Here is a 144,179-nt window from a genome sequence, read left to right as displayed (position 1 = left end):
GTTAGGGAGAGAGACGGGAAGCCTTCAGCAGCAGATGAGACTGAGGAACGAAACCAGGGAGAGGTAGAGAGAAGGAGAGAGAGCGAAAGAGCGAGAGAGCGGGGAGGGAGGTGGAGAAGAAGGGGCCCCCGAGCAGGAGAGAGGGCTGCAGGGTGAAGAAAGAGTGGGAGAAAAGTTGGAAAAGTAAGAGAGGGGTCAGGGGAAAGAAAGGAAAGAGAAAAACAAGTAGAGGAGAGAAAGAGAAACAACAGGAAGACTAAAGGGGGAGGGGCGTCGTAGGTTAAAAAAAGAGGCAAAGCTGAAGAAAAGTGTGGGGGGGGGCACGTTTGCGGTGGAGTCAGTCGTAGCTAGATGAGGAAAACAGTTAGAGTGAATGACTAGGTTGGAGTTAGGGAACAGCAGGGAGGAGAAGGAAACCAGTTGTGTTTTTAAAGGTATTTTCCACAGCAGTCAGCCTCTACTCCGGACGGACCGTTTTAATTCTGAAATGTACTCAGACAGCACACGGACGGGACACTATGGACTCATTCATCAAAACAATAACGACTACTGCTACTGCCGCCACGGTGTCCATTACGGACCCACGTTCCAGGGAGGACCAGGGGGAAACAGACCACCACCCATACGCCCAGACCATCCAGACCACCCTGCATCACTGGACCTCAGGGAAGACTTCCAGCTTCCTCCTTTCCCTGTGGAGACCGAGGATATAGAGCCTGGACTAGAGAACGGTGAGAGAAGTGGAGGAGGAAGAGGTGGTGGAAGAGGAGATGGAGGAAGAGGTGGAGGAGGAGGCAGACAAGAAGGTGAAGGTAGAGGAGGTGAAGGCAGAGGAGGAGGTGGAGGAGGAGGAGGCATTGAAGCTGAAGCTGGTCACACTCACAGGGCCCCACAGAGGAGGCCAGTGTTCACAGGGCAGGGTCAGAATGCCCAACCTCAGCCAGACCTATTTAGCCCTAGCCAAACATATGACTACAACCCTGCCCAGTGGAGCTGGCCAATGGAGCCCTCAGGCCCTGGTCTGAGACACTATTCCCCTGTGAGAGAACAATGTGGCTGTGTGGGACAGGGTGGAGGTGACGCTGTTGGGACGGCGACCGGGACACACCCCTTCAACAGCAGCAGACATGCGTCAGCCTTGTCACTCCTGGCGGACCCAGAGCCGGCACACAGACAGACTAGCTACAACTACGATCCAGAGGGGCGCAGGCAGGCTAGTTATGGAGCGGAAGAGCAGATCTGGGGTCAGTCAAAACACAGACAGGCCAGCTGCAGCTACAGTTTGAGGCTAGAAAGACAGACTAGCTACGGTCCACAGGAACTACACAGACAGGCTAGCTACAGCTACAGTCCAGAAGACAAGCCAATACACGGACAGACTAGCTACTGTCCAGAAGAACAGGTCTGGGATCAGTCGAAACACAGACAGGCTAGTTATAGTCCAAAAGACAAACCGATACACGGACAGACTAGCTACGTTCCAGAAGACAAGATCTGGGATCAGCCGAAACACAGACAGGCTAGTTATAGTCCAGAAGACAAACCGATACACGGACAGACTAGCTACTGTCCAGAAGAACAGGTCTGGGATCAGCCGAAACACAGACAGGCTAGCTACAGTTACAGTACAGAAAGGCAGGACTGGAGATTTACTGCTGGTTGTCAACACAATCATTTGGACAGGTGTGTACCACTGGAACAAGGACATTTACACTCCCACATGCCCAATGGATGCTGTGGCATTGGTGGTTCAAGTCCCAGGCCTGTGTCCTCTCAGGGCAGGGGAGATAGAGCTAACCACCAGGAGAGGACTACTAGATTAAAGGCTGGAGGAGTTGGAGATGAGATAGGAGAAGACGGCTGTAATGGACGACATGTCCCTGCTGGCTCTAGCTCTGAGGGTTTGGTCAGGAAGAAGCAGGGTTTGGTCTGGAAGAACCAGGGTTTGCTCCGGGAGAAGGAGGGTTCAGTCAGGGAGAAGGAGGGTTCGGTCCTGGAGAACCAGAATTTGATCCGGGAGAATGAATGTGCGGTCCATGAGAACCGCGGTTCAACCCAGGAAAACCAGGGTTCGATCCGGGAGAAGGAGGATTCAGTCCAGGGGAAGAAGGGTTCGGTCCAGGAGAAGGAGGTTTCAGTCAGGGAGAAGAAGGGTTCGGTCCTGGAGAACCAGGGTTCGATCCGGGAGAAGGTTTCAGTCCAGGCGAAGAAGGGTTGGAGAACCAGGGTTCCTTTCAGTCCAGGCGAGAACCAGGGTTCGATCCGGGAGAAGGTTTCAGTCCAGGCGAAGAAGGGTTCGGTCCTGGAGAACCAGGGTTCGATCCGGGAGAAGGAGGTTTCAGTCCGGACAAAGGAGGGTTCTGTCTGTGAGCAGATCAGACAGGTGGTGTCAGACCTGGAGGGGGTCCTGGGTGGTCTCAAACAAGTCCACGTGGATATGAAGGAGGTAAGAAGACTCTACTGTATGTTAACCTACAGTGAGCCTGGTCCCAAATCTGTATGTGTTTTAGCCAACTCTGACTGTTGTATTTTATTGAACATGTATTTATCTAGACAAATCAGATAAGAACAAATTCTTATTTACAATGACGGCCTACCCCAGCCAAACCCTCCCCTAACTCGGATGACGCTGGGCCAATTGTGCTCCACCCTATGGGACTCCCGATCACAATCTGTTGTGATACAGCCAGGGATCGAACCCGGGTCTGTAGGGACGCCTCTAGCACTGCGCCACTTGTACCCTGGCTAGCCTCGCGAGCCACACTACATAACGCATGTTTCTGTAAGCTTGGAAGTTCAGTGTGGCTCGCGAGGCTAACTAGTTATGCTAGTCAACTAGTCATGCTGTTCATGTAGTCTGAGAAGTTGACTGAAGCAAAAAGCTGATGAATCAATAGAAAATGGAATTAAATGGACAGTACTCCATTGAGCTTTGATAATTCATTACTTTACCCTGCATAAATGCAACGAATGATTGAGGCATATCAATCTGAGTTCTGTCCATATCTAATTTTCTATGGAGTGTACTTAGGGGGATCATACAACCAATTTTAAGGACAAGTTTTCGAGTGAGTGCCTATTATGAATGGTCATTGATGAATGGTATGAAAAAAACAAACATGACAACAATAGTCAGAGGAGTTGGCTGAAACGCACACAGTGATCTGAGGACGAGGTCATTTACATTTACATTTAAGTCATTTAGCAGACGCTCTTATCCAGAGCGACTTACAAATTGGTGCATTCACCTTATGACATCCAGTGGAACAGTCACTTTACAATAGTGCATCTAAATCTTAAAGGGGGGGTGAGAAGGATTACTTTATCCTATCCTAGGTATTCCTTAAAGAGGTGGGGTTTCAGGTGTCTCCGGAAGGTGGTGATTGACTCCGCTGTCCTGGCGTCATGTTTGCCTTGAGTCCATGTATATGTTTCAGCATGCTTACGTTAACATTTGAAGTAAAGCAGATACTGATGGACCTATGAGTGTCCTCTTTCTGTTTATGGGCAATTCCACAGTAACAGAATGATGCTCAGACTCAGATGATTCTTCACTTTAAAATGTCAAACAAAAAAACAATGAAAACACATTTACTTGAAGAACTGGGCAGAGGCAAAGTTTGGAAACAAAATGACGGTTTGTGCTGTATTTGCTGTCGTTCTGTTACCAAACTTGGCATCTGCACAGTTCTTCAAATAAATGTGTTTCCATTGGTTTTTGTTTGGCAGACTGTACATTATAAAGGGACAAATCTGAGTCACAGCATTATTCTGTTACGGTGGAATAGCCTTCATGCATTCAGCTCTGTAGAAAAAAAGAATGATGCAGGCTGATATGGAAGGAGATACTGTGGCACTGCTCATAATATGATTCATTTCTCGCAGTTGCATTGATTGAAAGCGATTCACATCGACCGTTTGGCTTAAAACCTGCTGCTGGAATTGATAGACACAAGAAGCACATTAAAGAGCCTGTCTTGAGACAGGTTCTTAACTATGCTTAGCTTTAATGGTGTCAATATGCAATATGCATATAATATCCTGTAAATTGTAAAACATTGTGAATGGCTCAATTGAAAGACTTGCGTTGTAAAAGAGACATGGTCCAGTATAACATAATGTTGTATAATGTATTAATATACTGTAGTATAATGTAGTGGTAACAAATGTAGTAATGTAGTATGATGTATTAATATACTGTAGTAATGTAGTGTAATGTATCAATATGCTGTAGTAATGTAGTATAATGTAGTAATATACTGTAGTAATGTAGTATAATGTATTAATATACTGTAGTAATGTAGTATAATGTAGTGGTAACAAATGTAGTAATGTTGTATGATGTATTAATATACTGTAGTAATGTAGTATAATGTATTAATATACTGTAGTAATGTAGTATAATGTAGTGGTAACAAATGTAGTAATGTAGTATGATGTATTAATATACTGTAGTAATGTAGTGTAATGTATCAATATGCTGTAGTAATGTAGTATAATGTATTAATATACTGTAGTAATGTAGTATAATGTATTAATATACTGTAGTAATGTAGTATAATGTAGTGGTAACAAATGTAGTAATGTTGTATGATGTATTAATATACTGTAGTAATGTAGTGTAATGTATCAATATGCTGTAGTAATGTTGTATAATCTATTAATATACTGTAGTAATGTAGTATAATGTATTAATATACTGCAGTAATGTAGTGTAATGTATCAATATGCTGTAGTAATGTAGTATAATGTAGTAATATACTGTAGTAATGTAGTATACTGTATTAATATACTGTAGTAATGTAGTATAATGTACTAATATACTGTAGTAATGTAGTATAATGTATTAATATACTGTGGTAATGTAGTATAATGTAGTTGTAACAAATGTAGTAATGTTGTATGATGTATTAATATACTGTAGTAATGTAGTGTAATGTATCAATATGCTGTAGTAATGTAGTATAATGCATTAATATACTGTAGTAATGTAGTATAATGTAGTGGTAACAGATGTAGTAATGTTGTACGATGTATTAATATACTGTAGTAATGTAGTGTAATGTATCAATATGCTGTAGTAATGTTGTATAATCTATTAATATACTGTAGTAATGTAGTATAATGTATTAATATACTGCAGCAATGTAGTGTAATGTATCAATATGCTGTAGTAATGTAGTATAATGTAGTAATATACTGTAGTAATGTAGTATAATGTAGTGGTAACAGATGTAGTAATGTTGTATGATGTATTAATATACTGTAGTAATGTAGTGTAATGTATCAATATGCTGTAGTAATGTAGTATAATGTATTAATATACTGTAGTAATGTAGTATAATGTATTAATATACTGTAGTAATGTAGTATAATGTACTGGTAACAAATGTAGTAATGTTGTATGATGTATTAATATACTGTAGTAATGTAGTGTAATGTATCAATATGCTGTAGTAATGTAGTATAATGTATTCATATACTGTAGTAATGTAGTATAATGTATTAATATACTGTAGTAATGTAGTATAATGTAGTGGTAACAAATGTAGTAATGTAGTATAATTTATTAATATACTGTAGTAATGTAGTGTAATGTATCAATATGCTGTAGTAATGTAGTATAATCTATTAATATACTGTAGTAATGTAGTATAATGTATTAATATACTGTGGTAATGTAGTATAATGTAGTGGTAACAAATGTATTAATGTTGTATAATGTATTAATATACTGTAGTAATGTAGTGTAATGTATTAATCTACTGTAGTAATGTAGTATAATGTATTAATATACTGTAGTAATGTGGTGTAATGTATCAATACGCTGTAGTAATGTAGTATAATGTATTAAAATACTGTAGTAATGTAGTATAATGTATTAATATACTGTAGTAATGTGGTGTAATGTATCAATACGCTGTAGTAATGTAGTATAATGTATTAATATACTGTAGTAATGTAGTGTAATGTATTAATATACTGTAGTAATGTAGTATAATGTATTAATATACTGTAGTAATGTAGTATAATGTATTAATATACTGTAGTATTGTAGTATAATGTAGGGGTAATGCATGCAGTAATGTAGTATACTGCATTAATGTACTGTGGTAATGTAGTATAATGTAATGCTAACTAATGTAGTAATGTGGTATACTGTATCAATATACTGTAGTAATGTGGTGTAATGTATCAATACGCTGTAGTAATGTAGTATAATGTATTAATATACTGTAGTAATGCAGTGTAATGTATCAATATGCTGTAGTAATGTAGTATACTGTATTAATATACTGTAGTAATGTAGTATAATGTATTAATATACTGTAGTATTGTAGTATAATGTAGGGGTAATGCATGTAGTAATGTAGTATACTGCATTAATGTACTGTGGTAATGTAGTATAATGTAATGCTAACTAATGTAGTAATGTGGTATACTGTATCAATATACTGTAGTGGTGTAGTATAATGTATTAATTTACTGCAGTAATGTAGTATAATATAGTGGTAACTAATTTAGTAATGTAGTATAATGTATTAATATACTGTAGTAATGTAGAATATGTATTGGTAACTAACGTAGTAATGTAGTGTACTGTATTAATATAGTGTAGTAATGAAGTATGGTATAGTGGTAACTAATGTACTATGTAGTATAATGTTTTAATATACACAGTTGATTATGACAGACAGGAGAATATTAATGATATAGGCTGAATGTACAATAATAGTAATGTACAATAATGTATTAATATACTTTAGTAATGTATTATAATGTTGTGGTAACTAATGTAGTAATGTAGTATAATGCAGTGGTAACTAATGTAGTATGTAGTATAATGTATTAATATACTGTAGTAATGTAGTATAATGTATTAATATACTGTAGTAATTTAGTATAATGTATTAATATACTGTAGTAATGTAGTATAATGCATTAATATACTGTAGCAATGTAGTATAATGTACTAATATACTGTAGTAATGTAGTATAATGCATTAATATAATGTAGTAATGTAGTATAATGTATTAATATACTGTAGTAATGTAGTATAATGTATTAATATACTGTAGTAATGTAGTATAATGCATTAATATACTGTAGTAATGTAGTATAATGCATTAATATACTGTAGTAATGTAGTATAATGTATTAATATACTGTAGTAATGTAGTATAATGCATTAATATACTGTAGTAATGTAGTATAATGTATTAATATACTGTGGTAATGTATTAATATACTGTAGTAATGTAGTATAATGTATTAATATACTGTAGTAATGTAGTATAATGTATTAATATACTGTAGTAATGTAGTATAATGCATTAATATACTGTAGTAATGTAGTATAATGTATTAATATACTGTGGTAATGTAGTATAATGCATTAATATACTGTAGTAATGTAGTATAATGCATTAATATACTGTAGTAATGTAGTATAATGTATTAATATACTGTAGTAATGTAGTATAATGCATTAATATACTGTAGTAATGTAGTATAATGTATTAATATACTGTGGTAATGTAGTATAATGCATTAATATACTGTAGTAATGTAGTATAATGCATTAATATACTGTAGTAATGTAGTATAATGTATTAATATACTGTAGTAACGTATTATAATGCATTAATATACTGTAGTAATGTAGTATAATGCATTAATATACTGTAGTAATGTAGTATAATGCATTAATATACTGTAGTAATGTATTATAATGCATTAATATACTGTAGTAATGTAGTATAATGCATTAATATACTGTAGTAAGTACGGGTTAGTCAACGAGGGGCTATGGAACATAATGAATGACGTGGAAGGAGTGAAACACAACGTGCTAGCGGAATGGAATGAACCTTCCACAGAGTTACATTATTTTCCAGAGAACGCATAGAGCCCCGAGTTGAGATTATCCCTTTTATACCTTGGCTATAATTGAACACATTTGCCACTAGAAATGTGTTTGTCTGCAGGTAGAAATGTGTTCAAGTAGATAACACGTTGACTAGATAGCTAGATACAGTCGTTGATAGCTAAACTAGCAAGTCTGTTTGTTTAGTTAAGCATAAATAACGCATGCTCTAGAATGCCATTCAAGCCAATCAGAAACATGGTATAATGTAATACAATGTACTGGTAATTTATGTAGTATAATGTATTAATATACTTTAGTAATGTAGTATAATGTATTAATAACCTGTAGTAATGTAGTATAATGCAGTAATATACTGTAGTAATGGAATATATTGACTCACTGTACTGTCTAGTAGGTGGTCCAACAGATGTATTGTCTGACAGCTAACAAAAGAATTCTGTTCTAAAATATAATAAATTATACATTGTCAAACAAAATCTAAAATCTCATGACTCTTAAAAAACATATAGTATATGGTGACTATGTTTATTGACTCTGGGTTGTCCTTTAGGTGGTCCAACAGATAGATCGTCTGACAGCTAACATTGACCTGGAAGAGGAAGAGGGATCATGTAACAAGTCCCCTTGTCGTGGTGACGGTCACCTCAACCCCAGAGACTGTAAAGGTGGTGACGGTCACCCCAACCCCAGAGACTGTAAAGGTGGTGACGGTCACCCCAACCCCAGAGACTGTAAAGGTGGTGACGGTCACCCCAACCTCAGAGACTGTAAAGGAGTCCTGATGTTCAACCAGGGAGACCAGAGACCACACTACAGAGACATGGACCGTATCGTCAAACAGAAGACTACTCGGGTCCAGGTACACACCCACTGGACTGGTACAGGGGACCTGGTCCACAACCATAAGACTCCTGGGAACCATGGACCACAGTGCAGCGACATGGATCATACTGTCATCATACATGACCCTCCTCCCGACCCCAGAGACGTCCCTGGGGTCCTGGTGTACAGACAGAAGACTAATGGAGATCAGGGAGTCTCCCTACTGTACAGACAACCTGACCATACTGTCACCATAGGAACTAACTCCCTGTCTCCTGTCCTCACCGCATCTGTCATCAAGACCAACCGGGTTGGGGTCACAGCCCTGAGCCCCATGGGCCCTCTGAGCACCTCCAAAGACCCCAAACAGGACAGACGGGGGCTCAACGGACACCCTCCTCTACCCAGTCCAGGTAGAGAACTGAACCATGTGGCCCCCCAGACCCCCCCAGAGCTAGAAATGACCCCCTCCCTACCCCTGCCCCTATGGACTCAACTGTCTGACCCTATAGCCATGGTCGGATACAGTGTCCCCACTCTTAGGATCCAGAAATCTCCACTGTACCCCCGCCACAACGGACGGGTGGAGAGGCTCAGTAAGAGTCCGGCTCAACCAACCTACCCTGCCCACCCAGCACTGCCGGTCCTGCCCCACCTGGCCCAGCCACCCTACCCTACCCACCCTACCCACCCAACCCACCCTGCCCTGCCTCCCAGTGACTTGAAGACACCTCCCTACAGCATGGCATGAGGGGACAGCCTCACTGCCATGGGGGCATGGACCATATAATAACAAGGACAGAACTACACTGATAAGTAGTCTGAGAAGGAAAGCTTGTGGTAAGTGTGTGTGTGTGTGTGTGTGTGTGTGTGTGTGTGTGTGTGTGTGTGTGTGTGTGTGTGTGTGTGTGTGTGTGTGTGTGTGTGTGTGTGTGTGTGTGTGTGTGTGTGTGTGTGTGTGTGTGTGTGTGTGTGTGTGTGTGTGTGTGTGTCTGCTAATGCTCATGTCACGAGTTCCTTCCTAGCAGTTCTTAGTCATGACTTCAGAGAAATAGAGAATTACATTTACACAGATTGACTCGTGGTTTACACAACCTGACTGCTGATGACGTGCGCGTCATGGTAGTATAACAGTTTGATTATACAAAAATAACATTTCAGCAGCCATATCTGTGAAGATGCAAGATGACTGTGTGTGTGTATCTGTGTGTCTGTGTGTGTCTGTGTGTGTCTGAATCTGTTTGTCTGTGTGTTTGTGTGTCTGTTTGTCTGTGTGTTTGTTTGTCTGTGTGTTTGTGTGTCTGTTTGTCTGTGTGTGTCTGAATCTGTTTGTGTGTCTGTGTGTGTCTCTGTTTGTCTGTGTGTGTGTCTGTGTGTTTCTGTGTGTCTCTGTTTGTCTGTGTGAGTCTGTCTGTGTGTCTGTGTGTCTCTATTTGTCTGTGTGTGTGTCTGTGTGTGTGTGTCTCTATTTGTCTGTGTGTGTCTGTGTGTCTCTATTTGTCTGTGTGTCTGTGTGTGTCTGTGTGTGTGTCTGTGTGTGTGTCTGTGTGTGTCTGTGTGTGTCTGTGTGTTTATTTGTTTGTCTGCTGATGTTTATGTCACATTAGTTTCTACTTCTTGCTATAACTTAGTCATCATGACTTCAGAGAAATGGAAAGTTAAAAAAAAGAGTTTAATCATTTATTGTAATGAGACACCAACCATCTGGGATAGATATTGGATACAACTGCCGCTAGTCTACCCTCTCTTTCGGTAAGTATTTATAGGATAACAGACATGACTATCTATCTGAGTCATTGGCAGGACTACAAAATAACTCCCCCACTCGTTTCTCCAGTTAGGACAAGATAGCGCCGACAGACACGGTCGCACTGTTTCCAGTTCCTAGCCAACTTTGCAGTATTTTTTTTGCATGTGTTACTTATTACATTACTTGTTCTTGTATTATTACCTACAGCCCGGGAAATAACGTTTGGATATTAGATTGATGGTCACTCACCAGATATTTGAGCAGATATCAGACTTCAAATCAAATCAAATGTTATTTGTCACATGCACATGGTTAGCAGAAGTTAATGCGAGTGTAGCGAAATGCTTGTGCTTCTAGTTCCGACAATGCAGTAATAACCAACGAGTAATCTAACCTAACAATTTCAGAACAACTACCTTATACACACAGTGTAAAGCAATGAAAGAATATGTACATAAAGATATGTGAGTGAGTGATGGTACAGAACGGCATAGACAAGATGCAGTAGATGGTACAGAGTGCAGTATATACATATGAGATGAGTAATGTAGGGTATGAAAACATATAAAAGGGGCATTGTTTAAAGTGACTAGTGATACATGTATTACATAAAGATGGCAAGATGCAGTAGATGGTACAGAGTGCAGTATATACATATGAGATGAGTAATGTAGGGTATGTAAACATTATATGAAGTGGCATTGTTTAAAGTGGCTAAAGTGCATCAATTTTGACATTATTAAAGTGGCTGGAGTTGAGTCAGTATGTTGGCAGCAGCCACTCAATGTTAGTGGTGGCTGTTTAACAGTCTGATGGCCTTGAGATAGAAGCTGTTTTTTAGTCTCTCAGTCCCTGCTTTGATGCACCTGTACTGACCTCGTCTTCTGGATGATAACGGGGTGAACAGGCAGTGGCTCGGGTGGTTGTTGTCCCTGATGATTTTTATGGCCTTCCTGTGACATCGGGTGGTGTAGGTGTCCTGGAGGGCAGGTAGTTTGCCCCCGGTGATGCGTTGTGCAGACCTCACTACCCTCTGGAGAGCCTTACGGTTGTGGGCGTAGCAGTTGCCGTACCAGGCAGTGATACAGCCCGACAGGATGCTCTCGATTGTGCATCTGTAAGAGTTTGTGAGTGCTTTTGGTGACAAGCCAAATTTCTTCAGCCTCCTGAGGTTGAAGAGGCACTGCTGCACCTTCTTCACCACACTGTCTGTGTGGGTGGACCAATTCAGTTTGTCCGTGATGTGTACACCGAGGAACTTAATACTTACTACCTTCTCCACTACTGTCCCGTCGATGTGGATAGGGGGGTGCTCCCTCGGCTGTTTCCTGAAGTCCACGATCATCTCCTTTGTTTTGTTGACGTTGAGTGTGAGGTTGTTTGAACTTCCAGAGGTAGCTCTATTCATCCCGCGGGCTGCACCAATACACCGGAGAAGACGAAGAAGAAGTCCGAGATAGACTCAGGCGGTGTATTACTCGCTAACGGTCAGTCGACCAGTCGAATAGAGTCGACAAGCTCAGGGCAAAGATCTCCGTCCAGAGAGATATCAGGGACTGTAACGTACTCTGTTTATACAGTGCCTTTGGAAAGTATTCAGACCCCTTTCCACATTTTGTTTGGTTACAGCCTTATTATAAAATTGATTAAATAGCTGTTTCCCCTCAATCTACACACAATACCCAATAATGACAAAGCAAAAACAGGTTTTTATAAAAAAGAAAAAACTTAAATACTATATTTACATAATTATTCAGACCCTTTTCTCAATATTTTGAGAAGTCCTGAGTGCTCTGGAGTAACTTTTCATCAAGGATCTCTCGGTACTTTGCTCCGTTCACCTTTGCCTCGATCCTGACTAGTCTCCCAGTCCCTGCCGCTGAAAAACATCCCCACAGCATGATTCTGCCACCACCATGCTTCACCGTAAGAATGGTGCCAGGTTTGCTCCAGACGTGATGCTTGGCATTCAGGCCAAAGAGTTCCATCTTGGTTTCCTCAGATCAGATAATCTTGTTTCTCATGGTCTGATAGTCTTTAGGTGCCTTTTGGCAAACTCCAAGTGGGCTGTCATGTGCCGTTAAATGAGAAGTGACTTCTGTCTGGCCACTAGTCTACCATAAAGGCCTGATTGGTGGAGTGCTGCAGAGATGGTTGTCCTTCTGGAAGGTTCTCCCATCTCCACAGAGGAACTCTAGAGCTCTGTCAGAGTGACCGTCAGTTATTGGTCACCTCCCTGACCAAGACCCTTCTCCCACGATTGCTCAGTTTGGCCAGGCGGCCAGCTCTAGGAAGGGTCTTGGTGGTTCCAAACTTCTTCCACTTAAGAATGATGGAGGCATCGAGTCTCCCGAATGGCACAGTGGTCTAAGGCACATCGCAGTGCAAGCTGTGTCACTAGAGATCGTGGTTAGAGTCCAGGCTCTGTAGCAGGCGGCCGCGACTGGGAGACCCATGGGTCGGCGCACAATTGTCCCAGTGTCGGTAGGGGAGGGTTTGGCCGGCAGAGATGTTCTTGTCCCATCGAGCACTAGCGACTTCAGTGGCGGGTCGGGCGCACTAAGCTCAGGGTCCTGGGTCTGAACACCTCCCTGTGCAACTGGGTCATGGACTCCTGACGGGCCCCCCCCCCCCCTCCAGGTGGTGAAGGTAAAGCAACAACACCAACGCCACGCTGATCCTCAACACATGGGCCCCACAGGGGTGGGTGCTCAGCCCCCCTTTATACTCCCTGGTCACCCACACACGTCTCCAACTCAATCATCAAGTTTGTTGATGACATAACAGTGGTAGGCCTGATTACCAACAACAATGAGACGGCCTACAGGGAAGAGATCAAAGCCCTGGTGGAGTAGTGCCAGGAAAATAAGTCTCCGTCAATGTCAACAAAACGAAGGCTCTGAATGAGGACTACAGGAGACAGCAGAGACAGACACTCCCCCATCCACATCAAAAGTGAAGAGGCGACAGAGTTCCTCTGTCCAGTGTCTTTTGCCCATCTTAATCTCTTCTTTTTATTGGCCAGTCTGAGATAATGCTTTTTCTTTGCAACTCTGCCTAGAAGGCCAGCATCCCGGAGTCGCCTCTTCACTGTTGATGTTAAGACTGGTGTTTTGCAGGTGCTATTTAATGAAGTTGCCAATTGACGACTTGTGAGGCGTCTGTTTATCAAACTAGACACTCTAATGTACTTGTCCTCTTGCTCATGTAACAGTATAACTTTAGACCGTCCCCTCGCCCATACCCGGGCGTGAACCAGGGACCCTCTGCACACATCAACAACTGACACCCACAAAGCATCGTTACCCATCGCTCCACAAAAGCCGCGGCCCTTGCAGAGCAAGGGGAACTACTACTTCAAGGTCTCAGAGCAAGTGACGTCACCGATTGAAACACTATTTAGCCTGCACCACCGCTAACTAAGCTAGCCGTTTCACATCCGTTACACTCAGTTGTGCACCGGGGCCTCCCACTCCTCTTTCTATTCTGGTTAGAGCCAGTTTATGCCTTTCTGTGAAGGGAGTGGTACACATGGTTGTACGAGATCTTCAATTTCTTGGCAATTTCTTGTATTGAATAGCCTTGATTTTTCAGAACAAGAATAGACTGACGAGTTTCAGAAGAAAGTTATTTGTTTCTAGCCATTCAGAGCCTGTAATCGAACCCACAAATGCTGATGCTCCAGATACTCAACTAGTCTAAAGAAGACCAGTTTTATTGCTTCTTTAATCAGCACGACAGTTTTCAGCTGTGCTAACATAATTGCAAAAGGGTTTTCTAATGATCAATTAGTCTTTTAAAACAGTAAACTTGTATTAGCTCACACGACGTGCCATTGGAACACAGGAGTGATGGCTGCTGATAATGGGCCTCTGTACACCGGTGTAAACATTCCTTTAAAAATCATCTGTTTCCAGCTACAATAGTTATTTACAACATTATTAACAATGTCTACACTGTATTTCTGATCAATTTGATGCTATTTTAATGGACCAAATTTTTTATTTTCTTTCAAAAACAAGGACATTTCTATGTGACTCCAAAGTTTTTGAACGGTGGTGTATGTACATATATACAATGGCAAGAAAAAAGTATGTGAACCCTTTGGAATTACCCGGATTTATGCATAAACTGGTCATCAAATTGGATCTGAACTTCATCTAACTGTGACAACACAGAGGCGGATGCAAGATGCAAGCAACGATGGTTTAATGAATATAGTTTACAACAGCAACAGGACAGACAGACTGTACTCAGACGGAATCCGACCCAGGGACTAGGGCGCATCTTCCAATGATAGCGTGCTGAGAAATCCAGGGGAGTGTCCGGATGGGTAGGAAGGAGCACAGCAGATAATCCACACAAGGGCGGCGAGAGAAGAGCACAGACACACGACACAACCTCAGGGAAGTAACAACGATCTGACAACAAGAAACACTGGTTACAGAACATATAAAGGGAAGATAAGTGGTTCCAGCTGGCGCAGACAATCAGGCCGAGATTGGGAACCACGCCCACACAAACACGAGAGAGAGAGAGAGAGAGAGAGAGAGAGAGAAAGAGAGAGGCAGTGGATTCATGAACCGTGACAATACCCCCCTAGGAACGCCTCTTGGCGTTCCCAGGCGAATTTACCTGTGGATTGAAATCATCGATAAGGGAGTGATCCAGAATGTCCCTAGCAGGTACCCAACTTCTCTCCTCCGGGCCGTAACCCTCCCAGTCCACCAGGTACTGGAATCCGTCCTTCTAGAGTCCAAAATACAATTGACAGAAAAGGTGGGTTCCCCATCAACAAGTCGTGGCGGCGGGGGAACCGGGACCGGCGGGTTAATGCGTGCCTGAAACACAGGTTTTATTTTAGACACATGAAAGGTAGGATGAATTCTCCTATACGCCGGAGGAAGCTTGAGCCGGACCGCCACCGGACTAATGATCCTGGTGACTCTGAACGGGCCGATAAATTTGGGGGCAAGTTTGTTCGAAACGGATCGGAGTGGAATGTTCTTAGTAGAAAGCCACACTCTTTGGCCAACGACGTATACCGGAGGCTTCGACCGTGGCGATCGGCCTTAGCCTTGGTGCGCGCCCCCACCCGGAGAAGAGTCTCACGGGCTCTGCTCCATGCGTGACGGCACCTCTGGATGAAAGCGTGAGCGGAAGGAACAGTGACCTCGGACTCCGTACTGGGAAAGATAGGTGGCTGGTAACCTAAACTACACTCAAACGGAGAGAGACCCGTAGCTGCCACTGGCATGGAATTGTGAGCGTACTCAACCATAGAGAGTTGTTGACTCCAGGAAGAGGGATTCTTAGAAACCAAACATCGCAACACTCTCTCCAAATCTTGGTTGGCCCTCTCCGTTTGACCGTTGCTCTGGGGATGAAACCCTGAAGACAGGCTGACACTCGCTCCCAGTAACCTACAAAACTCTTGCCAAAACTTGGACACAAATTGGGGCCCCCTGTCAGAAACTACGTCCATCGGCAGGCCATGTAAGCGAAAGACGTGATCGACGACAGCTACCGCTGTCTCCTTGGCAGATGGTAATTTAGGCAAGGGAATAAAATGAGCCGCCTTTGTCGGTCCACCACGGTCAACACCACCGTCTTGCCCTGGGAGGGCGGGAGTCCGGTAACAAAATCTCAGCGCGATGTGGGACCAGGGTCTCGCCGACAGCGGTTGGAGTAACCCATCTGGGGGTCGATTAGAAGTCTTCCCAGTGGCACAAACCGAGCAAGCCAAGACAAAACTGTGAATGTCACGAGCCATCAGTGGCCACCAAAAGCGTTGCTTAACCAAAAGCTAGTGCGGCTGACTCCTGGATGACACGCTACGTTGGAGCAATGCCCCCACCGAATAACATCGGACCGACACCCCTCCGGCACAAACAACCGATTAGGGCGGGCAACCGGGCGGAGGCGTTACCCCCTTCTAAGGCCGTTTTGACCCTCGATTCAACCTCCCATGTGAGTGTGGATACTACTAGGGTCCCGGGTAGGATGCACTCGGGAGTGGATGGGCGTTCGGAATGGTCAAAAATGCGAGAAAGGGAATCGGGTTTGACATTCTTGGAACCCGGGCGATACGAGAGAGAGAAGTCAAAACGTCCGAAAAGAGTGCCCACCGCGCCTGCCTGGAGTTGAGTCGCTTGGCGGTTCTGATATATTCCAAATTTTTGTGATCGGTCCAAACTATAAAAGGTACCCCGAACCCTCTAACCAATGGCGCCACTCCTCCAGTGCTAACTTCACTGCCAACAACTCTCTGTTGCCAATGTCGTAGTTGCGTTCCGCAGGTGATAACCGATGGGAAAGGAACGCACAAGGGTGCATCTTGTCGTCAGAAGAGGAACGTTGGGAAAGTACCGCACCTACCCCCACCTCTGAAGCGTCCACCTCTACTACGAACTGACGCGAGGGATCGGGAGCTATGAGGATGGGAGCCGAAACAAAGCGGCTCTTGAGTTTGGCGAATGCAGCCTCGGCTGTATCGGACCACCTGAACGTCACTCTGGGGAGGTTAAGGCGGTAAGAGGAGCGACTATCTGACTAAAGTTGCGAGAAACGCCGGTAGAAATGGCGAATCCCAGAAACCTCTGTAGGGCCTTACGGGAATCTGGGCTTGGCCAATCCACCACAGCCTTAACCTTGTCAGGATCCATGCGAATACCCTCAGTCGAGACGATGTAACCTAGGAATGGAACGGTTGTGCATGAAAATGCATTTCTCCGTCTTGACAAAAAGTCCATTCTCCAACAACCTCTGAAGCACTCGTCTGACGTGCTGAACGTGTTCCTGGAGAGAAGAAGAAAAAATCAGTATGTCATCCAGGTAAACATATATGAACTGATCAATCATATCTCTCAGCACGTCATTGACGAGTGCCTGGAAAACCGCTGGGGAGTTGGATAGCCCAAAAGGCATGACCAAATATTCATTCGTCCCCCTCCCTTATGCGAACCAAATGATATGCATTACGTAAATCCAACTTAGTGAACACGGATGCTCCCTGTAACCTTTCAAAGGCTGAGGACATCAACGGTAAGGGATAGGTATTCTTCACTGTGATGTTATTCAACCCACGGTAATCAACGCAAGGACGCAGAGATCCGTCCTTCTTCCCCCACAAAGAAGAACCCCGCCCCGCTGGAGAAGAGGAAGGACGAATGAATCCAGATGCCAGAGAATCAGAGATGTATCTCTCCATAACCTCCCTCTCAGGAACAGAGAGTGAATATAACTTGCCTTTAGGCGGAGACTCACCTGGCAATAATTCTATTGCACAGTCATAGGGACATGCGGAGGAAGAGAAGCAGCACGGGACTTACTGAACACCTCCTTCAGGTCGAGGTATTCAACGGGCACGTTAGACAAATCCACTGCCTCCTCTAGAAACACAGAATCAGACACAGACGAACAGGCAGACACTAAACAGGACTCAAGACACTTGTTACTCCACATGGATATAGAGTTATGACCCCAGTCAACTCTGGGGTTGTGTTGGGTGAGCCAAGGGTGGCCGAGGACTAATGGTGCAAGGGGTGAGTCCATGAGTAGACATGATAGTGTCTCAGTGTGATTGCCAGAAGTGATGAGTGTGATAGGTTCAGTGGTGTGAGAAATGTTGGGGAGTTCTTGACCATTGAGAGCGTTGACGGATATCTTGTGCGTGAGTGAGGTGATAGGAATCTGGAGTTTGTGAGCGAGCTTGAAGTCCATGAAATTACCCTCTGCTCCTGAGTCCAGTAAGGCTTGGGTGTCGTGCGTGTGGGTGGCCCATCTTGTCTTACCGGGAGGAGAGTAGATGATGAGGTCTTCTCTGTGGTGACACCACCCGATAGTAGCCTCATGTTTACTACCGGGCCTGATCTTTTACCGGGCAGGAGTGGATAAAACCGCCTCTCCCTCTCTTCCCGGGAGAGGCGAGCTCTCCCAGCTGCATGGGTTCGTGAGCGGAGGCTGAACTGGCCGTGTTCCCGCCGCTGGCCTGCCCGCCCTCCGTGTCGTTATACGGTCTGTTAGGGCATGCTCGGCGGCCAGACTCAGACGGCGTCGACCCTCAAAATAGTTCCACTAGTCCGTTTAAACTCCTGGGAAGGTCCAGAACATAAATCTCCTTCTGGATCCGGTCCTCCAGCCCATGCAGGAACATGTCCCACTGCGCCTCCTCGTTCCACTGACACTCTGCGGCCAGAGTGCGGAATTGGATGGAGTATTCCGATACTGAACGGTCTCCTTGGCGAAGGTCAGCGAGTAGTCTGGCCGCCTCCCCTACCCGCCACGGCCCGATCGAAGACCCTTCTCATCTCCTCGGAGAGTGTCTGGAAAGAGGTGCAGCATGGGTCCTGGTTCGCCCACACCGTTCCCCAAAGAGCCGCTTTGCCTGATAGCAGTGTGAGTACGAATGCTACCTTAGACTGTTCACGGTTGAAGGTCCGTGGCTGCAACGAGAAATGCATGGAACATCTCGTAAGAAAGGCTCTGCAATAGTCAGGATCACCTGAATAACCCTCTGGTGTCGGTAGCCGTGGCTCTAGCTGGGAATCCCGGCTCTGGCGGGGCGGGTTGAACTGCCGGTGTAGGTGGCGCAGCGGAACCCCTCAGATGTTGTAATTGTTGGATCAGCTGGGCTACCTGCGTCGCAAGGGCTTGTACTGCCCGACCTGTGTTGGAGATGTTCTCCTCTTGTTGATCCATTCTCGTGATACTGCGGGAAATGAATTCGGTCAGACTCGTTGAACTCGCTGCATCCATGGTCTGGTCAGATCGTTCTGTGACAACACAGAGGCGGATGCAAGATGCAAGCAACGATGGTTTAATGAATATAGTTTACAACAGCAACAGGACAGACAGACTGTACTCAGACGGAATCCGACCCAGGGACTAGGGCGCATCTTCCAATGATAGCGTGCTGAGAAATCCAGGGAGTGTGTCCGGATGGGTAGGAAGGAGCACAGCAGATAATCCACACAAGGGCGGCGAGAGAAGAGCACAGACACACGACACAACCTCAGGGAAGTAACAACGATCTGACAACAAGAAACACTGGTTACAGAACATATAAAGGGAAGATAAGTGGTTCCAGCTGGCGCAGACAATCAGGCCGAGATTGGGAACCACGCCCACACAAACACGAGAGAGAGAGAGAGAGAGAGAGAGAGAAAGAGAAAGAGAGAGGCAGTGGATTCATGAACCGTGACACTAACTCATTATCCTTTGGGGTTCACATACATTTTTTGTTGTTGTTTTTTTGTGTGAATTTTACCCCGTTTTCTCCCCAATTGTTTGTTAGTAGCTACTATCTTGTCTCATCGCTACAAGTCCTGTACAGGCTCGAGAGAGACGAAGGTTGATAGTCATGCGTCCTCCGATACACAACCCAACCAAGCCGCACTGCTTCTTAACACAGCGCGCATCCAACCCGGAAGCCAGCCGCACCAATGTGTCGGAGGAAACACCATGCACCTGGCAACCTTGGTTAGCACGCACTGCGCCCGGCCCGCTACAGGAGTCGCTGGTACGCGATGAGACAAGGATATCCCTACCGGCCAAACCCTCCCTAACCCGGACGATGCTAGGCCAATTGTGCATCGCCCCACAGACCTCAGAGTCTCTGGTGGCACAGCCCTTAACCACTGCGCCACCTGGGAGGCCACCACATACTTTTTCCAACCTACACTGTGAATGTTTAAATGATATCTTCAATATAGACAAGAAAAATGCAATCATTTGTGTGTTCTTAGTTTAAGCACAATATGTTTGTCTATTTTTGATTAAGTTAAAACCAAATTTGATGACCAATTTATGCATAAATCCAGGCAATTCCAAAGGGTTCACATACTTTTTCTTGCCACGGTATATATACATTGCTCATTTTGATAATTTGTTTTTTTTTCTTCTAGATTATGTGTGTATTGTTTTTATATTTATTATTACTAGGTATTACTGCACCGTTAACATTAGAAACACAAGCATTTAGCAAGGTATTACTGCACAGTTAGCATTGAAAACACAAGCATTTAGCTAGGTATTACTGCACCGTTAGCATTAGAAACACAAGAATTTAGCTAGGTATTACTGCACCGTTAGCATTAGAAACACAAGAATTTAGCGAGGTGTTACTGCACTGCTAGAGCTAGTAGAAACAGAAGCATTTAGCTAGGTATTACTGCACTGTTAAAGCTAGTAGAAACAGAAGCATTTAGCTAGGTATTACTGCACTGTTAGAGCTAGAAACACAAGCATTAGCTAGGTATTACTGCAGTGCTAGAGCTAGTAGAAACAGACACATTTAGCTAGGTATTACTGCACTGCTAGAGCTAGTAGAAACAGAAGCATTTAGCTGGGTATTACTGCACTGCTAGAGCTAGTAGAAACAGAAGCATTTAGCTAGGTATTACTGTAGAGCTAGTAGAAACAGAAGCATTTAGCTAGGTATTACTGCACTGCTAGAGCTAGAAACACAAGCATTTAGCTAGGTATTACTGCACTGTTAGAGCTAGAAACACAATCATGTAGCTAGGTATTACTGCACTGCTAGAGCTAGAAACACAAGCATTTAGCTAGGTATTACTGCACTGTTAGAGCTAGAAACACAATCATGTAGCTAGGTATTACTGCACTGCTAGAGCTAGAAACACAAGCATTTAGCTAGGTATTACTGCACTGTTAGAGCTAGAAACACAATCATTTAGCTAGGTATTACTGCACTGCTAGAGCTAGAAACACAAGCATTTAGCTAGGTATTACTGCACTGTTAGAGCTAGAAACACAAGCATTTAGCTAGGTATTACTGCACTGTTAGAGCTACAAACACATGCATTTATCTAGGCATTTACTGCAGTGCTAGAGCTAGAAACACAAGCATTTCGCACACCTGTAATAAGTTATGAAAGTCTATGTTCGCAACCAATAGACTTTGATTTGATTTAAAGTTTTGAATACGTCAAAAATGGCACCCTATTCCCTTTTTAGTGCACTATTTTTGACCAGGGCCATTGTGCTGTAGTCCAAATTAGTGCACTATATAGGGAAAAGTTTGCAATTTGGCAGGCAGACTTTGTGTCATTCACAGAGGTCACATTTGTGAAGATAGTGATCTATTTGACAACAATCAAACATCACTAATTAAATCATTCTTGCCATTTCAATTAATTGAAGTTATAGAAGTCTCAAAAGTTTTACCTCACAATTGAGAAAAAGGACAAATTATAGAGAGGATGTTCCCGTTTGTGTGAAATACCTCCCTCTTGTGCAGAATATGTGTAACTGCAATATTGTTTTTTCTGGCTTGTGCCTAATTTCTGTGAATTGGGCCAAGCAAAATCTGGTTTTAATTATCAAGCCTTTGGACAGATGCCAGAGCAGAGTGAGGCAAACCAAAACGTTAGCTTGTTATATTTCAAATGTTCCCATAAACATGAGCACTTCTAGACATCGTTCAAACATGGCGAGAGCCAAGGCCCGCGGGACTAAAGCGAACCACTCCCATAGAGAGAACGCCTGTGGGGGCTATAGCGAACTCCTCCCAGAGAGAAAAGGCCTGTGACTTCATGTTAAAGCTTTCAAAATAGGCTTTGAAATATCGTAGAAGTATATTAATTCTGTGCAGATATCGTTTATGGTAAATCACTTGTAACTACGCAATTGTGATTTAATTTTATGACCGTATATTTGGTGTATTCTGAAAACGCAGTCTGTTTAGACTATTATCAGTTGAAAAAGGCTACAGTGAAAATATAAGTAATTCCATTGATTTTCTTCTCTATTATGTCTTCTCTATTCTTCCCTGCTGTTTTATCCTCTTCTCTCCTATTTCTGTCCTGCTTTCTCCTGTTCTCTCCTCTTCTCTCCTCTTATCTCCTCTTCTACATTTACATTTAAGTCATTTAGCAGACGCTCTTATCCAGAGCGACTTACAAATTGGTGCATTCACCTTATGACATCCAGTGGAACAGCCACTTTACAATAGTGCATCTAAATCTTTTAGGGGGGGTGAGAAGGATTACTTATCCTATCCTAGGTATTCCTTAAAGAGGTGGGGTTTCAGGTGTCTCCGGAAGGTGGTGATTGACTCCGCTGTCAAGGGGTCGTGAGGGAGTTTGTTCCACCATTGGGGGCCAGAGCAGCGAACAGTTTTGACTGGGCTGAGTGGGAACTGTACTTCCTCAGTGGTAGGGAGGCGAGCAGGCCAGAGGTGGATGAACGCAGTGCCCTTGTTTGGGTGTAGGGCCTGATCAGAGCCTGGAGGTACTGAGGTGCCGTTCCCCTCACAGCTCCGTAGGCAAGCACCATGGTCTTGTAGCGGATGCGAGCTTCAACTGGAAGCCAGTGGAGAGAGCGGAGGAGCGGGGTGACGTGAGAGAACTTGGGAAGGTTGAACACCAGACGGGCTGCGGCGTTCTGGATGAGTTGTAGGGGTTTAATGGCACAGGCAGGGAGCCCAGCCAACAGCGAGTTGCAGTAATCCAGACGGGAGATGACAAGTGCCTGGATTAGGACCTGCGCCGCTTCCTGTGTGAGGCAGGGTCGTACTCTGCGGATGTTGTAGAGCATGAACCTACAGGAACGGGCCACCGCCTTGATGTTAGTGGAGAACGACAGGGTGTTGTCCAGGATCACGCCAAGGTTCTTAGCGCTCTGGGAGGAGGACACAATGGAGTTGTCAACCGTGATGGCGAGATCATGGAACGGGCAGTCCTTCCCCGGGAGGAAGAGCAGCTCCGTCTTGCCGAGGTTCAGCTTGAGGTGGTGATCCGTCATCCACACTGATATGTCTGCCAGACATGCAGAGATGCGATTCGCCACCTGGTCATCAGAAGGGGGAAAGGAGAAGATTAATTGTGTGTCGTCTGCATAGCAATGATAGGAGAGACCATGTGAGGTTATGACAGAGCCAAGTGACTTGGTGTATAGCGAGAATAGGAGAGGGCCTAGAACAGAGCCCTGTTCTCTCCTGTTCTCTCTTGTTCTCTCCTCTTCTCTTCTCTCATCTTCTCTCCTGTTCTCTCCTGTTCTCTCCGCTTTTCTCCTCTCCTGTTCTCTCCTGTTCTCTACTCTTCTCTCCAGTTCTCCCCCCTTTCTCCTCTTTTCTCAATTTTCCTCCTGTTCTCTCCTGTTCTCTCCCTTCTCTCATCTTCTCTCCTGTTCTCTCCTGTTCTCTCCAGTTCTCCCCCCTTTCTCCTCTTTTCTCAATTTTCCTCCTGTTCTCTCCTCTTCACTCCTGTTCTCTCCCTTCTCTCCCCTTCTCTCATCTTCTCTCCTGTTCTCTCCTGTTCTCTCCGCTTCTCTCCTCTCCTGTTCTCTCCTGTTCTCTCCGCTTCTCTCCTCTCCTGTTCTCTCCTGTTCTCTACTCTTCTCTCCAGTTCTCCCCCCTTTCTCCTCTATTCTCAATTTGTCTCCTGTTCTCTCCTCTTCTCTCTAGTTCTCTCCTCTTCTCTCCTGTTATGTGGTTTCTATATGTTTGATGAGTTTGATTCCATTCCATTAATTCCATTCCAGCCATTACAATGAGCCTGTCCTCCTATGGCTCCTCCCATCAGCCTCCACTGATAGGCACAACTTTTTTCCACGGCTCATCCAGCTACAGTAGCAAGGCTGAATGAGTCATGATAACCCAAGGACACATAGCTAACTCATGAGTTAATCCTCCTTCACTTCATCTATTCTAAAGTATAAACTGGGTGGTTCAAGACCTGAATGCTGATTGGGTGACAGCCGTGGTATATCAGACCTTATACCACGGGTATGACAAAACAGTTATTTTAATGCTCAAATTACATTGGTAACCAGTTTATAATAGCAATAAGGCACCTCAGGGGTTTGGGCATTGGGCAAATATACCACGGCTAAGGGCTGTGTCCAGGCACTCTGTGTTGTGCCGTGCAGGGGAACAGCCCTTTGCTGTATATTGGCCATATACCACACCCCCTTGGGCCTTATCGCTTAAATATCCATCACTACATTAAGACTGAACAGTACAGAAATACCTCTATGGAATGGAAAATCCAATATATATATATATATATATATATATATATATATATATATTTTTTTTTTAAATATTGTGCGATATTGTGCCATACATTGTGCTATATTGTGCTATACGTCGGCTTCACTGTGGACTAGGGTTGAGGTCAATTCCATTTATTTTCAGTCGTTTCAGGTTGTAACTGAAATTCTCAGAATTTACTGAATTGAAATGGAATCGATCCCAAACCAGTGATGTTAATAGTACCCAAGTGTCATACTTGAGTAAAAGTATAGATACCTTAACAGAAAGTTACTCAAGTAAAAGTGAAAGTCACCCAGTGAAAATACTACTTGTATAAAAGTATTTGGTTTTAAATATACTTAAGTATCAAAAGTAAAATTAAAGTAAAAGTAAAATCATAAATCATTTCAAATGGCTTATGTTATTAAGCAAAGCAGACGGCACCATTTTCTTGTTTTACAAATGTACGGATAGCCAGGGGCACACTCCAACACTCAGACATTATTTACAAAAGATGCATTTGTGTTTAGTGAGTCCGCCAGAACATTTGCAGTAGGGATGACCACGTGTTCTTAATTTCACAATTTTCCTGTTCTGTTATTAAGCATTCAAAATGTAATGAGTACTTTGGGTTGTCAGGGAAAATGTATGGAGTAAAAAGTGGCTGTTCCACTGGATGTCATAAGGTGTATGCACCAATTTGTAAGTCGCTCTGGATAAGAGCGTCTGCTAAATGACTTAAATGTAAATGTAAGTGCAATATTTTCTTTAGGAATGTAGTAAAGTAAAAGTAAAAGTAAAAATATAAATAGTAAAGTAAAGTACAGATACCCCATAAAACGACTTAAGTAGTACTTTAAAGTACTTTTACTTACAGTTTTTCTCAATTGCTAAAACACAATTTCTGAACCCTTGCTCCATTTCCTGAAAACATTAAACACAAAACCTCATCTTCAAGCACTATTTACATAACCTCTGACTCCTCTCGCTAAATGAAACATTCGCCTCAAAACAGTTTCAATCATAAACAAAGTGATCAAAATGATATACAATCTCAAGCAGTCAGTAAACAATACACCGAAAAATAGAAAACACATTGTTCAAAACAAACAATTCTCAGGGAGAAGTACTTTTTTAATCTAAAAAAATATTCATATTTTTCCGTCATTGTCTTTTGATGAACGAAAACATGTTCTATCATAGTAGCTCAAAATTTATCAGAAATTACTACTCTTGCTTTGCTCTTTGCAATTTTGTTTTTTGTTCTTCCTCCTCCTTGTACCCCTATTTTTACAGTAAATGTACCCTCTAACAAACTTGTCCTTTGTCTCTGTGATACTGTAATTCTTGTTCTTTGTTGATATGAACCTGCAACCAGTCAAAATCTATTGAGCAGTCAGTACTGTTAAATGGAAAGCACAATGTTCAGGGCCATACAATTCATCCATTGTACAGCCTACAATGCACTGTACTATAGTATCCATTCTCAGACTTTCTCCTTCCCACCTTCAACAACCTGTTTGCTCTCTGAACTGGCTTATATTGGTTGTGTCGCATCATTTGCAACAGGTTAAATCCATTTTGAGTGGTTGTGTTCAATCAATGACATTTGTTCTCTATTTGTATTTGATTGTTGCCACTTGTGTTTACCAGTATGGATGACATGTGCATTAGAGTACAGAATGTGTTTTGAGAATGAGAATGTGTTTAGAGTTTTGCTGAAAAGTCTAAGTGAGATCTGCAAATTGTGTTTTACCATGTGAAGTGGTTTAAGGTATTGACAACAGACTGCATAATTAGCTAAATGAGTCCAGGCAACGGAGAACTTTGTTCAGCCAATGGATTTGAGTGTTTTAGCGATTGAGAAAAAGTGTAAGTGCTTTACACCACTGCCCCAAACCTTCTGGGGAGATGCTGTTGATGCATCATTTAGCCGAACATTTGACATCATTAATTGAAATGACCATTGACCATGGGTTGTACATACTGCAGATTAAATGCGGTGTTTTTCTCTTCCTCAGGAGCCCTGACATGGTGAAGAGATGTCAATCAGTGGTGGACACGGTCAGAGCTCGCCCTGAAGAGGGGGCTATTTCCAAGGGAAAACACGCCAGACAAACAGGAGGGGAATTCCACATGAAAGCCTGCGATGCACAGGCCTTGAGACGCACAGTATGAAGCAAGCACTTCGACATACATTTACATGTATGTGTGGTGTCTGGGGGGGTTGGCAAAAACTCAAGACATCAAAAACTGACTGTGTCACATTTCTTACCTTTGTGTATGAAATAAAGATAGCAGTGACCTAATAATTGGTATTAATATTGATTTGAAATGTTTTATGTTCTGTTCTGGCACCGGTGCGTGTTTCCATTCTCCTTGGCTGTCTTTATTCCATGGTATTCTGTGTCTAAATGGCTTTTTCTCCACCTGAAATTACAAGTTATTCCCTAAATAGTGCACTATGTTTTGATCAGAGCCCTATGGGTCCTGATCAACAGTAGTGGACTAAATATGGAATAGGGTGTCCTTTGGAACCCTGTCTTTATGATATGGAACAAACTACTGCATGTTGGAATCGTCTGCAGGTAGGCCTGCTACCCTCTCTGTCTCTCTGTTTATTAAAAATCGTGTCTGAGAGTTTCACCACTTCTCTCCCAGAGCCCCTACAGATAGGATGAGACACCCCTCTGTCTATGGCTGCGTTTACACAGGCAGCACAATTCTGTTACTTTTTCCGCTAATTTTTATTTTTGACCAATCACATCAGATCTTTTCACATCAAATATATTTTTCTGAGTTGATCTGATTGGTCAAAACACCAATTTGTGAAGAAGAAAAAAAGATACGAATTGGGCTGCCTGTGTAAACGCAGCCCTGTTTCCTCACCACAGAACAGCTCTGTTTCTCCTCTCTCCTCTGTTGACCTCAAGCCCAGTTTCCTCCCCTCACTCTCGTCTCCTCCACCCTTACTGCAGAACAGCTCTCTTTCTCCTCCTCAAGCCCGGTTTCCTCCCCTCACTCTCGTCTCCTCCACCCTCACTGCAGAACAGCTCTCTTTCTCCTCCTCAAGCCCGGTTGACTGATAACCAATGTACTGAGTCTGTACCACTACAAACTGTTAGAGAGACTTTATCACAGTGTTACGTAATTCCGGACGGATTCTTGCTTGCTTGAACGCCAATAATTCAGATACACATGAAAACATGAAATGAGCCAGGGAATCGGTAGAACATCACTCAGAGATGCACAAAAAAAACAGTATAACATTCAAAATGGGGTGAACCTTTCCTTTAAGCAAAATCTGAATAAAATGTTTGAAATCTTCCAATTACTAAGAAACCATCTCTCATCGTATTCATTGGTTACGCCCGTTTGGGAATGAACATGCTCTCATATTTCAAAGTTGTTTGACTGTTCTACTTTTCTAATGTTTTTAGGAACTGTTTTCCCACCAACGCATGATTAGGTGTGTGAAGACAGGCTCAGTTCAGATTGAAAAGAAAAGCTTGTCTTCAAAAGCCCAGCTCTACTCAGAGAGTATGTCTGCAGTGTTGGATGTTGGATGTGCTGAATCTAGTGAACACCACAGACACCCCCCTTTGAACGAGTAGCTCGGCTTTGACCTTTCAGCCAAGGCTGTCTGCGTATATCTCCTCTATTCATTTCATCAGCCACATGACACTAGCTGGGAGGCTGCTGCCTGTTGGCTGTGTCTCCTCTGTAAACAGTGAAAGACTGGTATGTCTGGAACCAAGAACAATACTACGAGACGAACGTCGCACGATTCCGCATGTACACTACATACTGTAGGGACTAGGAATAGGGTACCATTTGGGATGAACATAGACTTTCTCTATAACAGCTAACTGACGTCTGTTGGACTGTTGGTTTCTTCCAGCCAAAACGAACACAGGAGTAGACTGGATATCAGGATACCCTGCTGAAGCTGTTAATCCTGCCGAAGCTGTTAATCCTGCCGAAGCTGTTAATCCTGCCGAAGCTGTTAATCCTGCCGAAGCTGTTAATCCTGCCGAAGCTGTTAATCCTGCCGAAGCTGTTAATCCTGCCGAAGCTGTTAATCCTACCGAAGCTGTTAATCCTGCCGAAGCTGTTAATCCTGCCGAAGCTGTTAATCCTGCCGAAGCTGTTAATCCTACCGAAGCTGTTAATCCTGCAGATGTGGATGAACGGGAGGAAGTCATTACTTCCTGTTGGGTCTGGTGTCTGGGGAGCTTCCAACCAGGGGAAAAGTACAGCTTCCTGGGTAGTTAGATCTGTCTGTATGTCTGTCTCTGGCACTCTGTCTGTACACCAGCCCACATCACTGCACGACACATAACATTGGCAGTACAGTACAGTGTTTCTAAACCATTTCTGTTCCAGTGACCGGTCGAGACATGGTCCTCCTCTTTTTGTTAATCAGCTCATGTTTAAAACACAACATGTAAAACCAACACTGGAGATACAACTCACCACTATAACTGTTCCTCTGGAAATACAACTCACCACTATAACTGTTCCTCTGGAGATACAACTCACCACTATAACTGTTCCTCTGGAGATACAACTCACCACTATAACTGTTCCTCTGTCTGGAGATACAACTCACCACTATAACTGTTCCTCTGTCTGGAGATACAACTCACCACTATAACTGTTCCTCTGGAAATACAACTCACCACTATAACTGTTCCTCTGGAAATAGAACTCACCACTATAACTGTTCCTCTGTCTGGAGATACAACTCACCACTATAACTGTTCCTCTGTCTGGAGATACAACTCACCACTATAACTGTTCCTCTATCTGGAAATACAACTCACCACTATAACTGTTCCTCTGGAGATACAACTCACCACTATAACTGTTCCTCTGGAGATACAACTCACCACTATAACTGTTCCTCTGGAGATACAACTCACCACTATAACTGTTCTTCTGGAAATACAACTCACCACTATAACTGTTCCTCTGTCTGGAGATACAACTCACCACTATAACTGTTCCTCTGTCTGGAGATACAACTCACCACTATAACTGTTCCTCTGTCTGGAGATACAACTCACCACTATAACTGTTCCTCTGTCTGGAGATACAACTCACCACTATAACTGTTCCTCTGTCTGGAGATACAACTCACCACTATAACTGTTCCTCTGGAGATACAACTCACCACTATAACTGTTCCTCTGTCTGGAGATACAACTCACCACTATAACTGTTCCTCTGTCTGGAGATACAACTCACCACTATAACTGTTCCTCTGGAGATACAACTCACCACTATAACTGTTCCTCTGTCTGGAGATACAACTCACCACTATAACTGTTCTTCTGGAGATACAACTCACCACTATAACTGTTCCTCTGTCTGGAGATACAACTCACCACTATAACTGTTCCTCTGTCTGGAGATACAACTCACCACTATAACTGTTCCTCTGGAGATACAACTCACCACTATAACTGTTCCTCTGGAGATACAACTCACCACTATAACTGTTCCTATGGCATAAAGTAATGACATCATCAAAAGTTTAAACATGTTTAAAAACAGTGATTTTTAAACACTATGAGACTCACAATGATGTGGGGAGCAAGGAAATTCCATCCTTCTGGATACAAAAAAAGAAAAATCACTGCTTGTGCCTTCCCGAATGGTGAAGCGGTCTCAGGCACTGCATCGCCGTATAGAAATGTCAATACAGTCTGGGGTGCGATCCCAAGCTGTGTCCCAACCGACCGTGACTGAGAGTCCCATAGTGCGGTGAACAATTGGCCCAGCGTTTTTCCTGGTTGGCGGATGGTTTGGCCGAGGGGCTTTAATTGGCTCATTGTGCTCTAGTGACTCCTTGTGGTGGGCCGGACGCCTGCAAGCTGACCTCGGTTTTTTCCTCTCAGTACATTGGTGCAGCTGGCTTCCAGGTTAAGCAAGCATGTGTTAATAAGCAGCGTGGCTTGGTGGTCTTGTTCAGAGTATGCACAACTCAACCTTCACCTCTCCCGAGCACATTGGGGAGTTATAGCAATGAGACAGGATCGCAATTGGTTCTCACAAAATTGGGGAGAAAAAGAGGGTCAATTATAAAATACATTTTTTTTTAAAACAACATTAAAACCCCTACGTTTTACATTTAATCCTACCCTGTGATGTCACAGAGCACTTTTTAACTACAGGTCATAGAAACAGACACTGGTATTGTGCTGGAGATAATGAATATGAGGTTGAAAAGTGGTGGAATTGCCATTTGGCCCTTATATGTTATAAAAACTAAGCTAACGACTTAGAGCCTGTCATATGTGTTTCCTTAAATCAGCACCTACCCTAAGTGTTCATTACTATTACAGGAGTCCAGTCTATCATATTGTGCTGAATTATCACCTACCCTATTAATCACCATTACAGGGCTCCAGACTAACATGTACCCCTGAATCATCACCTACCCTAAGTGTTCATCACTATTACAGGGCTCCAGACTAACATGTACCCCTGAAACATCACCTACCCTAAGTGTTCATCACTATTACAGGGCTCCAGACTAACATATACCCCTGAATCATCACCTACCCTAAGTGTTCATCACTATTACAGGGCTCCAGACTAACATGTACCCCTGAAACATCACCTACCCTAAGTGTTCATCACTATTACAGGGCTCCAGACTAACATGTACCCCTGAATCATCACCTACCCTAAGTGTTCATCACTATTACAGGGCTCCAAACTAACATGTACCCCTGAAACATCACCTACCCTAAGTGTTCATCACTATTACAGGGCTCCAAACTAACATGTACCCCTGAATCATCACCTACCCTAAGTGTTCATTAAATCAAATCAAACTTTATTTGTCACATGCGCCAAATACAACAAGTGTAGACCTTACTGTGTAATGTTTACTTACTTTTTTGGGGTGGTAGGTAGCCTAGTGGTTAGAGCGTTGGGCCAGTAACCAGCAGGTAGCCTAGTGGTTAGAGCGTTGGGCCAGTAACCAGCAGGTAGCCTAGTGGTTAGAGCGTTGGGCCAGTAACCAGCAGGTAGCCTAGTGGTTAGAGCGTTGGGCCAGTAACCAGCAGGTAGCCTAGTGGTTAGAGCGTTGGGCCAGTAACCAGCAGGTAGCCTAGTGGTTAGAGCGTTGGGCCAGTAACCAACAGGTAGCCTAGTGGTTAGAGCGTTGGGCCAGTAACCAACAGGTGGCTGCATCAAATCCCCGACCTGACAAGGTAGAAATCTGTTATTCTGCCCCTCAACAAGGCAGTTAAACCCACTGTTTACCAGTAGGCTGTCATTGTAAATGTAAGTTAAATAAAGGGTAAATAAAAAAATTCAAGCCCTTAACCAACAGTGCCGTACAAGAAGAGTTGAGGAAATATTTGCCAACTAATGTAAAAAAAGATATATATATATATAAAAAAGTAACACAATAACAGCTGCTACAGACCGGCTTCGTGAGACGCACTTAATTCTCTTTCTGATATCCTGCACAAGCTAAATGACTCTGAATTCATTATTTTAGGTAGATTTGAACTGGGACATGCTTACATCTGTATCGGACTCTTTTAAATAACTGTGTAACTCTCTGAATCTTACACAATTAATTAATGCCCCTTCAAGACCAAAACCCAAAGCACCTAACAAATCAACACTACTGGACATTATTCTAACGAATACCCCTCACAAATACACATTGCCCAAAGAAGGGCTAGATGTATACAGAATGGTGTCATCTGCGTAGAGGTGGATCAGGGAATCATGTCGCAAGAGCGACATTGTTGATATATACATAGAAAAGAGTCGGCACGAGAACTGAACCCTCTGGAACCCCCAAAGAGACTGCCAAAGGTCCAGACAACAGGCCCTCCGATTTGACACAAGTAGTTGGTGAACCAGGCGAGGCAGTCATTTGAGAAACCAAGGCTGTTGAGTCTGCCGATAAGAATACGGTGATTGACAGTCGAAAGCCTTGGCCAGGTCAATGAAGACGGCTGCACAGTGCTGTTGACCGGGGTAGGGGTAGCCAGGAGGAAAGCATGGCCAGCCGTAGAGAAATGCTTATTGAAATTCTCGATTATTGTGGATTTATCGGTGGTGACAGTGTTACCTAGCCTCAGTGCAGTGGGCAGCTGGGAGGAGGTGCTCTTATTCTCCATGGACTTTATAGTGTCCCAAAACCTTTTGGAGTTAGAGCTACAGGAGGCATTTTCTGTTTGAAAAAGCTAGCCTCAGCTTTTCTGACTGACTGTATGTATTGGTTCCTGACTTCCCTGAAAAGTTGCATATTGCAGGGACTATTCGATGCTAGTGCGTTCCGCCACAGGATGTTTTTGTGCTGGTCGAGGGTAGTCAGGTCTGGAGTGAACCAAGGGCTATATCTGCTCTTAGTTCTACGTTTCTTTTGTAATACTTTTGTCATACTTATTTAAGATGGTGAGGAAATTACTTTTAAAGAACGACCAGGCATACTCGACTGAAGGGATGAGGTCAATATCCTTCCAGGATACCCGGGCTAGGTCGATTAGAAAGGCCTGCTCCCAGAAGTGTTTTAGGGAGCGTTTGACAGTGATGCGGGGTGGTCGTTTGACCGTGGACCCATAGAGGATGCAGGCAATGAGGCAGTGATCGCGGAGATTCTGATTGAATACAGCAGAGGTGTATTTGGAGAGCAAGTTGGTCAGGATAATATCTATGAGGGTGCCCATGTTTACGGATTTAGGGTTTGGAAATCTCAGAATTTTTGGTGGCCTTCCTAAGCCAGGATTCAGACATGGAAAGGACATCAGGGTTGGCGGAGTGTGCTAAAGCAGTGAGCAAAACAAACTTAGGAAGGAGGCTTCTGATGTTAACATGCATGAAACCAAGGCTTTTTCGGGTTACAGAAGTCAACAAATGAGAGTGCCTGGGGACACGCAGGGCCTGGGTTAACCTCTACATCACCAGGGGAACAGAGGAGGAGTAGGATAAGGGTACAGCTAAAGGCTATCAAAACTGGTCGTCTAGTGCGTTGGGGACAGAGAATAAAATTAGCAGATTTCTGGGCGTGGAAGAATAGATTCAGGGCACAATGTACAGACAGGGTTATGGTAGGGTGCGGGTACAGTGGAGGTAGACCCAGGCACTGAATGATGATAAGAGAGGTTGCATCTCTGGATGGGCTAGTTATGCTGGGTTGGGACAAAGGTATCTGAGGCCTGTTGAGTGGGACTAGGGGCTCCGCAGTAAACTAAAACAATGATAACTATCATAAACAACAGTATACAAGGTATATTGACATTTGAGGGAGACAAAGCGAGACATAAAGCAATCACAGGTGTTGATTGGGAGAGCTAGCGAAGACAACAACGGGTAAGACAACAACAGCTATTCATCTAAGACAACAATAACAGGTAAAAGGTGATGAATGGGCAGAGAGGGTCGGTTAACTACACACAGGGCCTGAGTACGAGGCTCGGGCCGACAGATAATCAAAAAATAAACTAAATGGAGTACCGTGATTAATGAACAGTCCAGCAGGCAGCAGCTATGTAGCCATGTGATTATTGGGTCCAGTGAACAGCAATAGATGGAACATGTGATCATTGGGTCCAGTGAACAGCAATAGATGGAACAGGGAAGCCACGGGGTAGTCCATGCTACGCTAGCAAGCGGGAGACACAGCGTTTAAAGTTAGCAGGCCGGGGTAAGTTGAAGCTTCTGCGTCGACGTTCGGCAAAGGCCGGTTGACGGCACAGCAGATGGAGTTACATCGGCGGACCAGTTGTGGTGGTACGGCGGGGCGCCCTGTCGACAAAGGGTCTGGGCCAGATGGCAAAATAGTAGTAATTTAGTTTGCTAGCCGGGAGATGTGCCTGGCTCGCGGCTAACTGCTGCTAGCTTCGGGGTAGGGGCGTTAGCCACTATAGCTACTCGGTAGCAGCTAGCTAGCAGCGATGATCAAATGCAAAGGTCCAAAGCTTACGGCAAGGATCCGGTGGAGTAGTGGATTCTAGGGGTGTTGGGGTTGAGTCCGGGAGGCATCGGCTGAGTAGCCGAGTGATCACAGAGTAGGCCGGGAGGTGGGCCTGGCTCAGGGCTAGCTTCGTGGCTGGGTCACTCGGAGGCTGATGATCAGGAGTAATGGTCCAGGGTTTACGGCAGGAATCCGCCGTTGTAGTGTAGAAAACAGTCCGATACTGGCAGGCTGGCAAGTATTATCCAGGCCAAAAAAAACGTCTGGTGTGTGTGGAAGGTAAAGGGCACTAGCAGTGGCTAACAATGACTAAATAGCTAGTAGCTAATTAGCTGGTTAGCTTCTGATGGCTAGCTGCTGATGGAGGTTCTGGCTATAAGGTCTAAAAAATTGCGGATCCGTGTCACATTGGGTGAGGCTGGTTACCGGAAGGTATATTTAATTTAAAAATGGAAAAGAGATTGAAAATAAATTGAAATACATACAAAAAAGGCAAAAAGTAGAGGAGAGGACAACAAACCACATCTACACTGCTACGCCATCTTGGGTTTAAGTTCAGGGCTTTGTGATGGACACTCCAACACCTTGACTTTGTTGTATTTCAGCCATTTTGCCACAACTTTGGAAGTATGCTTGGGATCATTGTCCATTTGGAAGACCCATTTGCGACCAAGCTTTAACTTCCTGACTGATGTCTTGAGATGTTGCTTCAATGTATCCACATAATTTTCCTACCTCATGATGCCATCTATTTTGTGAAGTGCACCAGACCCTCCTGCAGCAAAGCCTCCCCTCAACATGATGCTGCCACCCCCATGCTTCACGGTTGGGATGGTGTTCTTTGGCTTGCAAGCATCCCCCTTTTTCCTCCAAACACAATGATGGTCATTATGGCCAAACAGTTCTATTTTTGTTTCATCAGACCAGAGGACATTTCTCCAAAAAGTACAATCTTTGTCCCCATGTGCAGTCTGGCTTTTATGGCGGTTTTGGAGCAGTGGCTTCTTCCTTGCTGAATGGCCTTTCAGATTATGTCGATATAGGACTCGTTTTACTGTGGATATAGATACTTTTGTACCTGTTTCCTCCAGCATCTTCACAAGGTCCTTTGCTGTTGTTCTGGGATTGATTTGCACCTTTTGCACCAAAGTAAGTGCATCTCTAGGAGACAGAGCATGTCTCCTTTCTGAGTGGTATGACGGCTGCGTGGTCCCATGGTGTTTATACTTGCGAACTATTGTTTGTACAAATTAACCTGGTACCTTCAGGCGTTTGGAAATTGCTCCCAAGGGTGAACCAGAATTGTGGAGGTCCACAATTTTTTTCCTGAGGTCTTGGCTGATTTCTTTTGATTTTCCCAAGATGTCAAGCAAAGAGGCACTGCGTTTGAAGGTAGGCCTTGAAATACATCCACAAGTACACCTCCAATTGACTCAAATTATGTCAATTAGCCTATCAGAAGCTTCTAAAGCCATGACATCATTTTCTGGAATTTTCCAAGCTGTTTAAAGGCACAGTCAACTTAGTGTATGTATACTTCTGACCCACTGGAATTGTGATACAGTGAATTAGAAGTGAAATAATCTGTCTGTGAAAAATTGTTGGAAAAATTACTTGTGTCACAAAGCAGAAGTCCTAAACGACTTGCAAGTCCTAACCAACTTGCCAAAACTATAGTTTGTTAGCAAGAAATTTGTGGAGTGGTTGAAAAACGTGTTTTAATGACTCCAACCTAAGTGTATGTAAACTTCCGACCCAACTAAAAAATAGTCCAGCCGACCTCGCCCCTGCAGCCTCTGTTTGCCTGCCTGCCTGCCTGCCTGCCTGCCTGCCTGCCTGCCTGCCTACCTGCCTGCCTGCCTGCCTGCCTGCCTGCCTCTGTCTGTCTGTCTTTCTACATGCTTGCCTGCCTGACTTGCCTGCCTGCCTCTATCTGTCTGTCTGTCTGTCTGTCTGTCTGTCTGTCCGTCCGTCTGTCCGTCCGTCCGTCCGTCCGTCCGTCCGTCCGTCCGTCCGCCCGCCCGCCCCGCCTGCCCGCCCGCCCGCCCGCCTCTGTCTGTCTGTCTGTCTGTCTGTCTGTCTGTCTGTCTGTCTGTCTGTCTGTCTGTCTGTCCGTCCCGTCCGTCCGCCGCCTGCCTGCCTGCCTGCCTGCCTCTGTCTACCTGTCTGTCTGTCTGTCTGTCTGTCTGTCTGTCTGTCTGTCTGTCCGCCTGCCTGCCTCTGTCTACCTGCCTGCCTGCCTGCCTGCCTGCCTGCCTCTGTCTACCTGCCTGCCTGCCTGTCTGTCTGTCTGTCTGTCTGTCTGTCTGTCTGTCTGTCTGTCTGTCCGCCTGCCTGCCTGCCTGCCTGCCTGCCTGCCTGCCTCTGTCTGCCTGCCTGCCTGCCTGCCTGCCTCTGTCTGTCTGTCTGTCTGTCTGTCTGTCTGTCCGCCCGCGTGCCTGCCTGCCTGCCTCTGTCTACCTGTCTGTCTGTCCGCCTGCCTGCCTGCCTGCCTGCCTCTGTCTACCTGTCTGTCTGTCTGTCTGTCCGCCTGCCTGCCTGCCTGCCTGCCTGCCTGCCTGCCTCTGTCTACCTGTCTGTCTGTCTGTCTGTCTGTCTGTCTGTCTGTCCGCCTGCCTGCCTGCCTGCCTGCCTCTGTCTACCTGTCTGTCTGTCCTGAACAGCAGCTTGGTGTTAACACACTGGGTTTGATAATAAACGTGTTGTTTGTTTCTCCCTGGGCATTATTATTATTCAGTTCTGGAAAACTAACTCCATGATGCTGTGTAATAATGGTTCAAGTCACAGCTTAGAATGTGTGCAACATACAACAAATTGTTTTGAGATTTTGATAAGTTAAGGGAGGGTTCAATGAAATCAAATTATATTTGTCACATGCGCCGAATACAACAGGTAGACCTTACCGTGAAATGCTTACTTACAGGCTCTAACCAACAGTGCAGTTCAAGTAATAGTGTTAAGAAAATATTTACTAAATAAAATAAAGTAAAAAGTAACACAGTAGAATTACATAACAATAACGAGGCTACTATATACAGGGAGCCCGGTATCGAGTAAATGTATGGGGGTACAGGTTAGTGAGGTCATTTGTACATATTGGTAAGGGTAAAGGGTAAATGTCCAGGTGGACATTTCCTCTGTCTCTCACTCTCCCTGTCTCGTGCTCTCTCTCTCTCTATCTCTGTCCCGACATATCTGTAGGCTGTTGGCCCATAGTTGTAATGTATATTATATATTATATATAATGTATATTATGTCTGAACGGGACCCTCTCTCTGTTTGTCTGAGCTGTAGGATACCGGCCGTAGCTCTGATGTATATTATGGCTGAACTCAGCAATATTTCTCATCTCAATGAGATGACAGAGTAACTGTGGAATTTCTCTTCTCAGTGCCTAAACCAACCTGCCTGGGGAGGCCAACCCCGGGCCCCGGTTTCCTGGACCCAGGTATGCACAGCACATCGCAGTCCAGCGCACTCTCCCTTTACAGCTGCCTCAGCCCATGCTCACGTGGCCCAAATATCTCGCCAAACCTTAACACCCGTTCCCCACACTACCCACCTACGTGCAGATGCAGCGGAGGGAATGTCTGTGTTTACCAGAGCATTTCTACTGGATCAGTAGCATGACTCAGAGAGGAGCTAGCAGAGAACTTACTCTAGTTAGCTAGACTACGGGAGGTTCCTCATTGGAATTTGCTAAGCAACAGCAACAGTTACTAACCACACTACAGTATAACAAGTAGAATGAGCTTTGGGCTTCTCAATGTTCTTCTCTCTGTCTGTTCTACCTGTATTTGGCCCAATATGGCATTATGTCTCAGAGTCTGTGTCCCAGACGGCATCCTATTTCCTATACACTGAGTGGACAAAACATTAGGAACACCTTCCAAATATTGAAATGGACCCTCTTCTGCCCTCAGAACAGCCTCAATTCGTCAAGGCATGGACTCTACAAGGTGTGGAAAGCGTTCCACAGGGATGCTGGCCCACGTTGACTCCACAAGGTGTTGAAAGCGTTCCACAGGGATGCTGGTCCACGTTGACTCCACAAGGTGTTGAAAGCGTTCCACAGGGATGCTGGTCCACGTTGACTCCACAAGGTGTTGAAAGAGTTCCACAAGGATGCTGGCCCACGTTGACTCCACAAGGTGTTGAAAGCGTTCCACAGGGATGCTGGCCCACGTTGACTCCACAAGGTGTGGAAAGCGTTACACAGGGATGCTGGCCCACGTTGACTCCACAAGGTGTTAAAAGCGTTCCACAGGGATGCTGGTCCATGTTGACTCCAATGCTTCCCAATGTTGTCTCAAGTTGGCTGGATGTCCTTTGGGTGGTGGACCATTCTTTATACACACAGGAAACTGTTGAGCGTGAAAAATCCTGCAGCATTGCAGTCCTTGACACACTCAAACTAGTGCTCCTGGCACCTACTACCATATCCTGTTCAAAGGCACTTAAATCTTTGGTCTCGCCCATTCACTCTCTGAACGGCACACATTCGTAATCCATGTCTCAGTTGTCTCAAGGCTTAAAAATCCTTATTTAACCCCTTCATCTATACTGATTGAATTTGATATATCAGGTGACATCAGTAATGGGTCACAGCTTATACATGGATTCACTTGGTCAGTCTATGTCATGGAAAGAACAGGTGTTCCTAAAGTTTTGTCCACTCCCTATTGGCCCTAGTTAAAAGTAGTTCACTATATAGGGAATAAGATCACATTTGGGACGCACAGAGACTGATATCCTTCCTGCCAACAACATCTGGGTTGATGTAATGATGTCTGAGTGATGTTAAGCAGAAGGGGTCAACCTGGCGTTTCCATCTCCATCTACTGTAGTAGCTCTGAAGTCCCTAGCCAGGAGGAGCTGGACGCTCCTGATGTCTGAACTATCTGCGACCGTCCGTCTGCATGCTGCATGGCTCACAGCTGAGCAAACAGCCACCGTCTTCTCTTCTACATGGCATGTTTGAAATCACATGGCCTCTCTAGAAGATCTGGGTAGAGTAGGAAACAAAGCTTTGTGGCATCTAATGTTTTTGTTTAAACAGTTGACATGTTCAATGGTTGATTCTCTAGTCCTACTGACTAGTCCTGTTTCTGTTGACCACAAGAGTAGAAAGTCTGTACCTCACAACAGAGTGGAGCTTTGACTTAGATTGTCACTGACTGTCTGTAAATATTGGGCTGGAATTCCTAGACAGACGGGATGGAATGGAGTTGAATAAAGAGGAAGAGGATTTTCCAGTCAGACTCTTTCAATAACATAGACAATCTATTCTGGCATAGACACACATTAGAGGCTTCCAGTGTAAACCAGTTCATCTTAGATGTTTGCTGTTCTTTTACAACAGAGTCTATGTCTTCTGGTGGCTTCGTATATATTTATCTTATTGAATGTAGGTAGTGTTCTCAAATCTTGATTCAATATTCAAAAACTTTTCAGTGACAAAATGTGTTATAAATAGCTTTGTAGATAATGACTTTCCAACTCAAACCAACCCATGGCTGTATAACAACCTCTGACCTCCGTCTCCACATAGGCCTGTCAGCAAACAAACTGTCACGGCACAGCAGCTCTCCTTTGTGTTTGTGAAATCTGGTGTTCTAGGGCTCAGCCTCTCTTAAGACCAGGCACAATCTACACCACAGGTACTCCACTCCCAGCAGTCTTCATTCAAAAGGTGGGTTGAGTCAAATTGAGGAGATACTCTCAAAAATCAGTTTATTCAAAATTGCATTGCAGTATTTAGGAAGCAACATTAAGTGTTTTTTCCTCCACTTGTCCAACTGAAACACACAAATAGTTTTGATGTAGTGTGAAAATAACCATAAAAAAAAACAGGAAAGATTTTCTGTGCAAAATGTCCAAATGACATCAGTTTGACCGGTTGTAGGGAAATAGGAAAGCTGTGAAAACAACCAAAGTGTTTCTGATAAGATTTCAGTTCGGCTTGGATGCATATTTTATGTGGTTAAAATACTATTTGCTTTTATGATGCTGATAAAGACAGGACCTCTACAGACGGTAGCCTATCTAACTGCTCATTCTCATTCGCTCAAGATGCTGAAAGAAAGAAATCCTGTTTCTCCACTCCTGTTCCCGAGTCAAAATGTTGCCTACATTTGATGTATCATTTTTACTTGCAGGAATTGCGTAATTCTGCTGGAGGACAAAGGAAAACTCCACCCCCAAAAACGATATTTTGGTATTTGTTTCATTAGATCCATTGCTGTTTTGCATCATGTGATTCAGAATGCATCATATGGGGATGATTTCTGTATTTTGAAAGCGACATATCTTGAAAACTTGATTGTTGAGAAACAAAACATTTTGGGACTATGTCAACAATGGACTAATGAAACAAATACCAAACGATATTTTTTTGGGGGGGTTGGAATTTTCCTTTGAATGTTTTAGGCGATGTGAGAGGTTATAGACCGACAGTCAGTTTCCATTTAAACCATCTCAACAGTATGCTGCAGTTCCCTTGATGTGCTATAGGCCTATTTGAAGTCCCCGTCTTGTAACTTGAGAATTTGTTTAGTGTATCTCAATCATCACACATAATCTAGTTATCATCCTCTTCTACCACTTCACTTAATAGTTCCCAAACGTTACTCGTCTGGTCCTCCGTTCTCTTTATTTTCAACTCTCCATTTCGCAGCCTTTCTCTTATTGAATTCAACTCTTGACATGTTCCTTTTTTTGCTTCCGTGGATCAACTCTAAACTTTTGCTGCCTGTTCCCAAAAGCATTTGTTGAGTAGCGTGTAGGCTATTTGGAGCGTTTACAGTTAGGTCCGTAAGCTTAGGCTTACGCACTAGTGCCTTTAATAAATGAAATTAAAACCTACATGTAGCCTATAGATATAAATTGCACAATAATTATACATTTAAGGATTTTTTAAGATATTGTTTTCTCCTAATTCAACCCGCCCGCCACCCACCCGGATTTCATCCACACAATATTTCACGATCAACCCTAAACCCATATAGGCCTAACCAGAAAATAATAATTTGTTGTTAACTGACTTGCCTAGTTAAATAAAGGTACAATTAAAGCAATTACAATATAGGCCTAACCACGGGGACTGCGGGTGCTTCACTAGTGTGAGCTCTATTTTCCATGTGACAAAAGAAAAGAATAGTCGGAGGTGAATTGATTTTTAATACACCCACTCTTCACCATGCTTATTGTATCTAGAATAACACCCTCAACAAAAACAACACCAAATGTAGGTTTGAGCGGCATATAAACAATTTTACATTACAATGTAAAATTAAAATAAAAAACATTCGCTCACACATGCATACATACTTACAAAGTAAAAGAAAATCTGTTATTACATTGATACTTAGCACATACAAGACCAGGCGTTTGCAACGTATTAATTATGGCCACGAAGTGGTTATTAAAGACGTACTCAACTGCATCTAACGATACTACAAGTGCAGATCAAACATCAAAGCATACAAATAATATTATGCAGGCATAATGTCTAATTCAAGCACAGGCACTTTTTCCATTCTATTCTCCAAGATCATGCTAAACAAATGCTAAAATGGTCCTTCTGTAGCTCAGTTGGTAGAGCATGGCGCTTGTAACGCCCGGGTAGTGGGTTCGATTCCCGGGACCACCCATACGTAGAATGTGACACATGACTGTAAGTCGCTTTGGATAAAAGCGTCTGCTAAATGGCATATATTATTATATTATTATTATTATAACAATACAAAAATATCCCTCTTCTTCAACGGATTTGTTGTACTGATAAAAATACACAATGTCATGTCATCTCATAATCCTTGGTATTTAGTAACAAAATGCCTTCTTTAGTACAGATTTCCAAACATATAACACACTAAAGAATTGAAGGAATGTCATCAACAGAGGAATGTAAAAAAAAAAAAAAAAAAAAAAAAAATCTATCTACAACAGCTATTGGCCACAACAACCGGTTGAGATTGTTGCTGTTTACAGTACTTAAAGGGACAAGAGGAAAAATACCTCAGAATCCATGGGATGCTTTAACCCCTGTGGAGAGAGGAAGAAAGAGATCACTTTAAGAAATAGTGGTATGTAGTGTATCAAAAAAAATATATTTTTTTTATTTTACCAGGCAAGTCAGTTAAGAACATATTCTTATTTTCAATGACAGCCTGGGAACAGTGGGTTAACTGCCTGTTCAGGGGCAGTTAGCTCAGGGGTTTGAACTCACAACCTTTCGGTTACTAGCCCAACGCTCTAACCACTAGGCTACGCTGCCGCCCCAAGCAAATCAAATGTATTCTGTTATATTTCCAAGTGTGCTCCTGAGTGGTGCTGCGGCCTAAAAGCACTGCCTCTCAATGTAAGAGGAATCACCACAGTCCCTGGTTTGAATCCAGGCTGTGTCATTATAAATACGAATTTGTTCTTAACTGACTTGCCTAGTTAAATAAAATATATCTAATATATATATATATACAATATACACAATATATATATTAATGTTTATGCTATTACCATTACCAAAAACATCTATATTTGCCACCCAGCCTCTATTTTTTGCACTTACATGGCCTTTGGGGTGGAAAAACCTACACAGGGCTGAGACCTTGTTATGTATGGCATCATGGCCAATTACAGAGAGTCCATGATATATTGGTCAATCACAAAGAATCTCATATCGTGGCCAACCAATCACAGAGCATCTCTTACCTGGTTACCCGACAGTTCCGTGTCTGAACCTGTGTACCCGTGTATGTGATATCACACCGCACCACGTTGTTGGAATAATCCGACTCTTGAACATGATAACTGGGATTCACTATGACCTGAACAATGAAAAGATTTGTGTGTGAACAACGCTGAAGATGGTCAGACCTCATTCAGATTGCACTGGGCACAACTGTTATACCATTAAGGAATAGACCATTACCAAGTTGCTGTTGTAAATACAATAATAATTGAATGACATTACCCTCAGGAAGTAGTTTCCTGCAGGAACATCAGTGATGTCGATCCACTGACAGTCAATATTGGCAGCATAGGTGTCATGACAGCCTGGACTCAGCCCCTGTCAACGCAAAACAAAACACAGCCACAGCTCAATATGCAAAAAACAATAACGTGAAAAGAGTTCGAAGGTAACCCAGTAATGAGACATCATCACATTTATCTGGCTATATTGTTCTATAGTGAAAGGAGGGAGGAAAAACTCTTGACCCAGAGTTTTTCCTGTGTATGAGCGGTGCAGAACTAACCTGTGTATGAGCGGTGTAGAACTAACCTGTGTATGAGCGGTGCAGAACTAACCTGTGTATGAGCGGTGCAGAACTAACCTGTGTATGAGCGGTGCAGAACTAACCTGTGTATGAGCTGTGCAGAACTAACCTGTGTATGAGCGGTGCAGAACTAACCTGTGTATGAGCGGTGCAGAACTAACCTGTCTATGAGCGGTGCAGAACTAACCTGTGTATGGGTGGTGCAGAACTAACCTGTGTATGAGCGGTGCAGAACTAACCTGTGTATGAGCGGTGCAGAACTAACCTGTGTATGAGCGGTGCAGAACTAACCTGTGTATGAGCGGTGCAGAACTAACCTGTGTATGAGCGGTGCAGAACTAACCTGTGTATGAGAGGTGCAGAACTAACCTGTGTATGAGCGGTGCAGAACTAACCTGTGTATGAGCGGTGCAGAACTAACCTGTGTATGAGCGGTGCAGAACTAACCTGTGTATGAGCGGTGCAGAACTAACCTGTGTATGAGCGGTGCAGAACTAACCTGTGTATGAGAGGTGCAGAACTAACCTGTGTATGAGAGGTGCAGAACTAACCTGTGTATGAGCGGTGCAGAACTAACCTGTGTATGAGCGGTGCAGAACTAACCTGTGTATGAGCGGTGTAGAACTAACCTGTGTATGAGCGGTGCAGAACTAACCTGTGTATGAGCGGTGCAGAACTAACCTGTGTATGGGCGGTGCAGGCATATCTGCGTCTAAATCCAGCATCACAACCTGTGTCCTCCAGACAGAAGCTGGCCTTGTGTCCCTCAGCTACCTTCCTTCCTGTTGTCACATCTAGCAGGTCATAGCTACTGAAGGCATCCATACTGTGGTAGTGTCTGGGGGAGGACATAGAGGGGGAGACCGGAGAGAGAGAGGAGGAGAGAGAGAGAGAGAGAGAAGAGAGGAGAAAGGAGAGAGAAAGAGACATGAGAGAGGAGAGGAGAGAAAGGAGAGAGGAGACCGAGAGCGAGGGGCGAGGAGAGAGAGGGGAGAGTGACAGGAGAGAGGAGAGAGACAGGAGAGAGGAGAGAGAGGGGAGAGAGACAGGAGAGAGGAGAGAGACAGGAGAGAGGAGAGAGAGGGGAGAGAGACAGGAGAGAGGAAAGAGACAGGAGAGAGGAGAGGAGTGATAAAGGAGAGAGGAGAGTGACAGGAGAGAGGTGAGAGAGACAAGAGAGAGGAGAGGAGCGATAAAGGAGAGAGGAGAGTGACAGGAGAGAGAAGAGAGAGGGGAGAGAGACAGGAGAGAGGAGAGGAGCGATAAAGGAGAGAGGAGAGAGACAGGAGAGAGGAGAGGAGCGATAAAGGCGAGAGGAGAGTGACAGGAGAGAGGAGAGAGAGGGGAGAGAGGAGAGGAGCGATAAAGGAGAGGGGAGAGAGACAGGAGAGAGGAGAGAGAGGGGAGAGAGACAGGAGAGAGGAGAGGAGCGATAAAGGAGAGGGGAGAGAGACAGGAGAGAGGAGAGGAGCGATAAAGGAGAGAGGAGAGAGAGGGGAGAGAGACAGGAGAGGAGCGATAAAGGAGAGAGGAGAGAGACAGGAGAGAGGAGAGGAGCGATAAAGGCGAGAGGAGAGTGACAGGAGAGAGGAGAGAGAGGTGAGAGAGACAGGAGAGAGGAGAGGAGCGATAAAGGAGAGGGGAGAGAGACAGGAGAGAGGAGAGGAGCGATAAAGGAGAGAGGAGAGAGAGGGGAGAGAGACAGGAGAGGAGCGATAAAGGAGAGAGGAGAGAGAGGGGAGAGAGACAGGAGAGAGGAGAGGAGCGATAAAGGAGAGAGGAGAGAGAGGGGAGAGAGACAGGAGTGAGGAGAGGAGCGATAAAGGAAAGAGGAGAGAGAGGGGAGAGAGACAGGGTACAGGAGTAAATGATGTACAATGATCTGGATTATTGAAAAATTCAGGTTCTACAAAAAAAGGAACTGGTCTAATCTATCCTCTGAAGTTTCCCCATACATACATATACAGTTGTTATAAGTGCGTCTGGCCAGCTGCCATTGCCCGTCACGAGTGAGGAAGACCTGAGACAAATAGAGCTAGTCATTTCAATGGGAATATATTTACTCACTGGTGACAGCTGTGCCATTCCCACTGGTGTCTTGGTTTAACAGGAAGGAAGTCAGTGGTGCCCTGGTTCTTGACTTTCTGAGGGAAGCGGAGCAGTACTCTGTAGTCTATGTCCCTGGCTGTGCTCGCTGACCTGGGACAGACCATACAGGGAAAGATACATTAACTGTCATATTATATCTGATAAGGTAATCGTTTACAATTGTAAAAATGAGTATGTTTTAAGTTTATTGGCAGTGCAAAACGGAAGTACCTAAGTGACATCCTGTTTATGTTGCCTATGGAGTGGCAAACTACCAATTGAAGGCATTATGTACAGTAGCCACACATTTCAGGAATTGAAGAGACAATGGGATAATGCAGACTTTTTTTTCTCAAAGTTTTTCGCGGATGAAGACAAATAGAGAATATATGCTGTGAAAAAAATGCGCACAAAGCCAGTTGGGCAACTACAGTATAACGTACCTCGCCAAACAGTTCTCCTCAGCCGCACAGCGCAGCGAGTACATCTGCATCCGCTGGATGTATGCACCTGCCTGGATGGCATACGGGTCTGGGACGAGATCTGGGAGCCCTAAAGAGAGACAATGCCATCACATAAGCCGTATACGCGCATATAACGGTTGTCACTGGAGCGTTTACACTTTTATGCGCCAATTACATACCATTCTGAATATATCTAGTGCCGGGGACGGACGCCGGGGGACGCGGCCGCCGCGTGCGTGCTACGGGCGTTCTGCCTCTGGAGGAATACATGTTGTAGAAGACGGAATTCCGGTGGTTTTTAAACGGGTTCCGAGGGTCGTCCGAGACCATGTCCTCGCCAGTACTTGCTGCCTCATTCGATGTCTCAGCAGCGTTAACGGGTCCGGGTCCTGGAGGAGTACCCCTCCGGTTAGGGTTGACATAACGTGCGTTGGAAGTATCCGTTAGTGCGGGTTGCCTGGAGATGGATGTACCGGGCTCCGCGCGCATCTCTTGGTATTCTACGCCGGGTACAGGCACTACCTCCCTGCCTCGGGATGAAGAGGCGGGAAGCCCCGAGCGAGCATCCCAGGTAACATCCTGAGAGACAGGGGCTCCTCTCCTCGGTACGCCGCTACCGGAGAACTCGGGGAGCAGCCCAGGAACGGAGGCGTTTACACGGTAAGTGTACTCTGGTGAGTAGCGCCGTGCGCCAGGGGACCCCGCCACTCCCGCTCGGTATGGCACCTCGGGCTGCGACCTGGACCCTGACTGGCGAGCATTGGGTACCAGATACTGTCTATTATCATGTCCTAAATGTGCTGATCCAGGATCTAGAACGTTGTTGGTTTGGTCCCGTAAATGTCCACCTACGTTCGATTCGATTGGTCCAGGTCTTCTGTGCGCCATTGTGCCTTCCCGCGTTCCAGGCTGCGTCTGACCGGTGCCATCCCTCCCAGTGCTCATGTAGACTCTGGATTGGCTTCTCGGCCGCGCCGGTGGTTGATACTCTGACCCGGTGCTCATCAAACTGTACACCTTACCGTTATTCTGCCACTGAATCCTCTGCCGCCAAGGCCCCAGTCGTTCGCGTGGCGGCTGCTGCTGCCCGGTAATGAGATGAACCAGTCCTTGGAGGAGGTAGAAGAGTAAAACCGACCACTTCGCCATAACTGATAATTTAAACGTACTAAACCCTCTCTAGAACTCATTAACTACAACATTAATCAATAGGCCTACGTATATGACATTTGTATTGCACAGAATAGGCTAAGATGGTTCTGTGGAGGAGTTCGAAGGAGGAGCGCGTGCACTTTCCGTTCCAGTGAATATGCGGCATAGCCTGCCTGTTTTCTCTGTGTGCGGCACTACTGATGGTTGGAGAGGACAGGAAGCTTGAATTTCTCAGCCATTTATCAAAACGGGCTAGTTTACTTAAGCATGCACAGAAAGCCTGAGGTTCGAGAGAAAATACTTAACTCTTTCCTCCCTGTGCAGTTCAGTTACACAAGCCTTATAACGTAGCTTACACAAGCCTAGAGTTTACTTAGCAAACTTTACGCACTGGTGTCATCTAGGGTCATCTGAATAGCAAAGCCACTTGTGTGTGTTTCTCATGATCAACTTGGGCATTATTTCAATGCAATTAATCTATATAAAAGGCAGTACTTTATTTGACACTTATTTTCTCTTATCATGTTGGCAATTATTTTCTTCAAAGTCATCAAAGTTAGGGAATCTCGTATTTTTTTCACCTTAGGTTTTAACCTAACTCCAATGATAGGATGAACATTATGGTTGATTTCACGTTGAATTCACGTTAGTTGATAACTCAACCAAATGTAAATCAAAACTAAACGTTAATCTGATGTCTGTGCACAGTGGGAAGTCAGTCAGTAGGCTATCCCAACCTGGTCTCATAGATTAGACGTAACATAGTAAACGTTGATCGGGATATTCAAATGTGTATGATATAATACGTTTGGTATGGTTATATAAAACAGATGGTTACTTAAGGCAAAAACAAAAGTAGGGTGGTTGGTCGGGGTGAATGGTTGAGCATATAACGTGAATGTCTAGTTAACTGGTTGGTCGGGGTGAATGGTTGAGCATATAACGTGAATGTCTAGTTAACTAATTGGTCGGGGTGGATGGTTGGGCATATAACGTGAATGTCTAGTTAACTGGTTGGTCGGGTGGATGGTTGGGCATATAACGTGAATGTCTAGTTAACTGGTTGGTTGGGGTGGATGGCTGGGCGTATAACGTGAATGTCTAGTTAACTGGTTGGTCGGGGTGGATGGCTGGGCGTATAACGTGAATGTCTAGTTAACTGGTTGGTCGGGGTGGATGCTTGGGCATATAACGTGAATGTCTAGTTAACTGGTTGGTCGGGGTGGATGAGTGGGTGTATAATGCGAAAGTCTGCAACCGAATGTTTGCGAGTACAAGTCATGGACAACTTTAGCATTTTAGCTCTTTAGCAACTTTTCAGCTACTTACTATATTTTAGCTACTCTGTAACTGCTTAGCATGTTAGCTAATCCTTCCCCCAAACCTAACTCTAACTTAAACCCTTTAACCCTTCAACCCTTCCCCATCCACTAACTCCTAAACTTAACCCTAATCTTAAACCTAACCCCTAACCCCTAGCCTAGCTAACGTTAGCCAGCTAGCTAACATTAGCCACCTATCTAGAATTCATAAAATATCATACAGTTTTGCAAATTCATAACTTAAAGTATGTTTAGCAAATGTATAACATTTTGTACAGTTTTGCAAATTTGTAACATATAGTACAAATTGTAATTCGTAACATATCATACAAAATGGGTGAGGAACATCCACAAATTAATACATAACATACGAAACACAACATACTGTATCATACTAAATTGAGATTCCGGTTTTACATACAGAATAGTATGAAATTCTCTGAGACCAGGTTGGCTACTCTGTATCCACCATGAGATATAACAATTGCACTCAACAAGCCTACTGTCCCTATGAATAAAGAGATACTATTTGGTAAACTATATAATAAACTATATAATAAACACAAATGCTGTAAATTGTTCCAAATAAATTCAATGACATTCAATATCAATTTCTCTGATTGGCTACAACATCTTATACCTTTTCTTCAGGGGATCCATCTTCCTTTTAAACAATTTGCTAAGCCTAATCACAGAATGACAAACGTCTCAATGAATCTGCCATTGTTAACGACATTGGTAGGCTACTACATCTCTAAATGCTGACATGACATCTCTAAATTTGACCATCTCTCAACCCTCTGTCTGTACACTTGAATAAACATCTCTATTTTAGAGCATGGCCATGGGGTGGCAGTGTGCATCTGTGTTTGAGACACCTGTCAGGCTGTCATGGTTAATATTGATGTATAATCAAATCAAATCCTATTGGCCATATACAGGTGTATAGCAGATGTTGTTGCGGGTGTAGCGAAATGCTTGTGTTTCTAGCTCTGACGGTGAAGTAATATCTAACAAGTAATATCTACCAATTTCACAACATATACCCAATACACACAAATCTAAAGTAAAGGAATATAATTAAGTATATATAAATATATGGACAAGCAATGTCAGAGCGGCATAGACTAAGATACAGTAGAATAGAATAGAATACAGTCTATACATATGAGATGAGTAATGCAAAATATGTAACCACTATTAAAGTGACAAGTGTTCCATTATTAAAGTGGCCAGTGATTTCAAGTCTTTGTATGTCGGGCAGCAGCCTCTAATGTGCTAGTGATGACTATTTAACAGTCTGATGGACTTGAGATAGAAGTGTTCAGTCTCTCTGTCCCAGCTTTGATGCACCTGTACTGACCTCGCCTTCTGGACGATAGCGGGGTGAATAGGCCGTTGTTGTCCTTGATGATCTTTTTGGCCTTCCTGTGACATTGGGTGCTGTAGGTTGTCCTGTAGGTGTCCAAATCAAATCAATGAAGTATTTCTTGTTCATTATGCTTGACACAGCCTATATATTCACAATAGTAATACACTTGGGGTGTGTGGACACATTTTAATGGGAACAATATTTTTGATATGGTACCTCAGATATACAGTATCACTCATATGACATTTGGTTATTGGCCATCTGGCAACTTGGGGAGACCAGAAGAAGGCTGTGCGAAAACCGTGTGTAAATTGTATTTTGTAGGGTAGCCTACTGGCCAGTATAGTGTGCTTTCTGTCAAAATGAACTAGCATATAACAACAATGCGAAAAAAAACACTCAGCAGTAAGAACGTTTGTTGTTGGTTCAAACAATTGACTGGAACATACTGTATATGGGTCACAAGGAGAGAGAGGTGCTGGCAAGTGTGTCTAGCGGATAGTCAGGACTTAGTCAATGTAGCCACGCTCCAAATAGGGCAAAAGCTCAACGTCTGTGTCTCTGTCTGGTGGCTATGATTAGTCAGGAACCCGATACCTGGTGGGACGTTCTAGAATAGAACTAGGGAACGCCCCGCTCACCGAGCCAGTATAAGACCGACGGCGCCTTGCAACGGGTTTGGCACAGATTTCCCCTCTCGAGCAGGACAGATACAAAGTATAGACAGTAAGTATATATGCTATATTGAGTCTTTACTTGTGTGTCTGAAGTGAAAAAAACTAGTGAAGAAAGAAAAAAGTATTAAACAAAAGAAAGTAAACAAATCACAACAAACTGTTGCCACAAAGGTTGAACAATAGCCGATCTGTTTTAAATTAAATAGTGTTTTTTTTGTTTTTTTTTAAATAAAAGGATTTGAAATATTTTTTGTTGTTGTTGCTCTTCGGGTTGTTTTCATATTAAAACACCTGTTAGTTAGACTTCCCCTTGTGATGCTGGCCGAATAAAAACTAATTGTTGTACGCTTTGAATATATCTCATTCCATAAATCTAGGTATCCCAGGGCTCCTCAGAATCTTTGATTCTTGTGCGATTAAACGAAGATGAAGGTCTATAATGGTTATTCCACAAGAAACCCACGAAGGAATACACCTGTTTTCATTCCCGATACTGTGACACCGGAAGCCATATCATGCGGAGTATACATCTAATTGATAAACCCGGAGGGTATGACGGGGTCACCATAACATTACTACAGATCACATCACGGGGAGACAAACTTCAAGGTGAGACAAAACAACAAAAGACCGATATATTCCTTGAGAAAGATCGTATACTGTAGCCTACAAACGTCATGTTTTCGGTCAATGCTCCACGGTCTGTTATTGCTTGTACGGTCACTCAGTGACAAGTTCTGCCTTCGAGTGTATTTCCATTTTGTCATGAGCTGAAGCACGCTCATATTCATGTTGTAGTGGTTTATGTAGGCTAATGAAGAGGTGTCTGCAGGTGAACTTATATTCTTCGGGTTCCAAAGTGAAAGAACGACATTTGAGGAATAGGCTATATGTAATATACTAGCCGTTGTCTATTCACCTAAAAATGTTTACTTTGTAACCCTCGGATGGCTTCTCTTCAGTGAATGACCAGACGTGCATGTTTGACGTTTTTTATTCAGGCCAAAAAAATATCTATTTTGATTTTGAGAAAAATATATATACTAATACTACCACTGCCCCTATCTAAAATTGACTTTGCAAGTGGACAGTTTTCAGCTCACACTGATGGCATTTGAAAGCCAACACTAACGTTGACAGCGACATGACAGGTTTTCAGTAAGACATGGAAGGCCTATCACTTCTATATTAGGCTACATACCAAGGTCAGTGGGACGATTTGGATTCATTTGGTCTTACGGTTTCATCTGGCAATAGGGTGTACCTTTAATCGACTCAGAACGTGACCAGACCAGTGGAGGCTGCTGAGGGGACAACGGCTCATAATAATGGCTGGAATGGTATCAAACAACCTTGTCATTCCACACATTTCGCTCCAGCCATTACCACGAGCCCTTCCTCCCAAATTAAGGCGCCAGCAACCTCGCGTGGACCAGACGTCATAAAATGATATTCCAGGCAATGAACTTTACCTCTAGTTGTAACTAATATGTTGCTTTGTCAGGGGGGGGGGCGTTTTATGATGGCGTGTCCTTGCTTTGATAACCTACATGTGGGAACTAACCCTCGTGATACTCTGTTGTGACACAGGTAGTGTGATGGCTATTATTATTCATATAAACACTTAGGCCTATGTATCACCTTTTAAGTCTAACATTAATTATTAACGTTTATGTATAGTTTTTACAGTTATTAATAACACATTCATATATAGTTAATAATGGATCAATTGAAATTGCCTTTCAAGCACTGTAGTAGGCCTGTGTAACAGTATAACTTTCGCCCGTTCCCTCACCCCCTGCACACACAGACAACTGACACCCAGGAAGCATCGTTACCCATCGCTCCACAAAAGCCGCGGCCCTGGCAGAGCAAAGGGGGAACAACGACTTCAAGGTCTCAGAGCGAGTGACGTCACCGATCGAAACGCTATTAGCGCGCACCACCACTAACTAGCTCGCGGTTTCACATCGGTTACACCTGATTGTAGTTGTTCGGTAGCCATGCACGTTTCTAATGTTTCTTTAATCATTCCATAATATAGAACCAATAATACGATGACAAGTGCCAAGACTATTGCTATATTACAGGTTGTTTTATTGCTTTGGTGAAAATTTCACAGGTATGTGGTACATTTTCACAACTTAGTACAAAACTCAAAACAGATCATCAAAAGGAAAGTTGTTTGAAAACTCTTAAGCACATTTTCAATTGACTAATTACAACATACAAAATCACACAGTCACTTTTTCACCAAACGGGGACAACAACAGTCCACACATTTTTGGTATGTGACCTCAGCGGGAATCGAACCCACAACTCTAGTGTTGCTAGTGCCATGCTCTAATGAACTGGGCCATGTACAGGACCACTACAATATAACACTGTAAAATACAATACACAATGACTGTACAGGTGGAAGATGTTCTGATTGCCATCCCCATGGGTGTACCAACCTCCCTCAGGGCACGGATGAGGCATGCAATGAATTCAATCCAGACCTATGTCAGGCTGGAATACGACACATTCCTAAAGGTTTTTCCCAGGTACATGACCAGTTGGTATATTTACTGTGATTTCAATGAGAACCTATGGCCAAATGCTCAAGACAGGCTTGATGTAAACTACTGCCAGATAAAAAATGTGTTGCTTTCTTCGTGTTCATTTCATTGCATTGTGAAAGATGTCTTCAATGAACACACCTTTGATAGAAATTATGGACATTTGATGTTAAAGTCAATTTTAATGGGTTGCGCAAGTGTATTGCCTAATGTGAAAACAGTTTCATGTACTGTAGTTTACACTACTGTCGTATACTACATTCAAAGTGTAATTTTGAAACATGTATCTTAAATGTTTTGCTATTGGATAAACTGGTTGTTAAATTAACTAAATTGAGGAGATATCATTATGTTGTGTTAAGGTGATTAAACCAATGTGCTCATTATATTTCACAGTAAACGTATATTTTGGATCAATGGTTGTGTGGTGAAAAATGTCTACAAACAAAATCAATGCACAATGAAAAGGTTTTGAATGTTAGACTGGCTGCATTATTACAAATGTTACCAGTTTGGAGTTTTGTACTAAGAGTTTTGAAAATACTACCAAAGCGATTTAAACAACAAAAAAAAAACAGTATTTATCATCCTACACACGTCTAGGAAAGTGTTTGGGAAATTTAGGAAGTAAAATCTCTCTCTCTCTCTCTCTCTCTCTCTCTCTCTCTCTCTCTCTCTCTCTCTCTCTCTCTCTCTCTCTCTCTCTCTCTCTCTCTCTCTCTCTATATATATATATAAAAACTACAGACGATGTCCACGCCCCCGTGGAAATCTACTTAGCATAATACAAATAAGCTAGAGTTTGTCAGACCATGAGACATCTCGAAAATCTGTCAAAATTGCCTGTAGAGTCTACAAAACGATTATAACCCCTCTATGGAAAGATGAGACTCATGAACAGGACGGTGGTTTCCGTTTTGCTCTACAACCCCCCACAAGCGTTTTGGGACTCGTCTGAATTTCTGTACAGCCGATATACCAAACTTCTGTCTGTAGCGTCCGGACATTTACACACTGATATGACCTCTCTGTGTAAAGGTGAGATTCTCACAAACTCGTACGTGTCATTTGGCTCTCGGGACGCCCACAGGCCTCACAAGACTCGTTTTAAGGTCTCCCGGTGCCACCTTATAAAAATGACAGGAAGTACAGTATATATGGAGAGTGTTTGGTGGCAAAAAACAAGGGGTTAAATACATGTACAAGAAAACATGTATATATGTTTCCAGATTCTCTTATATATCTCAGATATAGGACAGACACTTCAGAACAAATTTCCTTTAGAATTTTTTGTGGGGGGGGGGACTGTCTTTTGTTCCATGTAGTGAATCTGTTGTTCAATGCGTTTGCATGGGCTAATAGCAGAAAGGACAAACATATTTTTTAAATCAAATTATTTGTAAAAAAAAAAAAAAAATGTGATACTTCAAGGCGTCTTGGAATTCAAAATCAAATAGTCCTTGGTATGACCTTCTTAAAACAATTCCATAGAGCTTATTAGAATGTGTGTGTGTGTGTGTGTGTGTGTGTGTGTGTGTGTGTGAGAACAGGTTGCACAGTGACTTACTCCTTTTACCTTAGTGAAGTTGATCCCGTTGGATGCCATCAATTTAACTGTCAAAAATCAGACAGAGTTTCTGCCAAAGTTGTGCCAAATATCCCCCGTGCATTGCTCAAGATCAGGTTCTATGGAAAGGGCCAACTCATAACTAATGTCCTTTGCCCTTTCCAGCCTTGATTATCTAACAGCACAGTGGTAAATTAAACAGAACTGGGTATGTCCTAAGTCAGGGGTCTCCAACCTTTTCTACCATAAGACCTACTTTTTAATTATGAAACATTTTGAGCTACTGAAAATTTTTCCTATCTTGGTTTTATTCGGTTCTGGTGTGGGATTTAAAAAAAAAATAGTTTTTCACTCTTAAAATTATAAGTATTCATAAAGAAACAATTCAATTGGATGCTATAAGTCAGTGTCAATGCTTAAATCACATCAGAATAAAAAACAATTAGGGTAAAAAAAAACATCAATGTGGATTTTTTTGGGTTAGTAGCTCGGAGCTTGAGGTGTCTGATACTTGTGAGATTAGTTCATGACAGTTTTGGGAGGTACACATAAAAAATACATTTACCTTCATAATTGTTTGGCGAGCTACTGGTAGTTGGCCTGCGAGCTACTGGTAGTTGGCCTGTGATCTACTGGTAGTTGGCCTGAGAGCTACTGGTAGTTGGCCTGAGAGCTACTGGTAGTTGGCCTGCAAGCTACTGGTAGTTGGCTTGCAAGCTACTGGTAGTTTGCCTGCGAGCTACTCGTAGTTGGCTTGCGAGCTACTGGTAGTTGGCCTGCGAGCTACTGGTAGTTGGCCTGCGAGCTACTCGTAGTTGGCCTGCGAGCTACTGGTAGTTGGCCTGCGAGCTAGTGGTAGTTGGCCTGTGAGCTACTGGTAGTTGGCCTGCGAGCTCGTGGTAGTTGGCCTGCGAGCTACTAGTAGTTGGCCTGCGAGCTACTGGTAGTTGGCCTGCAAGCTACTGGCTTGCGAGCTACTGGTAGTTGGCCTGAGAGCTACTGGTAGTTGGCCTGAGAGCTACTGGTAGTTGGCCTGAGAGCTACTGGTAGTTGGCCTGCGAGCTACTGGTAGTTTGCCTGCGAGCTACTCGTAGTTGGCCTGCGAGCTACTGGTAGTTGGCCTGCGAGCTAGTGGTAGTTGGCCTGTGAGCTACTGGTAGTTGGCCTGCGAGCTAGTGGTAGTTGGCCTCTGAGCTACTGGTAGTTGGCCTGCGAGCTAGTAGTAGTTGGCCTGCGAGCTAGTAGTAGTTGGCCTGCGAGCTACTGGTAGTTGGCCTGCGAGCTACTGGTAGTTGGCCTGCAAGCTACTGGCTTGCGAGCTACTGGTAGTTGGCCTGAGAGCTACTGGTAGTTGGCCTGAGAGCTACTCGTAGTTGCCCTGTGAGCTACTGGTAGTTGGCCTGCAAGCTACTGGCTTGCGAGCTACTGGTAGTTGGCCTCAGAGCTACTGGTAGTTGGCCTGAGAGCTACTGGTAGTTGCCCTGTGAGCTACTGGTAGTTGGCCTGTGAGCTACTGGTAGTTGGCCTGAGAGCTACTCGTAGTTGGCCTGCGAGCTACTGGTAGTTGGCCTGCGAGCTAGTGGTAGTTGGCCTGTGAGCTACTGGTAGTTGGCCTGCGAGCTAGTAGTAGTTGGCCTGCGAGCTACTAGTAGTTGGCCTGCGAGCTACTCGTAGTTGGCCTGCGACCTACTGGTAGTTGCCCTGTGAGCTACTGGTAGTTAGCCTGAGAGCTACTGGTAGTTGGCCTGAGAGCTACTGGTAGTTGGCCTGAGAGCTACTGGTAGTTGGCCTGAGAGCTACTGGTAGTTGGCCTGAGAGCTACTGGTAGCTAGCTATTGGAGACCCCTGGCCTAAGGTCACACAATGTTGCCACAATTTTGTGATATCTAACTTTGTTACTAGGCAACTGTGCATCGGAGGTAGTGTCTGGTGAATGACATTTGGGTTCATCATGTTATGCTTGTCAAAAGTATTCCATGTATTTCAATTCAATCAAAGTATTGTATTGTATTTATGAAGCCCTTTTTACATCAGCAGTTGTCACAAATGGCTTTAAAGTAACCCAGCCTAGACACAAAACAGCAGTAGCATCATCAAAAATGCTCACATGTCTTTGGAGTTGGTAATTGGGTTGTTGGGTAGTTAGGTACTAGGGTAGTGGATGGTAGGGAAGCAGGGTAGTAGAGTAGTTGGGAAGTAAGGTAGTTTGGTAGGTGGGTAGTTGGGTAGGAGAGCAGTTGTGTAGGAGGGTAGTAGGGTAGTTGGGTAGGAGGGTAGTTAGGTAGTAGGGTAGTTGGGTAGGAGGGTAGCTGGTTAGCAGGGTAGTTGGGTAGCAGGGTAGTAGGGTAACAGGGTAGTTGGGTAGCAGGGTAGAAGGGTAGTAGGGTAACAGGGTAGTTGGGTAGCAGGGTAGTAGGGTAGCAGGGTAGAAGGGTAGAAGGGTAGCAGGGTAGTAGGGTAACAGGGTAGTTGGGTAGCTGGGTAGTTGAGTAGCAGGGTAGTTGGGTAGCTGGATAGCAGGGTAGCTGGGTAGCAGGGTAGTAGGGTAGTTGGGTAGCTGGGTAGCAGGGTAGCTGGGTAGTTGAGTAGATGGGTAGCAGGGTAGTAGGGTAGCAGGGTAGTTGGATAGCTGGGTAGCTGGGTAGCAGGGTAGCTGGGTAGTTGAGTAGCTGGGTAGTAGGGTAGCAGGGTAGTTGGGTGGTAGACTAGTAGGGTAGTTGGGTTGTAGGGTAGTAGGGTCGTAGCATAGTTGGGTAGTCTAGTAGGGTAGTAGGGCAGTTGGGTAGTAGGGCAGTTGGGTATTAGGGTCGTAGCGTAGTTGGGTAGTAGGGGACTGACTCACTTGGGGGGGAAAGCGTGTGACAGCCTTACAGGCCGGCTCCCCTCCTTCCAACCCAAATATGGAAGAACAGGCTTTACTCTATGGTTATGTCCCGGTTACCATGGAGCCGCCGTGTGACGTGGGAGCACATGGATCGCATGCCTCTCTGGTTCTCACCTTTCCCCTGTTGTCTCCGCCTCCGTCCGCCTGGAGAGCCTGATTGGCTGGTGCAGGAGATAGGGCCGTGAGACAGGCAGGAGGGCACGTAGAGATCATAACCCCTCCCCCCGGAACCTCTCTGTACAAGGCCTAATAATACTCCCCTGACACCCAAGGCATCTGGCCTAAATATAACACATACACATACACACACGCACACACACACACACACACACACACACACACACACACACACACACACACACACACACACACACACACACACACACACACACACACACACACACACACACACACACACACACACACACAGCAGGCAGCCACCAGCCACCCTCAGCTTGTCCTCGTCAGGCACCCAAAAAATTCCCAGTTATGTGTCACAAGACAAAAGGCCCAGCTCCCCGCACCCACTGGTCACCACCCCGCACCAGCTGGTCACCACCCCACACCTGCTGGTCACCACCCACACCTGCTGGTCACCACCCACACCAGCTGGTCACCACCCACACCCGCTCTTCACCACCCACACCCGCTGGTCACCACCCACTCCAGCTGGTCACCACCCACACCAGCTGGGCACCACCCACACCCGCTGGTCACCACCCACACCAGCTGGTTACTACCCACACCCCCTGGGGACCACCCACACCCGCTGGTCACCACCCACACCCGCTCGTTACCACCCACACCCGCTGCCCACCACCCACACCTGCTGCCCACCACCCACACCCGCTGGTCACCACCCACACCAGCTGGGCACCACCCACACCAGCTGGGCACCACCCACACCAGCTGGTCACCACCCACACCCGCTGGTCACCACCCACACCTGCTGGTCACCACCCACACCAGCTGGTCACCACCCACACCCGCTGGTCACCACCCACACCCGCTCGTTACCACCCACACCCGCTGCCCACCACCCACACCTGCTGCCCACCACCCACACCAGCTGGTCACCACCCACAAACACTGGTCACCACCCACACCAGCGGGTCACCACCCACACCTGCTGGTCACCACCCACACCCGCTGGTCACCACCCACACCCGCTGCCCACCACCCAGACCCGCTGCCGACCACCCACACCCGCTGGTCACCATCCACACCCGCTGGTCACCACCCACACCTGCTGCCACCACCCACACCGCTGCCCACCACCCACACCGCTGCCCACCACCCACACCCGCTGCCCACCACCCACACCCGCTGGTCACCACCCACACCTGCTGCCACCACCCACACCGCTGCCCACCACCCACACCGCTGCCCACCACCCACACCGCTGCCCACCACCCACACCCGCTGGTCACCACCCACACCCGCTGGTCACCACCCACACCCGCTGGTCACCACCCACACCGCTGCCCACCACCCACACCCGCTGGTCACCACCCACACCCACACCCGCTGCCCACCACCCACACCCGCTGCCCACCACCCACACCCGCTGTCACCACCCACACCCGCTGCCCACCACCCACACCCGCTGGTCACCACCCACACCCGCTGCCCACCACCCACACCCGCTGCCCACCACCCACACCCGCTGTCACCACCCACACCCACACCCGCTGCCCACCACCCACACCCGCTGGTCACCACCCACAGACTGCTGGTCACCACCCACAGACCGCTGCCCACCACCCACACCAGCTGGTCACCACCCACAGACTGCTGGTCACCACCCACAGACTGCTGGTCACCACCCACAGACCGCTGGTCACCACCCACACCCGCTGGTCACCACCCACAGACTGCTGGTCACCACCCACAGACTGCTGGTCACCACCCACAGACTGCTGGTCACCACCCACAGACTGCTGGTCACCACCCACACCCGCTGGTCACCACCCACAGACTGCTGGTCACCACCCACAGACTGCTGGTCACCACCCACAGACTGCTGGTCACCACCCACAGACTGCTGGTCACCACCCACAGACTGCTGGTCACCACCCACAGACTGCTGGTCACCACCCACAGACTGCTGGTCACCACCCACAGACTGCTGGTCACCACCCACAGACTGCTGGTCACCACCCACAGACTGCTGGTCACCACCCACAGACTGCTGGTCACCACCCACAGACTGCTGGGTTGGCTGTTCACACCGTATTGTAGTTATTGAAATTCCAGGTCATGGTTGACAAGCTATAAGGATGAAATTACACTGTCATTACCAGTATCATGGATAAAAACATAAGCCCACTGTCTTGGTAGTTGATGTCATATTGTAAATAGATTAGATAATCATTGACCAGCCGATGTCGGTCAGACAATAATTTATCTGATGCTTTTTTATCCCAAGCGACTTGCACTTAAAATTCAAACCCAGAACCCTGTGGGTACAAGAACTGCAACCAAATGAGCTAACAGAACCACTGACATGGCTGTTTGGTGCGTTGCGACACGCAAGGGCCTTTATGAGGGAATGAACTGTAGATGACAGATGTGATGGGCTTTGAATGATGAAATACAAAATACAACCAATGGTTTGTTTTGACTGCCTCCCCTCATTAATGGGATGGAGCGCTATTGTTAAATGCTAAACACAATAAAAGATGCATTGCACAAAAGAATAACCTTTTAAAAATGTCTTGGAGGGAATAATTTACGGTGGCTTCAATTTCACTTCAAAAGAGCTGTTAACTATTTCCATGGAATGGAAAACCTCTCATAATCATTGAGAAGTCTTTTCCACTGATGAATATGTCCCAGGTATCTCTGCATTTACATGGCCGTTTACGTAGGTCGGCACAGTGTCAGAATGAAGTAGTTACTACTACATCACAGTAGGTCTAGTGTCAGAATGAAGTAGTTACTACTACATCACAGTAGGGCTAGTTTTATTGTTGATTTTGTTGTTGTTTGTGGAGAGTTTTTGGTTCAATGTTCAAAATTCATCAGGAATAAATTCTGTTCTGGTTTCTTTTCCTGAATGCTAAAGCTTCGACAGTTCAGGGTGGTATCAGACGACAGTTCAGGGTGGTATCAGACGACAGTTCAGGGTGGTATCAGAGAAGCTGATGTAAAATAAAAATAAAAAAAACAGAGAGTAAGCATTTGTGTTGATCTTGAATCTGTCTTCAGTGTACAAAATGATATGAGGATGTAACAGATGTATATGTTTCTGTAGGTATTAATATAATACTTTTCTAATATACTGTAATATACTGTAATATAGCTGCGTCTACTGGATACTAGTCTTGTGTTGCCACATTTCCTCATTTAGAAAGCTGTAAATTTAGTTAATTAAGTTCATTGGATTGAGAATAACCACAGAACACAGTAGATGGATTCATAAGTCTCTTTATGTTGTAGACACAATCTTTCCTCTCAGTGTGGGAAGATATGTTTTAACCATGAAAACACAGTAAGCACATAGACCTGTTCTTCATGTGTTTCAACACTGGGCTGTCCAGTTGGTAAATCATCTTAGAAAAGGTTACATTTGATTATACAAAATACAATGCTTCTGCCGTTCAGTTTTTTTTAAAAATAAGTTAGGCCTTAAAACTATTTACATATCCATATTAATTTCAGGCAGTAGTATGGTACTGATGTTGTATTTCCCACAAATAGATTATTTACAGGTTTTATACACAAGTCTTTGGACTTCCTGCTGTGGAAGAGAGAGATATAACAATTATTAGCAAGCAATACATTGATGCTGATGTATATGTGTACACGTAAGTGATCCAATATATGTATTTGTTTACCTATACGTTGTTGAGCAGGGTGTTTTGTATGTTTTCATACACTTGGTTGTAGATCTCCTCTTTAGGTTTCAAGCCGTCAAGGTACTCTGAGGGGTGAAAATGCCTCAAATTTAGTCATTATAAAACCATAGTGAAAATAGTGGAAAAGTTAAATACACACATATATTATAATAATTGATCATAAAAAAAACATGATATGAACTCTGCAGTAGTGTCCAGTACATACCTATACCATGGTAGTTTTCTTCCATCTCTGTCCTGTGTTTCAGGTACATGGGCCAGACATGGCCTTCAAACAGACCAGGGGGGTCAGGGACTGTGTAGTTCCTCGTACTTCTCCTCCTCTTGCACTCCTCTTTTGGAATGGCAATGTAGTAGCTTTTGTCATAGACATCAACAATAGGCCTGCAGGAAACAAAACAAACGGTGGTCAGAACAAGGCGTGAGTTGTGAAAACTCGAGTTAACTTTCATCGATAAAGTCAATAGTAGTGTATAGTAAGATACGGTTGAAAGTTATTGTCCTCGAAGGGAAGACAAGAGAGAGAGAGAGTCTAACTACAGACTGACTTCAGGCAAAATGTTGTCGTCTTTAACACATCAATGTAAATGTTGTAGGAAAACAACATACTTGTAGTTATAGAGCAGAAACCCTTCCACGATGAGGATGTGGATACCGTTGTCAGGGTCTGAGTCCTCTGCTTCAGGTGTGACGCAGATGCCGTGGGAGCGGGCGAACTTGACTGGGTTCTCTTGCCATCCCTTCACAGTGTTAACCATGGCCTCCATATCCAGGGATGTGATCACTAGAGAACAGGGAATAGACAGAACAATACGCTTCACCACCAGGGAACGAAACAGCACAGCAGCCAATGTGCTTCAAAATACAACAGTCAGCTCTAGTAACTGGCGTAGCATTCACAGAATTTTTGTAAAAATTGAATTTAAAATTGCAGGTAAATTGTTGTCTATTACAAAAGTATCAGAGGAACTTTTGAAGATGTCAATTAAAGGGAAAGAGTACATTACTCGTAGTGTTTGTTTTCATTCCTACAGCGAATCCAACTCTTACCATCCCACTGCCTAAAGCCGTCCTCCCCGACTTCTATCTGATCGGGTTTCTGAAATAACAGTCACCAAGAAAACATTGCTGCAACCTCAAGGTGATGATGACAGAGTAGTAACCAGTCAGTGCTGATCACACCTGGATATGAGCTAAGTTAACGACGCCAGCGTCTCCACTGAGGCAAACAGCTAAAGGCTAACCTGCACCCTCAGTGCACCATAAATAATGCCTTGTAAGGGCCAGGGATGGGATCAGGAAGTAAATTCCCATTTCCAATTCTAAATTCCAATTCTAAATTCCAATTCTAAATTCCAATTCTAAATTCAGAAATCCAACTCCAATTCCTGAATTGACTGAATTGAAATAGAATTGACCCCAACCATGCTGCTGGCACATGGCCTAACTGCTCAACATGTGGGCAGGGCACTGTAGTCGTACTGGAGAGGGTACACGGTGTCAGCCGTTGACAGCCAGCGATATTCATCCACTGACATTTAAATAAAAATAAAACCCTTTTTTTTTAAATGATCCTTAATTTGCAATAAGTTGTTGACATTGACAACACAGAGTATACAGATCATTATGGGGTGAATGAAAATGTTCAAAGTCAAATGAACATTAATAACTGTCATGCAGTAAAACAATTGTTGCATTACATGAAAAGTGAATGCAATGTTTGAACTTCAAATGATGTAAACATTTTAACATTTTCATTGGTTCTTCAGGAGACAATGTTAAGCACATTATATCAGGTGGAATATGGTAGCTCTGTCTGGTCATCCTTTACTGACTTGCCACCAGTAGGTGGCGATATTAAGTGTTCAAGGCCAATTTTTATTTTATTTGTCACTCCAATTAAATAGGCTACTGTAGGCTATACAATCTGTTCGTTTTCGATCATAAAAACGGATGGTAAAACAAGTGAACACGATGTTATGACTTTAAAATAATGATATGAATCAAATGAAAGTGGTTACTCAACAGCAAGCTTTCTGGGCTGAGAGACATAAACGTGATGAAGCATCTTACCTTAAAAAAGTCATCCTGATGTATCACACAACAGTTGGGCAACGCCTGGATTAATTGATTGGTTAGCGTGGTTTTCCCACCGTTGGTCACGCTGGACAGAATAATGAAAAAACACAATGAACATCATTTTCTATAAATTATCTCCGGTCCACTTGATCTTGTGTGGACCATTCATTTCGGCTACAGAAATACGTTTGGTATTATCAATATTAGAAACGTTAAATGATGTTCTTACCGTCATAACAAATAGTAAAATAGTAAACTTGTTTTTAATATTAATATTTATTAGATATGACTTACCCGCCAATTCCTATAATGAATTTCATGATGATATCTTGATCTTGGTCCGTAGCAGTAACTACTCTACGTCGGTGTTAGACGAAGGAAAGGAACCCCTATACAAATATTAACTTTCAAAAGAAAAGTCCTTTGAACTTTATTTTTGAAATCCTATTGCTAGAATGTCCCCTCCCTTTACTACTTCATTGATAGAGCATCTCTGCCGAGCATATAAAGGATTCACCACAGCGTCACTATTCATGTCACACCTCGTGGCTCAATTTAGTCCAATCAGTCCGTTTTACTGTAGCCAATTAGCTTCTACTGTACTCCGGAACTATGTCCAATTGGAGTGCGGTGCTACAGTGCTAGATTTGTATAGCTCCGATTTTTCCACCTGTTACTTGAACTCAGTCAGCATCGCTGTCACACACACACACACATGCACACATGCGCGCGCACACACACACCCCGTCTGAAAACCTAGACCACCCCTTCCAAAGCATGTCAAACCTTTGCCAGCCGATACGATACGGGAGCTATGTCAGGCATCATTGGCTTCCTAGAAGACAACAGAATAAATAGCTTGACTCTAAGCTGTGAAACACAATGATAATTCTCTCCAGGCAAATCACTATGCTTTAACTGATGATAGGGACAAGAACGAGATTATGGAGATTAGATATGCATACATCATATAAACTCAGCAAAAAAAAGAAACGTCCTCTCACTGTCAACTGCATTTATTTTAAGCAAACTTAACATTTGTAAATATTTGTATGAAGATAACAAGATTCAACAACTGAGACATAAATTGAACAAGTTCCACAGACATGTGACAAACAGAAATAGAATAATGTGTCCATGAACAAAGGGGGGGTTGAAATCAAAAGTAACAGTAAGTATCTGGTGTGGCCACCAGCTGCATTGCAGAGCGTCTCTTCCTCATGTACTGCACCAGATTTGCCAGTTCTTGCTGTGAGATCTGGACACTTCTGGGGGGGATGGCCCTGGCCCTCACCCTCCGATCCAACAGGTCCCAGACGTGCTCAATGGGATTGAGATCCGGGCTCTTTTCTGGCCATGAAAGAACACTGACATTCCTGTTTTGCAGGAAATCATGCACAGAACGAGCAGTATGGTTGGTGGCATTGTCATGCTGGAGGGTCATGTCAGGATGAGCCTGCAGGGAGGGTACCACATGAGGGAGGAGGATATCTTCCCTGTAATGCACAGCGTTGAGATTACCTGCAATGACAACAAGCTCAGTCCGATGATACTGTGACACACCGCCCCAGACCATGACGGACCCTCCACCTCCAAATCGATCCCGCTCCAGAGTACAGGCCTCGGTGTAACGCTCATTTCTTCGACGATAAACACTAATCCGTCCATCACCCCTGGTGAGACACAACCGTGACTCGTCAGTGAAGAGCACTTTTTGCCAGTCCTGTCTGGTGCAGCGACGGTGGGTTTGTGCCAATATGCAACATTGTTGCCGGTGATGTCTGGTGAGGACCTGCCTTACAACAGGCCTACCAGCCCTCAGTCCAGCCTCTCTCAGCCTATTGCGGACAGTCTGAGCACTGATGGAGGGATTGTGCGTTCCTGGTGTAACTCTGGCAGTTGTTGTTGCCATCCTGTACCTGTCCCGCAGGTGTGATGTTCAGATGTACCGATCTGTGCAGGTGTTGTTACACGTGGTCTGCCACTGCGAGGACGATCAGCTGTCCGTCCTGTCTCCCTGTAGCGCTGTCAAGGCGTCTCACAGTACGGACATTGTAATTTACTGCAGTCCTCATGCCTCCTTGCAGCATGTCTAAGGCACGTTCACGCAGATGAGCAGGGACCCTGGGTATCTTTTTTTGTGTTTTTCAGAGTCAGTAGAAAGGCCTCTTTAGTGTCTTAAGTTTTCACAACTGTGACCTTATTTGCCTACCGTCTGTAAGCTGTTAGTGTCTTAACGACCGTTCCAAAGGTGCTTGTTCATTAATTGTTTAAGGTTTATTGAACAAGCATGTGGAAACCGTGTTTAAACCCTTTACAATGAAGATCTGTGAAGTTATTTGGATTTTTATGAATTATCTTTGAAAGACAGGGTCCTGAAAAAGGGACGTTTCTTTTTAGTCATGATCAGATTTGCTATTTCTCAAGCTGATCATAATATTATGGGAAATGTGACTGTGATTTACAGTCTCATTAAGTAGGTTTTATTGAAAATAAAGTTATGATATTCTCCTATCCTGGGATTCGTGGCTAGGTCTGTTATTGTTGTCATGAATATGTTATTCTATGTTCTTAAATGACAGGATACACAGCCCTATGCAAGTGATAAAGCCCAATGTTGGTTTTTGCTGTGTCCACTAGCCTTGACCTCCGCTCTAGCTAGCCGTGACCTCCAGTCTATCCTTACCTTGACCTCCAGTCACTATACAAAGAGCAGGAAATGTGCAGAAAGGGGTGTGGCTCTATGGCTAATCATTTACAGGAACAGAGATGGTTAGGTTACCAAATTAAAAACAATCATATTTTGACCACCCTGGCCTGTAGGCTGGCAGGAGTAGTTGAGAGGGTAAATATGCCCACGATTTGACAGCTTGGTGGTGGGGAAAACCAGTGGGACTATATTTAGGAGTAACATTAGGCCGGTATGGGCTGGTGGGTTCGGCAGGATCAGGCTCGGCTGTTGGCACTGAGTCACGCATACTTCTGATGCAACCAAGGCTTGGTTGGAAGACGGTATAGTGGCATGGCCCTTGTCCATGTGACCATGTGGCCTCATGCCTCTTTGCTGCCGGTGTGTGTGTGTGTGTGTTTCTGCCTGCCTGCCTGCCTGCCTGCCTGCCTGTCTGCCTGTCTGTCTGTCTGTCTGTCTGTCTGTCTGTCTGTCTGTCTGTCTGTCTGATTGCCTGTCTGATTGCCTGTCTGTCTGTCTGTCTGTCTGTCTGTCTGTCTGTCTGTCTGTCTGTCTGTCTGTCTTCCTGTCTGCCTGTCTGTTTGTGGTCCCACTAGATAGGATGTCTTGTCTAACAAACTACATCTCTATTTCTGAACTGTAAAACCCTTTGAACTTCAAAGCTTCTCAGTCATCTTGTTGTAGTAATACTATTACTAGGCCTGGGTCACTAGTTAACCATTTAAAAGGTTCATGAATTGTACATGTATGGCACTTCGCCCGGGCTGAGTGGTGTAGCTTGTGCTTAATTTCCTTGGACAGGAGAGGGTGACATGGATCAGAGGCTAAACCTTTTACTACGATCCCTGTGATTATTATTGTTAGGCCTCCAACTTTGGATTGGAGCTATTGGATAACATGGACATGTCATGTTTACGGTGTGATAACATGGAGGTCTCATGTTTAAGGTGTGATAACATGGACATGTCATGTTTAAGGTGTGATAACATGGACATGTCATGTTTAAGGTGTGATAACATGGACATGTCATGTTTAAGGTGTGATAACATGGACATGTCATGTTTAAGGTGTGATAACATGGACATGTCATGTTTACGGTGTGATAACATGGAGGTCTCATGTTTAAGGTGTGATAACATGGACATGTCATGTTTAAGGTGTGATAACATGGAGGTCTCATGTTTACGGTGTGATAACATGGACATGTCATGTTTAAGGTGTGATAACATGGAGGTCTCATGTTTAAGGTGTGATAACATGGACATGTCATGTTTACGGTGTGATAACATAGACATGTCATGTTTAAGGTGTGATAACATGGAGGTCTCATGTTTAAGGTGTGATAACATGGAGGTCTCATGTTTAAGGTGTGATAACATAGACATGTCATGTTTAAGGTGTGATAACATGGACATGTCATGTTTAAGGTGTGATAACATGGAGGTCTCATGTTTACGGTGTGATAACATGGACATGTCATGTTTAAGGTGTGATAACATGGACATGTCATGTTTACGGTGTGATAACATAGACATGTCATGTTTAAGGTGTGATAACATGGACATGTCATGTTTAAGGTGTGATAACATGGAGGTCTCATGTTTAAGGTGTGATAACATGGAGGTCTCATGTTTACGGTGTGATAACATGGACATGTCATGTTTAAGGTGTGATAACATGGACATGTCATGTTTAAGGTGTGATAACATGGACATGTCATGTTTAAGGTGTGATAACATGGAGGTCTCATGTTTAAGGTGTGATAACATGGAGGTCTCATGTTTAAGGTGTGATAACATGGACATGTCATGTTTAAGGTGTGATAACATGGAGGTCTCATGTTTAAGGTGTGATAACATGGACATGTCATGTTTAAGGTGTGATAACATGGACATGTCATGTTTAAGGTGTGATAACATGAAGGTCTCATGTTTATTATGAGTCTTCAATATTCCCAGGTGAGAAGTTTTAGGTTGTAGTTATTATAGGAATTATAGGACTATTTCTCTCTATAACATTGGTATTTCATATACCTTTGACTATTGGATGTCCTAATAGGTACTTTAGTATTGCCACCCTAATCTCGGGAGCTCATAGGCTTGAAGTCATAAACAGCACAATGCTTGAAGCACAGCGAAGAGCTGCTGGCAAATGCAGGAAAGTGCTGTTTGAATGAATGCTTACGAGCCTGCTGCTGCCTACCACCGCTCTGTCAGACTGCTCTATCAAATATCAAATCATAGAATTAGTTATAATATAATAACACACGGAAATATGAGCCTTAGGTCATTAATATGGTCAAATCCAGAAACTATCATTTTGAAAAAACAAAACGTTTATTCTTTCACTGAAATACGAAACCGTTACATATTTTATCTAACGGGCGGCATCCCTAAGTCTAAATATTGTTGCTACATTGCACAACCTTCAATGTTATGTCATAATTATGTACAATTCTGGCAAATTAATTATGGTCTTTGTTAGGAAGAAATGGTCTTCACACAGTTCACAAAAAGCCAGGCTGCATATACTGCTGCATATACCCTGACTCTGCTTGCACAGAACGCAAGATATGTGACACAATTTCCCTAGTTAAAATAAATTCATGTTAGCAGGCACTATTAACTAAATGTGCAGGTTTAAAAAATATATACTTGTGTGTTGATTTTTAAGAAAGGCATTGATGTTTATGGTTAGGTACACATTGGTGCAACGACAATGCTTTTTTCGCGAATGCCCTTGTTAAATCACCCATTTGGAACAGTAGGCTGTGATTCAATGATAAATTCACAGGCACCGCATCGATTATATGCAACGCAGGACAAGCTAGATAAACTAGCAATATCATCAACCATGTGTAGTTAACTAGTGATTATGTTAAGATTGATTGTTTTTTATAAGATAAGTTTAATGCTACCAACTTACCTTGGCTCCTTGCTGCTCTGGCGTAACAGGTAGTCAGTGCAGTCTCCTCGTGGACACATAATTGGTTTCCAAAAATGCAGATTACCGATTGTTATGAAAACTTGAAATCGGCCCCAATTCATCGGCCATTCCGATGAATCGGTCGACCTCTAGTAACAACTCATCCGCCATGCTGATCCTCAACACAAGGGCCCATCAGGGGTGTGTGCTCAGCCCCCTCCTGTACTCCCTGTTTACTCATGACTGCACAGCCAGGCACGACTCAAACACCATCATTAAGTTTACCGATGACACCACAGAGAGGTTGAAGTTCCTTGGTGTCCACGTCACCAACAAACTAACATGGTCCAAGCACACCAAGACAGTCGTGAAGAGGGCACGACAAAACCTATTCCCCCTCAGGAGACTGAAAAGATTTGGCATAGGTCCTCAGATCCTCAAAATGTTTTTTGATATTTGATATATTTTTTTATTGGACATGAATTATGTAAGGACTCACAGAATGACTGATATTTTTATAGGCTTTGCTTTTGTCAAGTGGGCCAGGAGTTGACCCATGCAGAGCCTCATTTAATGCTCAAACCTAACCAGGAACAACTCTTGTCTCTATATAGGCCTGGAGTTAATCTAAAAGGATATATGAAAATGTGGCAGTCTCTTCAGTTTTATTACCGGGAAATGGCTTTGATACCATTGTGCTTACAGCCTCATCAGCAACAGCAGACTTATGTGTGGGTGTGGGTGTGGTTGTGTGCGCGTGTGTGTATAAGAGATAATGTACTCATAAATTGTCACATCTACTCCTGCTACTCCCTCTGGTGTTCATCCGGTGTCTTCTTGACCTGCAGTTACTCCCCCTGTACTCTCTCTCTCCCTCTCCCTCTCTGTGTGATTGTGTGGTTGGAGAAAGGTGTGCTGGAGTCAGAGCAGATACCTACCAGCTGCAACTCGTTCCATAATCAAGACCTCAACAAATACTCAGTCCTGCCACTTCCATTCTGCCAGATCGTAATCTCTGCTCATTTACCGCTCTGTCTCTGGCTCCTGTCTCCTGTTCCACATCTCACCACCCAACTACATTGCTCTGGATTTTACTCACCACCACTACCACCACTTCACCTCTGGATGCCAACACAATGGAAAACTACTCTTCCGTGTTTTGGAGAGAACTGTTCCTGTTATCCTGCGTCTCTCTGGAAATCACCAGGAAAAGATCAGTTTCCACATCATCGACTGTTCTCACTCACCTCTGGTTCTGGGTCACCCATGGTTAAAGGTACACAACCCACAGATTGGCCTGGTCCACCGGAAGGGTAACTACTTGGAGTACATTTGAGTCATTCTAATTGTCTACATTCTGCCCTTCCTCCTGCCTTGTACGCACCCCAGTCCATTCCAGAACCCCCAGACCTGTCTTCCATTCCTCCAGAATATCACGGTCTAGCTCCTGTATTCAGTAAGCACAACACTCCATCTCTGCCGCCCCATCGGCGGTACGACGGTGCTATCGAGCTTCAGCCTGGAGCTCCTCTCCCTAGTAGCAGGTTGTATAACCTCTCTCGCCCGAGCAAGAAGTTATGGAAGAATACAGGCCTTCTTCCTCTCAAATCAAATCAAATTTTATTTGTCACATACACATGGTTAGCAGATGTTAGTGCGAGTGTAGCGAAATGCTTGTGCTTCTAGTTCCGACAATGCAGTAATAACCAACAAGTAATCTAGCTAACAATTCCAAAACTACTACCTTATAGACAGACACAAGTGTAAGGGGATAAAGAATATGTACATAAAGATATATGAATGAGTGATGGTACAGAGCGGCATAGGCAAGATACAGTAGATGGTATTGAGTGCAGTATATACATATGAGATGAGTATGTAAACAAAGTGGCATAGTTAAAGTGGCTAGTGATACATGTATTACATAAGGATGCAGTAGATGATATAGAGTACAGTATATACGTATACATATGAGATGAATAATGTAGGGAACATTATATTAGGTAGCATTGTTTAAAGTGGCTAGTGATAAATTCATTTCCCATCCATTCCCATTATTAAAGTGGCTGGAGTTGAGTCAGTGTGTTGGCAGCAGCCGCTCAATGTTAGTGGTGGCTGTTTAACAGTCTGATGGCCTTGAGATAGAAGCTGTTTTTCAGTCTCTCGGTCCCAGCTTTGATGCACCTGTACTGACCTCGCCTTCTGGATGATAGCGGGGTGAACAGGCAGTGGCTCGGGTGGTTGCTGTCCTTGATGATCTTTATGGCCTTCCTGTGACATCGGGTGGTGTAGGTGTCCTGGAGGGCAGGTAGTTTGCCCCGGTGATGTGTTGTGCAGACCTCACTACCCTCTGGAGAGCCTTACGGTTGTGGGCGGAGCAGTTGCCGTACCAGGCGGTGATACAGCCCGACAGGATGCTCTCGATTGTGCATCTGTAGAAGTTTGTGAGTGCTTTTGGTGATAAGCCAAATTTCTTCAGCCTCCTGAGGTTGAAGAGGCGCTGCTGCGCCTTCTTCACGATGCTGTCTGTGTGGGTGGACCAATTCAGTTTGTCTGTGATGTGTACGCCGAGGAACTTAAAACTTACTACCCTCTCCACTACTGTTCCATTGATGTGGATAGGGGGGTGTTCCCTCTGCTGTTTCCTGAAGTCCACAATCATCTCCTTAGTTTTGTTGACGTTGAGTGTGAGGTTATTTTCCTGACACCACACTCAGAGGGCCCTCACCTCCCTGTAGGCAGTCTCGTCATTGTTGGTAATCAAGCCTACCACTGTTGTGTCGTCCGCAAACTTGATTATTGAGTTGGAGGCGTGCGTGGCCACGCAGTCGTGGGTGAACAGGGAGTACAGGAGAGGGCTCAGAACGCACCCTTGTGGGGCCCCAGTGTTGAGGATCAGCGGGGTGGAGATGTTGTTGCCTACCCTCACCACCTGGTGGCGGCCCGTCAGGAAGTCCAGTACCCAGTTGCACAGGGCGGGGTCGAGAGCCAGGGTCGAGAGCTTGATGACGAGCTTGGAGGGCACTATGGTGTTAAATGCCGAGCTGTAGTCGATGAACAGCATTCTCACATAGGTATTCCTCTTGTCCAGATGGGTTAGGGCAGTGTGCAGTGTGGTTGAGATTGCATCGTCTGTGGACCTATTTGGGCGGTAAGCAAATTGGAGTGGGTCTAGGGTGTCAGGTAGGGTGGAGGTGATATGGTCCTTGACTAGTCTCTCAAAGCACTTCATGATGACGGAAGTGAGTGCTACGGGGCAGTAGTCGTTTAGCTCAGTTACCTTAGCTTTCTTGGGAACAGGAACAACGGTGGCTCTCTTGAAGTATGTGGGAACAACAGACTGGGATAGGGATTGATTGAATATGTCTGTAAACACCAGCCAGCTGGTCTGCGCATGCTCTGAGGCCGCGGCTGGGGATGCCGTCTGGGCCTGCAGCCTTGCGAGGGTTGACACGTTTAAATGTTTTCCTCACGTCGGCTGCAGTGAAGGAGAGTCCGCATGTTTTAGTTGTGGACAGTGTCAGTGGCACTGTATTGTCCTCAAAGCGGGCAAAAAAGTTATTTAGTCTGCCTGGGAGCAAGACATCCTGGTCCGTGACGGTGCTGGTTCTCTTTTTGTAATCCGTGATTGACTGTAGACCCTGCCACATACCTCTTGTGTCTGAGCCGTTGAATTGAGATTCTACTTTGTCTCTATACTGACGCTTCGCTTGTTTGATTGCCTTGCGGAGGGAATAGTTACACTGTTTGTATTCGGTCATTTTTCCAGTCACCTTGCCCTGATTAAAAGCAGTGGTTTGCGCTGTCAGTTTCACGCGAATGCTGCCATCAATCCACGGTTTCTGGTTTGGGAATGTTTTAATCGTTGCTATGGGAACGACATCTTCAATGCATGTTCTAATGAACTCGCACACCAAATCAGCGTATTCGTCAATGTTGTCGTCTGACGCAATACGGAACATATCCCAGTCCAAGTGATGGAAGCAGTCTTGGAGTGTGGAATCAGATTGGTCGGATCAGCGTTGAACAGACCTCAGCGCGGGAGCTTCTTGTTTTAGTTTCTGTCTGTAGGCAGGGATCAACAAAATGTAGTCGTGGTCAGCTTTTCCGAAAGGAGGGCGGGGCAGGGCCTTATATACGTCGCGGAAGTTGGAATAGCAATGATCCAAGGTTTTTCCTGCCCTGGTTGCGCAATCGATATGCTGATAAAATTTAGGGAGTCTTGTTTTCAGATTAGCCTTGTTAAAATCCCCAGCTACAATGAATGCAGCCTCCGGACATATGGATTCCAGTTTGCAAAGAGTCAAATAAAGTTTGTTCAGAGCCATCAATGTGTCTGCTTGGGGGGGAATATATACGGCTGTGATTATAATCTAAGAGAATTCCCTTGGTAGATAATGCGGTCTACATTTGATTGTGAGGAATTCTAAATCAGGTGAACAGAAGGACTTGAGTTCCTGTATGTTGTTTTGGCCACACCACGTCACGTTAACCATAAAGCATACGCCCCCGCCCCTCTTCTTACTAGAAAGATGTTTGCTTCTGTCGGCGCGATGCGTGGAGAAACCAGCTGGCTGCACCATCTCCGATAGCGTCTCTCCAGTGAGCCATGTTTCTGTGAAGCAAAGAACGTTACAGTCTCTGATGTCCCTCTGGAATGCTGCCCTTGCTCGGATTTCATCAACCTTGTTGTCAAGAGACTGGACATTGGTGAGGAGAATGCTAGGGAGTGGTGCACGATGTGCCCGTCTCCGGAGTCTGACCAGAAGACCGCTTCGTTTTCCACTTTTTCAAAGTCGTTTTTTGGGGTCGCCGGCTGGGATCCATTCCGTTGTCCTGGGTGAAAGGCAGAACACAGGGTCCGCTTCGCGAAAGTCATATTCTTAGTCGTACTGATGGTGAGTTGACGCTGCTCTTAAGTTCAGTAGTTCTTCTCGACTGTATCTAATGAAACCTAAGATGACCTGGGGTACCAATGTAAGAAATAACACGTAAAAAAACAAAAAAAAGCATAGTTTCCTAGGAACGCGAAGCGAGGCGGCCATCTCTGTCGGCGCCGGAAGTCCACTCCGGTGGGAGCTGGGTTTTTCTTTGTCAAGAAGGATGGGTCACTGAGGCCATGCATAGACATCCGTGGATTGAATAGGATCACTGTCAGGAACAAGTATCCTTTGCCACTTATCAGTGCTACTTTGACCCCCCTCCATGGTTCCACAGTGTTTACTAAACTTGAATGCCTACCACCTTGTCCGCATCAGTAGGGGACGAGTTGAAAACGGCGTTCAACACACCACTTGGACATTGAGTATTTGGTTATGCCTTTTGGTCTCACTGACACCCCTCCTGTTTTTAAAGAGCCTGGTTAATGATGTCCTGAGGGGTGTCATTGGGCGTTTTGTTTTTGTCTATGTGGATGACATTCTTATTTTTTCGAAGGACCTTGAGGCTCACTAGCAACACGTCCACCAAGTTCTCTAAAGTCTATTGGAGAATAAGGTGTTTGTTAAGGCTGAGAAATGTGAGTTTCATGTTTCCTCTGTAACCTTATTGGATTACATTATTGCTCAAGGACAGCAACGAATCGACCCTGCCAAGGTTAGGGCAGTCACAGAGTGGCCTGTGCCCACGAATCTGAAGCAGTTACAGCATTTCCTGGGGTTTGGCAATTTTTATAGACGATTCATCCGTGACTACAGTCGTTTGGCAGCGCCTCTCACCAATCACCACTCACCTCCACTGCATTCCACTGGTCCCCTGAGGCAGAAGCAGTGTTCTGGGAACGCACGCATCGCTTCACTTCTGGTCCTATCCTTTCCCAGCCAGGCCCAGAACTCCAGTTTGTCCTCGAGGTGGACGCTTCCGACACCGGGGTAGGTGAATTCCTGTCTCAACATTCTCCCTCAGATCAGAAGCTCCATCCTTGTCCCGTCTTGTCCCGAAAGAAGAAATGTTGACATGGGTAACCGGGAACTCCTGGATGTTAAGCTGGCTCTTGAGGAGTGGTGTCCCTGGTTAGAGGGTTCGGTCCTTCCCTTCATTGGTTGGACGGATCACAAAAATCTAGCCTACATCCAGACCGCCAAACATCTGAACTCTCGGCAGGCCAGGTGGGCATTGTTCAACTTCACACTCACTTATCGCCCCGGACCAAGCCTTACGCCCTCTCCCGTCAGTTGACCGCAGACAACACAAGTTCCGGGCTAGAAACCATTATGCCATCCTCCTGTATCTTTGCTGCTGTCTCCTGGGAGATTGAGTCCCGTGTTCGTCAGGCTCAGCTGAACCAGCCTGATCCTAGAAACAGTCCTTGTAAGGCTCTGTTTGTGCCAGATTTAGTTTGTTCTGATGATCTTCAATGGGCCCATTCTACACACCTCACCTGTCACCCTGGCATGAACCGGACTGTCGCCTTCCTGCGTCAGCGATTTTTATGGCCCACTATGGAGAAAGACGCTCGGGAATTCATCTCAGCCTGCTCGGTCTGGGCTTGGAACAAAACCTCCACCAAAGCTACATCTGGTCTGCTTTGTCCTCTTCCCATACATAGTCGGCCCTGGTCACACATAGCTTTGGACTTCGTCACTGGGCTTCCCCCATTGAATGGTAACTCAGTCATCCTCACTATTATTGACTGATTTTCCAAAGAGGCTCACTTCATTCCCCTCCAAGCTTCCGTCCTCCCGAGAGACTGCGGACCTGCTGGTATCCCATGTTTTGCGGCTGCATGGCATCCCTAGTAACATTGTTTCTGACAGAGGACCCCAGTTTACATCCCAGGTATGGACAGCCTTCTGCACAGCTCTGGGTATTAATGTCAGCCGTTCGTCTGGATATCACCCCCAGACCAATGACCAGACCAAGTGGGCCAACCAGGAGTTGGAAATTGCAATACGCTGTGTGACTTCGGCTAACTCTTCCTCCTGGAGTGCCCAGCTACCCTGGGTGGAATATGCCCGCAACACACTAATCAACGCCTCATCAGGTGTCACACTCTATGAGTGTGCTCTGGGTTACCAACCACCCTTGTTCTCTGCCCAAGAGGTCGAAGTAGCGGTGCCCTCAGTCCAGGAGCACATGCGCTGTTGTCGGCGCACCTGGAGGGCCCAGGCTGCCCTTCTTCATGCCTCCACCAGGACCTAATCCCAAGCTAACCTTTGCCTTGCTTCAGCCCCAGTCTACACTCAAGACCAAAAGGTATGGCTTTCATCTAAGGACTTGCCCCTGACAGTGGTTTCCAAAAAAACACCTCCCTGATTCATTAGCCCCTTTGAGATTGCTTGTGTCATAAACCCCTCTGCTGTTCATTTGAAATCCCCAGACTCTCTCAAAACTCACCCCACCTTCCATGTATCCTTAATTAAACCGGTCTGCTCCTGTCCCCTCCTGCAGCTCCTCCTCCACCCCTCGGCTCATTGACGACCATCTGCCTATACCGTCCGGCGGATTTTGGATGTGCGCCATCGGGGCCAAGGTTGGCAGTATCTGGTGGACTGGGAAGGATACAGGCCTGAGGATCGCTGCTGGGTGCCCCGTCGTCACATTCTGGATCCCTCCCTCTTACAGGATTTTCATACCTCACACCCAGACAAGACGGGTCATGCGCCAGGTGGCGTCCGTAGAGGGGGGCGTACTGTCACATCTGCTTCTGCTACGCCCTCAGGTGTTCATCCGGGGTCTTCTTGACCTGCAGTTAATCCCCCTGTACATTCTCTCTCTCCCTATCCCTCTCTGTGTGATTGTGCGGTTGGAGAAAGGTGTGCTGGAGTCAGAGCAGATCCCTACCAGCTGCAACTCGTTCCATAATGAAGACTTCAACAAATACTCAGTCCTGCCACTTGCACTCTGCCAGATCGTAATCTCTGCTCATTACTGCTCTGCCTCTGGCTCCTGTCTCCTGTTCCACATCTCACCACCCAACTACATTGCTCTGGATTTTACTCACCACCACTAGCTTTGATTCCCCTCAGGACCTGTTTACACTGTTCTACTCAGCTAACTCCAACCTCAATTCTCCACATCTCGTTTTTCTGCAACTCATCCAAGCTTCCCCTGATCTGCACTCCATATCTCTCTGTGTAACTATAAGTATTTTGTTTCATTCATCCTTGTTACCTCATCTGAGTCTGCTCTTGGGTTCCCCTGTGTCGCTCCGCCTAACATAAATAACAGCAATAAAAGCTCTCTGTTTTTAGTTGCCAGTCAATGAAACTACTAATTAAAAACATTCCACTCAGGATAACAATCACACTTTAATAGGTCAAATAATATGGAGAGGCTGTTCGATAGCAAGAACTGGAGTATCTTGATTGGATTTTTCCAACAAAATTGGATTACAAACAATGAACAGCACACACTAATATATATAAATTCACATAATTTAAAACAGTTAATTTGGTTATTTAAATGCATTGCATCATAGATGTAACAACAATAGATAAATGTAAAGTAAGATCTCTACATGGAAATAGAGGAATTGAGACAGATCATCAATAAACCAGGAAATTAAGATCATCAGTAATGTTTTGATCTGTCCTGTGTACCAGTCTGTACTATCATTCCATTCCTTGCCACTCCAAACATTTTACCTTTATTTAACTAGGCAAGTCAGTTAAGAACCAATTTTTATTTTCAATGACAGCCTAGGGGAACAGTGGGTTAACTGCCAGTTCAGTGGCAGAACGACAGATTTGTACCATGTCAGCTCGGGGGTTTTGAACTTGCAACCTTCCGGTTACTAGTCCAACGCTCTAACCACTAGGCTACCTGCCGCCTCTACACTCTAACCACTAGGCTACCCTGCCGCCCCAAAACATGGCATGACAAGAAGTGGCGAGGTGTGAAATGATAACAGAAACAGACTGGTACCCAGGATATTTTTTTTACCGAGGCTAGTTTTTTTAATAAATATCCCAGATGACGAGGAAGAAAATTTTAACCAGCATGCCATCTGTCTAGTAACCTTCAGAAAACACAACACACAAAGGAGCAATAGAGAAAACTAAAACATATTTCATTCGTTACAGTAGTAACAACCTCTGAATTAATTTGGTCAGTTCAGAAGAGGAACTGCTTATATTGCACATTATTTAAAAACAGTAGCATTTATACATTGAAGAAAAAAAGATAACCAACACATTTATATCAAACATTATTGCTTGTTGCACACATATACCTTCATACTTGTATTACAGCAATGTTAATACATTACGTTATTACAATGTTATTACAACTATGTACATCTGGCTTGTACCAACCAAAGCCTGTTCTTGTCCCTTCGAAGGAAATAAACACATTTAACAGAGTTCATCCAGCCATCTTGCATCAGCCCAATGCATGTTCATCATGCAGCAGGCTAGATCACAGCTGATTGATTCATGCAAGGAGAAATGGTAAGTGGAAGCGAGGCTATCTGCCAGGGTAGGTTTATTCCAATCGGAAAGAGGTCAGGCTATCTGCCAGGGTAGGTTTATTCCATGGGACAGAGGTCAGGCTATCTGCCAGGGTAGGTTTATTCCATGGGACAGAGGTCAGGCAATCTGCCAGGGTAGGTTTATTCCAATCGGAAAGAGGTCAGGCTATCTGCCAGGGTAGGTTTATTCCATGGGACAGAGGTCAGGCAATCTGCCAGGGTAGGTTTATTCCATGGGACAGAGGTCAGGCAATCTGCCAGGGTAGGTTTATTCCAATCGGAAAGAGGTCAGGCTATCTGCCAGGGTAGGTTTATTCCATGGGACAGAGGTCAGGCAATCTGCCAGGGTAGGTTTATTCCAATCGGAAAGAGGTCAGGCTATCTGCCAGGGTAGGTTTATTCCATGGGACAGAGGTCAGGCAATCTGCCAGGGTAGGTTTATTCCAATCGGAAAGAGGTCAGGCTATCTGCCAGGGTAGGTTTATTCCAATCGGAAAGAGGTCAGGCTATCTGCCAGGGTAGGTTTATTCCATGGGACAGAGGTCAGGCAATCTGCCAGGGTAGGTTTATTCCATGGGACAGGGGTCAGGCAATCTGCCAGGGTAGGTTTATTCCTTGGGACAGAGGTCAGGCAATCTGCCAGGGTAGGTTTATTCCAATCGGAAAGAGGTCAGGCTATCTGCCAGGGTAGGTTTATTCCAATCGGAAAGAGGTCAGGCTATCTGCCAGGGTAGGTTTATTCCATGGGACAGAGGTCAGGCAATCTGCCAGGGTAGGTTTATTCCTTGGGACAGAGGTCAGGCAATCTGCCAGGGTAGGTTTATTCCAATCGGAAAGAGGTCAGGCTATCTGCCAGGGTAGGTTTATTCCAATCGGAAAGAGGTCAGGCTATCTGCCAGGGTAGGTTTATTCCAATCGGAAAGAGGTCAGGCTATCTGCCAGGGTAGGTGTATTCCTTGGCACAGACAGACCAGGGTATCTGCTGTGTGGAAAGTAAGACAAGGTAGGATGATGTTGATGTAATGTCAGGAGCCCTCTTCACCCACACACCAGTCCTCATCATTTCTCCATCAGTCCTTTATCTTCAGCCAAGAAGTCTTTTACCCTATATTGATAGACAGTATCCTCATGAATCATCAGCAGGGTTGTGGATTCTTGTTTTACCTGGAATGGTTTTAGATAGAGACACATTTATATCACCGCCATCATTACCATCATCATCATCATCCTCACCACCATCCTCATTGTTGTCGTCATCACCATCATCGTCATCATCAATATCATCATCACTACCATCACCACCATCATCATCACCATCACCACCACCATCATCATCACCAACATCATCATCACCATCACTACCACCACCAACATCATCATCACCACCACCACCACCACCATCACCACCACCATCACCACCAACATCATCATCACCATCACTACCACCACCACCATCATCACCACCACCATCATCACCATCACTACCACCACCATCACCATCATCACCACCATCATCACCACCAACATCATCATCACCATCACTACCACCACCATCATCATCATCATCACCACCATCATTACCACCACCATCACCATCATCATCATCATCACCACCACCAACAACAACTTCATATAAAGAACAATAGCCCAGTAGCTGAATTCTCATCATTGATATCATTCCACAATTAGTCATATTGTCCTCTACTTCCTGTACAGAACAGATCGTGTTCCTTCTTCTATTCCAGCCCAGATCCCTGGTGTATGTCCCTGCCTAAATGGCAGCTTCCATTAACCTTACTCCTACAGTACAGTGTAACATCAAAGAACAAACCTTACTCCTACAGTACAGTGTAACATCAAAGAACACCGCCGCTTGCGGGCAGAGCTTTGGTCTCTAGTGTAACCGGGGCGTTCTTGAAAGTTAACCACCTTCATGGGCAGGGGAATCATGCATACATTATTTTAGAGGGGGCACTGAGTACGTGAGGTTGGCCCCCCCTCTGGAATTTCGAGAATTTTGCATTTTAAAACAATCTGAAACAAATTTTTCCTGCAATCTAGAGCCATAATCATTATGCCTAATTATATGTAAAAATTATATATGTATACTACCGTTGAAAAGTTTGGGGTCACTAAAGAAATGTCCTTGTTTTTGAAAGAAAAGCACATTTCTGGTCCATTAAAATAACATCAAATTGATCAGAAATACAGGGTAGACATTGTTAATGTTATAAATGACTATTGTAACTGGAAACGGCTGATTTTTAGTGGAATATCTACAAAGGCGTACAGAGGCCCATTATCAGCAACCATCACTCCTGTGTTCCAATGGCACGTTGTTAGCTAATCCAAGTTTATAATTTTAAAAGGTTAATTGATCATTTGAAAACCCTTTTGCACTTATGTTAGTACAGCTGAAAACTGTTGTTCTGATTAAAGAACCAATAAAACTGGCCTTCTTTAGACTAGTTGAGTATCTGGAGCATCAGCATTTGTGGGTTCGATTACAGGCTCAAAATCGCCAGAAACAAAGAATCTTCTTCTGAAACTCGTCAGTCTATTCTTGTTCTGAGAAATGAAGGCTATTCCATGTGAGAAATTGCCAAGAAACTGAAGATCTCGTACAATGTTGTGTACAATGTTGTGTACTGCTCCCTTCACAGAACAGCGCAATCTGTCTCTAACCAGAATCAAAAGAGGAGTGGGAGACCCTGGTGTACAACTGAGTAAGAGGACAAGTACATTAGAGTGTCTAGTTTTAGAAACAGACGCCTCACAAGTCCTCAACTGGCAGCTTCATTAAATAGTACCCACAAAACACCAGTCTCAACGCCAACAGTGAAGAGGCGACTCCACAATGCTGACTTTCTAGGCGTTCCTCTGTCCAGTGTTCCTCTGTCCAGTGTTCCTCTGTCCAGTGTTCCTCTGTCCAGTGTCTGTGTTGTTTTGTCCTTCTTAAACTTTCATTTTTATTGGCCAGTCTGAGATATGGCATTTTCTTTGCAACTCTGCATAGAAGGCCAGCATCCCAGAGTCGCCTCTTCACTGTTGACGTTGAGACTGGTGTTTTGCGGGTACTATTTAATGAAGCTGCCAGTTGAGGTGCTCCATCATGCTGGAAAAGGCATTGTTCTTCACCAAACTGTTCCTGGATGGTTGGGAGAAGTTGCTCTTGGAGGATGTGTTTGTACCATTATTTATTCATGGCTGTGTTCTTAGGCAAAATTGTGAGTGAGTCCACTCCCTTGGCTGAGAAGCAACCCCACACATGAATGGTCTCAGGATGCTTTACTGTTGGCATGATACAGGACTGATGGTAGCGCTCACCTTGTCTTCTCCGGACAAGCTTTTTTCCGGATGCCCCAAACAATCGGAAAGGGGATTCGTCGGAGAAAATTACTTTACCCCAGTCCTCATCAGTCCAATCCCTGTACCTTTAGCAGAATATCAGTCTATCCCTGATGTTTTTCCTGGAGAGAAGTGGCTTCTTTGCTGCCCTTCTTGACACCAGGCCATCCTCCAAACGTCTTCGTCTTACTGTGCATGCAGATGCACTCACACTTGCCTGCTGCCATTCCTGAGCAAGCTCTGTACTGGTGGTGCCCCGATCCCTCAGCTGAATCAACTTTAGGAGACGATCTTGGCACTTGCTGGACTTTCTTGGGTGCCATGAAGCCTTCTGCAGAAATGCAGTGGAAATGTTTGGGGGGGGATTCAGTTCATTTGCATGGCAAAGAGGGACTTTGCAATTAATTGCAATTCATCTGATCACTCTTCATAACATTCTGGAGTATATGCAAATTGCCATCATACAAACTGAGGCAGCAGACTTTGAAAATAAATATTTGTAATTCTCAAAACTTTTGGCCACACCTGTACAACTCAACACCCCACAGTGAGTATACAGTACAGCCCACAGTCTACTATATAAATATAACTCAATAACCCACAGTGGGCATACAGTGCCGCCCACAGTCTACTATATAAATACAACTCAACATACTGCAGTGGCTAATTCCTCAATTAATATCATTCCACTGAGGTAAGCTACTCCTTGTGTTATATTTCAGTTTATTTATTGATCCTCTCCCTCCTGTACACGAGCGACAGTGTCCCTCCCTCCCTCCCTCTCCGTCCCCCTGCCATCGCAGGGATATCAACCAAGGCCCTTGGTGTATCAGCCTAACTCAATGGCAGCTGTGGTAAGGGTTATGGCTTGTGATATATAGACCACTAGGACACCTAGCACAGTCTGCCACAGACAGATACACTGGTGGTGTAATGCTGCTGGGGTTTTGGGGAGGTGGGGAGCTGAGACATTGAGGTGGTGGGGTGAGCGCAGTGGTTTGCTGATGAGGAAGAGAGGGCATTGTAAAATAAACACCTGCTGGGGTGCTTGAACACTGGGTTGGTGACCACTAGGGTGGTGTGACACCAGGGTGATGAGACACTAGGGTGGTGAGACACTAGGGTGGTGAAACACTAGGGTGATGAGACACTAGGGTGATGAGACACTAGGGTGGTGAAACACTAAGGTGATGAGATACTAGGGTGGTGAAACACTAGGGTGATGAGACACTAGGGTGGTGAAACACTAAGGTGATGAGACACTAGGGTGGTGAAACACTAGGATGATGAGGCACTAGGGTGGTGAGACACTAGGGTATGGGGAGAACACTAGGGTGGTGAAACACTAGGGTGATGGGACACTAGGGTGGTGAGACACTAGGATTGTGAGACACTAGGGTGATGAGACACTAGGGTGGTGAGACACTAGGGTGGTGAGACACTAGGGTGGTGAGACACTAGGGTGGTGAGACACTAGGGTGGTGAGACACTAGGGTGGTGAGACACTAGGGTGCTGAGACACTAGGGTGATGAGGCACTAGGGTGATGAGGCACTAGGGTGGTGAAACTCTAGGGTGGTGAAACTCTAGGGTGGTGAAACACTAGGGTGATGAGACACTAGGGTGGCGAGACACTCGGGAGGTGAGACACTAGGTTGGTAAAACACTAGGGTGTTGAGACACTAGGGTGGTAAAACACTAGGGTGTTGAGACACTAGGGTGGTAAAACACTAGGGTGTTGAGACACTAGGGTGGTAAAACACTAGGGTGATGAGACACTAGGGTGATGAGACACTAGGGTGGTGAAACACTAGGGTGATGAGACACTAGGGTGGCGAGACACTCGGGAGGTGAGACACTAGGTTGGTAAAACACTAGGGTGTTGAGACACTAGGGTGGTGAGACACTGGGGTGGTAAAACACTAGGGTGGAGAAACACTAGGGTGTTGAGACACTAGGGTGGAGAAACACTAGGGTGGTGAGACACTAGGGTGGTGAGACACTAGGGTGGTGAGACACTAGGGTGATGAGGCACTAGGGTGGTGAATCACTAGGGTGGTGAATCACTAGGGTGGTGAATCACTAGGGTGGTGAATCACTAGGGTGGTGAATCACTAGGGTGGTGAAACTCTAGGGTGGTGAGACACTAGGGTGGCGAGACACTCGGAGGTGAGACACTAGGTTGGTAAAACACTAGGGTGTTGAGACACTAGGGTGGTGAGACACTGGGGTGGTAAAACACTAGGGTGTTGAGACACTAGGGTGGTGAAACACTAGGGTGTTGAGACACTAGGGTGGTGAAACACTAGGGTGGTGAGACACTAGGGTGGTGAGACACTAGGGTGGTGAGACACTAGGGTGATGAGGCACTAGGGTGGTGAAACACTAGGGTGGTGAAACTCTAGGGTGGTGAAACACTAGGGTGGTGAAACACTAGGGTGGCGAGACACTCGGGAGGTGAGACACTAGGTTGGTAAAACACTAGGGTGTTGAGACACTAGGGTGGTAAAACACTAGGGTGTTGAGACACTAGGGTGGTAAAACACTAGGGTGATGAGACACTAGGGTGGTGAAACACTAGGGTGATGAGACACTAGGGTGGCGAGACACTCGGGAGGTGAGACACTAGGTTGGTAAAACACTAGGGTGTTGAGACACTAGGGTGGTGAGACACTGGGGTGGTAAAACACTAGGGTGTTGAGACACTAGGGTGGTGAAACACTAGGGTGTTGAGACACTAGGGTGGTGAAACACTAGGGTGGTGAGACACTAGGGTGGTGAAACACTAGGGTGATGAGACACTAGGGTGGCGAGACACTCGGGAGGTGAGACACTAGGGTGTTGAGACACTAGGGTGGTAAGACACTAGGGTGTTGAGACACTGGGGTGGTAAGACACTAGGGTGTTGAGACACTAGGGTGGTGAAACACTAGGGTGATGAGACACTAGGGTGAGGAAACACTAGGGTGGTGGAGGGCTAAGATACTAGGGTGAGGAGACACTGGGGGTGGTGAGAAACTGGGTCACTAGGGTGGGGAGACACTGGGGAGGTGAGACACAAGGGGGGCGAGACACAAGGGGGGCGAGACACTCGGGAGGTGAGACACTAGGGTGGTGAAACACTAGGGTGGTGGAGGGCTGGGGCACTAGGGTGATGAGACACTAGGGTGATGAGACTAGGTGGAGGGTACTTTCAGACACAAGGGCAGTGAGACACGAGGGTGATGGGACTCTAGGGTGGTGGGATACTAGGGTGATGGGACTCTAGGGTGATGGGACTCTAGGGTGATGGGACTCTAGGGTGATGGGACTCTAGGGTGATGGGACTCTAGGGGGAGGGCAGTGAGACACGAGGGTGGTGGGACTCTAGGGTGGTGGGACTCTAGGGTGGTGGGACTCTAGGGTGGTGGGACTCTAGGGTGAGGGTACTTTCAGACACAAGGGCAGTGAGACACGAGGGTGGTGGGACTCTAGGGTGAGGGTACTTTCAGACACAAGGGCAGTGAGACACGAGGGTGGTGGGACACTAGGGTGATGGGACTCTAGGGGGAGGGTACTTTCAGACACAAGGGAAGTGAGACACGAGGGTGGTGGGACTCTAGGGTGATGGGACTCTAGGGTGATGGGACTCTAGGGGGAGGGTACTTCCCTCGTCTCAACCGTGTTGTTTTTCAACCGGTTGCAACTCTGTCCTAGTTATGTCCTAGTAATGTTTCCTAGTATAAATAGCCCTGAACTTTGGCGGGGATAGAGAGATACAATGTGCTAAGGAGAGGAGCAGATGAGCTTTATGTAACAGACTTTAAATTAATGTGAAGAGAGAGAAGGGGGGGGGGGGTGTTACCCAGGTACGTAAATTTAAATGGAGAGTCCTAATATCCTAATGTGAACAGGCTGACACAGTTAAAAACCTAAGAAGAGGTTGTCCTGTAGATACATGTCCTAATGACGTCCTCTTAATACATCATAAAGTTCAGTGAAATTGACTGACATGAAAACCTTGTGATCAGCTAAAACAGGGTGCAGTTGTTAGAACTGATAGGGAGAGATGTTACCTCTAAAGGTTGTGACCCGTGTCCTCTAACATTGACCTCGGCCTTCTCAGCGGAAGTGTCATACCTACAGCTCCTACTGTTTGTGTTGTAGCCTGCTGTTGCCACAATTCAATACGAAACTTATGACGGTGACGCAAAGCACTGGGTCGCATAGCTCTGGTCCAGGGCGTTAAATGTGCATTTATGCAGAAATGACTCATTTTGTTTTACCTCAGCAAAGCCTCTTCCTAGCCGACAAAAGCTGGTCAAAATGATCTCCACTACGATCAGTTTACAAGCTGAACGGATTGTTTTCTTATTGAGATGGCGTCAGTTCAACCCATTTTGCCCGCTAGGGTTGACTGTGGAAAAGTCTCAGGCAATGTAAAGAAGGAATCAATTGATTTGTACTGTTACAGAAGCTGTATTGTCGGCACAGTGAAATAGGCTCACCTTTCCGTGGGGGATGCAGACTTGGTATGCTCCATCTCCTGCCTATGGACTCCATAAGAGATATTTATTATGGGCCGGACATTATAAAGGATAGGACATATGTACACTACAAAAGTATGTGGACACCCCTTCAAATGAGTGGATTTGGCTATTTCCGCCACACCCGCTGCTCTGACAGGTGTATAAAATTGAGCACACAGCCAAGCAATCTCCATAGACAAACATTGGCAGCAGAAAGACCCGTACTGAAGAGCTCAGTGACTTTCAACGTAGCTTCCCCCGGTCAACTGTAAGTTCTGTGATTGTGAAGTGGAAACGTCTAGGAGCAACAACGGCTCAGCAGCGAAGTGGCAGGCAGAAGGTACCACCGAGCGCTGAAGCGCGTAGCTCGTAAAAAAAAAAGTATGTTGTCGGTTGCAACACTCACTACCGAGTTCCAAACTGCCTCTGGAAGCAACGTCAGCACAAGAACTGTTCTGTCGGGAGCTTCATGAAATGGGTTTCCATAGCTGAGTAGCCGCAAACAAGCCTAAGATCACCATGCGCAATGCCATGCATCGGCTGGAGTGGTGTAAAGCTTGCCGCCATTGGACTCTGGAGCAGTAGAAACGTGTTCTCTGGAGTGATGAATCACACTTCACCATCTGACAGTATGACGGACAGATCTGGTTTGGCGGATGCCAGCAGAACGCTACCTGCCCCAATGCATAGCACCAACTTTAAAGTTTGGTGGAGGAGGAAAAACAATATGGGGCTGTTTTTCATGGTTTGGGCCCCTTAGTTCCAGTGAAGGAAAATCTTAACACTACAGCATACAATGACATTCTATACAATTCTGTGCTTCCAACTTTGTGGCAACAGTTTGGGGAAGGCCCTTTCCTGTTTCAGCATGACAATGACCCCGTGCACAAAGCGAGGTCCATACAGAAATGGTTTGTAAAGATCGGTGTGGAAGAACTTGACTGGCCTGCACACAGCCCTGACCCCAACTCTATTGAACACATTTGGGATGAATTGGAACGCCGACTGCGAGTCAGGCCTAATCGTCCAACATCAGTGCACGACCTCACTAATGCTCTTGTGGGTAAATGGAAGCAAGTCCCCGCAGCAATGTTGCAACATCTAGTGGAAAGCCTTCCCAGAAGAGTGGAGGCTGTTATAACAGCAAAGTGAGGACCAACTCCATATTAATGCCCATGATTTCAGAATGAGATGTTTGACGAGCAGGTGTCCACATACTTTTTGATCATGTCGTGTATTTACGCTTACCACATAAAATATGTCTCTGTTACCTTTCTTTTTGTGCTATCATCTTCTGGTCATCACATCTGGAAATAAATACAACTAGTGTGAGTGTAATGTTGTTGTTGTTGTTTTTTACCTCAGAAACAACTAGTTTAATTTAATTTTATATTCCTGGCAGCAAACCATCTTTGCAACCTGATTATGAGAGGGATCACTGATTTAGACCCTTATATTCAAAGCTCTCTTATGTTGCTTTTACTCAGGCAGCCCAATTCTGATCTTTTGCCCAATTACTGGCAAAAGATACTGATCTGATTAGTGGAAAAAGATCAGAATAAGACTGCCTGTGTAAACACAGCCATATAGACCCACATACATGTACTCATTCTGTACATATACATAACAGGAGGCTGCTGATGGGAGGATCGCTCATAATAACGTCTGCAACGGCGCAACTGGAATTGATGCATTTGATATCATTCCACTGATTCCACTCTAGCCATTACCACGAGCCCGTCCTCCCAAATTAAGGTGCCACCAACTTCCTGTGATATACATAGCACACACTCCATAGCTGAGCTGCGTCTCCTGTAAGGTGAGCAGGCTAAACAAGGTGCCTCATCGGTGACCCCTGGTGGCAATGGGGACTTACTGCAGGACACATTCTGGGATCTGTATGTGGTCCATAGGAATCAGCTGGCTCAACTCATCCAATGTGTGAACATAGCGGATCTTATCCAGGAACTTCACACTGCAGCAGAGAGAGACAGATGGATGGAGAGAGGAAGAGAGATTTTTATAGTCTGAATCACATTCATCTCGGAAGCTAGAACTAAATCTTGCATAATTGGGTCAAATGCGATACCAGTTATGTCAAATTAGAACCACTTTAACATTGTTTTCTCTAATGGTTCTTTAGGTTCCTGAGGCTGCTCCTCCTTCTGAGTCCTGAGGCTGCTCCTCCCTCTGAGTCCTGAGGCTGCTCCTCCCTCTGAGTCCTAAGGCTGCTCCTCCCACTTAGTCCTGAGGCTGCTTCTCCGTCTGAGTCCCGAAACTGCACCTCCCTCCTCCCTGCTCCCATGCCCTCCGTCTGAGTCTCGAGGTTGCTCCTCCCACTGAGTCCTGAGGCTGCTCCTCTCTCTGAGTCCTGAGGCTGCTCCTCCTTCTGAGTCCTGAGGCTGCTCCTCTCTCTGAGTCCTGAGGCTGCTCCTCCCGGCTCCCATGCCCTCCCCAGGTGCAGTGATGATGATGATAATGAGGGGTCTTACCTGATGAAGGGTCTGGAGATGGCCAGGATTGTACGGATGAACCAGGATGGGTGAGCAATGACCAGCCACTTCAGATTCTTCTTCAACCTGCAGAGGACATTAAAATACCATTTACATTAACTGTATGTTCATACAGCATAGGTTACACATCTATAAACACATTATAATCATGACATTACACATCTATAAACACACCATAAACACAATTAACCTGACACAACATTTAAAGGTCCATTCCGTAAATTGTAATTTACCTCCTGTTGATGGTGTGGTAGCACCTCTTTAGCCAGCTGATACCAGGCATCCTCCTGCGAGGCGTAGCTCCGTTCAGATAGATAATCATGTAGTCCTCAGCCACTAACAACTCCAGGCTACTGATCACATAGCTGACGAGAAAACAAACACACAACTCATATTAAATACACATTACTGAGGGAAAACATACACAACTCATATTAAATACACATTACTGAGGGAAAACTAATAAAATAATTTGTATGTTGAAGATAATGACTAAAGTATTCCACCTTGAAACCATATAATTATTAAATGCGCATTCTTGAGGGAAAACACATACACAACTCATATTAAATACACATTCCTGAGGGAAAAAACACACAACTCATATTAAATACTCATTCCTGAGAGAAAACGTACACACAACTCATATTAAACACACATTCCTGAGGGAAAACTGATAGAATAATTTGTATGTTCAAGATAATGACTAAAGTATTCCACCCTGAAACCATATAATTGTATGAAATGTGTTATAGTCATAATTCAATAATGTGTGTGGGGGAAAATATACACACAACTCATATTAAATACACATTCCCGAGGGAAAACACACACAACACGGTGTGGGTTCTTACAGGAAGAGGTTCTCCATGATGTAAGTGTAGTCCTCACAGCTGCTCTCTGGCAGGTAACACGCCGCAAACACTATGATGGCATTCAGACCCTCACCGTAGTAACCTGAGAGAGAGAGAGAGAGAGAGAGAGAGAGAGAGAGAGAGGCGGAATCATTTACTCGATTCGGAACACACACACACATATATTGTCATCGTCACCCCCCCCCCCAACCTAACCTCCATCCCCTGACACCAACCTCCATGTGTGACCACCCTCAGGTATGGTCTGATGACAGCCATGTCTATCCTCTGTTCCTGATCTCCTATGATCACTGTCCTCCACAGTCTGCCTGCCTCCTCCTCCTCCTCTGTCTGGCCTCCAGGCAGACCCTTGGAACTCACTATAGGAGTGTCGTCTGAAAACCATGAGGGGTGGATGCTGGTCATCCTCTCAATATACTTGCATCTTAGTTTCATCAGAGAACATAAAATTGAAAGTTACTCACTTGTCTTGCTTTATCTCAAAATGATGTGCTAATTGTGTATATTGTATATTGTAGTTATACTTCACATCTTGTTCCCTTCCCCCACAGACCATGTGACCCCTGTCTGACCTTCCCACTCCAGGTCGTTGCCGTTGGTGATAAACTCCAAGGAGTCGTTGTCGTCGGGCGTGTCCATGTCGTCCACGTTGACATCCAGGTCGTCAGGGTTACCTAAGAAGTCATCTGACAGGACGGAACCTTCGCTCTGGTCCAGCGACATGTTCATGTCCGGAGCTACCAGCGTACGGCGCTTATGCAGGGCCGACGACTCACCCCAAACACCAACGTTCAGGGTGTTAGGGGGAGCTAGTAGAGGAGACAGAAGGGGCGGCGAGGGTGAAGAAAGGAGGTGAGGGGGGAGGAGAGGAGAAGAGAGGAGGGAGGAAAGGTGAAGAGAGGGGGGGAGAGGAGATGAGGAGATGAGACAAGAGGAGATAAGAGGAGAGGAGAAGAGGGGGGAGAAAAGATGAGGGGATAGGAGAGGAGAAGAGAGGAGAGGAGAGGAAAGGTTAGGAAAGGAGAGGAGAGGAGAGGAGAGGAGAGGAGAGGAGAGGAGAGGAGAGGAGAGGAGAGGAGAGGAGAGGAGAGGAGAGGAGAGGAGAGGAGAGGAGAGGAGAGGACAGTTTATCACTATGCACATTTTACTGGCAGAAATGTTTGAATTGATGGACTGGAGAAAATAAACTTTTGCTCTACATACTTGTCGTGTTGTCAGTGAGCCCCCTGTCCTCCATGTCTCCATCTTCTGGTAGAGGCCTGGTAGGGACCACAGAGACAGAGAGGTTTGCCAAGACGTTATAATAATTGTTTTAGGAAATTATTGTCACTGGTAATAATACACTCCTGATTTCAGAGCCTTGGTATTGTGGAGATAGACTATTGTTCTCTATAGATAGAAACAGTAGGATGTCTTGAGTCAGAGAACTCAACCACAGTTATTGTGTACCATGTCTCCCCCTGACATTATAACAAGAGAATCCGACTGTTAACACAGGAAGAAATAAGAGGGTGGACGGCAGTGGAGGCTGCTGAGGGGAGGACGGCTCATAATAATACCTGGAACGGAGCCAATGGAATAGCATCCATTTGATACCATTCCTCTCCAGCCGTTACCACGAGCCTGTCCTCCCCAATTAAGGTGCCACCAACCTCCTGTGGTGGATGGCTAGATTCCAGGTTCTCCACTCCCTCCCCCCTTTCCGAATCCCCAACCCTTAACTCTACACCCTAACCCCTCCACAGTCTCTGGTTACCATAAAGATGACTTATTTGGGTGTGATAATGCTACTGAATTACCAAGGAGAGAGATGAGGAGATGAGAAAATAATAGTGTACATTGGGTTTAGCTGTATCATACTAGTGTACATTGGGCTTAGCTGCACCATACTAGTGTACATGGGGCTTAGCTGTATCATACTAGTGTACATGGGGCTTAGCTGTATCATACTAGTGTACATTGGGTTTAGCTGCACCATACTAGTGTACATTGGGCGTAGCTGTATCATACTAGTGTACATTGGGTTTAGCTGCACCATACTAGTGTACATGGGGCTTAGCTGCAGCTCAGAAATATAACAATAGGAAAACACAAAACCAAAGTGAATGTCAAGTAGACCCTTGGGCCTCCTACCAGGGGCAGACTGGCAATCTGGCATGTCAGGCAAATGTCAGATGTGCTGGTCCATTTTTAGCCCAATGGGCCTGTCTAACTTGGGTTTTCTGTGAAAAATTAGAATTTTCTGGCTAATAATTGGATCACCAAGGAAAAAAATGTGCAGGCGTGTTAGAAATGTCAGGGCCGATTTCTGGTCCCAGTCCGGCCCTGTCTCATTACACTCTGAACATTATAATCACTACTTCTCTACCCATCCAATAGCATCCTCTCACTACTCCTCTACCCATCCCAGGGCTTCCTCTCACTACTCCTCTACCCATCCCAGGGCTTCCTCTCACTACTCCTCCCAGAGCTTCCTCTCACTACTCCTCCAATAACTTCCTCTCACTACTTCTCTACCCATCCAATAGCTTCCTCTCACTACTCCTCTACCCATCCCAGGGCTTCCTCTCACTACTCCTCCCAGAGCTTCCTCTCACTACTCCTCCAATAACTTCCTCTCACTACTTCTCTACCCATCCAATAGCTTCCTCTCACTACTTCTCTACCAATCCCAGAGCTTCCCTTCACTACTCCTCTACCCATCCAATAGCTTCCTCTCACTACTCCTCTACCCATCCAATAGCTTCCTCTCACTACTCCTCTACCCATCCAATAGCTTCCTCTCACTACTCCTCTACCCATCCAATAGCTTCCTCTCACTACTCCTCTACCAATCCCAGAGCTTCCTCTCACTACTCCTCTACCAATCCCAGAGCTTCCTCTCACTACTCCTCTACCAATCCCAGAGCTTCCTCTCACTACTCCTCTACCAATCCCAGAGCTTCCTCTCACTACTCCTCTACCAATCCCAGAGCTTCCTCTCACTACTCCTCTACCAATCCCAGAGCTTCCTCTCACTACTCCTCTACCAATCCCAGAGCTTCCTCTCACTACTCCTCTACCAATCCCAGAGCTTCCTCTCACTACTCCTCTACCCATCCAATAGCTTCCTCTCACTACTCCTCTACCAATCCCAGAGCTTCCTCTCACTACTCCTCTACCAATCCCAGAGCTTCCTCTCACTACTCCTCTACCCATCCAATAGTTCTCTCACTACTCCTCTACCAATCCCAGAGCTTCCTCTCACTACTCCTCTACCCATCCAATAGTTTCCTCTCACTACTCCTCTACCAATCCAATAACTTCCTTCACTACTCCTCTACCCATCCAATAACTTCCTCTCACTACTCCTCTACCAATCCCAGAGCTTCCTCTCACTACTTCTCTACCCATCCAATAACTTCCTCTCACTACTTCTCTACCCATCCAATAACTTCCTCTCACTACTTCTCTACCCATCCAATAGCTTCCTCTCACTACTCCTCTACCTATCCCAGAGCTTCCTCTCACTACTCCTCTACCCATCCAATAGCTTCCTCTCACCACTCCTCTACCAATCCCAGAGCTTCCTCTCACTACTCCTCTACCCATCCAATAACTTCCTCTCACTACTTCTCTACCCATCCAATAGCTTCCTCTCACTACTCCTCTACCCATCCAATAGCTTCCTCTCACTACTCCTCTACCTATCCCAGAGCTTCCTCTCACTACTCCTCTACCCATCCAATAGCTTCCTCTCACCACTCCTCTACCAATCCCAGAGCTTCCTCTCACTACTCCTCTACCCATCCAATAACTTCCTCTCACTACTTCTCTACCCATCCAATAGCTTCCTCTCACTACTCCTCTACCCATCCAATAGCTTCCTCTCACTACTCCTCTACCTATCCCAGAGCTTCCTCTCACTACTCCTCTACCTATCCCAGAGCTTCCTCTCACTACTCCTCTACCCATCCAATAGCTTCCTCTCACTACTCCTCTACCAATCCCAGAGCTTCCTCTCACTACTTCTCTACCCATCCCAGAGCTTCATTTCACTACTCCTCTACCAATCCCAGACTTAGTTAAGTTTTTAGTGAGTTAGTCAAAATCAGGGAAAGCAGTGTACAATGTAATGTGATATTGTCTGTTGCAGATATAACCTGAGATATTACCCCAATAAATTCAAATATGCGATTTATGAGCTTGTCTTGAGTTTAAACTGTGTCCATATTCCAAGCCTTATTGAGCACATACCTACATCCTGCATCCAAGATAATCAGTGTTTCAAAATGGTTCCTACGTTTCATGTCTACTGCACACAACCCTCAAGATTCAAGGGTGTATGGTTTTTATTAGTCACGTTTCAAAAAAACATTTGTTTCCCCAGCGTAACCCTGAGGTGAATAACTGATGATGTAATCTGTTGATGTAATCTGATGATGTAATGAGTGACCTGAAGGACTATATAAGCACCTGCTACCCATTGTTTCCCCCCTGGTTCAAGACATGTGCCAGAACACCTGACCCATGTCTACTGTACATACTGATGGGTAATTATATACCGTTGTAACACAGGTCTGTTTTATGATAAATCAGTTATGAGAGTCCGAGCTGAATGTGTAGCCTCCATATGTACTGCTTCAGAAAGTATTCACACCCCTTTACCTATTCCACAGTTTCTTGTATTACAGGGTGAATTCAAAATGGATTGCAAAATATATTTTTTTTAAATCACCCATCTACACACAATATGGTCTTTGTGGTTGAATCTGTGTTTGAAATGCATTGCTTGAATGAGGGAACTTACAGATATTTGTAAGTGTGGGGTACAGAGATGAGGTAGCCATTCCAAAATGATTGCACAAGGAGTAAGTCCATGCAACTTATTATGTGACTTGTTCAGCACATATTTACACCTGAATGTATTTAAGCTTGCCGTAACAAAGGGGTGTGAATACTTATTGACTCGAGACATTTCAGCTTTTTATTTGTTATTAATTTGTAAACTATTTAAAAAAAAACATATTTCAACTTTTGACATTAATAAATCTCAGTTCAATCCATGTTAAATTCAGACTGTAACACAATGTGGACAAAGTTAAGGGGTGTGAATTCATTCCCAAGGCACTGTATGTCAATGTAGTACTACCCAACATCTCTGTTCATGCTAATCACTAATCACTTACATTCATTGTAATAACTGTGTATTTACAGTACTGTTTTATAATTTATCAATTTGAGGTTGAGAGGTTGAACCCAATGACATGAAATCAAACATTATAAATCGTCTCAATAGAACTAAACAGAAAAACTCAGTATTTGGGGCAGCAGGGTAGCCTAGTGGTTAGAGTGTAGAGGCGGCAGGGTAGCCTAGTGGTTAGAGTGTAGAGGCGGCAGGGTAGCCTAGTGGTTAGAGTGTAGAGGGGCAGGTAGACTAGTGGTTAGAGTGTAGAGGCGGCAGGGTAGCCTAGTGGTTAGAGTGTAGAGGGGCAGGTAGTCTAGTGGTTAGAGTGTAGAAGCGGCAGGTAGCCTAGTGGTTAGAGTGTAGAGGGGCAGGTAGACTAGTGGTTAGAGTGTAGAGGCGGCTGAGTAGCCTAGTGGTTAGAGTGTTGGACTAGTAACTGGAAGGTTGCAAGTTCAAATCCCCGAGCTGACAAGGTACAAATCTGTCGTTCTGCCCCTGAACAGGCAGTTAACCCACTGTTCCTAGGCCGTCATTGAAAATAAGAATATGTTCTTAACTGACTTGCCTAGTAAAATGACTAATGAACTGCCTCCTCCTTGTTATGATCTTTTATTAAATGTTTTAGTATTCAAACAGAATGTGAAAATACTGAGGTGTGCCAATATCGCCACACTGTATGTAGGTTAGTTGCCTCTGCCAAGAGACCCAGCCTTTTATGGAGTAGGTGCACTCGCTCAATAAACACACGCTTACTGGTTCAAACCTTGCTCTGATCGTTTCCTCATAAATCGCTATGCTCCTCTACCTGGGGAAGTCTTCGTCCTGCCACTCATCCTTGACCTCCATGCTGTCCATGCGTGCCGTGACCTCTGACATGACCTCTGCCGTTCCCATCCTCCAATCAGGGAGCAGGACCAGCCTGGGCCCTAGGGTCACTTTCAGAGAGAGATTATAAACAACATGTTCACTCAAACATTCTTCGAGTCACTGTCAGAGAGACACAGAGAGACACAATTGCTCCTAACCAAGGTGCTAACTGAGTCACTGTCAGTCAGACACACAGAGATAGACATGATATCCAACGTGTTCACTCGGGGCTGGAGTCACTATCCGAGAGAAGCTCTGACGAAGGCTGTGAGGCCGATGCGTAAGCTTCATAAATACAAGTGATAATGGCAAGGCTGGTATAAACTTAATAAACACAAGTGATATTGGCAAGGCTGGTATAAACTTAATAAACACAAGTGATATTGGCAAGGCTGGTATAAACTTAATAAACACAAATGATATTGGCAAGGCTGGTATAAACTTAATAAACACAAGTGATATTGGCAAGGCTGGTATAAACTTAATAAACACAAGTGATATTGGCAAGGCTGGTATAAACTTAATAAACACAAGTGATATTGGCAAGGCTGGTATAAACTTAATAAACACAAGTGATATTGGCAAGGCTGGTATAAACTTAATAAACACAAGTGATATTGGCAAGGCTGGTATAAACTTAATAAACACAAGTGATATTGGCAAGGCTGGTATAAACTTAATAAACACAAGTGATATTGGCAAGGCTGGTATAAACTTAATAAACACAAGTGATATTGGCAAGGCTGGTATAAACTTAATAAACACAAATGATATTGGCAAGGCTGGTAAACTTAATAAACACAAGTGATATTGGCAAAACTTAATAAACACAAGGTATAAACTTAATAAACACAAGTGATATTGGCAAGGCTGGTATAAACTTAATAAACACAAGTGATAATGGCAAGGCTGGTATAAACTTAATAAACACAAATGATATTGGCAAGGCTGGTATAAACTTAATAAACACAAGTGATATTGGCAAGGCTGGTATAAACTTAATAAACACAAGTGATATTGGCATGGTATAAACAATAAACACAAGGCTGGTATAAACTTAATAAACACAAATGATATTGGCAAGGCTGGTATAAACTTAATAAACACAAGTGATATTGGCAAGGCTGGTGGTGATAAAAGGCTGGTAAAACTAAACACAAGTGATAATGGCAAGGCTGGTATAAACTTAATAAACACAAATGATATTGGCAAGGCTGGTATAAACTGATAATAAACACAAATGATATTGGCAAGGCTGGTATAAACTTAATAAACACAAGTGATAATGGCAAGGCTGGTATAAACTTAATAAACACAAGTGATATTGGCAAGGCTGGTATAAACTTAATAAACACAAATGATATTGGCAAGGCTGGTATAAACTTAATAAACACAAGTGATATTGGCAAGGCTGGTATAAACTTAATAAACACAAATGATATTGGCAAGGCTGGTATAAACTTAATAAACACAAGTGATATTGGCAAGGCTGGTATAAACTTAATAAACACAAATGATATTGGCAAGGCTGGTATAAACTTAATAAACACAAATGATATTGGCAAGGCTGGTATAAACTTAATAAACACAAGTGATATTGGCAAGGCTGGTATAAACTTAATAAACACAAGTGATATTGGCAAGGCTGGTATAAACTTAATAAACACAAGTGATAATGGCAAGGCTGGTAAACTTAATAAACACAAGTGATATTGGCAAGGCTGGTATAAACTTAATAAACACAAATGATATTGGCAAGGCTGGTATAAACTTAATAAACACAAATGATATTGGCAAGGCTGGTATAAACTTAATAAACATAAATGATATTGGCAAGGCTGGTATAAACTTAATAAACACAAATGATAATGGCAAGGCTGGTATAAACTTAATAAACACAAGTGATATTGGCAAGGCTGGTATAAACTTAATAAACACAAATGATATTGGCAAGGCTGGTATAAACTTAATAAACACAAGTGATATTGGCAAGGCTGGTATAAACTTAATAAACACAAGTGATATTGGCAAGGCTGGTATAAACTTAATAAACACAAATGATATTGGCAAGGCTGGTATAAACTTAATAAACACAAGTGATATTGGCAAGGCTGGTATAAACTTAATAAACACAAGTGATATTGGCAAGGCTGGTATAAACTTAATAAACACAAATGATATTGGCAAGGCTGGTATAAACTTAATAAACACAAGTGATATTGGCAAGGCTGGTATAAACTTAATAAACACAAGTGATATTGGCAAGGCTGGTATAAACTTAATAAACACAAGTGATATTGGCAAGGCTGGTAAGCACATTCTGGAAGTTTTTACTTTTTTCCAAGACACAGAGAGAGAGAGAGAAATAATAAACAATGTGGTGGCAATGGGTTCAAAGAGAAACTAAAAACAAGTAATTTCCTAACTCTAGTCTAGGGAGTTAGTGCACATCGCTCCACTAAGTAGGACTGCACAGGAAGGCCCGGGGACGAGAGCTAGTCATTTCCATACCTTGCGGGAAGATGACAAACACATATATAACATCTAAGGATTATATAAAATATGATAAAAATAATCAGAGACTAAAAAACAGAATCAACTCATGATGTGACCCTTCACATTGTGCTTAGGGCAAGGATATTACAATGATAATGTCCTCTTCGAATAGAACAACTCACAGGTCCTTCTGGACAAAACAAACTGTCCTTGTCATTGAACAGAGTTCGGTACCAGAGACACTACATAGTGCACTACTTTTGACCAGAGCTCTATGGGCCCTGGTAAAAACAAGTGCACTGGGAAGGGAACCACATCATTTGGGTTGTGTAAGAGGGGTTACCCTCTGAGCTTCAGTCTACCTTTATTTAATAGATCATGTAATCAAATCACAATAAGCTGTGGTTCAATCTTCATTCAGTACAGTACAACATAGTCTATGTACTGACAGGGTGCACAGTGATGTAATGTTGGTGAAGCCCTGTGCTCAGCCGAGGGTTGTCATGTGTGGACAGAACATCAGGTCTGTGACATAATGTTTCAGGGAGGAGACCCCATATAAATACATTTAGAACAGTATTATATTGTACATATTGGAATCAATCTATACTGTTCATATTGCCAATGGAATCAATCTATACTGTACATATTGCCAATGGAATCAATCTATACTGTACATATTGCCAATGGAATCAATCTCTACTGTTCATATTGCCTATAGAATCAATCTATACTGTACATATTGCCAATGGAATCAATCTATACTGTACATATTGCCAATGGAATCAATCTCTACTGTTCATATTGCCTATAGAATCAATCTATACTGTACATATTGCCAATGGAATCAATCTCTACTGTTCATATTGCCTATGGAATCAATCTATACTGTACATATTGCCAATGGAATCAATCTCTACTGTTCATATTGCCTATGGAATCAATCTATACTGTACATATTGCCAATGGAATCAATCTATACTGTTCATATTGCCTATAGAATCAATCTATACTGTACATATTGCCAATGGAATCAATCTATACTGTTCATATTGCCTATAGAATCAATCTCTACTGTACATATTGCCAATGGAATCAATCTATACTGTACATATTGCCAATGGAATCAATCTATACTGTACATATTGCCCATAGAATCAATCTATACTGTTCATATTGCCTATAGAATCAATCTATACTGTAGAGTTTGAGATGTAGCTGAGATGTCTCAGTGCATAATATTTGTCTACAGACATGGGTTTGTCCCAAACGCCACCCTATTCCCTATATAGTGCACTACTTTTGACCAGAGCTCTAAGGCACTGCATCTCAGTGCAAGAGGCGTTACTACAGTCCCTGGTTCGAATCCAGGCTGTATCACATCCGGCCGTGATTGGGAGTCCCATAGGGCGGTGCACAATTGGCCCAGCGTTGTCCAGGTTTGGCAAAGAGTAGACCGTCATTGTAAATAAGAATTTGTTCTTAACTGACTTGCCGAGTTAAATAAAAGGTTACATTTGAAAAAAATATATATAAATAAATATGGGCCCTGTGTCATGGTTGTCGTAAGAACTGGACCAAGGTGCAGCGTACTTAGAAAACCTCTCTGGGATATGTGGGACGCTAACGTCCCACCTGGCCAAAAGCCAGAGAGAATGCAGAGCGCCAAATTCAAATCAATTCCTATAAAAATCAAAGTTTCATTAAATCACACATGTAAGATACCAAATTAAAGCTACACGTGTTGTGAATCCAGCCAACATGTCAGATTTCAAAAAGGCTTTTCGGCGAAAGCAAACGATGCTATTATCTGAGGATAGTATCTCCATAAACAAAAGAGAGAAGACATTTCAACCCTGCAGGCGCGACACAAAACGCAGAAATAAAAATATAAATCATGCTTTACCTTTGACAAGCTTCTTCTGTTGGCACTCCAATATGTCCCATAAACATCACAAATGGTCCTTTTGTTCAATTAATTTTGTCCATATATATCCAAAATATAAATGTATTTGGCGCGATTGATCCAGAAAAACACCGGTTCCAACTTGCGCAACTTGACTACAAAATATCTCAAAAGTTACCTGTAAACTTTGCCAAAACATTTCAAACTACTTTTGTAATGCAACTTTAGGTATTTTTTAAAGTAAATAATCAATAAAATTGAAGACGGGAGGATCTGTGTTCAATACAGGAAGAAAACAAACTGACGCCACCTTTCTGGTCATGCGCCTCTATCTAACAGTACACATGAAGTGACCCTCATTCAAGATGGCCGTACTTCTTCATTACACAAGGGAATAACCTCAACCTTTCTAACGACTGGTGACATGCAGTGGAAGCGGTAGGAACTGCAAGCAAGTCCCTTAGAAATCTGGATTCCCAATGAAAACCCATTGAAAAGAGAGTGACCTCAAAAAAACACATCTGAATGGTTTGTTCTTGGGGTTTCGCCTGCTACATAAGTTCTGTTATACTCACAGACACGATTCAAACCGTTTTAGAAACTTCAGAGTGTTCTCTATCCCAATCTACTAATACTATGCATATCTTATCTTCTGGGGATGAGTAGCAGGCAGTTGAATTTGGGCATGCTTTTCATCCAAAATTCCAAATGCTGCCCCCTATCCTAGAGAAGCTTAGACTTCCACATCTTTATTAACAAGTGAAACTTCAGCCAAAAAAAACAATAAATGAACAACGAAACGTGACTACGTGGTGACTACATGCACAAACACAAAATGCCTGGACTGGATATCGGCGCAGAGTAAGGCTCCGGCCTTGGAGCAGGACTGGACACCGTGCCTGGACTGGATATCGGCGCAGAGGAAGGCTCCGGCCTTGGAGCTGGACTGGTCTCCATGCCTGGAAGCTCCGGACCGCTGACCGTCGCTGGAAGTTCCGGACCGTTGACCGTCACAGGAGGTTCCGGACCGTGGACCGTCGCTGGAGGTTCCGGACCGTGGACCGTCACTGGAGGTTCCGGACCGTTGACCATCGCAGGAGGTTCCGAACCGTTGACCGTCGCTGGAGGTTCCGAACCGTTGCAGGAGGTTCCGGACCGTTGACCGTCTCAGGAGGTTCCGGACCGTTGACCGTCACAGGAGGTTCCGGACCGTGGACTGATATACTGATATACTGATATACACTGATATAGAGTAGAGATAAGGCACTGATATGTTGTAGCCATGATAGACTAGAGACAAGACACAGATATGTTGTAGCCCTGATATAGAGTACAGGGAACCCATGTGTGAAATCAGCAAATGGGGTTCATCCGTAACCCTAATGGGGACTAAAATGACCAGTCTGCCTCCGGGCCACAAGGCCAGCACTGGACTGGAACTATGATGTCATCACAATCAATTAACGGACTTAACGTTTACATGTTGCAAGGTGTAGCCATCGTTGTACAACTGGATCTTTATGCACAATAATAACATCTATGTGTTGTGTCGTATGTCTGTCTGCATTCAACACAATGCTGGGAGTCCTTATTGTTGTGTTGTATGTCTGTCTGCATTCAACATAATGCTGGGAGTCCTTATTGTTGTGTTGTATGTCTGTCTGCATTCAACACAATGCTGGGAGTCCTTATTGTTGTTTCGTATGTCTGTCTGCATTCAACACAATGCTGGGAGTCCTTATTGTTGTTTCGTATGTCTGTCTGCATTCAACACAATGCTGGGAGTCCTTATTGTTGTGTCGTATGTCTGTCTGCATTCAACATAATGCTGGGAGTCCTTATTGTTGTGTCGTATGTCTGTCTGCATTCAACACAATGCTGGGAGTCCTTATTGTTGTATCTGTCTGCATTCAACACAATGCTGGGAGTCCTTATTGTCTGTCTGTCTGCATTCAACACAATGCTGGGAGTCCTTATTGTTGTGTCGTATGTCTGTCTGCATTCAACACAATGCTGGGAGTCCTTATTGTTGTGTTGTATGTCTGTCTGCATTCAACACAATGCTGGGAGTCCTTATTGTTGTGTCGTATGTCTGTCTGCATTCAACACAATGCTGGGAGTCCTTATTGTTGTTTCGTATGTCTGTCTGCATTCAACACAATGCTGGGAGTCCTTATTGTTGTTTCGTATGTCTGTCTGCATTCAACACAATGCTGGGAGTCCTTATTGTTGTGTCGTATGTCTGTCTGCATTCAACACAATGCTGGGAGTCCTTATTGTTGTTTCGTATGTCTGTCTGCATTCAACACAATGCTGGGAGTCCTTATTGTTGTTTCGTATGTCTGTCTGCATTCAACACAATGCTGGGAGTCCTTATTGTTGTTTCGTATGTCTGTCTGCATTCAACACAATGCTGGGAGTCCTTATTGTTGTGTCGTATGTCTGTCTGCATTCAACATAATGCTGGGAGTCCTTATTGTTGTGTCGTATGTCTGTCTGCATTCAACACAATGCTGGGAGTCCTTATTGTTGTGTCGTATGTCTGTCTGCATTCAACACAATGCTGGGAGTCCTTATTGTTGTGTCGTATGTCTGTCTGCATTCAACACAATGCTGGGAGTCCTTATTGTTGTTTCGTATGTCTGTCTGCATTCAACACAATGCTGGGAGTCCTTATTGTTGTGTCGTATGTCTGTCTGCATTCAACACAATGCTGGGAGTCCTTATTGTTGTGTCGTATGTCTGTCTGCATTCAACACAATGCTGGGAGTCCTTATTGTTGTGTCGTATGTCTGTCTGCATTCAACACAATGCTGGGAGTCCTTATTGTTGTGTCGTATGTCTGTCTGCATTCAACACAATGCTGGGAGTCCTTATTGTTGTGTCGTATGTCTGTCTGCATTCAACACAATCCTTATTGCTGGGATGTCCTTATGCTGTCCTGTTTTGTGTCGTATGTCTGTCTGCATTCAACACAATGCTGGGAGTCCTTATTGTTGTGTCGTATGTCTGTCTGCATTCAACATAATGCTGGAGTCCTTATTGTTGTGTTGTATGTCTGTCTGCATTCAACATAATGCTGGGAGTCCTTATTGTTGTGTTGTATGTCTGTCTGCATTCAACACAATGCTGGGAATGCTGGTCTGCATTCAACACAATGTCCTTATTGTTGTGTTGTATGTCTGTCTGCATTCAACATAATGCTGGGAGTCCTTATTGTTGTGTTGTATGTCTGTCTGCATTCAACACAATGCTGGGAATGTTGTGTCGTATGTCTGTCTGCATTCAACACAATGCTGGGAGTCCTTATTGTTGTGTTGTATGTCTGTCTGCATTCAACATAATGCTGGGAGTCCTTATTGTTGTGTTATGTCTGTATGTCTGTCTGCATTCAACATAATGCTGGGAGTCCTTATTGTTGTGTTGTATGTCTGTCTGCATTCAACACAATGCTGGGAGTCCTTATTGTTGTGTTGTATGTCTGTCTGCATTCAACATAATGCTGGGAGTCCTTATTGTTGTGTTGTATGTCTGTCTGCATTCAACACAATGCTGGGAGTCCTTATTGTTGTGTTGTGTCTGTCTGCATGTCTGTCTGCATTCAACATAATGCTGTCCTTATTGTTGTTTGTATGTCTGTCTGCATTCAACACAATGCTGGGAGTCCTTATTGTTGTGTTGTATGTCTGTCTGCATTCAACACAATGCTGGGAGTCCTTATTGTTGTTCCTTATTGTTGTGTTGTATGTCTGTCTGCATTCAACACAATGCTGGGATCCTTATTGTTGTGTCATTCAACACAATGCTGGGAGTCCTTATTGTTGTTTCGTATGTCTGTCTGCATTCAACACAATGCTGGGAGTCCTTATTGTTGTGTCGTATGTCTGTCTGCATTCAACACAATGCTGGAAGTCCTTATTGTCCTCTGTTGATTTGAATGTTACGTTGTTAAAGTAATAGGCTGTCACCTATAATATAGTAGAATAAAAAACATGAGCTGACGACACGCCAGGAAAATTATTTTGTGTGGAGTTGCTGACTAACGGCGAATAAACTATAAAACTATAAAAAAATAAAGAGAGTCACAGACACTCCACCTCCAATATAAACAATTGTTTCCCCAATAATCCTGTAGCAGCATAGAGGGGGTTGGTGGCAATGCAGTGCACTTCTGAACATATCAGTTGAAACTCTACAGCAGGAGATTACTGTGTGAGCACTCTGTGCTCTCTGTTCTGTCTGTGCTCTCTGTTCTGTCCGTCTGTTCTGATCTGTCTGCAGTGATGTCATTGGCTCAGCGGCCCAACAGTAGCAGCAGTTCATATGGCCTGCAGACATTGACACTACAGAGTCAGAGGTATGACCTGTTGACATTAACATGTCCACTGCTAGAGTCTCAAACGGCACCCTATTCCCTAGTTAGTGCACTGCTTTTGACCAGGGCCCATTGGAGACGCACACTTAGTTCCAGATTGTTCAGAATAATTCTAAAGCTCTCTCACACTCCACCTCTCACATGTCACTTATCCTACTGTCTGATTAGATACAGTCACACATCACACAGCTTTTTGTATGGGCATGGGACCATGTGCCTGCCCCATAGCTAAAGGGGAAAAAAGTCAGGACATTTAAATGATGCATTGCATACACTCTCAATAGAGGCATTGATAATATGATCAGACTGTACTGAACAACCAGACTGTATGGGTGTATGCTGCTACATCTTCATGCCATTCTGATGACGCAGACACTCAATAGGTACATTGATGATAGTATTAGAATGTGCAACCAACAGGGTATGTAGGGAATAGGGAATAGGGAATAGGGTGCCATTTGAGATGCTGACTCAGCGATCCTAACTCTGGTTGATGAATAGAAAAAGACATTGTCTCTGCAATTTGAACCAGATTAGCTGCATGTAACGATGCATGAAAGGTCAGCTGATTGATATAGAATGGGCTCAGGACTAGAATCATTGGTCCAAAGTACGTCATCATCATCATCATCATCATCATATCATCGTCGTCATCCTTATCCTCATCAGCCTCATCCTCATCATCCTCATCACACAGAACAGTCCTAGAACTGAACATTCTGAACACTAAGGAAAGACGTCACTAACTGAGGTTAAAAAAAAGACAGTAATGACAGTATATTGTCATTGGCCTCATATACAGTAGTCGAAACATAGTTGAAACATAGTCTGTGCTCTTGCCAACTCCATTGCTGTCATTGTCAAATCAAACCTGGACATGGCAATGAGTGGCAGGGAGTTAGCATGATAATACAAACAGATTGGCACTCAGGCTAGCAGAACACAGTAGAGTATAGAACACTCACATTCAACAGGAAGTTCTCTGTCTCCTGTAGCTGACTCTGAATGTCTCTGTTGTTCTTCTTCTGTAAGGCAATGACTTCCTCTTCCTCTTCCCTGTAGTCAGGGAAGCCCAGGACAATCCACAGGTAATGCTAGGCGATGAGACCAGGTGAGGTCAGGTGTAGCATGCTATGTGTGCCAACCAGGGGCTCTGGTCCAGACTCCAGCCCTGGGTGACACCGCTCCAACCCTGTTCACCTCAGCTCCAGTTTGGGACTGCTGCAGGCAGAGAATGGCTCCCTGTGGACCAGATGTGGTGCTCCCTGGTGAGAGTGGGTGGGTAAGAACTACAGTATATGGTAGAAACATACACCTCTGTTCTGTTCTGTTCATCAGAGCTCCCTACTCCTAAAACAACAGTTTCTCATCTTGTCCAGTTGTGGTGGGAATAAACATTACTCTCCATGTAACCCAGGTTGTGATGATCCATCTGTGGCCCTTCATACATAGCTGGATCTCCTCTTCATCTTCTTCAGAGTTCACATACGCTAGAACACACACACACACACACACACACACACACACACACACACACACACACACGCACCTCAGCTGTAACGCCCAGGCAGGCTGTCTAATCTCGCTGTGATGACATCATGGCTGTGGACGCTGTGTGAAAATGTCATCTCACCTGCCTGATTCCCACATATTCTTCTTCTCTTTCTCTCTCTCTTCTTCGTCTTTTGTTCGTGTGAATCTGATCGACTGGAGTTATAATACACAGCCTGTGGTAGTATGATCTGGTTGGTTTTGTCTTCTATGAGCATTTATTCCTGCCTACGTCCCTAGGTTTTCATATACGTTTATTCCTCACAAGCTGTTAAAGATGGATGATTCTTTATCCACACTCTTCCGTGGCAACAGCATCTCTCTCTCTCTGCCCTCCTCTTTCAGCTGCTCTCTCTCACTTTTTAATAAAGTCCTCCTCCACATAATTCCTCTCCCTGCTCTCGCTCATTCTGCCTGTGCCACTGATGCTAGCATTTGTTCTCAACTCTCCCTCCTCCCCCTCCTCCCCTCTACTCTCCCTCCTCCCCTCTACTCTCCCTCCTCCCCTCTACTCTCCCTCCTCCCCTCTACTCTCCCTCCTCCCCTCTACTCTCCCTCCTCCCCTCTACTCTCCCTCCTCCCCATCTACTCTCCCTCCTCCCCTCTTGTCTCCCTCATCCCCCTCTACTCTTCCTCCTCCTCCCCCCCCCCTCTCCTCCTCCCCTCCTCTTTCTCTCAGTACAGTTGCATGGAACAAAGAGTAGCATCTCTCCCTCTAGCGCAGCCACTGGTTTTCTGACTGTGCCATTGGCTGAGAGGGTGAGGTGAAATGCATTTTGGGGTATGTTGACACATTTTATTATCCACATGAGTTCTAATCGCAGGCTGATTCACAGCATGCTGCATTTTCATCAGGAGACCTTAAAACTTTCAAATAAACTGCGCATTAGACCTCACAATTTAAACCAATACTATATTACTGACATACATTTGACCTACATGTTCAAAGTATATATACAATATGTGTGATAATAAAACAGTCCTATTGTATTGTTTTATATTGTAAACATTAAGATACTTTTACCTTTGGCACAAGGTTGACATAATGAGTTCACCAAAAGTAGCTTGAGTTCATTTCATAAAAGGGCAAATTGAACAGGGACATGATCACTTTAGTCTTAGTATCTCAGAGTAGAAACACACAGTGCTTCGGGTTAGCTTGGTTTCAGAAAGGTGTTTTTTTCTAGTTATAAGGTCTTCATGTATTGAGTCCTATTCATATCCAGTCATGCGGAATAATGGCCAGTTGCTTTCTTTATGTCTTGCACGTAGACCGCTTTGTCCAGAGGACACACTCTTTTATCGCATCGAGACGGCTAGCTTAGACTCCCAGGGTAGATTCCGTGTCAGCTAGTCTACATACATCATGGTTATATCATATGTAACCATGTATTCACACTATGTGTGCTATAGTAAGGTCTACTGGCAACTCTCTCTTGGAAGTCTTGTGTTCCACATAGGTATGATGAGGATTAAGTAAAACAGGTTGACAGTACTCACCTCAGCTCTGTCTTCACGTGTCTGCCACAGGGTTGCGCCAGAGAGAACCATCTCACCTGATTGCTACTGCCTTGTTTCTCAGAGGAGACTTGGGCATTACGATGATCGATACCAGATGAGCCAACTTCTATGAGACTGCGTCCCAAACAGGAACGTATGGAGAACGTTCTCAGGTCAAAAGGTCAGACCTTTTTGTCGATACTAATAGGATGAAAAGAAAAAGCAGCGCTGCTCTCGGACCAGCGTTCTCCATCCACATCATACCTTTGCATTATAATTATTTCACAATACTGACAACGGATCAGCTCCTAGAGAGATACTACCAGATACGGCTGCAAATGGGCTTTTGATTGAACATGAACATTTATTTCAATATTAATAGAATAGGCCCATGTTTTTTTTTTATGCGGTAATTTCGTTTTTTCATTTAAAAGCGTAATTGAATGCTTCACTTGTTTGTAACAATTGAAAATACTTTGTCGACTTTCTATTTGTCGCCAACTTTGTTCTGATGTTAAAGGCGGGTCACCGTCAGAGAGATAGCCTCGACATCTTGATTTTACGTTTAGAGGAGATCTTCTGTGAACAAAGTGAGGCAGAAGAGCAACAAAAAAAAGCATCCAGCGATGTACTTTGGCTGTTCTACGACTGGTCTGGACTCTGGATCACTCGTAGGCGTGCAACGTTTTTTAGGAGCCACGTTACTAACGAAGGCTCTAGGAAACACTTCGGCTACCAAAGACACATCAAGGTTCTAACAACGATCTTAAGGCTACGAAGGCTCTGTGAAATGAAGCCCTATTCTCCCTGGAGGAGGTAGAATAAGAAACCTTTCCCTGCATGGATCCCACTACAGTAGATACAGAAAACCCTTCCCTGCATGGATCCCACTACAGTAGATACAGAAAACCCTTCCCTGGCATGGATCCCACTACAGTAGAGACAGAAAACCCTTCCCTGGCATGGATCCCACAACAGGAGACAGAAAACCCTTCACTGGCATGGATCCCACTACAGTAAAGACGAAAAACCCTTCCCTGGCATGGATCCCACTACAGTAAAGACGAAAAACCCTTCCCTGCATGGATCCCACAACAGTAGATACATAAAACCCTTCCCTGGCATGGATCCCACTACAGTAGATACATAAAACCCTTCCCTGGCATGGATCCCACTACAGTAGAGACAGAAAACCCTTCCCTGGCATGGATCCCACAACAGTAGATACAGAAAACCCTTCCCTGCATGGATCCCACAACAGTAGAAATATAAAACCCTTCCCTGGCATGGATCCCACTACAGTAGAAACAGAAAACCCTTCCCTGGCATGGATCCCACAACAGTAGATACAGAAAACCCTTCCCTGCATGGATCCCACTACAGTAGAGACAGAAAACCCTTCCCTGGCATGGATCCCACAACAGTAGATACAGAAAACCCTTCCCTGGCATGGATCCCACAACAGTAGATACAGAAAACCCTTCCCTGCATGGATCCCACTACAGTAGAGACAGAAAACCCTTCACTGGCATGGATCCCACAACAGTAGATACAGAAAACCCTTCCCTGCATGGATCCCACTACAGTAGAGACAGAAAACCCTTCCCTGGCATGGATCCCACAACAGTAGATACAGAAAACCCTTCCCTGGCATGGATCCCACAACAGTAGATACAGAAAACCCTTCCCTGGCATGGATCCCACAACAGTAGATACAGAAAACCCTTCCCTGGCATGGATCCAACTACAGGAGACAGAAAACCCTTCCCTGTCATGGATCCTACTACAGTAAAGACGAAAAACCCTTCCCTGGCATGGATCCCACTACAGTAAAGACGAAAAACCCTTCCCTGCATGGATCCCACTACAGTAAAGACGAAAAACCCTTCCCTGGCATGGATCCCACTACAGTAGAGACAGAAAACCCTTCCCTGGCATGGATCCCACAACAGTAGATACAGAAAACCCTTCCCTGGCATGGATCCCACAACAGTAGATACAGAAAACCCTTCCCTGGCATGGATCCAACTACAGGAGACAGAAAACCCTTCCCTGGCATGAATCCCACTACAGTAAAGACGAAAAACCCTTCCCTGGCATGGATCCCACTACAGTAGAGACAGAAAAACCCTTCCCTGGCATGGATCCCATTACAGTAAAGACGAAAAACCCTTCCCTGGCATGGATCCCACTACAGTAAAGACGAAAACCCTTCCCTGGCATGGATCCCACTACAGTAGAGACAGAAAACCCTTCCCTGGCATGGATCCCACTACAGTAAAGATGAAAAACCCTTCCCTGGCATGGATCCCACTACAGTAAAGATGAAAAACCCTTCCCTGGCATGGATCCCACTACAGTAGAGACAGAAAACCCTTCCCTGGCATGGATCCCACTACAGTAAAGACGAAAAACCCTTCCCTGGCATGGATCCCACTACAGTAGAGACAGAAAAACCCTTCCCTGGCATGGATCCCACTACAGTAAAGACGAAAAACCCTTCCCTGGCATGGATCCCACTACAGTAGAGACAGAAAACCCTTCCCTGCATGGATGCCACAACAGTAGATACAGAAAACCCTTCCCTGGCATGGATCCAACTACAGGAGACAGAAAACCCTTCCCTGGCATGGATCCCACTACAGTAAAGACGAAAAACCCTTCCCTGGCATGGATCCCACTACAGTAGAGACAGAAAACCCTTCCCTGGCATGGATCCCACTACAGTAGAGACAGAAAACCCTTCCCTGGCATGGATCCAACTACAGGAGACAGAAAACCCTTCCCTGGCATGGATCCCACTACAGTAGAGAGAGAAAACCCTTCCCTGCATGGATCCAACTACAGTACAGACAGAAAACCCTTCCCTGGCATGGATCCCACTACAGTAAAGACGAAAAACCCTTCCCTGGCATGGATCCCACTACAGTAGAGACAGAAAACCCTTCCCTGGCATGGATCCAACTACAGTAGAGACAGAAAACCCTTCCCTGGCATGGATCCAACTACAGTAGAGACAGAAAACCCTTCCCTGGCATGAATCCAACTACAGTACAGACAGAAAACCCTTCCCTGGCATGGATCCAACTACAGTACAGACAGAAAACCCTTCCCTGGCATGGATCCCACAACAGTAGATACAGAAAACCCTTCTCTGCATGGATCCCACAACAGAAAAAATGAAAAACCCTTCCCTGGCATGGATCCCACTACAGTACAAATGAAAAACCCTTCCCTGGCATGGATCCCACAACAGTAAAGACGAAAAACCCTTCCCTGCATGGATCCCACTACAGTAGATACAGAAAACCCTTCCCTGGCATGGATCCCACTACAGTAGAGACAGAAAACCCTTCCCTGGCATGGATCCCACTACAGTAGACAGAAAACCCTTCCCTGGCATGGATCCCACTACAGTAGAGACAGAAAACCCTTCCCTGGCATGGATCCAACTACAGTAGAGACAGAAAACCCTTCCCTGGCATGGATCCAACTACAGGAGACAGAAAACCCTTCCCTGGCATGGATCCAACTACAGTAGAGACAGAAAACCCTTCACTGGCATGGATCCAACTACAGTACAAACAGAAAACCCTTCCCTGGCATGGATCCAACTACAGTACAGACAGAAAACCCTTCACTGGCATGGATCCAACTACAGTACAGACAGAAAACCCTTCCCTGGCATGGATCCAACTACAGGAGAGACAGAAAACCCTTCCCTGGCATGGATCCAACTACAGTAGAGACAGAAAACCCTTCACTGGCATGGATCCAACTACAGGAGACAGAAAACCCTTCCCTGGCATGGATCCAACTACAGGAGACAGAAAACCCTTCCCTGGCATGGATCCAACTACACTACAGACAAGGCTGATAGGTAGAGTCAGAATCGATTAGCTATAGGACCACAGGTGAGCTCCTGTCAGATAGTTAAACTTACATACAAAATATATTCCACATCCCACTGTTCCCAGGACAGTAATAAACATATGTATGCCATGCGTGCAAGCGTGTGTGTGTGTGTGTGTGTGAGTGTGTGAGTGTGTGTGGGAGGGGGCGCACAGGGGTTTATGGGTAGGAGGATTATAGGTAGTGATTTGAATTAATCCTCCTATCCATCCTAGTGTAAGTAGATCTACTGTTTGTGTCTTGCCTGTAACCTTGAATGTTCCTGCATAACAGTAACGTATAGAACCAATACATACATTTCCTCTAGGTCTAAATCTGCAGTAATTCATTACAGTAATTCAAAACATGAATTAATTTAACTTGCCAGCCGAATCGAAGCCAGTGGAATAGTCCCAAAAATACAAACCTAGCCCAGTTAGCAAGCCTCATCATGCGTCCCTGAAAAAAACTGTCATGCCCTGACCATAGAGAGCTGTTTATTCTCTGTTGGTCGGGGCGTGATAGTGACTAGGGTGGGTCATCTAGGTGATTCATGGTTTATGTTGGCCTGGTATGGTTCCCAATCAGAGACAGCTGTTTATCGTTGTCTCTGATTGGGGATCATATTTAGGCAGCCATTTCAGGCCTCCAGGGCGCCTCCACAGTCCAGTGCGTCCTGTGCCTCCTCCCCGCACTCGCCCTGAGGTGAGTGTCACCAGCCCGGTACCACCAGTGCCAGCACCACACATCAGGCCTCCAGTGCGCCTCCACAGTCCAGATCTTCCGGCGACAGTTCCCAGTCCAGAGCTTCCTTCGACAGTTCCCAGTCCAGAGCTTCCGGCGACAGTTCCTAGTCCGGAACCTCCAACGATGGTCTACGGTCCTGAGCCTCCTGAGACGGTCGGCGGTCCAGAATAATTCTCTCTACTATTATTCTGACATTTCACATTCTTAAAATAAAGTGGTGATCCCAACTGACCTTAGACAGGGAATTTGTACTAGGATTAAATGTCAGGAATTGAGTTCAAATGTATGTACAGACCCCTTATTCTAAAATGTATCAGATTATTTATTTCCCTCATCCATCTACACACAAAACCCCATAATGACAAAGCGAAAACAGGTTTTTAGAAATATTTGCTATTTTATTAAAAATTAAAAACAGAAATACCTTATTTACATAAGTATTCAGACCCTTTGCTATGGGACTCGAAATTGACTTCAGGTGCATCCTGTTTCCATTGATCATCCTTGAGATATTTCTACAACTTTATTGTAGTCCAGCTGTGGTAAGTTCAATTGATTGGACAGGATTTGGAAAACTGTCTATATAAGGTCCCACAGTTGACAGTGCATGTCAGAGTAAAATCCAAGCAATAAGGTCGAAGGAATTGTCGCAGAGCTCTAAGACATGATTGTGTCGAGTCTCAGATCTAGGGAAGGAAATCAACAAAAATCTGCAGCATTGAAGATCCCCAAGAACAGTGGCCTCCATCATTCTTAAATGGAAGAAGTTTGGAACCACCAAGACTCTTCTTAGAGCTGGCTGCCTGTCCAAACAGCAATCAGGGGAGAAGGGCCTTGGTCAGGGAGGTGACCAAGAACCCAATGGTCACTGTGACAGAGCTCTAGAGTTCAACTGTGGAGATGGGAGAACCTTCCAGAAGAACAACCATCTCTGCAGCACTCCACCAATCAGGCCGTTATGGTAGAGTGGCCAGACGGAAGCCACTCCTCAGTAAAAGGCACATGTGAGCCCACTAGGAGTTTTCCAAAAGGCACCTAAAGACTCTCAGACCATGAGAAACAAGATAATCTGGTTTGATGAAACCAAGTTGAACTATTTGGCCTGAATGCCAAGGACCACATCTGGAGGAAACCTGGCACCATCCCTACGGTGAAGAATGGTGGTGGCAGTATCATGCTGCTGACATGTTTTTCAGCGGTAGGGACTGGGAGATCTAGTCAGGATCGGGGGAAGGATAAACAAAAGAAATCCTTGATGAAAACCTGCTCCAGAGCACTCAGGACTTCAGACGGGGGCGAAGGTTCATCTTCCAACAGGACAACGATCCTAAGCACACAGCCAAGACAATGCAGGACTGGCTTCGAGACAAGTCTCTGAATGTCCTTGAATGGCCCAGCCAGAGCGCGGACTTGAACCCTATATAACATCTCTGGAGAGACCTGTAAATTGAGCTGACAGTGTTTGAGAGGATTTACAAAGAAGAATGGGTGAAACTCACCAAATACAGGTGTACCAAGCTTGTAGCGGATGTAACCGCTGCCAAAGGTGCTTCAACAAATTCCCGTGGAAAGAGTATGAATACTTATGCAAATTTGATATTTCAGTTTTATATTTTCTATAAATTATTTTTTTAAACTCTAAAAACCTGTTTTTTCTTTGTCATTATGGGGTATTGTGATGTCATTATGGGGTATTGTGTGTAGATTGATGAGGGGGGAAAAGTATTCAATCCATTTTAGAATAAGGCTGTAAAGTAACAAAATGTGGAAAAAGTCAATGGGTCTGAATGACTTTCAATTCTTTATGGTTCTTTATAGAACCTTTATGGAGAATAGTTCTAAATTCCGCAAATAAACCAACGTCCTCTCACTATCAAGGCACCTGCAAGTTCCTGGACATTTCTGGGCGGAATGGCCCTAGCCCTCACCCTCAAATCCAACAGGTCCTAGACGTGCTCAATGAGATTGAGATCCGTGCTCTTCGCTGGCCATGGCAGAACACTGACATTCCTGTCTTGCAGGAACACACACACAGAACGAGCAGTATGGCTGGTGGCATTGTCATGCTGGAGGGTCATGTCAGGATGAGCCTGCAGGAAGGGTACCACATGAGGAAGGAGGATGTCTTCCCTGTAATGCACAGCGTTGAGATTATCTACAATGACAACAAGCTCAGTCCGATGATGCTGTGACACACCGTCCCAGACAATGACGGACCCTCCATCTCCAAATCGATCCCGCTCCAGAGTACAGTCCTCGGTGTAACGCTCATTACTTCGACGATAAGCGTGAATCGACCATCACCCCTGGTGAGACACAACTGCGACTCGTCAGTGGAGAGCACTTTTTGTCAGTCCTGTCTGGTCCAGCGACGGTGGGTTTGTGCCCATAGGCGACATGGTTGCCGGTGATGTCTGTTGAGGACCTACCTTACAACAGGCCTACAAGCCCTCAGTCCAGCCTCTCTCAGCCTATTGCGCACAGTCTGAGCACTGATGGAGGGATTGTGCATTCCTGGTGTAACTGTTGTTGACATCCTGTACCTGTCCTGAAGGTGTGATATTTGGATGTACCGATCCTGTGCAGGTGTTGTTACACGTGGTCTGCCACTGCAAGGACGCTGTCCGTCCTGTCTCCCTGTAGCGCTGTCTTAGGTGTCTCACAGTACGGACATTGCAATTTATTGCCCTGGCCGCATCTGCAGTCCTCATGCCTCATTGTAGCATGCCTGTGGCACGTTCTCTCAGATGAACAGGGACCCTGGGCATTTTTCTTTTGGTGTTTTTCTTTAGTGTCCTAAGTCTTCATAATTGTGACCATAGTTGCCTACCGTCTGTAAGCTGTTCGCGTCTCAACGACCGTTCCACAGGTGCATGTTCATTAATTGTTTATGGTTCATTGGACAAGCATGTGGAAACAGTGTTTAAACCCTTTACAATGAAGATCTGTGAAGTTATTTGGATTTTTAAGAATTATCTCTGAGAGACAGGGATCTGAAAAAGGGACGCTTCTTTTTTTGCTTTTTTTTGTTAATCTCAATGGTTCTTTGTAGATCCTTGTGAAGAAACCATACAGAGTTTATTATTTCTTAGGCGTTATTGTTGTGTTAATTGACAATTTGAATCTGTTGTGCTAGCTCTGGAACCACTGGGAGTCTCTGGAGAGAATTGAGAATCACTCATTTAGACACAAGGCCATACAGTACGTGAGTCTTTCACAAGACACCATCACTGGTCAACAGATTCCATAAACTGGAAAGACACTCACTAATGGTTGCAAAAAAAGAGCTATGAGCAAACCACAGGCCCCAAAATATTATAATTAGCCACTGCCCCTACATTGTAATTACCATTAATTACAGGGTAGCCTAGTCGGCAGGGGAGCCTAGTGGTGAGAGCGTTGGACTAGTTGGACCGGAAGGTTGCAAGTTCAAACCCCCCTGAACAGGCAGTTAATCCACTATTCCTAGGCCGTTATTGAAAATAAGAATTTGTTCTTAACTGACTTGCCTAGTTAAATAGGTTCAGGTAGTCTGACTGTGTGTGTGTGGGGTTCAGGTAGTCTGACTGTGTGAGTGGGGTTCAGGTAGTCTGACTGTGTGTGTGTGGGGTTCAGGTAGTCTGACTGTGTGTGTGTGGGGTTCAGGTAGTCTGACTGTGTGTGTGTGGGGGGTTCAGGTAGTCTGACTGTGTGTGTGTGGGGTTCAGGTAGTTTGACTGTGTGTGTGGGGTTCAGGTAGTCTGACTGTGTCTGTGAGGTCCACGTCGTCTGACTTTGTGTGCGGTCCAGTGGTGAGGTCTGGCTGGCCAGCTCCTGGTCAGTACTGGTCAGTAGGCTACCTGTAATAAGCTAATCTCTTGAGCGGTTTTACTCCAGATAGAATACATAGACACCCAGATCCCATCACCTTGACAGACAACAGCTTATGGTGACACCAGGGAAAGTTATACTCTACAGAACAACAACATCATCCCAGCTCTTCTTAAACTCTTCAAATCAAAAAAACATATTTTTGCACTGAGCAGGTCAACATTTTGGAATCCTTTTCTTAAAACTTGATTTAGCTACTTCTCTCACTCTACATTTGAGGCAGTAGTGGGCCTCTTTCTAACAACCTGCTGCCTTCCCCTGTAGTGCTCCGCTGTAGTTCCGTAGCTCATCAGTTGGTCCAGGATGTCGTTCATGATGAAGGCCATGTTGGGGAGTAAGTTGAAGGATATGACTGGAGGAGGAGGAGGAGGAGAGGTTGAGGTGCCAGCAGGCGATGTGAAGGAGACCCCTGAGTCTAAAGGAATGTCCAGAGAGGAGTTTGAGGACTACCAGCGACAGCTTATAGAGGAGAAGTGAGTAACCAAACAATCAATTAATCAACTGATCAAGTTCTATTTGCATAGTGTTTTGACAAATTCATGATAAATTCATTACCCCTTAACCCTAGCTAAAACCCCCAAGGGTCAAAGTGTACCAATTCATTACCCCTTAACCCTAGTTAAAACCCCCAAAGAGCAAAGTGTATCAATGTGTCTTTATATCTGAACCTAAATCCAGATTTAGGCTAATATGAGGGATGGCTAATTTTCTCACAATAGCAGATTAGCAGATGAGGCAAAGCAGTGGAACTAGTAAAAAAATATGCATGTTTCAAGACATGTGTTTTTACATGCTATATTAACATACCGGGCGGCAGGGTTTGGGAGTAGCTGATCACATGTCAACAGTTATGTTACCACCCAAACTTTGAAAAACTAGATAATTACTTCTTGGATTACTTTTATACTTTTAATTTTTTTTTATACTTTTAAATTCACAAAGGATGTTTTGCGAGAGAAAAAAAAAATACACCATGACACGTTTTCTGTTTGCTCAATGACATTCAATTCAGAATTGAGAAAAAAAAAGGATGTTTAAGTTCCACCTGAGCAAATCTGACCACAAGTCAGAGACCACTATGATGGCACATCAAATGTTTTTGGCCTAAATGAATAACTGAAAAGGTGCTAGCTGGCCAAAATGAATAACGAAAAGGTGCTAGCTGGTCTAAATGATTAAAGCAAAAGGTGCTAGCTGGCCTAAATGATTAAAGCAAAAGGTGCTAGCTGGTCTAAATGATTAAAGCAAAAGGTGCTAGCTGGCCTAAATGATTAAAGCAAAAGGTGCTAGCTGGTCTAAATGATTAAAGCAAAAGGTGCTAGCTGGCCTAAATGATTAAAGCAAAGGGTGCTAGCTGGCCTAAATGAATAATGTACAAGGTATTAGCTGGCCTAAATGATTAAAGCAAAAGGTGCTAGCTGGCCTAAATGAATAATGTACAAAGTGCTAGCTGGCCTAAATTAATAATGCAAAAGGTGCTAGCTGGCCTAAATGATTAAAGCAAAAGGTGCTAGCTGGCCTAAATGATTAAAGCAAAGGGTGCTAGCTGGCCTAAATGAATAATGTACAAGGTATTAGCTGGCCTAAATGATTAAAGCAAAAGGTGCTAGCTGGCCTAAATGAATAATGTACAAAGTGCTAGATGGCCTAAATTAATAATGCAAAAGGTGCTAGCTGGCCTAATTTACCAGCAAAACATTTTGATGCTACAGACAATAACATCTACTACAACTCTGAGAACTTTCTAGCTTCATAACATGAGTGTAGAGTGTGTCAATGTTAAAGTCACAACCATCTTCCAGGGGTCTGTCTAAGAGCAGCAGAAGTAGTGGCATTACAGTCTGATAACTAACACAGTACCACAGAGTGTCTCTGTAAGGGGGCGCGTAATGGCGGCAGAGAAGTCAGAAGCAGGAGAGAACTGTGTTTCCAGCAGCGTAGTTTATTAAACAAAAACTCACCGGGCAACATTACAAATATAACAAATGGGTCCAATACCCTACGCACGCCAGGACAAACACTTACAAATAACAATCACCGACAAACACCTGAGGAGGAACAGAAGGTTAAATACACAACATGTAATTGATGAGATTGAAACCAGGTGTGTTACAAGACAAGACAAAACCAAAAGGAAAATGAAAAGAGGATCAGCGATGGCTAGAAAGTCGGTGACTTCAACCGCCGAACGCCGCCCGAACAAGGAGTGGGACCGACTTCGGTGGAAGTCGTGACAGTGTCTGATAACTAACACAGTACCTACCACATTATGTCTGATAACTAACACAGTACCTACCACATTATGTCTGATAACTAACACAGTACCACATCATGTCTGATAACTAACACAGTACCACATCATGTCTGATAGCTAACACAGTACCACATCATGTCTGATAACTAACACAGTACCAACCACATCATGTCTGATAACTAACACAGTACCACATCATGTCTGATAACTAACACAGTACCACATCATGTCTGATAACTAACACAGTACCACATCATGTCTGATAACTAACACAGTACCACATCATGTCTGATAACTAACACAGTACCACATCATGTCTGATAGCTAACACAGTACCACATCATGTCTGATAACTAACACAGTACCACATCATGTCTGATAACTAACACAGTACCACATCATGTCTGATAACCAACACAGTACCACATCATGTCTGATAACCAACACAGTACCACATCATGTCTGATAACCACATCATGTCTGATAACTAACACAGTACCACATCATGTCTGATAACTAACACAGTACCACATCATGTCTGATAACTAACACAGTACCACATCATGTCTGATAACCAACACAGTACCACATCATGTCTGATAGCTAACACAGTACCTACCACATCATGTCTGATAGCTAACACAGTACCTACCACATCATGTCTGATAGCTAACACAGTACCTACCACATCATGTCTGATAGCTAACACAGTACCTACCACATCATGTCTGATAGCTAACACAGTACCACATCATGTCTGATAACCAACACAGTACCACATCATGTCTGATAACCACATCATGTCTGATAACTAACACAGTACCACATCATGTCTGATAGCTAACACAGTACCACATCATGTCTGATAGCTAACACAGTACCACATCATGTCTGATAGCTAACACAGTACCACATCATGTCTGATAACTAACACAGTACCACATCATGTCTGATAGCTAACACAGTACCACATCATGTCTGATAACTAACACAGTACCACATCATGTCTGATAACCACATCATGTCTGATAACTACATCATGTCTGATAACTAACACAGTACCACATCATGTCTGATAGCTAACACAGTACCACATCATGTCTGATAGCTAACACAGTACCACATCATGTCTGATAGCTAACACAGTACCACATCATGTCTGATAACTAACACAGTACCACATCATGTCTGATAGCTAACACAGTACCACATCATGTCTGATAGCTAACACAGTACCACATCATGTCTGATAGCTAACACAGTACCACATCATGTCTGATAACTAACACAGTACCACATCATGTCTGATAACTAACACAGTACCACATCATGTCTGATAACTAACACAGTACCACATCATGTCTGATAACCAACACAGTACCACATCATGTCTGATAACCACATCATGTCTGATAGCTAACACAGTACCACATCATGTCTGATAGCTAACACAGTACCACATCATGTCTGATAGCTAACACAGTACCACATCATGTCTGATAGCTAACACAGTACCACATCATGTCTGATAACTAACACAGTACCACATCATGTCTGATAACCAACACAGTACCACATCATGTCTGATAACCAACACAGTACCACATCATGTCTGATAACCACATCATGTCTGATAACTAACACAGTACCACATGTCTGATAACTAACACAGTACCACATCATGTCTGATAGCTAACACAGTACCACATTATGTGTCTGACATCTTCTACACAGAGTAGAGGTGTATAAGAGGTATATAAAGCCCTGCTGTGTATCATATAAACACGGGTTGAGTGGTTTAGTGATTAGCCTAATTTTAACACTAGCTGCCTGTCAAGCCACAAGTGTCTGTCTCTCACAGAGGGGTGGGTAGAGCAGAACGACAGGCACATGGTGTTACATGTTTACGAGCACATGTATCCCCTTGTTTCTGCCCACCTACACATACATACCTGAGTGCACATACATTCATGTGTGTGTTGGTGTGCATGAGAGCAAATGTGTGTGTGTGTGTGTGTGTGTGTGAGGCTCAGGTGATGTCAGTGAAAGGCAGGTATAAAAACTGTAGGCTGTAGGCTCCAGGCAGCATGGCTTATTGTAATGACTGGGGGCTGTAGCTCACTAGGCTCATGTAAGCCAGGCCAGGCAGGGGTCAGGGGGATTAGGGTCTGGGTTACTGTCTTCCGACAGGTGACGTCACTACTGCAACATGTCGATGCTAGTCCCTCCAATAACTCTGAAGTAAGATAATGCAATTCTGGTGTAATAACTGACCAGCGCTGTGCTCCAGACAACCCTTGTTCTTCTTCTTGTTACTATTTTACATCTTCTTCTTTAACTTCTTCTACATCTTTTACCTCTTCATCTTATTTTACATTCTTCTTCTTTTACTTCCTCCTCTCTTCCTTTTCCTGCTCCACTGCTATTGCTCCAGAGTCAGCAACTGGTAACCACAAATGCTCCAACCCGTAATAACACATCTGCCACCCTCAACACTGGAGCCCCTCAGGGTTGTGTGTTTAGTCCCCTCTTGTACTCCCTGTTCACCAATGACTGTGTGGCCATGCATGACTCATATCAATTCAGATCAAACTTTATTTTCCACATGCGTCGAATACAACAAGTGTAGACTTTACCGTGAAATGCTGACTTACAAGCCCTTAACCAACAGTGCAGTTCAAGAAGAAGGAAATATTTACCAAGTAGACTAAAATAAAAAGTAATCATAAAAAGTAACACAATAACAATAACATTAACGAGGAAATATACAGGGGAACCGGTACCGAGTCAGTGTGCAGGGGAACAGGCTAGTTGAGGTACTGTACATGTAGGTGAGGGCGAAGTGACTTTGCATAGGTAACAAACAAACAGTGAGTAGCAGCAGTGTACAAAAGGGAGGGGGGTGAAAATGTAAATTTTCCAGTGCCGATTTTTACAAGTTGTTCAGCAGTCTAATGGCTTGGGGGTAGAAGCTGTTGAGGAGCCTTTTGGTCCTAGACTTGGCGCTCCGGTACCACTTGCTATACGGTAGCAGAGAAAATAGTCTATAGCTTGGGTGACTGGAGTCTCTGACAATTTCATGGGTTTTCCTCTGACACCGCCTATTATATTGGTCCTGGATGGCAAATGATGTACTGCGCCGTTCGCACTACCCTCTGTAGCACCTTACAGTCAGATGCAGAGCAGTTACCATACCAGGCAGTGATGCAACCGGTCAGGATGCTCTCGATGGTGCAGCTGTAGAACCTTTTGAGGATCTGGGAACCCATTCCAAATCTTTTCAGTCTCCTGAGGGGGAAAAGGTTTTGTCGTGCCCATCAGGAAGTCCAGGATCCAGTTGCAGAGGAAGGTGTTTAGTCCCAGAGTCCAACACCATCATCAAGTTTACTGATGACACAACGGTGGTAGGCCAGATCCCCAACGGCGATGAGACAGCATACAGGGAGGAGGTATGCTGACCTGGCAGTGTGGTGCCAGGACGACAACCTCTCCGGGCGAGCACACCCTCATCCACATCGACAGGGTTTTAGTGGAGCGGGTTGAGAGATTCAAGTTCCCCAGTGTCCACATCACTAATGACTTAATATGGTCCACACGAGCACAGCCGTGAAGAAGGCGCCACAGTTCCTCTTCCCCCTCAGGAGTTGATTTTGCATGGCACCTCAGATCCTCAAAAAGTTGTAGATCGGTTTGGTTTGGTTTGACATTCGATAGACTATTTCTGGGGCAAGTTAGGGACCGAAATTACACAATGTAAATGGGACAATATTTTAATGTTGCACATCTTTTAGTTGTCTCATTAAATGCTTTCAATATTTGTATATGCATTTATACAATTTGTAGTTTGAGTTGTTTAGGTCATTGAAATTTGGGGCGATTGACATTATAAAACATTGTGTAATTTAATGTTGGTCCCTAACGTTCCCCAAAGGGATATCGAATGTCAAACCAAATTGACCATGAGCATTACGATCGGGTCCATGCAGCTGTGCTCCAAAAGGATTAATTGGGTGCTCCTGTGGACATGTGGACAGGATAGAAATAAACCCAAGTAAAACTGTTACGGTACCCTTCATTATGTGACAAACACTTTTTGTATCACCTCACCAATCTCAGTTTTGGACGAGACTGACTATTTGACCAAAATTATCCTATTTACATTTTGTAGTCAATTTTGACGATTTTGAGTAAATGTTTCAGACTCATATCGATGCCACATAGGCTATATTCAAAACGAGAAGTTACTTTTTAAGGAAAGTCGCTTGTTAAAGACGTCCTCCAGTGATTTCTGAACTTGTTGAAAAGTGATATCCCAGGTATAAATACAGTACACACACTGAAGAGTAGAAAATACGTTGAATAAAATAGTCTCAGTAAGGTACAGTATTTATAAGTCATATTCTTAAAAATCAAGTTAAATATTTAACAATAAAAAATTACAGCCAAAATTAGAGACTGTCACTTTAAGGACAGATTTGGGTCACAGAGGCAGAGTTCTATCCCTCAAGTCTACACTGGCTTGGTATGGAGGAACATCTACATCCATACTTAACAACATGGTTCAAATAGAGCTTATAAGTCTATCTATCTGTTCCCTAAAGGAAACCCAAGGACCTGCATACAGTCTGACCTTAGTCCCCCTCTAATCAAAGACATGAGGGACAATTTACTTTGTCCTTATATGAAGAAGGAAAAAAACATCACCAAAAGATGCTAAATACTCAAATAGTATACCGTAATATATTGAGGCAAATACTGCTTAGTCATGTTCTTGCTGTCATTATAATCCCTTTCTACCTGGCCGCCATTGGAATTCAATGAACCTATTGTTCCCAACCCTATCTCTAGCCAGGACCATCTTCATCTCCACCTACCTGACCATATCCTATATATGATATATCTAGGGCCCAAGGTTTCTCCTGGTCAGGTTAGGTTGTCAGTAAACATTTCCTAGCCTTTTGGTTTTTATATGTATTAATTGATGTGAGTTTGCTTCCATATCTATAGAATTAACACACTTGAGGGAGTTAAATCTAAATGACTTTCTTTCCCCTTGCAGGATGGAGCGGGACAAGGAGTTTGCCACAAAGAAGGCGGAGAGGGCCAACCTGAGGTCCTGCCTGCGGGACAAGTACCGCCTACCTGAGGTAAGGGCTGACTTACTGTCGGCCCAGGGTTGGTGACTAACTGATTACATGTTACGTGTTAGTGATGGCTGTTTAACAGATAAAAGCTGTTTTCAGTCTCTCAGTCCCAGCTTTGATGCACCTATACTGAACTCACCTTCTGGATGGTAGCGGGGTGAACAGGCAGTGGCTCAGGTGGTTGTTCTCTTTGGTGGTCTTTTTGGCATTCCTGTGACATCCAGTGCTGTAGGTGTCCTGGAGGGCAGGTAGTTTGCCTCCGGTGATGCGTGGTGCAAACCGCACCTCCCTCTGGAGAGCCTTGCGGTTGAGGGCGCTGCAGTTGCCGTACCAGGCGGGGATACAGCCCGACAGGATGCTCTCAACTGTGCATCTATAGGAGTTTGTCAGGGTTTTAGATGACAAGCCTTCTTCACCACACTGTCTGTGTGGGTGGACCATTTCAGTTTGTCTGTGATGTGTATGTTGAGGAACTTTCCACCTTCTCCACTACTATCCCATCAATGTGGTTAGGCGTGTGCTCCCTCTGCTGTTTCTTGAAGTCCACAATCATCTCCTTTGTTTTGTTGACGTTGAGTGAGAGGTTGTTTTCCTGACACCACACTTCGAGTGCCCTCACCTTCTCCCTGTAGGCTGTCTCGTTGTTGTTGTCGTTGTTGGTAATCAAGCCCACTACTGTTGTGTCGTCTGCAAACTTGATGATTGAGTTGGAGGCGTGCATGGCCACGCAGTCATGGGTGAACAGGGAGTACAGGAGGGGGCTGAGCACACACCCTTGTGCGAAGTGGAGACGTTGTTCTAATGCCTCTTAAGGGGAAAGTAATCCAAAAGTAACAAAGTATTCTGATTATATTACTGAATTTGGGTAATCCAAAAGGTTCCTTAATAATATTACTTGTTAGATATTACTTCACTGTCGGAGCTAGAAATACAAGCATTTCGCTAAACCTGCAATAACATCTGCGAATCACGTGTATGTGACCAATACAATTAGATTTGATTTGATTTAGAAATTAACGTAATCAACTCTGTGTAGGCCTTACTACTAACTTCAGATATGTGAAACTTAAAACACATGAGTTCGCCCTTAGCCTCGAATTATCACGTTGATCCCCTGTAGACAAATGTCATTCAGTATAACACTGAATGTTGTTTTTAATTTTATGCCTATTTTTCAAAATCACTAGGTTATATATCCATGCTTAGACTGGCAGAAATATAACTCCCCAGAAAAAACGACATTATTTTATTTTGAAAATCACATATTTGATGTGTCACAGGTACAATTCAAAATTTGTTGAAGGTTTTACACACAAAACCTCCTGCCTTACACTGAAAAAAAAATCTAAAATCTATTAAAATATCTTTCACTTCATCCTTTGAGATGTGTTTTTGTCTCTCTGAGTCAACAAAACAAAGTTATTGTATTTTAATATAAAATACTGGTGTTATACTGTGTGACAATATTTTGTTACCCTGAATAACACATATCACCACGGCCCACAAATATTGATTAAAGGTGAATCCTTCAACAATAACAATAATGATCCTATGAACTATTATTAGTAGCAGCAATAGTAGTTTTGTTTTAGCTATTTTTTAAGTTATAAAACTTTTTTAAATGGTTTGACATTGTAAAAACAGGATAAGATGTTTAAAATGTGCAGGCTAGCTGAACTTAGATCTCTTCCAAACTAGAGAGAGAGAGAGAGAGAGAGAGAGAGAGAGAGAGAGAGAGAGAGAGAGAGAGAAATGACCCATACGCCACACACATAAAGAACATGGGTTTTACTAGCAACATAGTTCTCCCTTTTTCTCTCAAACATGTGTTGTTACTATTTCATTGCTAATGTTAATAATAATCCATTTACTATAATTTGTCTTTACATTGCATTAAGTTGCATAATTACACAATTATTATATGATAGTTATTGTTGTAGTCATTAATTGTTACACTGTAACTGGTAAATTTAAATTCAATGCAGGTACACAAATGCAATTTCAAGATACCTACACAAAATAGCTACATAAAATGCCCATCAAACTACTTCAATTCAAACTTGCATTGTCTTCATTTTTCATAAAGTGCCCCAAATGTGAAGCAGCTATTAACTAATATAATTCATTATCCATCTTTAATCCATAATTGTGTGTATGTGTCACATTATATGAACTAATATAATTCATCAGCTATATCTTAGCTGTAGTGCAATAAAACATTAACTACAGTGTAATAGTGCAACCTAATGTTAAGCGTTATCCATCCAGTTTTATATCCTATTTTATCCTATTCTGTAATAGTGCATGATCTCGCCACCTAATGTTAAGCCTTATCCATCCTGTTTTATATCCTATTTTATCCTATTCTGTTGCTGACCACCTCTGGCCTAGCACCACTGAAACCATCAGCCCAAAACAATACAAACTCCTGCTTTTCTTCTTCAAGGCCTAGGATCTTTCACCCCCCTCCCCCCAACAAGATAGTAACTGGATCTTTGTAAGTCGTTAATCTTTTTAAATGTCAATGTGCCTTTCCTCCCTAGCAACTGGATCCCTTTTGTCTCCTTAGCCCTTATTAGACAATGGCATCTATAGTATAAAGATAATGTGCCTTGAAATACCTTAAAATAGTTTAAAATGATCATATTCAGTATTCATACAACATGTAAATATGAATTGCATGATTAAATGTTGTAAACTAGTAAAAACATGGGATAACAAAGCTAATGTCATTCATCATAACGAGTGACATTGTTGTTTAACATTAAACTTTTGTTGTGCTGAAGGACAAAATGGACGGATTTCATACATAAACATATTTAACTGCCAGTTCCTTGGTCACCCATATAAAGTAAAATTATCCTTACTCTTCATATTTAATATAGCTTTTTATAAAATAATAGCATTAAAAGTATGTTGTACTGAAGGACATGCGTTTTTGTTATGAAGGTTACTAGAGGGTGAAAAGGTGAAATCATCAAATATTTCAAAGATTTACTCACCTCATCACATTGGGTCTTCTTTGGGTCTTCTTTGTGATGTCACACATTGTCACATGATTACCATCACAAGAACCCACTGGGGAGCCAAGCCCAGCCAATCAGAATGAGTTTTTCCTCACAAAAGGGCTTTATTACAGACATAAATACTCCTCAGTTTCATCAGCTGTCCAAGGTGACTGGTCTTAGATGATCCCGCAGCTGAAGAAGCTGGATGTGGAGGTCCTGGGCTGGCGTGGTTACACGGGGTCTGTGGTTGTGAGGCCGGTTGGACGCATTTCCAGATTCTCTAAAATGACGTTGGTGGCAGCTTAATGGTAGAGAAAGGATCATTACATTATCTGGCAACAGCTCTGGTGGGCAATCCTTCAGTCAGCATGCCATTTGCATGCTCCATCAAAACTTGAGACAGCTGTGGTATTGTGTTGTGTGACAAAACTGCACATTAAAAGTGACCTTTTATTGACCCAGCACAAGGCGCACCTGTGTAATGATCATGCTGTTTAATCAGCTTCTGGACATGCCACAACTGTCAGGTGGATGGATTATCTTGGCAAATGAGAAATGCTCACAGGGATGTATGGAACATTTATGGATCTTTTATTTCATCTCATGAAACCAACACTTTACATGGTGTTCATATTTTTGTTCAGTGTATATATTTCTGACTATGTGTCTGTTTCTCAGAGTGGCCAGGACGAAGCCATGGTGAAGATGGCGGGAGACGACCTGGATCTCCCTGAGGACCTAGCCAAGATGGTGGATGAGGATGAGGAGGAGGAGGCGGTGAATGACTCACTACTAGGACAGCTACATCAACTGCAGAACATGGACATGGACCAGCTGAAGACCAAAGCCCAGACCACCATGACAGAGATACAACAGGTGGCTGAGGAGAAGTGTGTCGTCATGTGAAGAGTGATCATCAGACTTCTTCTACCCATTGATCTTTCTTCAGCAAATAAGCAGTCCATTGTGTGAACGTCTATGTCAAGTGGGATTTACCCAATAAGCACCAAGCCTACGTCTTTGTTATAATTATACAATATTGCATGTTAATCTTCACAGAACCACCAAATCGTTCTGTTATTCAGTTGCCTCAGAAAATATGAATTGCTGAGGCGCTGTGAAATCATACTGTATATTGTTGCTAATGACGATCACCTCCTCTCTGTTCAACTTCCACACAGAAACAGAATTAATAGAATAGACAAAGCCCCTCAGTCCACGGGTATTTGACTGGTACACTCAATATGGCCGCCGGTCCACCCATCACAAAATGTTGACTTCAATGGGAATATCTGTCCTTGTAATTATATTTTTATGCATCCATATCCGAAACGGATCCAGACTGAGTATTTTAACTTTCACACTAATAATTCTATATTAAACTGATTATGGCAGTAGGCCGAGAATAGAAAAAGACATGTAAAACACCTTACTCTGCTTATGTCAATTGGCGTGAGGTCAAAATCAAAGGAAGCATACATCGACTTACAACACCTGGTTTTCTGAGCATTCTTTCACATTGTTAGGACACGTAAACAGCTTAATCTGCATTCCAGTAGCATTGCAGCTGTGTATTTGATCTGCTCATGCACCGGTAGCGCAAGCTTCCCTCTTATGCACAAGTTAAGTGAGTTTCGGAAATACTGAAAGTCTGCATCTCAGAAGTATTTTACACATACAAACTTTATATGTACAAACTCAGAATCAAATAGGCTTCGAGAAAATTACATGGTCACTGGGGTAGAACGTGTATTTTGATTCACGATTTTCTGCATTAATAAAAGTCACGAGTAAACAGGATTATTAGGGAAATCGTTTATCCTCTATGGGATTGGTGTCCCCCCGCGGGATGATTGAGCTAACGTAGGCTAAGAAGATTAGCATGAGGTTGTAAGTAACAAAAAAAATCCCAGGAGATAGACATATCTGATATGGGCAGAAAGCTTAAATTCTTGTTAATCTAACTGCACTGTCCAATTAACAGTAGCTATTACAGTGAAATAATACCATACTATTGCTTGAGGAGAGTGCACAATTATGAACTTGAAAAAATATTAATAAACGAATTAAGCACATTTGGGCAGTCTTGATACAACATTTTGAACAGGTGGTTTATTGGATCAGTCTAAAACTTTGCATAAACACTGCTGCCATCTAGTGGACAAAATCGAAATTGTGCCTGGGCTGGTATAATACAATATGGCCTTTCTATTGCATTTCAAAGATGATGGTACAAAATAAATAAATAAAAAACGCATGCTTTTTTCTTTGTGTTATCTTTTACCAGATCTAATGTGTTATGTTCTCCTACATTCATTTCACATTTCCACAAACTTCAAAGTGTTTCCTTTCAAATGGTATCAAGAATATGCATATCCTTGATTCACATCCTGAGCTACAGGCAGTTAGATTTGGGTATTGCAAAGCATGTAAACATTTCAAACAAACTATTATATTAATCTGACTATCCACAATAATGGTATTATTGTGTGCATGTAAATGTACAATACATGAAAATACAAATACATTAAACTAGAATAAGATGGTCTGTCTATAGATAAAAACATACATTGTCAGATTATTTTTTACATTTCTTTGTCTGCTGCGTAGTAACGAAAAATAAAATACATATTATGAGCAAGTCTTATTGATTAAGTAAACCGTATAGATAATCTGAAGGCTATATGTGTTGTCCAAAATGTAAGGTGAAAACAGTTGTTTGCTGTATAGAGGTCAGGGGTTTCAAAAATACTGTACATTTCCCCATACATACCCATCCAATCCGGCCTGCGGGTGGTTGGAGTTAATTTTTAGATTTGACCTTTATTTAACTAGGCAAGCCAGATAAGAACACATTCTTATTTACAATGACAGCCTAGGAACAGTGGGCCTTGTTCAGGGGCAGAATGACACATTTTTACCTTTCGATCCACCAACCTTTCGTTTACTGGGGTGAAGGGTAATGGGGATAAGGGGTGAGGGGTAAATGGGGTGAGTGGTAAATGGGGTGAGAGGTAATGGGGGTAAGGGGTGAGGGGTAATGGGGTGAAGGGTAAATGGGTGAGGGGTAATGGGGGTGAGGGGTAATGGGGGTGAGGGGTAATGGGGGTGAGGGGTAATGGGGGTAAAGGGTGAGGTGTAAATGGGGTGAGGAGTAAAGGGGGTAAGGGGTGAGGAGTAATGGGGCGAGGGGTAATGGGGCGAAGGGGTAAATGGGGGTGAGGGGTAATGGGGGTAAAGGGTGGGGGTAATGGTGTGAGGGGTAATGGGGGTGAGGGGTAAATGGGGGTGAGGGGTAAATGGGGGTGAGAGATAAAGTCTGTAAGCCTCTAAGCTCCTGCAGCAGTCCTGCACAAAATAATTGCCAGCCTGCGAGACGCACGAGATTGAACTTCACTAAAATCTAGGGAATCTTTTCTCCCACAGCGCACACACTGGTTGAATCAACATTGTCGCGGAAGAGACATTGAATTGACGTCTGTGCCAAGTTTAAATTAAATAGATACAATTTTCCCTCCACTGTGAAAATTGAGATTGAATCAGCGTCATAATCATAAAGAGTACCTTTCAATGCAACAAACCAAATCTCATTTTAAGACTGAGTTGGTGATTTTTGAAGTAGGCTGAGCCCACTGAGCAGCTCATCGGAGTAGGAAGCAGGTTTTTCCATCACCTGCTAGCAGTTTTGCATTACCTGCTAGCAGTTTTTCCATCACCTGCTGTGAAAGAGTAGCCTAGATTCCTATTTGAGATCACAGAGCCAATTATAGCCACATTTGTTCAAATCAAATCAAATCGTATTTGTCACATTTGCCGGATACAACAGGTGTAGTAGATCTTATAGTGGACTGCTTACTTACAAGCCCTTAACCAACAATGCAGTTTTAAGAAAAATAAGTGTTAAGTAAAAAAAGAGATACGATTTTTTTTTTTGTAACTAACAAATAATTCAAGAGCAGCAGTAAAATAACAGTAGCGAGGCTACATACAGGGGTACCGGTACAGAGTCAATGTGGAGGATATATACAGGGGGTACCGGTACAGAGTCAATGTGGAGGCTATATACAGGGGGTACCGGTACAGAGTCAATGTGGAGGATATATACAGGGGGTACCGGTACTGAGTCAATGTGGAGGATATATACAGGGGGTTCTAGTACAGAGTCAATGTGGAGGATATATACAGGGGGTACCGGTACTGAGTCAATGTGGAGGATATATACAGGGGGTACTGGTACAGAGTAATGTGGAGGCTATATACAGGGGGTTCTAGTACAGAGTCAATGTGGAGGCTATATACAGGGGGTACCGGTACAGAGTCAATGTGGAGGATATATACAGGGGGTACTGGTACAGAGTAATGTGGAGGCTATATACAGGGGGTTCTAGTACAGAGTCAATGTGGAGGCTATATACGGGGGGTACCGGTACAGAGTCAATGTGGAGGCTATATACAGGGGGTACCGGTACAGAGTCAATGTGCGGGAGTAAATTTAGTTTCTAGTTCAGGGGTAGGAAACCCTGTTTGTGGAATAACGCAGGTGCTGCAGAATTTTGTTCCCACTCGGCACTACCCCTGACCAACTGAGCTGATTGATCAGTTCAGTGATAGTCTAAATTCAATACCCCTGGTCTTCCAGATAGTTAAATCAAAACATGAAGTGCCTGCAGTACTCCAGGACCTACCCCTGTGCTAATTAGTGAGTGGTGCAATGGGAGAGTGATTGGTTTCCTACTAGAGCGAAAGACTTGTACATACCTAACTATCCTTTTAAAAAGCAAGTCAGGTAAAGAGCTTGTTTTTTGTCTTAAAGGGACAGTGTCCTGTTTTGAGACAGGCTTGAATTAAAAAAATAAGCCAATAGGCAGAGGGTAGCATAATTTGTCTGATTCTCTGTAATAATGGTATGGGGAAAATAATGTATTTTATTTTGTAAAGTGGTTTCTTGCATCAAACACCTCAACAACATTTTCAGTCACCTCCTTGTCTGAAGGACAAGTGGAAACAGATTAATGTCAATACCTGCATGTTTAAACAAAAAAAGGTTCCTTGAGTCGCTAAGAATATATTTGGTTGTGATCTTTGCAAAATAAAAATTTTGGATGCAGCATTTGTTCGCTATTATGCTAACGCTCATTGACGTAGGCTGTAGCAAAAGCTAGCCAAAGAGCCATTTTACTAATTGAAGTGTATTGTCACGAACCTTGCCGAAGATGGTGCCTCTTCCTGTTCGGGCGGTGCTCGGCGGTCGTCGTCGACGGCCTATTAGCTACCATCGATTCCCTTTCCGTTTGTTTTGGGTTATTGGGTACACCTGTTTTGTATTAGGGTTTGTTTGTAGGGTATTTAAGGGCACTGGGCCCGCTGGGTATTTGTGCGGGCTTGTTTGTGTTACTCTGTGTTTGATGGTGTGAGTCATTCGTGTATTTATTCTCCGGACTATTTTGTCCTGTTGTTTGGACTGGCAATTTATATACGCTCTGTGTGTTGGTGTGACTGTTTTGTTGCGCTGGGGAATACATTTGAAAGAAAGACTGAACCCTGCTCTCTGCGCCTGATTCCACCCACCACTCCTAGTTGATCGTAACATGTATTTGAACTATAATGCGGTTGATTTGCGATGATGACACAAACATATTAATCAGGACATTCATACAAGCCTTAAAATCCAATTATAATCCAAAAGCAATCATAAGCCACATGTAAATGGAGGCTTCTTTTTGCTGGCGATCTGTGAGAACTCCCCCGTTTCCTGCCACCAACTTGCGTGCATCGCCCTCGTGCGGCAAAGTTAGCGAACACAGAAAGGGGTCTATACTGACAGACACACGTGACCACGGTAACCTCCCGCTCTTAAAGGAGCAGCTGAACATTTTGTCTCATCTGATATTTAAATTGGTTAAATGACTCAGTTCACCATAAAAATGTATATAAATAATAATAAGCAATATACATTACTTCTTACTAATACGTTTCTTGTTTAAGAAACATTAGAAAGCAGCGTCAACCTTTTAATTTTTTTGATGTAATTAGGGGAAAAAAATATATTTGGGCTGGTAAAAAATGCGAGTGGCTCGTTGATTTTTTTTATTAATCTACCTGCCACAGTGGCTGGTGGACCAAAACGTTTATTTTAGTCCGTGATAACAATTAATAAAATGTTGACAAAGTGGTTTCTTTCATCATATAACACAATACAATGTGCAATTTTCACCTATTTGGCCAATTGTCTTACAGATCTTTATTTGATTATTTTATGATGTGATTTGAGCTTTCGGGACAAGTAAAACATCAGTCCTAAAATAGTTCATGTCAAGCCATGCATAATGTTTTAAAACATTGAACACCACATTTCGCCTACTGTAGGGGATATCATAGAAGTCGACAGCTTCATCCATGTGGAACTGTTATGGCATTTTCTCCATTGGTTTTGTTGATAGGCCACTCTGATAGTCCTACATTATGCTCAAATAGCCACAATAGTCTATTGGCCACTGTCTGAAACTGTAACTTAAAGCGAATACAGCCTCAGTGTTCACAGTTAATCATTTGAATCGCACAAGTCTAAAAAAAAGACCCTTCCAAATGTGGTAGTACCCATGCAAATGTTACGGCGCTTCCTTCATAAGTGTGTTGTGGGAATTACTGATATGTCATCGATCATGCCCAGGCGTTCTGCCGCCAAAAGGCAACAATCCTTAATAATTAAGTACAACAAAATATGGAAGCTAGAGGGATGAATGAAAGGCATATCAATGAGATAATGTCATTAGGCCAGTTGAATTAAGTTATATTAACAAACATGCATTAATGTCTTTACGTATGTTGACATTGGGCCAGCATGCTTCCCAATCTGGAGCCAAGTTCCATCTAAACATGAAACCAGGTTTCTGAGTTCAATGGAGAATAGGCCATTTGGATGAACTTGCTTTTTAAGTGGGCATGTACGTTTCTTCTGTCATATTCCTGGAGTGAAGTTGCAGGTCTTGTATTCTGCTCACTTAAAGAAACTGTAATAAAGGTTAGTAAACTGTATTCATGTTGCCTATCTGAGGTTTTCTAAACCTTTTCCTGAGGAGATTCTAAACCTTCCCTTCCTATTTTCAATTGGTGGCAGCAGAAGGATCCAGTACCACAGATTGCGCCACATCTCTCCTCTGTAACTTGAAGTAGATGATCACATGACATTGTCTCATCCTTCAAACCCTCCCTTTTCATCATCATCATCATCATCATCATCATCATCATCTCTCTGTTTCTCTCCTCCTTTACCCCCTGTAAGCTGACACAGCTCCTTTAAGTGTTAGCTGCTTTCTTCCTAATAGGATCTCAGAGGATTAAACTGTCATCTGAAAAAACTAAGCAGCTTGATTGCTACGCAGCATCTTCTTAACCAATTTGTACTCAATTAGGGTAATGGAGAAACAAGTAAAGAAGGACAGCGTTAATAAATTAACGTGATAAATGGATTATTACCTGACTTGACAAAGATAAATGTTAAAAGGTTACTTCATTCAATTATTTACGGAATCATTAAATCTGCCAGGTGGGTTTTCATGCTCTTGTCACACTTCACTCAACTAAGCACATCACTCAACACAGTAAATTTGGTTTGCTTGCTGAAATCAAATTAATACACCTCATTGATCCCCAGCAGGGTTGGGAGACAATTCCATTTCAATTCCAGTGAATTCAGAAAGAAAACCAAATCACAATTCCAAATGTTCCACATTGAAAAACATTGAAGAAAACTGGAATTGGAATTTCAGTGTAGTTCCTGAATTGACTGGAATTGAAATGGAATTGACCCCAACCCTGATCTCCACCAACCTGGTCTCAGGGCAATTCGTATGTAAAATGTACATTTTTCCCCCTCCGTCTAGTATGCTACATTCTGTTAGGCTACTATAGAATATCAGTCGTACATTTTCATTCACAATTAGAGGATATATAGATCATACGTCTTACCCGGTCGTACAATATCATACTAATTGGATAACATAACATATTACACATCTTGGAGGACATATTGTATTTTATGTCTTTCTCTGAGACCTGGCTGCTTGTATATAATGACAAAGGTTAGGAGAATTTGCATAAAAGATTAGGATAATTAGGTTAAGATTAAGAAAAGGGTTTAGGGGAAGGGTTAGCTAAAATGCTACAGTTGTCCTGACACGACTCAAACATGCAACCGTTGGATTGCTAGACATTAAAGGTGTACACCCACCCATTCTCACCGACCCACCTCTCTACTTTAATTTCTGTCTAAAGTAACTAGACCATTAGTAGCTATCATACGTTTAAGAGGTTGCACAAAAATGCTTATAAAATGCCCTTCGTATGGCTCTCAGGCCAGGCTGTCTGCAGAGAAGAAATGGTGTTTGTCACCAGCATAAGACACATACAGGAACAGACACACAGCCATACAATGAGTGTATAAAACATTAAGAACACAGTCTCTTTCCATGGACTGACCAGGTGAATCCAGGTGAAAGCTATGATCCCTTATTGATGTCACTTGTTAAATTGTAATTATTTTCACCTCTAGGACCTATTTATTGCCTATACCTCCCTACTCTTCTACATTTGCACACACTGTACATAGATTTTTCAATTTTTATTTTGTGTTATTGACTGTACGTTTGTTTATGAGTATCTCTGTGTTGTTGTTTTTGTCGCACTGCTTTGCTTTATCTTGGCCATGTCGAAGTCGTAAATGAGAACTTGTTCTCAACTGGCCTACCTGGTTAAATATATATATATTTTTTAAATGACTCCCAATAATATGCTAGGCTAAAACTAGGTCTGAATTCAGTTTCTTACACCTTTGCTTTTACAGTGTTTCTCAGTGGTCCTACAGTATCTCAGGAGTTTGGTGACTTTCACATGATAGCCTACAGTGTTTCTCAGTGGTCCTACAGTATCTCAGGAGTTTTGGTGACCTTGACATGATAGCCTACAGTGTTTCTCAGTGGTCCTACAGTATCTCAGGAGTTTGGTGACTTTCACATGATAGCCTACAGTGTTTCTCAGTGCTCCTACAGTATCTCAGGAGTATTGGTGACCTTGACATGATAGCCTACAGTACATTATATTCCAATGTGTTTCCCAGGCCATTCCATGAATACCCCCAGAACTAACTAGCACACCTAGTTCAACCATTCAACTACTCATCAATCAATAATTAGCTCAATCAGTGATGCTGGTTATTGTTCTTGGCCAGCCCAATTAACAGTCCATTTCTATATAAGGCCCTTGCTATCTGAGATCCCTGGGATGTCCCTACCCCATTGGATGTGAAATGTAAAATGTTTTAGCTAAGAGTTCATGTTAGGGTTAGGTAAGGGTTATGGTTATGGTTATGGTAAAGGTAATGATTATGGTTAGGGTAAGGGTAAAAGTAATGATTATGGTTAGGGTAAGGGTAAAAGTAATGATTATGGTAAGGGTAAAAGTAATGATTATGGTTAGGGTAAGGGTAAAAGTAATGATTATGGTTAGGGTAAGGGTAAAAGTAATGATTAAGGTTAGGGTAAGGGTAAAAGTAATGATTAAGGTTAGGGTAAGGGTAAAAGTAATGATTAAGGTTAGGGTAAGGGTAAAAGTAATGATTAAGGTTAGGGTAAGGGTAAAAGTAATGATTATGGTTATGGTAAGGGTAAAAGTAATGATTATGGTAAGGGTAAAAGTAATGATTATGGTTAGGGTAAGGGTAAAAGTAATGATTATGGTTAGGGTAAGGGTAAAAGTAATGATTAAGGTTAGGGTAAGGGTAAAAGTAATGATTAAGGTTAGGGTAAGGGTAAAAGTAATGATTATGGTAAGGGTAAAAGTAATGATTAAGGTTAGGGTAAGGGTAAAAGTAATGATTATGGTTAGGGTAAGGGTAAAAGTAATGATTAAGGTTAGGGTAAGGGTAAAAGTAATGATTAAGGTTAGGGTGAGGGTAAAAGTAATGATTAAGGTTAGGGTAAGGGTAAAAGTAATGATTAAGGTTAGGGTAAGGGTAAAAGTAATGATTAAGGTTAGGGTAAGGGTAAAAGTAATGATTAAGGTTAGGGTAAGGGTAAAAGTAATGATTAAGGTTTAGGGTAGGGACGTCCCAAGGATCCCAGATAGCTAACCTATGTAATGTGCTTTTAGAATATGTATAATATCCTCTTAAAATCGATTGATGCACAGGTCAAACTATTATGACCTTGCAGAAAGTTAACCTGCACGTGCCCAAGCTCATCCTTGTGCAGAAAACAGAAAAGTAACAGCTGGGACACTCACCACTTACCTACCACCGTTCCAAGGTTCCTAAATCTGTTTCTGAAAAGCTGTAGACTGGCATGCCATTAGAAGTGGATATGGGCGCTGAGACAGGATTAAATACCTGGGTTGAATGGTGGCAGACCAGATGTACAGTGGATGATCTTGCCAGCAGACCTTCTTAACCTCCAAGTCTAGAGGCCATGGTACTGTACATTGGCAGTTGTTTCAGGCATTATTGCCAGTAACTGTTTGTCTTAGTGGAATTGGTTAAGCTAGTTTCCATGCTGCATAAAACAGTACACAGGACTGTCATACCTTGCTGGTTCCACCGTCTGAAACAAAGTTTCCTCTCATGAACTCCACAAGCCAGAATGTTGGATAAAATTACATTTCATTCAAACCTACTCCAACATTTTACTGGGAGATTGGGCGTTATGTTTGTGAAATGTTTTGATTAAATATCAGTAGGAAAGTATTGTTAACCCAACGCTTTAGAACACCAGTCTGTTCTTTCCCCTTCAATAACGCTATAGAACACCAGTCTGTTCTTTCCCCTTTAATAACGCTTTAGAACACCAGTCTGTTCTTTCCCCTTTAATAACGCTTTAGAACACCAGTCTGTTCTTTCCCCTTTAATAACGCTTTAGAACACCAGTCTGTTCTTTCCCCTTCAATAACGCTTTAGAACACCAGTCTGTTCTTTCCCCTTTAATAACGCTTTAGAACACCAGTCTGTTCTTTCCCCTTTAATAACGCTTTAGAACACCAGTCTGTTCTTTCCCCTTTAATAACGCTTTAGAACACCAGTCTGTTCTTTCCCCTTTAATAACGCTTTAGAACACCAGTCTGTTCTTTCCCCTTTAATAACGCTTTAGAACACCAGTCTGCTCTTTCCCCTTTAATAAAGCTTTAGAACACCGGTCTGTTCTTTCCCCTTTAATAACGCTTTAGAACACCAGTCTGTTCTTTCCCCTTTAATAACGCTTTAGAACACCAGTCTGTTCTTTCCCCTTTAATAACGCTGTAGAACACCAGTCTGTTCTTTCCCCTTTAATAACGCTATAGAACACCAGTCTGTTCTTTCCCCTTTAATAACGCTATAGAACACCGGTCTGTTCTTTCCCCTTTAATAACGCTATAGAACACCGGTCTGTTCTTTCCCCTTTAATAACGCTATAGAACACCGGTCTGTTCTTTCCCCTTTAATAACGCTTTAGAACACCAGTCTGTTCTTTCCCCTTTAATAACGCTATAGAACACCGGTCTGTTCTTTCCCCTTTAATAACGCTTTAGAACACCGGTCTGTTCTTTCCCCTTTAATAACGCTATAGAACACCGGTCTGTTCTTTCCCCTTTAATAACGCTTTAGAACACCAGTCTGTTCTTTCCCCTTTAATAACGCTATAGAACACCGGTCTGTTCTTTCCCCTTTAATAACGCTATAGAACACCGGTCTGTTCTTTCCCCTTTAATAACGCTTTAGAACACCAGTCTGTTCTTTCCCCTTTAATAACGCTATAGAACACCAGTCTGTTCTTTCCCCTTTAATAACGCTATAGAACACCGGTCTGTTCTTTCCCCTTTAATAACGCTATAGAACACCAGTCTGTTCTTTCCCCTTTAATAACGCTATAGAACACCGGTCTGTTCTTTCCCCTTTAATAACGCTTTAGAACACCGGTCTGTTCTTTCCCCTTTAATAATGCTATAGAACACCGGTCTGTTCTTTCCCCTTTAATAACGCTATAGAACACCAGTCTGTTCTTTCCCCTTTAATAACGCTATAGAACACCAGTCTGTTCTTTCCCCTTTAATAACGCTATAGAACACCGGTCTGTTCTTTCCCCTTTAATAACGCTTTAGAACACCGGTCTGTTCTTTCCCCTTTAATAACGCTATAGAACACCGGTCTGTTCTTTCCCCTTTAATAACGCTATAGAACACCGGTCTGTTCTTTCCCCTTTAATAACGCTTTAGAACACCAGTCTGTTCTTTCCCCTTTAATAACGCTTTAGAACACCAGTCTGTTCTTTCCCCTTTAATAACGCTTTAGAACACCAGTCTGTTCTTTCCCCTTTAATAACGCTATAGAACACCGGTCTGTTCTTTCACCTTTAATAACGCTTTAGAACACCAGTCTGTTCTTTCCCCTTTAATAACGCTATAGAACACCGGTCTGTTCTTTCCCCTTTAATAACGCTATAGAACACCGGTCTGTTCTTTCCCCTTTAATAACGCTATAGAACACCAGTCTGTTCTTTCCCCTTTAATAACGCTTTAGAACACCGGTCTGTTCTTTCCCCTATAATAACGCTATAGAACACCAGTCTGCCCTTTCCCCTTCAATAACACCGATCTGTTCTTTCCACTTTAATAACGCTTTAGAACACCAGTCTGTTCTTTCCACTTTAATAACGCTTTAGAACACCAGTCTGCCCTTTCCCCTTCAATAACGCTTTAGAACCCAGTTCACCATTATCTTGTCAGCCCTAAGCAATCTACATTTTGTTCCAAACAAAATCGATTCAGTTTTTCCCAAATGCAGTGACAATTTGTTGTCAGACAACCAATCTCTAACAAAATGCAATTCCTTACTCAGGGTCTCCTCCATGTAAACTGCATCCTTCCCAGATATCAGTATGGCTGAATCCTCAGCATAAAGCAAGAGTTTACACTTTTTTACTGTACCTGGTATATCATTAATGTGTATAAGAAATAAGAGAGGCCCTGAAATGGATCCCTGTGGTACTCCACAGGATATTTATTTTACCTCTGACATAACATCACCAACATTACATACTTGTGTTCTGTTGGTCAGATAAGACCTAAACCAATTTACTGCTACATAGTTTAGACCCATGGATTTCAAATCAAATCAAATTGTATTTGTCACATACACATGGTTAGCAGATGTTAATGCGAGTGTAGCGAAATGCTTGTGCTTCTAGTTCCGACAATGCAGTAATAACCAATGAGTAATCTAACCTAACAATTACACAACTACTACCTTATACACACAAGTGTAAAGGGATAAAGAATATGTACATAAAGATATATGAATGAGTGATGGTACAGAACGGCATAGGCAAGATGCAGTAGATGGTATCGAGTACAGTATATACATATGAGATGAGTAATGTAGGGTATATAAACATAATTTTTGTCAACATTCTGAGTTGTAGATGACATGAGAGGACAATTTGTTTCAGACAGTGTAACCAGCAAGGCATGAGTCTAATGTATTATGCAAGATGGAAACTAGCTTAACCAATTCCACTAAGACAAACACTTACTGGCAATAATGCCTGAAACAATTGCCAGTGTACAGTACCATGGCGTCTAGATTTAGGAGGTTAAGAAGGTGAGGAGATTATCCCCTGTACACCTGGTCTGCAAAGTGCACACCATTCAACCCAATTATTTAATCATGACTCGATGCAAAGCTAAGCGCTCATATCGACTTCTAATGGCTTGTCAGTGTACAGCTTCTCAGAAACAGATTCCTTAAACCTAGGAACAGTGAGAGTAAGTCGTGAGAGTCCCAGCTGTTACTTTTTTGCACAAGGATAAACCTGCACAAAGATGAGCTTGTTGACATGGCAAACTTTGTTTAGAGAACCACTTCGGGGATGGACCTTCCAAGTGATGCAATGTTCTAAGGCCCTGCATCACTACGCACGTCACTAAAGACCTGGGTTCAATCCAAGACTGTGTCGCAGCCAGCCGCTACCGGGAGACCAATGAGGCGATGCAAAAATTGTCTGGGTTAGGGAAGGGTTTGGCCCGGCCGGGATGTCCTTGTAGTACAGTGTTTCCTCCGACACATTGGTGCGGCTGGCTTCCTGGGCAGTGGTGTAAAGTACTTAAGTAGTACTTTAAAGTATTTTTACCTAAGTCGTTTTTGGGGTTTCTGTACTTTACTCTACTATTTATATTTTTGACAACTTTTACTTTAACTTCACAACGTTCGGAAAGAAAATATTGTACTTTTTACTCCATACATTTTCCCTGAACCAAAAGTCCTCATTTCATTTTGAATGCTTAGCAGAACAAGAACATTTTGAAATTCACACACTTATCAACAGAACACGTGGTCATCCTTACTGCCTATGCTCCAGCGGACTCACTAAACACAAATGCATCTTTTGTGAATAATGTCTGTGTGTTGGAGTGTGCCCCTGGCTATCCGTACATTTGTAAAACAAGATAATGGTGCCTACAATGGTGAATGCTTTGCTTAGTACAATGAATTTGTATACTTTTACTTTTGATACTTAAGTATATTATAGCATTTCAATTTACTTTTTATTCTTAAGTATATTTAAAACCAAATACTTTTAGACCTTTACTCAAGTAGTATTTTACCGGGTGACTTTCACGTTTACTAGAGTACCTTTCTGTTAAGGTATCTAAACATTTACTCAAGTATGACAATTGGGTACTTTTTCCACCACTGGCTCTTGACCTTCACCTCTCTCCCAAGTCCGTATGGGAGTTGCAGCGACGGGACAAGACTGATATCACGAAAAAGGGGTAAAGAAAAAGCTTGGGGGATGAAGTCAACCATCAAAATGCATTGGTTAGAAAAATGCATTTATAAGAAAATATATTTATTTAAACCCTGCGTTGAACAGCTAGGTCTCTGTGTTGAGAAAATCAATGTTGCCAGAGCAACAGGTGTCCAATGTTTCCTCAAATGTGTTGGGGGGGTAATGGTAAGAGCACAATTTGGTAACTTGCTGCATTGTGAATAACGTCAAAATGCTGGCAGTGCCGTACTGATTATATTAATTTGCAACTTATAACAGTGTCTGCACAAGGATAAGCTTGTTAAGATGCAGGTTCACTTTCTGCAGGGAAACTTTGTTCAGAGAGCCACTCTGCAAGGAATGTATGAGCCTGTTCTTTGGTGAAGCTTTGGGGATGGACTCAACCATTAGAATGTATTTATTAGAAAATCACCTTAATCAAACCATGCATTGAAGAGTTAAACAAACCTTAATAAGGCAATATCTGGTTCTCTTGTGTTTTTTTTACATTACATTGAGTGTAAAAGTGTCCGTTTTTCCTCCCTGCCAAAGTATTGAGACCCCTTGACTTTTTTCACATTTTGTTAGATTACATCCTTATTCTAAAATGGATTAAATAGTTTTTTCCCCTTATCAATCTACACACAATACCCTTTACTCAGTACTTTGTTGAAGCACATTTGGCAGTGATTACAGCCTCAACTCTTGTTGGGTATGATGCTACAAGCTTGGCACACCTGAATTTGGAAAGTTTCTCTTATTATTTTCCTTTCAAACTATGTCAGGTTTGATGGGCAGCATTGCTGCACAGCTATTTTCAGGTCTCTCCAGAGATGTTTGACTGGGTACAAGTCCGGGCACTGGCTGAGCCACGCAAGGACATTCAGAGAGTTGTCCCAAAGTCACTCCTGTCTTGGCTGTGTGCTAGGGGTCGTTGTCCTGTTGGAAAGTGAACCTTTTGCCCCCAGTTTTGAGGCCCTGCACACTCTGGAGCAGGTTTTCATCAAGGATCTCTGTACTTTTCTCTGTTCATCTTTGCCTCAATCCTGACTAGTCTCCCAGTCCCTACTACTGGAGGAGTGGCTTCCATCTGGCCACTCTACCATGAAGGCCTGATTGGTGGAGTGATGCAAAGATGGTTGTCCTTCTGGAAGGTTCTCCCACAGAGGAACTCTAGAGCTCTGTCAGAGTGACCATCGGGCTCTTGGTCACCTCCCTGACCAAGGCCCTTCTCCCCCGATTGCTCAGTATGGCCGGCCGGCCAGCTCTAGTAAGAGTCTTGTATTTCCAAACTTCTTCCATTTATGAATGATGGAGGCCATTATTCTTGGGGACCTCCAATGCTGCAGATTTTCTTTGGTACCCTTCCCCAGATCTGTGCCTCGACAAAATCTTGCCTCGGATCGCTACGGACAATTCCTTCGACCTCATAGCTTGGTTTTTGCTCTGACATGTACTGTGGGACCTTATATAAGGTTTTATATAAACAGGTTCAAATCGTGTCCAGACAGTCTAGACAATATGGACAGTTTATTCAGTATGGACAGTCTAGACAGTATGGACAGTATATAGAGTATGGACAGTATATAGAGTATGGACAGTATATAGAGTATGGACAGTATAGAGGCGGCAGGGTAGTCTAGTGGTTAGAGCATTGGACTAGTAACCGCAAGGTTGCAAATTCAAACCCCCGAGCTGACAAGGTACAAATCTGTCATTCTGCCCCTGAACAGGCAGTTAACCCACTGTTCCTAGGCCGTCATTGAAAATAAGAACTTGTTCTTAACTGACTTGCCTAGTAAAAAAGGTAAAATAAAAAAATAAAATAAAAAACAGTATGGACAGTCTAGATAGTATAGACAATATGGACAATATAGACACTGTTACAAATCCCTTTTGTCCCGACAGTCTAGGGGGGATGGTAATGAGACCTGTAACATAACTCATGCAAATTATAATTGTGACAAAGTAAAAGTGAGAACGAAATAACTACGACAACTGAAATCTACCGTCAAACTCCAGGTTTATTTGTAAACACACAGTAATGGAGGGAGCAGGAAAAGGGGCTGAGCTGGACCCAAGGAAAGAAACAATAAGTATTCAAAAACACCCCTAAGCTAGACTAACCTATTTTAACAATAGCTAACTAACCAAAAATACAGTGGGTGGTCCGCCCAGTTCTAACTAGTGTATTTAACAGTTTACCCTACGGGTAGTGTATGCCCATGGGCGACTTGTCTTGGTTTCCCCTTTTCCCACCAGCAATCAAACAACATAACCAAAACCAATACTCACAGGTGATGACAAAGTGCTATGGAGGTGCTCAAACAAAAGAGAGGTTAATACACAAAGAGATAAAGACATAGTAGGCGATAGTGAACCACCGAGACCTACAGACATAGCATTTACAGAGAGATTGAGCTCTAGAGCAAACAACTGACAGGGTTTTTAAACCAAGGGAAAGGAACTGTGATTGGGTAGGAAACAGGAGGAGGTGTGTCTTCTGATTGATGATTGATTGTTGACTGATTGGGGAGTGATGATTTTCACCTGTGAGGGGAGAATGAGAGAAAAGAACACAGGATACACACACACACACACAGACACAGGATACCTGTATCCATAACAGACACTA

At 43.8% G+C, this 144,179-nt stretch overlaps 6 protein-coding genes and 2 long non-coding RNA genes across 99 annotated transcripts in view; 4 read left to right on the top strand and 4 right to left on the bottom strand.

Annotated features, from left to right (window-relative positions):
* LOC127910926 (uncharacterized) overlaps nucleotides 1-9,549 on the top strand; it is a 10,185-nt gene extending 636 nt beyond the window's left edge. The window contains exons 1-3 of one of the 2 annotated variants that reach the window (XM_052476088.1): nucleotides 1-2,191; nucleotides 2,273-2,446; nucleotides 8,443-9,549. The exon at nucleotides 1-2,191 is cut by the window's left edge and continues 636 nt beyond it. In XM_052476088.1, coding sequence (XP_052332048.1) covers nucleotides 374-2,191; nucleotides 2,273-2,446; nucleotides 8,443-9,465 — 3,015 coding nt within the window. In that variant the 5' untranslated portion in view covers nucleotides 1-373 and the 3' untranslated portion in view covers nucleotides 9,466-9,549. Of the gene's footprint in view, nucleotides 2,192-2,269; nucleotides 2,447-8,442 lie in introns of both variants that reach the window. The other variant, XM_052476087.1, reaches the window with a different exon arrangement.
* LOC127910927 (uncharacterized) overlaps nucleotides 1-27,805 on the top strand; it is a 60,648-nt gene extending 32,843 nt beyond the window's left edge. For 27 of the 34 annotated variants that reach the window (XM_052476136.1, XM_052476118.1, XM_052476121.1 and 24 more), the window contains one exon: nucleotides 26,482-27,805. In XM_052476136.1, the coding sequence (XP_052332096.1) occupies nucleotides 26,482-26,638 (157 nt within the window). In that variant the 3' untranslated portion in view covers nucleotides 26,639-27,805. The remainder of the gene's footprint in view (nucleotides 1-26,481) is intronic. The other 7 variants (XM_052476139.1, XM_052476105.1, XM_052476126.1 and 4 more) reach the window with 2 other exon arrangements.
* A 13,765-nt stretch (nucleotides 27,806-41,570) lies between these two features.
* Nucleotides 41,571-47,585, bottom strand: LOC118371509 (protein-lysine 6-oxidase-like). The gene is made up of 7 exons (XM_052477373.1): nucleotides 46,419-47,585; nucleotides 46,219-46,327; nucleotides 45,755-45,886; nucleotides 44,369-44,525; nucleotides 43,384-43,479; nucleotides 43,122-43,237; nucleotides 41,571-42,455 (listed from the first exon to the last, which is right to left on the bottom strand). Exons 1-7 carry the CDS (start codon nucleotides 47,386-47,388, stop codon nucleotides 42,449-42,451), a joined length of 1,587 nt encoding a protein of 528 aa, XP_052333333.1. The 5' UTR covers nucleotides 47,389-47,585; the 3' UTR covers nucleotides 41,571-42,448.
* A 13,602-nt stretch (nucleotides 47,586-61,187) lies between these two features.
* On the bottom strand, nucleotides 61,188-64,190 carry LOC118371505 (nicotinamide riboside kinase 2-like). Of its 3 annotated transcripts, none has more exons than XM_035756976.2 (7): nucleotides 64,008-64,190; nucleotides 63,708-63,798; nucleotides 62,685-62,733; nucleotides 62,244-62,418; nucleotides 61,840-62,018; nucleotides 61,614-61,699; nucleotides 61,188-61,513 (listed from the first exon to the last, which is right to left on the bottom strand). In XM_035756976.2, exons 1-6 carry the CDS (start codon nucleotides 64,031-64,033, stop codon nucleotides 61,614-61,616), a joined length of 606 nt encoding a protein of 201 aa, XP_035612869.1. In that variant the 5' UTR covers nucleotides 64,034-64,190; the 3' UTR covers nucleotides 61,188-61,513. The 3 variants fall into 3 exon arrangements, with proteins under 3 accessions (XP_035612869.1, XP_035612868.1, XP_035612870.1); XM_035756975.2 differs by having other exon boundaries at nucleotides 61,188-61,516; nucleotides 64,008-64,189; XM_035756977.2 differs by lacking the exon at nucleotides 62,685-62,733 and having other exon boundaries at nucleotides 61,188-61,516; nucleotides 64,008-64,176.
* A 12,224-nt stretch (nucleotides 64,191-76,414) lies between these two features.
* LOC127910924 (uncharacterized) lies at nucleotides 76,415-79,795 on the top strand. Of its 47 annotated transcripts, none has more exons than XR_008076831.1 (6): nucleotides 76,416-78,960; nucleotides 79,003-79,130; nucleotides 79,173-79,300; nucleotides 79,343-79,427; nucleotides 79,471-79,512; nucleotides 79,598-79,641. It is a non-coding gene; the product is annotated as an uncharacterized LOC127910924 (long non-coding RNA). The 47 variants fall into 47 exon arrangements; XR_008076819.1 differs by having other exon boundaries at nucleotides 79,555-79,632; XR_008076822.1 differs by lacking the exon at nucleotides 79,598-79,641 and adding an exon at nucleotides 79,684-79,795 and having other exon boundaries at nucleotides 76,415-78,960; nucleotides 79,343-79,597.
* Nucleotides 79,718-132,333, bottom strand: LOC118371504 (caytaxin-like). Of its 7 annotated transcripts, none has more exons than XM_052476077.1 (13): nucleotides 106,424-106,743; nucleotides 105,756-106,280; nucleotides 95,952-96,081; nucleotides 91,183-91,238; nucleotides 90,552-90,788; nucleotides 90,195-90,353; nucleotides 89,959-90,061; nucleotides 89,338-89,469; nucleotides 89,084-89,170; nucleotides 88,468-88,566; nucleotides 87,863-87,898; nucleotides 86,571-86,612; nucleotides 79,718-79,841 (listed from the first exon to the last, which is right to left on the bottom strand). In XM_052476077.1, the coding sequence occupies exons 3-13, from the start codon at nucleotides 96,038-96,040 to the stop codon at nucleotides 79,796-79,798; spliced, it is 1,086 nt and encodes a 361-aa protein (XP_052332037.1). In that variant the 5' UTR covers nucleotides 96,041-96,081; nucleotides 105,756-106,280; nucleotides 106,424-106,743; the 3' UTR covers nucleotides 79,718-79,795. The 7 variants fall into 7 exon arrangements, 6 of the variants coding, with proteins under 6 accessions (XP_052332037.1, XP_052332038.1, XP_052332034.1 ...); XM_052476078.1 differs by having other exon boundaries at nucleotides 105,756-106,055; XM_052476074.1 differs by lacking the exons at nucleotides 105,756-106,280; nucleotides 106,424-106,743 and adding an exon at nucleotides 131,959-132,333.
* LOC127910925 (uncharacterized) lies at nucleotides 93,335-94,028 on the bottom strand. 3 transcript variants are annotated; one of them, XR_008076843.1, is made up of 4 exons: nucleotides 93,930-94,028; nucleotides 93,732-93,896; nucleotides 93,534-93,665; nucleotides 93,335-93,467 (listed from the first exon to the last, which is right to left on the bottom strand). It is a non-coding gene; the product is annotated as an uncharacterized LOC127910925 (long non-coding RNA). The 3 variants fall into 3 exon arrangements; XR_008076844.1 differs by having other exon boundaries at nucleotides 93,349-93,467; nucleotides 93,567-93,665; XR_008076845.1 differs by lacking the exon at nucleotides 93,534-93,665.
* Nucleotides 116,367-128,593, top strand: cplx4c (complexin 4c). Of its 2 annotated transcripts, XM_035756970.2 has the most exons (4): nucleotides 116,367-116,504; nucleotides 116,614-116,822; nucleotides 123,663-123,750; nucleotides 127,434-128,593. In XM_035756970.2, the coding sequence occupies exons 2-4, from the start codon at nucleotides 116,653-116,655 to the stop codon at nucleotides 127,659-127,661; spliced, it is 486 nt and encodes a 161-aa protein (XP_035612863.1). In that variant the 5' UTR covers nucleotides 116,367-116,504; nucleotides 116,614-116,652; the 3' UTR covers nucleotides 127,662-128,593. The 2 variants fall into 2 exon arrangements, with proteins under 2 accessions (XP_035612863.1, XP_052332040.1); XM_052476080.1 differs by having other exon boundaries at nucleotides 116,384-116,822.
* Nucleotides 132,334-144,179: the final 11,846 nt, after the last annotated feature.

Source organism: Oncorhynchus keta, chromosome 23 (genome assembly GCF_023373465.1).
Source record: "Oncorhynchus keta strain PuntledgeMale-10-30-2019 chromosome 23, Oket_V2, whole genome shotgun sequence".
Lineage (NCBI taxonomy): Eukaryota > Metazoa > Chordata > Actinopteri > Salmoniformes > Salmonidae > Oncorhynchus > Oncorhynchus keta.
Note: the sequence above shows the minus strand (reverse complement) of the source record. Positions and strands in the feature narration are given on the sequence as shown.

Bases quoted from the DNA above. Each gene is read 5' to 3' on its own strand.
- LOC118371509 (XM_052477373.1), bottom strand. From the start codon at position 47,388: ATGGCGAAGTGGTCGGTTTTACTCTTCTACCTCCTCCAAGGACTGGTT. The intron at 45,887-46,218 runs GTACGTTATACT...GGTCTGTCCCAG, and splicing joins GAGGAGAACTGTTTGGCGAG to GTCAGCGAGCACAGCCAGGG. The intron at 44,526-45,754 runs GTGAGTAAATAT...GTCCTCCCCCAG, and splicing joins GAATGGCACAGCTGTCACCA to ACACTACCACAGTATGGATG.
- LOC118371505 (XM_035756976.2), bottom strand. From the start codon at position 64,033: ATGAAATTCATTATAGGAATTGGCGG. The intron at 63,799-64,007 runs GTAAGTCATATC...TATTCTGTCCAG, and splicing joins TTCATTATAGGAATTGGCGG to CGTGACCAACGGTGGGAAAA. The intron at 62,019-62,243 runs GTATGTTGTTTT...TGTTTCCTGCAG, and splicing joins TTTCTGCTCTATAACTACAA to GCCTATTGTTGATGTCTATG.
- cplx4c (XM_035756970.2), top strand. From the start codon at position 116,653: ATGTCGTTCATGATGAAGGCCATGTTGGGGAGTAAGTTGAAGGATATG. The intron at 116,823-123,662 runs GTGAGTAACCAA...TTCCCCTTGCAG, and splicing joins CGACAGCTTATAGAGGAGAA to GATGGAGCGGGACAAGGAGT. The intron at 123,751-127,433 runs GTAAGGGCTGAC...TCTGTTTCTCAG, and splicing joins ACAAGTACCGCCTACCTGAG to AGTGGCCAGGACGAAGCCAT.
- LOC118371504 (XM_052476074.1), bottom strand. From the start codon at position 132,031: ATGGTAGCTAATAGGCCGTCGACGACGACCGCCGAGCACCGCCCGAAC. The intron at 91,239-95,951 runs GTAGAGGAGCAT...GGTCCCTACCAG, and splicing joins CAGGACGAAGACTTCCCCAG to GCCTCTACCAGAAGATGGAG. The intron at 90,789-91,182 runs GTATGTAGAGCA...CTCCTCTACTAG, and splicing joins GCTCACTGACAACACGACAA to CTCCCCCTAACACCCTGAAC.